Genomic DNA, 144,179 nt, shown 5'->3' with positions numbered 1-144,179 from the left:
ATCTTCAGGTCTGGGCTGTTACTAAGCCATTCCAAAACACTCAGATGTCTACCTTTAAACCATTACCTGTAGCTTTCGCTATATGTTTACAGTCACAGTCCTTCTGGAAGGTAAACCTCTGTCCAGGTCTCAAATCTCTAGCAGATGGAAACAGCTTTTCCTCAGGAATCACCTTGTATTTACTGCCAGCCATCTTTCCTTCAATCCTGATCAGTTTTCCAGTCCCTGATGATGAAATGCATCCTCACAACATGATCCTCCACCACCATGCTTCTCTGTGGGGATGGTGTTCTTGGAATGATGGGAAGTGTTGGGTTTGTGTCATACATAGCGTTTCCTATGATTAATGTTTGACTGAGGTTCCTTGGGTCCACCTGAGGAAATTTTTCTTGAGGCCCAACTTATATCTACAGTATATAGGCTAATAAGTTCTGAATTATACGTTCTAAATCAAAGATGTAGACCCTAGTGGCAAGTGATTATCTCCAAAGGCAGCTCCAAATGTTTTTTTTCTCCTGGACTTTTGGGGCCCAGGAGAAAAGAGGTTGGGCCCCCGAGAGGAACCTCTGGTTCACTGGTGGGCCAGTCTGACCCTTCCTATGATGGTCTTCTCTGACCAGGGAACCTTCTTTCATGTGTTTGGGGAGTCTGCTAAATGCTGTTTGGTGTACTACAAAAATGTTTTGTTATGTTTTTCTTTTAAGGGAATGTGACCTATTGTTTAAATCACATTTTTATGTTAAACTTTTTTTTTTTTTTTTTAGAATTTTTGGTGTTTTTTTTTTTTCTTTTTCCTATGTTACTATATTTTAAAAAATCTATATAATCCTGCAATTTTCACACTGGCCACTAGGTCTAATAATAGGTCATGGTTTCCTGTTCTGTACAGGTAACTTTTTACCACAGGCAGAATTACAACGACAAGTAACACCACTATATAGATAAGATAGGAGACACTATTCACAGTAGTTGATATTACCGTTCTCGCTGACCCTGCTCAGGTCACAAAGCCTAGACAACTCTACCATAGAAGTTGGTGGGGTCAGCTCCAGACCATTGTGTCTATGGCCCATGTAGCTGCCCTGAATAGACAGGAAGTCTTAACATATTAGGTCTAATTGCCAGTGTGAAAACTGCAGGATTATATATAATTTCCTTTTTAATATAGATAGCGACATGGAAAAATCACAAAAAATAAAAAATAAAAAATTGTTCAACATGAACATGTGATCTAACCCCTTGCTGACATATGGAGTACTAGTACGTCACAGCGGGAAGTGACATCCCACAAGTATGATGATCTGGCAGGCACCGGAGCTGTGCGCTCCCGATCAATGTAGGGGCCAGGTTGTATCCGCCGACATCGGCATTTACAGCGATGCCGGCGGATACAGCCGGGCCCCTACATTGATCTGGAGCGGCTCCGGTGCCTGCCAGATCATCATAAAGTACTAGATTAACCCTTTATATGCTGCAATCAATGCTGACTGCAGCATATAAGAGTATCGCAGAGGGAGGGAGCTGCCATGGCCTCTCGCAAAGGCCCAGTGGTCTGCCATGTACGGAACCCCCAGGCTGAGTCTGACAGGCACACTGTCAGCGTATAACACTACATTGCATGTATTGTACTACATTGAAACAGGGATCAGATCCTGACATGTCCCTGTACTGGGACAAACAAAAAAATTGTTTTATAATTAAAAATAAATAAGTTAACAGTAAAAAATAATTACAATAAAAAAATGCTTTCCAAAAAGGAAGGGGTACTGTAGGGGTACATAAGTGGGTCTTCAAATGCAACATGGCAACTTAAAATTATCCCGGTGAAATCTGCCCTCTAAAATCTGTATGTTGCTCCTTTCTCTTCTGCGCCCTGCTGTGTGCCCATACAGCAGTTTACAACCACATATGGGGTGTTTTTTTTAACTGCAAAATCAGGGTAAGGGCTCATTCACACGATTCACATTCATTAAAATGGGGCTGCAAAAGATATGGACAGCACACCGTGTGCTGTCCGCATCCGTTGCTCCGTCCCATGGCCCCGCAAAAAATATAGAACATGTCCTATTCTTGTCTGTTTTGCAAACAAGAATAGGCATTTCTATAATGGGCAGTCTGTTCCATTCCGCAAAATGTGGAACACACGTGAGTGGGATCCGCAATTTGCGGATCGCAAAGCACGGCGATGTCGTATGAATAAGCCCTAATAAATATTAAGTTTTGTTGGCTGTTAACCCTTGCTGCCTTATAGGAAAAAATGGATTAAAATTGAAAATCAACAAAAAAAAAGTGACATTTTGAAATTTCTCTGAATGGCTTGGATAAGTAAAAGCATTCCATAGTTATTACCACATAAAGTAACACATGTCAGATTTGCAAAAAAATGACCTGGGGTAGAAGGGGTTAAATAGTTGTAATTTCTGATTACACGTTCCCTTTTTCTGATCACTCTTCCATTAAGCCCATCTGTGTGGAGTGCACGACTTAAGTGGTCCTATAGAGAGAGATTTCCATCCATTTTCGCTGTGGATATTTGGAGATCCTTCAGTGTTATTGTTGGTGTCGTAGTTGTATTGCCTCTTCTGTGGGTTTTTATGCGAGGTTGTCAAGCTTGTAGTTGTGCCATGAACACTTGTACAGGGAAGGCTGTTAATCACTGGTAAGAATGGGGCGTTCCAGTAATTGACAGCCTTCCCTGTATAAGTGTGCACACACAGATAGCTGTCAAACACTGAAAGGACCGCCTCCTTGAATATTGAGCTCAGAAAGAGCAGAGATATTAATGCATAACTTAAGGGGTTCTGCACTTTGTTTTAACTGATGATCTATCCTCTGGATAGATCATCAGCTTCTGATCGGCGGGGGTCCGACACCCGGGACCCCCGCCGATCAGCTGTTTGAGAAGGCAGCGGCGCTCCAGTAGCGCCACGGCCTTCTCACTGTTTACTGCCGACCCACTGACGGCACGACTTGTATCAACTAGCGTGGGCGGGGCTAAGCTCCATTCAAGTGAACCGAGCTTAGCCCCGCACACGCTAGTTGATACTAGTCGTGACGTCAGTTGGCCGGCGGTAAACCGTAAGAAGGCCCTGGCGCTACTGGAGCGCCGCTGCCTTGTCAAACAGCTGATCGGCGGGGGTCCCGGGTGTCGGACCCTCGCCGATCAGATGCTGATAATCTATCCAGAGGATAGATCATCAGTTAAAACAAAGTGCAGAACACCTTTAACCGCCTCCGGACCGCCTAACGCAGGATCGCGTTCCGGTGGCGGCAGCTTTGCGCAGAGTCACGCATATACGCGTCATCTCGCGAGACGCGAGATTTCCTGTGAACGCGCGCACACAGGATCGAAAGGTAAGCGAGTGGATCTCCAGCCTGCCAGCGGCGATCATTCGCTGGCAGGCTGGAGATGCGATTTTTTTAACCCCTAACAGGTATATTAGACGCTGTTTTGATAACAGTCTCTAATTTACCTGCTACCTGGTCCTCTGGTGGTCCCTTTTGTTTGGATCGACCACCAGAGGACACAGGCAGCTCAGTAATAAGTAGCACCAAACACCACTACACCCCCCCCCCTGTCACTTATTAACCCCTGATCACCCCATATAGACTCCCTGATCACCCCCCTGTCATTGATCACCCCCTTGTAAGGCTCCATTCAGACGTCCGTATGTTTTTTACGGATCCACGGATACATGGATCGGATCCGCAAAACACATACGGACATCTGAATGGAGCCTTATAGGGGGGTGATCAATGACAGGGGGGTGATCATCCTATATAGACTCCCTGATCACCCCCCTGTCATTGATCACCCCCCTGTAAGGCTCCATTCAGACGTCCGTATGTTTTTTACGGATCCACAGATACATGGATCGGATCCGCAAAACACATAGACGTCTGAATGGAGCCTTACAGGGGGGTGATCACCCCATATAGACTCCCTGATCACCCCCCTGTCATTGATCACCCCCCTGTAAGGCTCCATTTAGACGTCCGTATGTGTTTTGCGGATCCGATCCATGTATCCGTGGATCTGTAAAAAACATACGGACGTCTGAATGGAGCCTTACAGGGGGTGATCAATGACAGGGGGGTGATCACCCCATATAGACTCCCTGATCACCCCCCTGTCATTGATCACCCCCCTGTAAGGCTCCATTCAGGCGTCCGTATGTTTTTTACGGATCCACGGATACATGGATCGGATCCGCAAAACACATACGGACGTCTGAATGGAGCCTTACAGGGGGGTGATCAATGACAGGGGGGTGATCACCCCATATAGACTCCCTGATCACCCCCCTGTCATTGATCACCCCCCTGTAAGGCTCCATTCAGACATTTTTTTGGCCCAAGTTAGCGGAAATTATTATTATTTTTTTTCTTACAAAGTCTCATATTCCACTAACTTGTGTAAAAAAATAAAATCTCACATGAACTTACAATACCCCTCACGGAATCCAAATGCGTAAAATTTTTTAGACATTTATATTCCAGACTTCTTCTCACGCTTTAGGGCCCCTAAAATGCCAGGGCAGTATAAATACCCCACATGTGACCCCATTTCGGAGAAAAGACACCCCAAGGTATTCCGTGAGGGGCATATTGAGTCCATGAAATATTGAAATTTTTGTCCCAAGTTAGCGGAAAGGGAGACTTTGTGAGAAAAAAAAAAAAAAAATCAATTTCCGCTAATTTCTGCCCAAAAAAAAAAATTCGATGAACTCGCCATGCCCCTCATTGAATACCTTGGGGTGTCTTCTTTCCAGAATGGGGTCACATGTGGGGTATTTATACTGCCCTGGCATTTTAGGGGACCTAAAGCGTGAGAAGAAGTCTGGGATCCAAATGTCTAAAAATGCCCTCATAAAAGAAATGTGGGCCCCTTTGCGCATTTAGGCTGCAAAAAAGTGTCACACATCTGGTATCGCAGTACTCGGGAGAAGTTGGGCAATGTGTTTTGGGGTGTCATTTTACATATACCCATGCTGGGTGAGATTAATATCTTGGTCAAATGCCAACTTTGTATAAAAAATGGGAAAAGTTGTCTTTTGCCGAGATATTTCTCTCACCCAGCATGAGTATATGTAAAAAGACACCCCAAAACACATTGCCCAACTTCTCCTGAGTACGGCGATACCACATGTGTGACACTTTTTTGCAGCCTAGGTGGACAAAGGGGCCCACATTCCAAAGAGCACCTTTAGGATTTCACAGGTCATTTTTTACACATTTTGATTTCAAACTACTTACCACACATTAGGGCCCCTAGAATGCCAGGGCAGTATAACTACCCCACAAGTGACCCCATTTTGGAAAGAAGACAACCCAAGGTATTCCGTGAGGGGCATGGCAAGTTCCTAGAATTTTTTATTTTTTGTCACAAGTTAGTGGAAAATGATTTATTATTTTTTTTTTTTCTTACAAAGTCTCATATTCCACTAACTTGTGACAAAAAAAAAAAACTTCCATGAACTCATTATGCCCATCACGAAATACCTTGGGGTGTCTTCTTTCCAAAATGGGGTCACTTGTGGGGTAGTTATACTGCCCTGGCATTTTAGGGGCACGAATGCGTGAGAAGTGGTTTGAAATCAAAATCTGTAAAAAATGGCCAGTGAAATCCGAAAGGTGCTCTTTGGAATGTGGGCCCCTTTGCCCACCTAGGCTGCAAAAAAGTGTCACACATCTGGTATCACCGTACTCAGGAGAAGTTGGGCAATGTGTTTTGGGGTGTCATTTTACATATACCCATGCTGGGTGAGAGAAATATCTTGGCAAAAGACAACTTTTCCCATTTTTATATACAAAGTTGACATTTGACCGAGATATTTCTCTCACCCAGCATGGGTATATGTAAAATGACACCCCAAAACACATTGCCCAACTTCTCCTGAGTACGGCAATACCAGATGTGTGACACTTTTTTGCAGCCTAGGTGGGCAAAGGGGCCCACATTCCAAAGAGCACCTTTCGGATTTCACCGGCCATTTTTTACAGATTTTGATTTCAAACTACTTCTCACGCATTCGGGCCCCTAAAATGCCAGGGCAGTATAACTACCCCACAAGTGACCCCATTTTGGAAAGAAGACACCCCCAGGTATTTCGTGATGGGCATAGTGAGTTCATGGAAGTTTTTATTTTTTGTCACAAGTTAGTGGAATATGAGAAAATCATAATTTTCCGCTAACTTGTGACAAAAAATAAAAAGTTCTATGAACTCACTATGCCCATCAGCGAATACCTTAGGGTGTCTACTTTCCGAAATGGGGTCATTTGTGGGGTGTTTGTACTGTCTGGCCATTGTAGAACCTCAGGAAACATGACAGGTGCTCAGAAAGTCAGAGCTGTTTCAAAAAGCGGAAATTAAAATTTTTGTACCATAGTTTGTAAACGCTATAACTTTTACCCAAACCATTTTTTTTTTTACCCAAACATTTTTTTTTTTATCAAAGACATGTAGAACAATAACTTTAGAGAACAATTTATATATGGATGTCGTTTTTTTTGCAAAATTTTACAACTGAAAGTGAAAAATTTCATTTTTTTGCAAAAAAATCGTTAAATTTCGATTAATAACAAAAAAAGTAAAAATGTCAGCAGCAATGAAATACCACCAAATGAAAGCTCTATTGGTGAGAAGAAAAGGAGGTAAAATTCATTTGGGTGGTAAGTTGTATGACCGAGCAATAAACGGTGAAAGTAGTGTAGTGCAGAAGTGTAAAAAGTGACCTGGTCATTACAGGGAGTGCAGAATTATTAGGCAAGTTGTATTTTTGAGGATTAATTTTATTATTGAACAACAACCATGTTCTCAATGAACCCAAAAAACTCATTAATATCAAAGCTTAATATATTTGGAAGTAGTTTTTAGTTTGTTTTTAGTTTTAGCTATTTTAGGGGGATATCTGTGTGTGCAGGTGACTATTGCTGTGCATAATTATTAGGCAACTTAACAAAAAACAAATATATACCCATTTCAATTATTTATTTTTACCAGTGAAACCAATATAACATCTCAACATTCACAAATATACATTTCTGACATTCAAAAACAAATACAAATCAGTGACCAATATAGCCACCTTTCTTTGCAAGGACACTCAAAAGCCTGCCATCCATGGATTCTGTCAGTGTTTTGATCTGTTCACCATCAACATTGCGTGCAGCAGCAACCACAGCCTCCCAGACACTGTTCAGAGAGGTGTACTGTTTTCCCTCCTTGTAAATCTCACATTTGATGATGGACCACAGGTTCTCAATGGGGTTCAGATCAGGTGAACAAGGAGGCCATGTCATTAGATTTTCTTCTTTTATACCCTTTCTTGCCAGCCACGCTGTGGAGTACTTGGACGCGTGTGATGGAGCATTGTCCTGCATGAAAATCATGTTTTTCTTGAAGGATGCAGACTTCTTCCTGTACCACTGCTTGAAGAAGGTGTCTTCCAGAAACTGGCAGTAGGACTGGGAGTTGAGCTTGACTCCATCCTCAACCCGAAAAGGCCCCACAAGCTCATCTTTGATGATATCAGCCCAAACCAGTACTCCATCTCCACCTTGCTGGCGTCTGAGTCGGACTGGAGCTCTCTGCCCTTTACCAATCCAGCCACGGGCCCATCCATCTGGCCCATCAAGACTCACTCTCATTTCATCAGTCCATAAAACCTTAGAAAAATCAGTCTTGAGATATTTCTTGGCCCAGTCTTGACATTTCAGCTTGTGTGTCTTGTTCAGTGGTGGTCGTCTTTCAGCCTTTCTTACCTTGGCCATGTCTCTGAGTATTGCACACCTTGTGCTTTTGGGCCCTCCAGTGATGTTGCAGCTCTGAAATATGGCCAAACTGGTGGCAAGTGGCATCTTGGCAGCTGCACGCTTGACTTTTCTCAGTTCATGGGCAGTTATTTTGCGCCTTGGTTTTTCCACACGCTTCTTGCGACCCTGTTGACTATTTTGAATAAAACGCTTGATTGTTCGATGATCACGCTTCAGAAGCTTTGCAATTTTAAGAGTGCTGCATCCCTCTGCAAGATATCTCACTATTTTTGACTTTTCTGAGCCTGTCAAGTCTTTCTTTTGACCCATTTTGCCAAAGGAAAGGAAGTTGCCTAATAATTATGCACACCTAATATAGGGTGTTGATGTCATTAGACCACACCCCTTCTCATTACAGAGATGCACATCACCTAATATGCTTAATTGGTAGTAGGCTTTCGAGCCTATACAGCTTGGAGTAAGACAACATGCATAAAGAGGATGATGCGGTCAAAATACTAATTTGCCTAATAATTCTGCACGCAGTGTAAGGGTGTTTAAGCTAAGGGGGCTGAGGTGGTTAAATATTACACTGAATCTTTTCCCACAAAACTATACATCAATCTGCTCAGCTCTCTCTCTGCTCTATCACATGCTGCCTGCAGACAGGTTCTCTTCAAATATATCTAGAGGACTTTATTCCCTTTCTGCAACTCATAAAGTACCTGCATCTCCTAGTATGTATTTTAATTAGCTTTTGTTAACCCTTGCTCCCTTCCTACATAGAAAATAATCCCTCACTTATAGCCCCAGACACAACTATGGTATGTAATGCCCCCACAATTTTCTTCCCCACTGTCTAGAGAGAGATATAGCGATATATTTTGATGGATTTAGAAGTGGGGATGAATGAAAGCAATGTGTCTGGGCCATTTCACCTACTGCACTGTGGGATCACTATGCTGACACTGAATGGAGAATGGAACAGGGAAGCTACTGAGCATGTTCGGCCACCACTGAATGCAGCAAAGGTGACCAGAAGGATAAACAGCAGGGGGAAATGTAATGTACATAAAAAAGTGAACAATATTTTTATTGTGTGTATTGCAATATTACTCTGTTTGCGATGCCCTATTCATTGCATAACAATACTTTTTTGTGGGGTGAACCCTCTAAAGTGTGGAGTTGTGCCTGGTAGACAATAAAAGGGATGTGATGCTCACTGAAGTGTCGTGGTCTCTTCAAACAAGCTAAAAACTAGTACAGTACAGACGTACAGTCAGGTCCATATATATTTGGACACATACACAATTTTTTTATTACTTGTTTACTAAAACATATTCAAGTTATAGTTATATAATGGACATGGACATAAAGTCCAGACTTTTAGCTTTCCTTTGAGGGTATCCACATTAAAATTGGATGAAGGGTTTAGGAGTGTCAGCTCATTTACATGTGGCATTCCAAACCCCCCCAAAAAATCATAGGACTATAATTATACAATTTATAGTAATCTTTATTTAATCCAAATATACAACTTCAATATAAAATATAGAAGAGAAAGGCACGATGGCAATAGATACTGAAAATTTGCATGAGGGACATGAATCAGGTGAAGCACTCAATGTCACAATAAACCGGATACAAATCAAAATCAGATGTATTGAATCACTGAGTATATACAGATTACAAAAGGAGCCTGAATAATAGTACTCTACCAAAAATGATATATCAAGCTAGGTGTGTACAGCTGAATACATGTATAATAGCTATTCCCCCAAGGTAACCTTTACATGTGGCACCCTGTTTTTAAAGGGACCAAAAGTAATTAGACAATTCACTCAAAGGCTGTTTCATGGGCAGGTGAGGGCAATTCCTTCATTATTTCATTCTCAATTAAGCACATAAAAGGCCTGGAGTTGATTTGAGGTGTGGTGCTTGCATTTTGAAGATTTTGCTGAGAAGTAAACATGCGGTCAAAGGAGCTCTCCATGCAGGTGAAACAAGCCATCCTTCATCTGCGAGAACAGAAAAAACCCATCCGAGAAATTGCTACACTATTAGGAGTGGCAAAATCTACAGTTTGGTACATCCTGAGGAAGAAAGAAAGCACTGGTGACCTCAACAATGCAAAAAGACCTGGATGCCCACAGAAGACAACAGTGGTGGATGATCTCAGAATACTTACCATGGTGAAGAGAAACCCCTTCACAACAGCCAACCAAGTGAACAACACTCTCCAGGCTATAGGCGTATCAATATCCAAATCTACCATAAAGAGAAGACTGCATGAAAGTAAATACAGAGGGTTCACTGCACGGTGCAAGCCACTCAGCCTCAAGAATAAGAAGGCTAGATTGGACTTTGCAAAAAAAAAAAACATCTTAAAAAACCAGCACACTTCTGGAAGAACATTTTGGACAGATGAAACCAAGATCAACCTCTACCAGAATGATGGAAAGAAAAAAGTATGGCGAAGGCACGGTACAGCTCATGTTCCAAAGCATACCACATCATCTGTAGAACACGGCGGAGGCAGTGTGATGGCTTGGGCATGCATGGCTGCTAGTGGCACTGGGGCCCTAGTGTTTATTGATGATGTGACACAGGACAGAAGCAGTTGGATGAATTCTGGGGTTTTCAGAGACATACTGTGTGCTCAAATCCAGCCAAACTGATTGGTCGGTGCGTTTCATAATACAGATGGACAATGACCCAAAACATAAAGCCAAAGCAACCCAGGAGTTTATTAAAGCAAAGAAGTGGAATGTTCTTGAATGGCCAAGTCAGTCACCGGATTTGAACTCAATAGGGCATTTCACTTGTTAAAGACTAAACTTTAGACAGAAAGGCCACAAACAAACAGCAACTGAAAACCGCTGCAGTAAAGTCCTGGCCGAGCATTAAACCGGAGGAAACACAGCGTCTGGTGATGTCCATGAGTTCAAGACTTCAGGCAGTCATTGCCAACAAAGAGGTTTCAACCAAGTATTAAAAATTAACATTTTATTTACAGTTAATTTGTCCAGTTACTTTTGAGCCTCTGAAATGAAGGGGTTGAGTTTAAAAAATGCTTTAGTTCCTTACATTTTTATGCAATCATTTTGTTCAACCCACTGAATTACAGCTGAAAGTCTGAACGTCAACTGCATCTGAACTGTTTTGTTCAAAATCCATTGTGGTAATGTACAGAACATTAGAAAAATGCTGTCGCTGTCCAAATATATATGGACCTAATGGTATGTGTCTCCATTGTTTAAAAGCAAACCCTAAAGCCTCATTCACATCTCCAAGTCTGTGCTCAAATCCGTGAGCAGCTAGTCAGTGATGCGACCGTGTGTCCGTTTTTTGCTGTCTGTGTTTCACTGACACCGGATAGCTGAAAAATTATTTTCAAAGCATCGCTTTCTAATGATCCGTGAAACAGGGATGGCATCTGTTGGTTTTTTTTTTACGGACCCGTATGCACACAACCATATGTATTTTGCGGTCCGCAAAAAAATGGATCCGCAAAAAATATGGAAGACGTCCGCGTGCATTCCGTATTTTGAGAAATGGAACAGCTGGCCCGTAATAGAACAGTATTATCCTTATCCGTTATGCGGACAATAATAGGACATGTTCTATTTTTTTGCGGAACGGAAATACGGACATACGGAAACGGGATGCACACGGAGTAACTTCCGTATTTTTTTGCGGACCCATAGAAATGAATGGTTCCACATATGGTCCGCAAAAAATAACAAAATGGACACGGAAAGAAAATACGTTTGTGTGCATGAGCCCTATAATGGATGTTATGGATCCGTGAACATGGACAAAATAGAGCATGCATCCGTGCTAAAAACAGGGACCCACGGACAGTGCTAAAACACTGATGTCTGAATACACACATTAAAATGAATGGGGACGTGAAACACTGACGTGTGAATGAGGCTTAAGGCCTCTGCACACGAACGTAGGTGTCCCGTTGCCGTATTGCGGACCTGCAATACACAGGCACAGTTCCGTGTGCATTCTGCATCACGGATGCGGACCTATTCATTTCAATGGGTCCGGAAATCCGGAGTTGCGGAACGGAACCCTACGGAAGCACTACGCTTCCGTGGGGTTTCGTCCCGTACTTCCGTTCCGCCAAAAAATAGAACATGTCCTATCTTTTTTTGGAACGGCAGGAGCGCGGACCCATTAAAGTGAATGGGGTCTGTGATCCGCTGCGGCTGCCCCACTGACGGTGTTCGTGCATTGCGGCCCGCAGCACGGCCACGGGGCGCACACGTTTGTGTGCAGGAGGCTCAATCCTGCAGTTCTGTGGCACACAGCCTTCCATCTGACCCCTCTACTACCCCCTGGAGGAGGGAGTGGAGTAACAAGTGACTCTAATTGTGCAGATACATAGGTCTGCATAGGAGCTGTATACATAGAACAGCATTATATTTTTCATCCCAAACTAATTTTTATATCCAATGACATTTTTTTTTATTGCTGAGAAAAATGAGGTTTTAGTATATGCTCAGCTCTCTCTGCACCTGCCGTGCCCTCTCCACTTTGATTGACAGGGCCAGGCAGTGAGAACATCATCATACCTGTTCAAAGTGGAGAGAACGTGGAAGTTGTAGCAAGAGCAGAGCCTCTAGGTGTAACGACAACGCCCCCGTTGCTCCTAGAGGCTCATTTGCATATAGTAAAACATCATTTTTCTCAGCAATGCGGACACATATGAACATGGGACCAACACTGATGCCTTCAGCTGCAAAGTGCACATGTAACAGGTCAGCTAGTGTCATAGGTACAAATCTGCTGACAGATGTCCTTTAAAATATCCGCATGTCGTGAACTTTTTGTTACAAAAATACTACAGCTTTGGCCATATAAACACTGAGCATATTATCCATCGCCGCTCAGCGAGCTTGACTAGAGATGAGCGAATTTCATATTTTGAAATTGCTCACGCTTCGTTTGGTGGTAAAAGCAGAATTGCGTTATGGATTCCGTTACCACGGACCATAACACAATTCTATGAAGGAGTGTAAAACGGAATCCCTTTAGATGCAGGGGAGTCCTCTCCTGCATAACGGAAACGGGACGGATCCGTTATGCAGGCCATAGACTTCTATTATAAGGGAATGCCACTAAAGGCATTCCGTTATGCATTCCGTCATAGAGTTGCGTTATGGTCCGTGGTAACGGAATCCATAACGCAATTCTGCTTTTACCACCAAACGAAGCGTGAACGAATTTCATAACCTGAAATTCGCTCATCTCTACTTCTGATATCGCGCTTCTACACGGAGTCTGGACTGCACAGGACATGAGATGGTAGTTCATCATATGTGACACTAGATGGCAGTATTTAGATACAAACCAAGTATTTGCATAGCACATGAGGCCATTAATCACTTTGGCAGTGTCATTTTCTGTATAAGTTTCTGTATAATTCAAAGGCACCAGATAAACAAGCTTCCCACGGTACTTTTTTTTTTTTTTTTTTATGTGTTAACTAATGCAGTCGGTACAATGGTGTGCAGCAAGTGTGAGTGCGGGAAGATAAAGGGCAATGGTTGAAGGTTACACAGGTGCACTCGATCACACGGATGTTGGAACAACTTAAAAAGCACAAATAGAGATATACTTCCAAGCAGTGATCAAGGACAAATACAAGCAAATAAGAGACAAAACATCATTTGTTACTTGGCAAGACTGAACGTAGTGGATCACTTAGGTCTAATGGGGATGATGGATTTGCCATCAGTTCAGATACTTTTAATGGGCACCGTGCCCAAATGTGTTTGTCAGTGCCAGCATGAAGAGGTACGCCTCAAAAAACTAATTGATATATTGGAAGAACTGCACAGAACCCATGTATCTCACCAAATATCATATCAGAAACATGCCGTGTGTAGGACCATGGATCGTTATGTCCCCTATTAGGGTTAAAAGAACTGTATTGGAATAAAAGGAATTGTTCTTTAGCTTCCTCTTCCAAGAACAGAGGGAGCGTCAATTAAGGCAGACACACACGGTAATTTATTTTTTTATAGCAATACGAATTTACATTGTCTTAAAATGTCAACCTCTTTCCATATGCCCTATTAGCCCATATGATATGGCGGGGGGTTCCTCGGGACCCCTCTCTATGGACCAGAGGAGAGATCCACTAAATACATGGGTGTTCCCTCTGATGGGCTGAATGCAAACACATATTACATGGTCGCCCATTCGGTGGAACGTAACTCATCCAGGGCCGGCTCCAGGTTCATGTGGGCCCTTGGGCAATAAAGTCTCAGTGGGCCCCCTTACACAGTGATAACTCTGAGTACAGATAATAAAGTAGATGTCCCCTGCAGTCCTATGTAACAGCACAGATAACACAGTCATGGCTATCTGAGTTCAGAAAATGTAGTAGTGTTACCTGCAGTCCTATGTAAAACCACAGATGACACTAGTGCTAATAATGTGTTTGTGTTACCTGCAGTCCTATGTAAAACCACAGATAACACTAGTGCTAATGATGTGGTAGTGTTACCTGCAGTCCTATGTAAAACCACAGATGACACTAGTGCTAATAATGTTTGTGTTACCTGCAGTCCTATGTAAAACCACAGATGACACTAGTGCTAATAATGTGGTAGTGTTACCTGCAGTCCTATGTAAAACCACAGATGACACTAGTGCTAATAATGTGGTAGTGTTACCTGCAGTCCTATGTAAAACCCACAGATAACACTAGTGTAGATCATGTGGTAGGGTTACCTAGGTCCTTAGTGTGCCTCCCTGTGTCTCTCCCAGGGATTCCATGCTGGCGGCGCTGCCTCCTCTTCCATCATCTTCTTCTTGTCCTGCACAGAACGTCCTAATGCAGCTGCGTCAAGGCATAGGAACACTGTGAGCATAGTGATGGTGACACACACGGGGACAGACACACACACAGGGAGAGACACACACGGGGACAGACACACACACAGGGACAGACACATACACAGGGACAGACACATACACACAAGGACCCACACACTGGGACGGTCAAATACACACAGGGACAGACACACACAGGGGCGGTCAAATACACACACACACACACACATGGACAGACACACACACAGGGGCGGTCAAATACACACAGGGACAGACATACACACACATGGACAGACACACACACAGGGGCGGTCAAATACACACAGGGACAGACATACACACACATGGACAGACACACAGGGACAGACACACACACATGGACAGACACACACAGGGACAGACACACATACACATGGACAGAAACACACACAGGGGCGGTCAAATACAGACATACACACACATGGACAGACACACACACACAGGGACAGACACACACACTGGGACGGTCAAATACACACAGGGACAGACATACACACACAGGGACAGACACACACACACAGGGACAGAAACACATGGACAGACACACACACACACACACACATGGACAGACACACACACAGGGACAGACAGACACACATGGACAGACACACACACACATGGACAGACACACACACAGCTAGGTCTCACCACATTCCAGCCAGGCTCCTGTCTGTACAGGAGCACAGCTCTCTGCTCCCCAGGCTCCTCCCCCACTGGTCACATGGGTGGATGACATCAGGAAGGTCCTTTATCTACTCTGTTTTGAGTCCTGGGGCCGCCCACCCCAGCAGTGCATATGGCGAAAATTGTCTGTATTGCTGGAGTGAGCTGCCCTAGAATTCAGAACAGGCAGTTTAATGAAGACCAGGACACAGCTGCAAGAGTGAGCGGGCACAGTGGGCCCCGGCACTTGCCCTGGTGTGGCAGGTGCTGACGCCGGCCCTGAACTCATCTAACACTATAGTTAGGTCTCATGCACACAGCCGTACCCATTTTTGCAGTCCGCAAATTGCAGATTCGCAAGACACGGATACCGCCATATGTCTTTTGCATTTTTTTCAGAACGGAATGTCCAGCCCACAATAGAACAGTCCTATCCTTGCTTGTAATACGACAAGAATAGGACATGTTCTGGTTTCTTGCGGATGCTGCAGAGCGGACATACGGATGCAGCCCCATTAAAGTGAATGGGTCTGCTTCCGACCCGCACAAAATGCGGATCGGATGCAGACAAAAATTGTGTGCATGAACCCTTATTGTAGGAAGCCAAAAACAGCTGAGCGCAGAGGGTTAGGAAAGCCAGACCCAAACCTGGCAGTCACTTGTTCGGCACTTGGCAGCACTGACTGAAGGAGAACCAGTGAGTAACAGGGCTGTCCTCCAGAGGCACCTCCTGCAACAGCACCTCTTAAGGAGGACCTGTCACCTCTGTAGACATGACATGTCAGTTTTAGTAATTACTTGCATTCCTCATGTAATACAAATTATGGAGCATCTATTCTATCACCATATGTTGTGCCATTCCTTTATTATTCCTGATAGAAGTCATAAATTAATTTCTAGCAGTTTGTAGTGAAGGTCCAGAAGGGTATCCCTGCACAGTTTGACCCTATCCAATCAGTGCTGCCTGTGTCAACTGGTAACACCAGGCTGGACCTTTATTGTCATTCATAACTTCTAGCAGGAATAATAAAGGAATGGCACAACAGAGTCATAAGAATTGATGCTGCAAATTTGTATTACATGGTTAATGCAAATAGTTACTAAAACCGAACTCGGGTTCAGTCCCAAGGTACCACTTGGAACCGAATCCGAGTTAAGTAAAAGGTTTTTAACAGTAGAAATTAATTCCTGAAGTTATTACCCGAAGTCTTGTGAGACTTCGCGAAGCAATAACTTCGGCTCATAGGAGCCAATACATTCTAATTCTGTACGGAGCACTCGCTCCGTACAGTATTCTAACAAAGTTTTATGTGAATCGACTCATCCCGTGTCATTGGCATTACTGTGACCCAAAATGCCTATATTATTTAAATATAGATTTACTTATCCCATATACGGTTGCAAGAAAAAGTATGTGAACCCTTTGGAATGATATGGATTTCTGCACAAATTGGTCATAAAATGTGATCTGATCTTCATCTAAGTCACAACAATAGACAATCACAGTCTGCTTAAACTAATAACACACAAAGAATTAAATGTTACCATGTTTTTATTGAACACACCATGTAAACATTCACAGTGCAGGTGGAAAAAGTATGTGAACCCTTGGATTTAATAATTGGTTGAACCTCCTTTGGCAGCAATAACTTCAACCAAACATTTCCTGTAGTTGCAGATCAGACGTGCACAACGGTCAGAGTAATTTTTGACCATTCCTCTTTACAGAACTGTTTCAGTTCAGCAATATTCTTTGGATGTCTGGTGTGAATCGCTTTCTTGAGGTCATGCCACAGCATCTCAATCAGGTTGAGGTCAGGACTCTGACTGGGCCACTCCAGAAGGCGTATTTTCTTCTGTTTAAGCCATTCTGTTGTTGATTTACTTCTATGCTTTGGGTCATTGTCCTGTTGCAACACCCATCGTCTGTTGAGCTTCAGCTGGTGGACAGATGGCCTTAAGTTCTCCTGCAAAATGTCTTGATAAACTTGGGAATTTATTTTTCTTTTGATGATAGCAATCCGTCCAGGCCCTGACGCAGCAAAGCAGCCCCAAACCATGATGCCCCCACCACCATACTTCACAGTTGAGATGAGGTTTTGATGTTGGTGTGCTGTGCCTCTTTTTCTCCATACATAGTGTTGTGTTTCTTCCAAACAACTCAACTTTGGTTTCATCTGTCCACAGAATATTTTGCCAGTACTGCTGTGGAACATCCAGGTGCTCTTGTGCAAACTGTAAAGGTGCAGCAATGATTTTTTTGGACAGCAGTGGCTTCCTCTGTGGTATCCTCCCATGAAATCCATTCTTGTTTAGTGTTTTACGTATCGTAGATTCCCTAACAGGGATGTTAGCATATGCCAGAGACTTTTGTAAGTCTTTACCTGACACTCTAGGATTCTTCTTAACCTCATTGAGCAGTCTTCGCTGTGCTCTTGCAGTCATCTTTACAGGACGGCCTCTCCTAGGGAGAGTAGCAGCAGTGCTGAACTTTCACCATTTATAGACAATTTGTCTTACCGTGGACTGATGAACAGCAAGGCTTTTGGAACTACTTTTATAACCCTTTCCATCTTTATGCAAGTCAACAATTCTTAATCGTAGGTCTTCTGAGAGCTCTTTTGTGCAAGGCACTATTCACATCAGGCAATACTACTTGTGAAAAGCAAACCCAGAACTGGTGTGTGTTTTTTATAGGGCAGGGCAGCTGTAACCAACACCTCCAATCTCATCTCATTGATTGGACTCCAGTTGGCTGACACCTCACTCCAATTAGCTCTTGGAGATGTCATTAGTCTAGGGGTTCACATACTTTTCCCACCTGCACTGTGAATGTTTACATGGTGTGTTCAATAAAAACATGGTAACATTTCATTCTTTGTGTGTTATTAGTTTAAGCAGACTGTGATTGTCTATTGTTGTGACTTAGATGAAGATCAGATCATATTTTATGACCAATTAGTCCAGAAATCCATATCATTCCAAAGGGTTCACATACTTTTTCTTGCAACTGTATAACGGTGTACTAGAAAAAAGATCAAAATGGCTGATTCACCATTTTTTTGTCACTTTATCTGTAAAAAATAAATAGAGTTAAAAGTTATATACCCCAAAATTATATCAATAAAAACTACAGATTACCCTAAAAAATGAGGGGTCAGAATATGGCAATGAGAAGTAGAACTTAAGTATTAAAACACAAGGAAAATTATAAAGATATGGTTTCACTGAAATCATACCATTTTTTTATCTCCATCCATCTATCCATCCATTCCAGCACTCCAGTAAGGTAAAAAAAACTGTGGACTTCTTTATTCACCCATCCTGCTGCCAGGATGCAGCAGGATAGATGAATAAAGTGCCCTGTTTTATCTTTTACTGGAGTGCTGCTTCTATTTTTTCCTTTGCTATGATGTGGATCCTGAGTCTGGGGTTCTTTGGGGGATTTTGTTTTGATTATTCACAGAGTGCTGCTTGTTTTTCAAGTTTTTTAAAAAATCTATCTGTCTGTCTCATATGTCTATCTCATCTAAGGGTACTTTCACATTAGCGGCAGGGGAGTCCGGCAGGCTGTTCCGGCGGGTGAACAGCCTGTCGGATCCGTCTTTCCGCTAGTTCACGTATGCCCCGGACTGCCGCAACGTCCCCATTGACTATAATGGGCAGGGGTGGAGTTCCGGCAGCAGCGCACGGCGGGAGGCAGCCGGACTAAAAGTACGACATGCAGTACTTTTAGTCCGGCTGCCTCTCGCCGTGCTGCCGCCGGAACTCCACCCCCGCCCATTATAGTCAATGGGGACGGAGCGGCAGTCCGGGGCACATGTGAACTAGCGGCAGGACGGATCCGGCAGGCTGTTCACCGGACGGAACAGCCCGCCAGACTCTCTATCTTTCTGTTTATCTAAGTCTAATAAGTATCTATATCTATCTATCTATCTATCTACAGTGCCTTGAAAAAGTATTCATACCCCTTGAACTTTTCCAAATTTTTTTAACGTTACACCCACAAACTTAAATGTATTTTATTGGGATTTTATGTGATAGACCAACCAGGGGCGTACATAGAAATCATTGGGCCCCATAGCAAGAGTCTGAATAGAGCCCCCAACCCCGCCCACTACCACCTTTTGCCCATTCCACTAACTGCCCTGGCTCCTCCCCGCCACGCCCTCTTTTTCCATTGGATAGGGGATAACTTCAAACAACCAGACTACCCCTTTAAAGCGGTATATACGGGTGCAGGGTCTATGTATACGGTATATGGGGTACAGCAGGGAATACGGGGTGCAGGATCCATGTATACAGGTATATGGGGTACAGCAGTGTATACGGGGTGCCCCATAAAACTGTATAACTGACGCTGCACCCTGTTTATATTGAATACACTGACCCTGCTCCCCGTATACACAGTGCTGTACTCCATATAACTGTATACACTGACATTGCACCCTGTATACACTGTGTATACAGGGTGCAGGGTCAGTGTATACAGATGTTGTACAGCACAGCCTACATGGCCGGAGTACTGTCCGCTCATAGGCTCCGTCCCCCTCCTGCCCCACATTTCACTCCCAGCAGCCCCTGCCTCAGCCTTTACCTGCTCTTCTGTGCAGTTGCCATCGATCCTCCCAGTCTCTCTCCGATTGCCGCCGCTCTGGCCCGCCCCAGGCTGTTCTACGGCTGCTGGGGAACTAGTCACTAGCTGCGGTCTGGGGGGGGGGGGGGGGCTGCACTCACTGCCACTGGTGCTGGCTGATGACATAAGCGCAGAGAGGATGCTACGCCTGGTGCACGCGGCGCCTCTCTGTGTACTTGAGGGAGATAACACATGTGCCGCTGCCTGACGCATATTAACTATGATTCTCTAAATAACTTTCTGTGCAGAGTAGATGGAGGGGGCAGGGCCTTCCATGTGCTCCGGGACCCCCTGTGTCGCGGGCCCCATAGCAACGGCGTGGTCTGCCTATATTGGCGGTACGCCACTGAGACCAACACAAAGTAGCAAGGATGTGTGATGTGATAAGAAAATGAAACATGGTTTTGCAAAATTTGTAATAAATAAAAATCTGGAAAGTGTGGCATGCATTTGTATTCAGTCTCCCTGAGTTAATACTTTGTAGGACCACCTTTCGCTGCAATTACACCTGCAAGTCTTTTGGGGGATGTCTCTACCAGCTTTGAACATTTAAAGCCTGAAATGTTTCCCCATCTTTCTTTGCAAAATAGCTCAAGCTCATTCAGATTGGATGGATAACGTCTGTGAACAGCAATTTTCAGGGTCATGTGCAGTATTAGTTCTCTACCACACATAGCGTTTTGCATTTAAGTAAAAAAAAATTAACTTTGGTCTCATCTAATGTGTCTCATGCATGGCTTGTGCCAAAATGCAAACGGAACTTCTTATGGCTTGCTTTCAAAAATGCCACTTTTCCATAAAGGCCAGATTTGTGGAGTTCACAACTAATAGTTGTTCTGTGGACAGATTCTCCCACCTGAGATGTGGATCTCTGCAGCTCCTCAAGAGTGACCAAGGGCCTCTTGGCTGATTTTCTAATTTAGTGCTCTTTTTCCTGGACTGTAAGTTTAGCTGGATGGCCGTGTCTTGGTAGGTTTGCAGTTGTGCCATACTCCTGCCATTTTTGGATGATGGATTGAACTGTGTTCCATGAGATGTTCAGAGCTTGAGATATTTATTTTTTATAACCTAACCCTGCTTTACACTTCTCCAAAACTTTATCCCTGACCTGTCTGCTGTGTTCCTTGGTTTTCATGATTTTGTTTGATCACTAATAGTCACTAACAAACCTCTGAGGCCTTCACAGAATGGCTGTAGTTATACTGATTACATTACACACAGGTGGACTCTATTTACTTATTTAGTTAATTGGTCACACTGGATTTTATTTAGGGTTATCAGAGTACAGGGGCTGAATACAAATGCACGCCGTCCTTTTCAGATTTTTAAGTTAAGTTTGTGGGTGCAACGTGAAAACATGTGGATCTATCTATCTATCTATCGATCTATCTATCTGTCCTAACCCGATACTATGCCATAGCCCCTACAGCTACAAACCCATTAATTTGGCGAAGCAGCCAAAAGTGGTAATAATAGAGTTAACTAAACAAAACTGATGATTTCCTAAATAGGCTCCCTAGGACACAAGTAACATCAGAAAATCCAGGCAAGTTTATGTCTAAACAGGGAATGAAATGTGGTGATAAGTTCTCTTTAACAGATGCCAAAACGGAGCACAAAGCTTGTAGCTGACAAATTTCTCAGCAGCCATTCATTATGCCGGCGTCTTCAATGTGCCAGCATGTTACACTGAGTTCAAGCAGATAAAAGCACCCTCATCATCCGGGTGGACGTCGCTGTTTGGCAGATATCTGAAAGCACACCATTACTACATTTACTTCTTGAAGGTTTTGTCAGCAATGGTTTTACTCTGTTTGAGTTGCTTTATTTTATTGTGCTAAAGAACTGAGGTTAAAGCTTTCCTGATGGACAGATGAGTTACTCTGTGCTGGCTCAGAGACATAATCGTCTCGAGAAAGACTTAGGCCCCTTGCAGACGAGCTTTCCTCCCGCAGCAAGTTCGCAACGCAGCTCCCGGCCTGACCTCCCAGCGCTGCCTGGGGGTCACATAGCATTATATTGATTTATGGTGCTATGTAACCCTTACAGTTCTGGAATGTATTGGATAACACTGGCATAATGCTGCCAGTGTTATCCAATACATTCCAGAACTGTAAGGGTTACATAGCATCATAAATCAATATAATGCTATGTGAATTCCGTCAGTGCTGGGAGGTCAGGCCGGGAGCTGCGTTGCGGACTCGCTGCGGGCCTTAGGCCCCTTGCAGACGAGCGATACGGATTAGGTCCGGATGCGTTCACTTAAAAATGCACGATTTTGCAAGCAAGTTCAGTCAGTTTTGTCTGCGATTGCGTTCGCTTTTCACGCGCGTGATAAAAAAATGAATATTTACAAACAACATCTCTTAGCAACCATCCGTGAAAAACGCATCGCATCTGCACTTGCTCGCGGATGCTTGCGATTTTCACGCAGCCCTATTCACTTCTACGGGGCCAGCATTGCGTGAAAAAAGCTGAATATAGAACATGCTGCGGTTTTCACGCAACGCACAAGTGATGCGTGAAAAACAACGCTCATGTACACAGACCCATTGAAATGAATGGGTCCAGGTTCAGTGCATTCGCATCACGCATTGCACCCGCGCGGAATGGAAAAGGGGGCGTGGAGTGGTGGGGCCATCTGCCTAAACATATTTATCATTTACGCCAGAAACTGACATAAATAATGACTGAAATCAGTCTGCCGCACGGCCTGCTGGAGGACTCATTTAATTTATGACGAGGTCTGCTTTTCGACATGAATGAAATGCCTCCTCTGGTGGCCCTAGCCCTTTAGTACTGGTGTAGCACACACTGGTCTTGATAAATCAGGGCCATAACCTGTGAAGCCTTGAGGAAAGAAGGGCAAGAAAGGACATAATTGAAACCTTTAAATATGTTAAAGGGTTAAGTAATTTTCAGGAGGGAAGAGTTTTTAATAGGAAACTGACTATGAGAACAAGAGGGCACAATCTGAAATTAGTTGGGGGGGGAAATCAGAAAATAATGTACCATCCTCCCTGCGATGATAATGAGATGACCGCTGAGATGTAGGGATTCCATAGGAACTAATGTGCGGCAGGCTCTTGTTACTCAGGAGGACAGAGGTTGCTGCACACTGCATCCGGCTCCCCAATCCTCGCCAGGGCGAGCCAGAGCACACTTGAAAGCGCGCGCTTCTGGGTTTTTGCTAGTACAGATGCGGGGGTCACATTTGACCACAGCATCGAAGGGCTTAAAAGTCCACAATCGGCATTACAGCCGGTCCCAGACATTAGGCCCAGGTGTCTGCTGTTTGAAACAGCCGGCACCTGGCAGCTATGGCGCCCGTCACGCTTGCGAGTGGGTGCCATCTTTAAAGGGATTCTGTAATGAGATTTGAGCCCTATAAGCTAAACATATGGCCAGGTCCGTACTAATAACATGAATCCTAAACTGCCCTTATTAAACCTGCTTGTGGCTCTATTAGCCCAAAAAACTGGTTTTTATAAGCTGTCACTCACCTACCTAAGGTGCCCAAGGGGTTTTTACGTTAACCCAGGGTGCCCGCCCGCACCCCTCGCCGCCTGATGCGTATGCTCTCTTCGCTCAACGAAGCCGCTGCCAGGAGTCCGCTGCGCATCAGGCTGAGCCTAGTGCGCAGGCGCCGGATCTAGCAGAGGGACGGGAGGATTGCGGAGGCGGGGCTGAGGTTAACGTAAAACCCCTTGGGCACCTTAGGTAGGTGAGTGACAGCTTATAAAAACCAGTTTTTTGGGCTAATAGAGCCACAAGCAGGTTTAATAAGGGCAGTTTAGGATTCATGTTATTAGTACGGACCTGGCCATATGTTTAGCTTATAGGGCTCAAATCTCATGACAGAATCCCTTTAAAGTTTGAGCTAGCGCTATACATAGACAGCGCTGGTTGGGAAGGGGTTAACTGGTGTAATTTGTAGAAAATTTACTTGCATTGTGTAAAAGTACTAGCTGAATTATTTGGTGGAGGAAACATTAACATTTTTAAATTTGCCATATTGAATTGATCTCAGGTTTTATATCCAATGGTAAAGGATCTGTGTGATATATCAGGCTTGGCTAGAATTTACTCAGAAACACTGGAGGTGTCAGTTTAGGAGTTAAGCAAGGTACTAAAGTACTGTATAGGACGTGTCCACCATTCTTCGTTAACACGCTGAAGAACCACAGGTGATACTTCTGCACAGCACTGTAGGACTCGCCATTTCAGGTGAGCGATATACACTGCCCGTCCAAAAAAAAAGTCGCCACCAAAATAAAAAGGTCACACACTCTAATATTTCGTGGGACTGCCTTTAGCTTTCATTACGGCATGCATTTGCTGTGGCATTGTTTCGATAAGCTTCTGCAATGTCACAAGATTTATTTCCATCCAGTGTTGCATTAATTTTTAACCAAGATCTTGCATTGATGATGGTAGAGTCTGACTGCTGCGCAAAGCCTTCTCCAGCACATCCCAAAGATTCTCAATGGGGTTAAGGTCTGGACTCTGTGGTGGCCAATCCATGTGTGAAAATGATGTCCCATGCTCCCTGAACCACTCTTTCACAATTTGAGCCTGATGAATCATGGCATTGTCATCTTGGAATATGCCCGTGCCATCATGCAGTATGTTCAGGTAGTCAGCTGACCTCATTCTTGGAGCACATACTGTTGCTGAACCTAGACCTGACCAACTACAGCAACCCCAGATCATAGCACTGCCCCCACAGGCTTGTACAGTAGGCACTAGGCATGATGGGCGCATCACTTCATCTGCATCTCTTCTTACCCTGATGCGCCCATCACTCTGGAACAGGGTAAATCTGGACTCATCAGAGCACATGACCTTCTTCCATTGCTCCAGAGTCCAATCTTTATGCTCCCTAGCAAATTGAAGCCTTTTTTTGGGGTTTGCCTCACTGATTAGTGGTTTTCTTACGGCTACACAGCTGTTCAGTCCAAATCCCTTGAGTTCCTTTGCATTGTGTCTGTGGAAATGCTCTTACTTTTACTATTAAACATAGTTCTGAGTTCGACTGTTGTTTTTCTTAGATTTGATTTCACCAAACGTTTAAGTGATCGCCGATCACGATCATTCAGGATTTTTTTCCCGCCACATTTCTTCCTCGAATACGATGGGTCCCCACTATCCTTGCAGTTTTTAATAATGTGTTGGACAGTTCTTAACCCAATTTTAGTAGTTTCTGCAATATCCTTAGATGTTTTCTCTGCTTGATGCATGCCAATGATTTGACCCTTCTCAAACAGACTAACATCTTTTCCACGACCACGAGCTGTGTCTTTCGACATGGTTGTTTAAAAAAAGAGAAGCAACTCATTGCACCAGTTGTGGTTAAATAACTTATTGCCAGCTGAAAGATAATCGCCCATGCAGTAATTATCCAATAGGAGGCTCATAACTATTTGCTTAGTTAAATCCAGGTGGCGACTTTTGTTTTGGACAGGCAGTGTATATTGCCTGGGCAGATGGCTGGATGTGCAATTCCCTGGGCACTGGATTGGGTGTAGAGGTGTGATGGAATGGCCCCCAAGGTCGCCAGACTTAATGTCTTTGGACATTTATCTCTGGGGTCATTTAAAGTCCCTTGTGAAAAAAATAGAATATGGCAAATTTCAAAATAGTGGCCAAAAAGTTTCTTCCACAAAATAAAGTAGCCTCCCTCCCCATTTAATACTTTCACACATTGGAAATTAATTTTCTACAAATTACACCAGTTAAAAGGGGGTGTCCCGACTTTTGCCTTACCCTGTATATGCTAGCTGTTAAGATACATACAAAATATATTTCAGTCACAGGTATTTTACGTCCCCTTTTGTTGTACCATGTCTCTAAAAAGGAAAAAGCAGAGGGACAAAATAAAATTAGGAAACAATAGATTTTTAATTGGCAATCCTTTAATTTAGGGATTGTCCGAGTTAAATTAAAATTTGGGCAGCCCCGGTAAATTATGTAACAAAAAAGAAAAATTGATACTCATCCATTTTCTCCTCTGCTTCTTCCAGTGCTGAGCTCTCTTCCTTTTGGCTGCTGACGTCATCCTGGCTGCAGAAGTGACGTTCTGTGCACATACTGTAGGTCACAACTTGCAGTCAATTACTGGCCTCAGCAGTATACGAGATGTCACTGCTGAGGCCAGTCATTGGCTGCAGCAGTGACCTGTGTGCACGAAATGTCACCCCTGCGACCAGGAAACAAACTGCAGTGGGGAGGACCAGAGCTCATCTCTGGAAGCGATCTGAAAGAAAATGGGAAAGTATGGCTGCTTTGTTATTTTAGACCATTTACAGGGGCTACTCAAGGTTACATGTAGGATACAAAGCAGTGGTTGACTTTGAAGCATGCAGTTCCCTTTGTATATCACCACAGAGCACAATTCTGTAGGCTTATGGGGCTTGATAACAGTATGGCAATATTTGAATAGCTCGTACTTCAGAACTGAAGTCAGAAGCCCAATCTAACCCCACCCAGAAAGACCTAACACCATCCATCCCTACAAATGCTCCACCATCACAGACCAAGTCGAAATTGCACCATGGAAATTTGACATCTAAGTAAAGTGGTTGTCCTGGACTTTAAACTGATGGTCAATTCTTACTATAGGCCAGTGTTCTCCCAACCGAGGTTTCCAGGTACCGCGGGGGTCCCTGAGCCCTGATGAGTAGTTCACCAGACCTCAGATACGAGACCTGTCACTTTTTAAGTAGGGAAATCAAGCTGATTTCACCCTGCTCGAAGATGCTTTGCAAAGCTGGAAAAAATTTTGAGCCACACTATAAAGAATTATGGAAAGCTTTACCCAATCCTGCACCAAGCTTCATTGAGACAGGGATGGCATTAAGAGTTCCTTGGGAGAGAAGATATTTTTCAGGTGTTCCCTTGTGGTAATAGGGTTGGAAATCACTGGCACAGACCATTAATGTATGAGCCTTGTGGGTTCCCAGGGTCCAGGTATAGCGCCCTATAAACAGTTGTGGTTATGTCTAGCACTGCAGCTCACTTCACTCCACAAGGACGCAGTGTCACATCCATATGTACCACATTGCCTTAGTTATTACCAATTGTTTAACTCCTCTATTTACTTGAACTACACCTTCGTTCAGCACACAAATAGCTGGCTCCAAAGGGATATTCCAATTATCAATACATGCTATAATTTCACTGTTTATTAACAGACAAACCCATAACACATGCAGAGAATTTCCAACTGCCTCTCCACATTTCGGGCATTATAGATCTCTATTCTTGTATGTGTTTGACGGCCTATATGGAGAATATTATTCTTGATTATTATTTATAGTTGAGTGATACGAAACATTAAAAGAAGTGTTTGCTATAATCAAGAAGATGTGGCCCCACTGAGACTGATCTCTCCCTCCCAAGTCTTCTGCCCATTTGCCCATAGCCACCATTTTATTATCCCCAATTCTTTTATTCACAATTAACTCTATAACTGTTTGGACATTCTTTTTCTCCCAGTCCTTTCTTGACTTTCACTGAACCCCTCACATTAGGCTAATTTCAGATCTGCGTCAGAAGTTCCCTTTAGGGCCTCAATCACATAAATTGTCAAATATAGCAGAGAGAAAAGTCTTGCATGTAGGACTTTTTTCTCCTCTAAAAAATGTTCTCCCAAACAGAAACTGAACGGATCCTATTATAGTCAATGGGATCTGTTAGGTTCCGTTTATGTCAGTTATGCTACGATTCAGCACTTCCGTTATTTTTGTTCTTCTGCTCCTATAACGGAGCAGAAGAACGTAAATAACAAGCGCTGATGTGAAAGCAGCCTCACTTGTATTTTTAATTTGTATGTATCAAAACTCTCCTTTTTGACTAACTCCAAATACCATGACCATCTCAGAAAAGGGTCTGGGCTGACCCTCCGTATATACTTAGACACAACTTAGAGATATCCCTGTGTTTCCCAAATTTATATTACTTAGAAAGATAATCATCCCCCAACCTAACATCTGCCCAAAAAGGTATATTCCCATAAAATTCTGAAAAATTTAATATTTTAGCCAAAGAATTCCACACAGGTGTGTTCATATATAATAAGGGTGACCTTTACTTATATTTCCTTATTCCAGATTCTAATATCTCATAAATAATGTAGCCATGCAATACTGGAAATTTTATTCACAGGTATTGGCCAAAAATACCGTTATTCTCTTATTCTATAATATTCTTAATCTGGGCAACCAAAATATATTATTTCATACCTGGAATGGCTAATGCCCCCCTGTGCATTTTATCTGTTAACCGAATTGGGGAGTTAACCACAGCAGAATCTTGGGCAGTAGGACCACCTTAATTCACGCAACCCTCAATACAAAGTCCAAAGTTAATGTTACCACATCAGTACCCTAGATGTAACACTTTGCAAAAGAAGTGAGACATTCAATCCGATAAGACTATGTAAATCAACTGAAATATTGTTTTCTAAACACTTAAATGATTCCTTTGCTACCATCTTCAGTTCTCTCCCCAGAAGCCCGCCACTTTCAGCTTCCGGTACTATAACCGATTTTTCCCACTTAATCCAGTTGCAGAAAAGTTTCCAAACTCTTCACAAGTTTCGAACACAATATTTCTAGAAGTATGTGAGCCCAGGAATGTCATCATCATATATTGTTGTTTTATCTGCTATAATGAAATCCCACCGTTCCTGGATTCACTCATATAGTTTGCCAAGAATTCTATAGTTAAACCAAATGATATTGATGACAAAGGGCATCATGGTCTAGTCCTCCTTTCATCCCCCCTAATAAACAACCTTGTTTGGTCCATTATATAGTAACCTACCCCAACTTAAACTTGTTGGTCTAAACCCCATACATTTTAACACGTCCCAAAAGAATTCCCACTTGATCGAATCGAAGGCATTGGCTGCATCCAAAAAAGAGAGTAACTTTTTCCAAAATTATCTGGAGTGCGAACAAATGTTTATTACATTACATTAATGAGAAACGACACAAAGTCCTGCTATTTTACAAAAACATGCTTGCATGGGTGGAGCTACTCAGACATGAATCCATGTTCCTGACAGTCAAGAGTATTCTATCTATACAGTGATGCTCGTAGAACAAACAGTCTTCACAAGTAACTGATGTCAGCCCTATGTGAGGGTTTGCCCATGGCACATATGTTGGAATCTATACAACTATAAGACAGACTTGAACTGAATTCAGATCTGTGGCTAATGAATGATAATATAACAACTGTACACTGTAACATGATTGATCTAGAAAAGGTAATCCGGCTTCATAATATTCTTATTAATATGGTTCATTTATAATCCACAGTGCGGTATAGAGTTCCTTCCAATATAATGCCGTGACCGACTTGTCTAATGTTTATAAATGCCCCTCAGGACTTTTTCTAGTAAGAGCCTATTACTTGCTCATGTTGGGGCAGTGGCAGTAGCAGAGAGGCTTATGTTGGTGTAGGTGTACCTGGATAATGAAGCCCCAGTGGTTCTTCCATCTTCTTCTCCTACTCCAGGAACCATCCCTTGGTTTTGCACATCTCTTGCTGGGCAACAGTTGAAGGTAGCTAGGAATCCAAGCCGAAATCGCTTGTTCATAAAGCAATAAATAATTGGATTGACACAAGCCGAGGTGTAGGAGAGCAGGTGGATAAAAGAGATGGGTGCCCCAGACAGGAGTCTTCCTGCAGTGTTGGCATCAAAGGCTCTCCAGGCATTGACACTAAAAATAGGAGTCCAGCAGATGAAGAACAGGATGACAATGACGATCAACATGCGGATAACTCTTTTCTTCGCCATTAAGTTGGCAGCTGAGCTGTTGCTGCGAACTCTTTCGATCTTAGTGCTGCTGTGGACTGAAGACAGCTGACGCATTTCTACTTTTTTCTTCTTTTTTGTCTTCTGGAGATAACAGCCATCTCCATTTTCAAACTGATTACTGCTTATACTGCTTGTCCTTTCTGCACAGAGGAGCCCAAAAAGGAGGGAAAAACAACACAATAATGAATATTATAAATACATGCAACAACAAAATAATGTGAACTAGCCAGAAGCACAGACATCCGGACATCTGCTTGTTGAGTTACCTAACAACGTCTGCAACACAAACTGAATGGCAGTAATGAGATATAAGGAACGACATGACCTACACAAAACTCTAATAGCGTTCAGTTGTTCTTGAAATTTTAAGTCTAAGCATCATGGAATTTTTAGTGAAGGATATTATTTTGTTGGCTTGGTTTTGTGCAGTGTCGGATCACTTAATGGTCTGAATTACTACAATTTCGACCTATTACTCACTGATTTCATTGTTTATGAAAAAATAACAACTACTCCCATCACAGCGAGATCAGAATCGGGAGCAAGGTGGCATTAGAGAGGTATTCTGATTTGCATTAATATCCTTTAAAATAATAATGTATGAAGGTAGCTGTAATTTTTTTAAATGTATTTCTTTGACCTGGCGTTCTGGGCTGTGGTCACATGACCATGTCCATGTAGCTTTTTCTTATTTCCTGTGATGTTATGTCCATGGGCGGGGCAGTGATAGGGGAGTGTCTATGTAACTAGCTGGGCTGCAGGGGCTATGAACTAGCTAGGTGTATTAAAGGGCAGTGATAGTGGAGTGCATATATAACTAGCTGTGCAAGCGGAGCTATATACTAGCTGGGCGTTGTTATGGGCATTGCTGGGGCTGTGGCAGAGAAAGGAAAAGTGCATCAAGGGTTTGGTTGGATACAGGCGCAGGAAGTGCTACATATAGGATGGAAACAAACCAGAGGGATTGCTTTACATGGTGAAAATGGACCAGGATAGTCCACACTGAAGAAGGTAGCTTAACCCCTTCTAGCAAAAGCCAGTTTGGACCAAATGCCGAAGCCCCATTTTTCAAATCTGACATGTGTTACTTTATCTGGTAATAACTCTGGAAAGCTTTCACTGATCCAAGCGATTCTAAGATTGTTTTCAAATGACACATTGTACTTCATTTTAGTGGTGAATTTGAGTTGATATGTTTTACTTTTATGTATACAAAAATCCCAAATTTACTGAAAATGTTGCAAAGTTTGCAGTTTTTAAAATTTTAATTTCTCAGATTTTGAGACAAATGGTGACTCCTCGCAAAATAGTTATTAACATCCCCCATATTTCTACTTTGTTGGCATAGTTTTGTAAATTTTTTTTTTTTTTTAGGATGTTAGAAGGCTGAGAATTTTAGAAATAATTTTTGACATTTTCAAGAAAATTTTCAATAGAAACACTGTATTTGCAGCTACCACTTCTGCAGGAAGGCTATTCCATGCATCCACTACTCTCTCAGTAAAGTAATACTTCCTGATATTATTTTTAAACCTTTGCCCCTCTAATTTAAAACGATGTCCTCTTGTAGAAGTTTTTCTTTTAAATATTCTCTGCTCTTTTACCTTGTTGATTCCCTTTATGTATTTAAAAGTTTCTATCATATCCCCCATATCAATACCGTGTTTTTAAGGACCAATTCAGTTCTGAAGTGACTTTTAGGGGCTTACATAACAGAAGCCACCCAAAGTCACCTGTGCTCCACAGGAATTAAAGCAAAATGGAGGTGAATCCATTTGAATCCATTTTTCCTGTAACACAGCAAGGGTTACCAGCAAAACAGACTTCAATATTTATTACCCTGGTTATGCAGTTTACAGAAACATTCCATATGTGGTCGTAAATCTCTTCATGGGCACACGGCAGGGCTCAGAACAAAAGGTGCGCAATATTGGTTTTGGAGAGCAGATTTTGCTGGAATGGTTTTCGGGTGCCATGTCGCATTTGATGAAACCCTGAGATACCCCTAGAAAGCATACCCCAAAAAATTGACCCCATTTTAGAAACTACACCCCTCAAGGAATTGATCGAGGGGTGCAGTGAGTGCTTTGACCCAACAAGAATTTCATAGAATTTAGAAACACTTACTTGGCTGTGAAAATGAAAAATTACATTTTACTTCCAATAAAATGTTGCTTTAGCCCCAAGATTTTCATTTTACCAAGGCATAACAGGAGATACACCCCACAGTTTTTTATGTATTTTTTTTCTGATTACAGCAACACCCTATATGTACTTGTATGTGTAATTTATTTTATTTTTTTAATTTTTTAATAAATTATAAATGAGTGGATATGGGAAAGGGTAATTTATTTAATTTTTATTTATGTTTTTATTTTTACACTTAGTTTTTTTTTTATCAAGTCCCACTTGGATCTTGAAGATCCAGTGGGGCTGATTGCTACAGGTACATCATAGTGGCTTAAGGGGTTAAACATACAGCACAGCATTACTATGAAGACCGTGTTACCTTTCTTCTGATTTGCATCAAATTGGATTCCTCTGTACAGTTCCATGGATATTAAGGCGTATGCAACAGTCATAACGATTCCAGGAACAAGGAAGAGAATTAACAGAAGAAAAATATACCTAAAATCATAAAGACAAGAAACAGTCACACTGCATCTGAATAGCTTAGAATTTAAATATAACAGTAGATAACATTGGACCGTGACATTATACATACAATGAATTTGAATATCTTCCGATCCTTCAAATTTTTTACATTTTGCTCTGTGGTGGCTTTGTGCTAAAATAAAAAATCTAGTTTTTTTCCCATCAATCTACACTCAATATCCCATAATGGAAAAGTAAAAACAGAGTTTTAGAAATTTTTTCAAATGTATTAAAAAGGAAAAATTTAAATTTTGCATGGACATAAGTATTCAAGCCCTTTGCTATGACACTTGAAATGTAGCTCTGGGGCCCTCCCATTTCTCTTGATCATGTTTGAGATGTTTCTACACCTTGATCAGAGTCCACCTGTGGTAAATTCAGTTGACTGGACATGCTTTGGAAAGACACCCCTGTCTATATAAGGTCTCACAGTTGGCAATACATAAGAACTGCCTGTAGATTTCAAAGACAGGGTTGTGTGGAGACACAGGTCTGGAGAAGGGTACAAAAAATGTTCTGCTGCACTGAAAGTTTTCATGAGCACAGTGGTCTCCATTCTTAAATTTAATTCTTAAATAGAAGGAGTTTGGAACAACCAGGACTCTTCCTAGAGCTGGCTGCCCCACCAAACTAAGTAATCGGGGAGAAGGGCCTTGGTAAGAGAGGTGAACAAGAACCCAATGATTACTCTGGCTGAATTCCAATTGTGCAGATGGGAAAAACTTCCAGAAGGTCAACCACCACTGCAGGACTCCATCAATCTGGGCTTCATGCCAGAATGGCCATAAATAAGCCTCTCTTCAGTAAAAGACACACAAAACATAGAAACATAGAAACATAGAATGTGTCGGCAGATAAGAACCATTTGGCCCATCTAGTCTGCCCAATATACTGAATACTATGGATAGCCCCCGGCCCTATCTTATATGAAGGATGGCCTTATGCCTATCCCATGCATGCCTGGAGTTTGCAAAAATGAAACCAAAATTGAACTTTCTGTCCTCAATTCTTAGTGTCATTAGTGTTGGGCTCGAATATCCGAATAGCGAATATTAATTGCAAATATCGGCAGTTAGAGAATTCGCAAATATTTAGAATATAGTGATATATATTTGTAATTTTGATTATTCTAGATTTTTTTTTTTTCATCAGTAACCTCCCTTCTTGCTTGTGGGCCAATGAGAAGGCTGAAAAGTCTTTATCTGAGGTTAGCAACATCCCTAGCAACCAATAGGAAAGTTGCCTACCCCTTACTATATAAGAACCTCCCCAGAAGCTATTTTCTGCAGTATTTTGCAGATCAGAGAGAGACAGCAGTGTTATTGCTGTGCTCTGTGCTTTGCTGTGTCATTACATTAGATAGTTAGTTAGCTTATATATAATACAGATAGTGGGAGATAGTCAGTGTAGGTTATATCCTGACATAGTGTAGCTGATAGGTTCTGCTGTCCATACATATATGCTACAGACATAGTGGTGTGATGTCACAACAATACTTAGTGCACCAATCAGTAATATGTAGTCAGACCTGCTAAAATGTGAAGTTGCACGTATTGCGCCAAAATATTTGCATCATTGGTGCCGATTTCGTAATCGCAAATATTTTGGAGCATATAAAGCTGTAATGTTCTGCCATGCCAACTATAAACTTCTAGCAGCTTTAAAAATGTAGCTATAGTGACCCCTGTAATTCAAGCGCATTACACGAATATTACATTGCCTATTTTTCGCGATCAAGAAAATAATCTTGAATTCGCGAATTCGCGAATTCTCGAATATATGACGAATATTCTATGAAATATTCGCGAGATATTGCGAATTCGAATATTGCCCCTGCCGCTCATCACTAAGTGTCATATCTGGAGGAAAGCAGACACTGCCATCACCACCCAATACCATCCCTACAATGAAGCACAATGGTGGCAGCATCATGCTGTGGAGGTGTTTTTCAGCAGTTGGGGCAGGGAGACTTGTCAGAGTTCAGGGACAATTGAATGGAGCAAAGTACAGAAATATTCTTAATGAGATCCTGATCCAGAGTACTCTGGACCTCAGACTGGGCTGAAGACTCACCTTCCAACAGGACAATAAACCTAAGCACACAGTCAAGACAACACAAGTGGCTTAGGCACAACTCTGTGAATGTTCTTGAGTGGCCCAGCCAGAGCCTTGACTTGAACCCAATCAAACATCTCTGGAGAGTCCTGAAAATGGCTGTCCACCAATGGTCCCTATCCAACCTGACAGAGCTTGAGAGGATCTGCAGAAAATAATGGCAGACCATCCCCATATCAAGGTGTGAAAACCTTGTGGCATCATACCCAAGAAGACTCTGGGCTGTAGAGCGTCTGAATACTTATGTCAGTGCAAGATTTTAGTTTTTCTTTTTCTATGAATTAGTACAGATTTCTAACATTCTAACATTTTCACAAAATGTAAAAAAAAAAAGTAAGCGTCTTAAGATTTTTCAAATGCATTGTATACTGTATTGTGGTACTCCGGCTGCTCTTCTGAGGACAAGAAGACCCTTAAGCGCATCATCAGAATGGCTGGCAGAATCACTGGTACTCAGCTACCATCACTGGAGGACATCTTCACTGCTCGCTGCAGCAACAGGGCAAAAATTATCTGCGGGGATCCAACTCACCCCGCCCACAGCCTTTTCATTCCCCTACCCTCTGGTAGCCCTACATGCCCGCACCACTAGGCTGAAGAACAGCTTTTACCCCAAAGCAATCAGTCTCCTAAATGCTCAGAGACTATTGCCCCTTCCTAGGATAGAAACTACCACAGACTGAAAGTGACTGCTGCATTCATGACCCCATGATGATCTCTTGTCTGCAGTGGTGTCTGATCAGTGTGTATATATACTAAAAAGCAATTCCTACTTTGCTCTTGGTATATATATGCTGTGAACTGTGAATAGTGATGCTTTCTAGTGCAATGTTGTTGTTTTTTTCTAGTGTAATACTTTAGTTTAAATGTCAGTTCTTGTTCCTCTGTCCATGGCATCTAGGATTGCTCCAAACAACATTTCATTGTATTGTACATTGTATTACATTGTATTGTACAGTGACAATAAAGGCATCTTATCTTATCTTATACGTGATCACACAAAATTGTGGAAATGTAACACATTCAATACCAATAATAACCTTTTACTTTATATTACTGGATACACATGGAGCTAAATCTACGGTGACAGGGTTTATTGGATTATTACACAATCAACAAACACAGAGCACCACGGCCTCTCCAAACAGCTGATTAGAGGTGGTGCAGGGACTCGGACACTCACTGATCTAATATTGATATCCTATCCTGGGGATATCAATCCATCAATATCAAAATCCCAGATAATCCCTTTAAAGATGATTGGTCAGATCTCCTGATACTTCTCTTTTAGTAAATACTTGTATTCTCCAGAGCAGGGATGCTCAACCTGCGGCCCTCCAGCTGCTGCAAAACTACAACTCTCAGCATGCCCTAATAGCTGGAGGGCTGCAGGTTGGACTTCCCTGCTCCAGAGTATAATAATTCTGGAGCATCTTGTCTTAGGCTACTTTTACACTAGCGTTTTAGTTTTCCGGTATTGAGATTCGTCATAGCGGCTCAATACCGGAAAAAAACGCTTCAAAAAACGGAACTGAACAGAGCGGAATCCTCCAAAATGCATTCCGTTCCGTTTAGTTGCGTTCCCATACCGGAGAGCAAACCGCAACATGTTGTGGTCATGACCAATAATGCAAGTCAATGGGGACGGATCAGTTTTCTCTGCCACAAAAACGGATCCGTCCCCCATTGACTTTCTATGGAGTTCATGACGGATCTGTCTTGGCAATGTTAAGGATAATACAACTGGATCTGTTCATAACGGATTCAGACGGTTGTATTATCAGTAACGGAAGCGTTTTTTGCCGAACCCTGCCGGATCCAGTAAAACGCTAGTGTGAAAGTAGCCTTACATCTCTGCGTTTTGCCGTTCATCTTGTTGTTCCTCCTGAACCTTTAGGACCAAATTGACACCAGTCTGTTACCCTTCCCACTTGTGTCCTTACATGGTCTGATTGTATTTTCTGTGTATGGTTCTGGGGACGGTCATCTTGCCTAAATCTGCGGCTGAGAGCTGTGGACAACAGTTCTAGAGATTCACATTAGAACAGTCACCTGGACACAGGAAACAGGACTCAGTTGACACGCGTGTGGCCATGCCTTGTGATGTGTGTAGAGGTCACTGTGCATGGACGAGCAATTCTAGCAAATCTGATTCATAAAATAACGTTTGATATTAGGCTAAACATGGAATATTTGTAGGCAGTTCCTATTCCCGATATCACGTATCTGCTCTTACCATGATTGTTGGGTGAGGTCACTGGGCCACTCGAGACGACACATGTGTCCGGTTGTATTCTCGTACTTTGAAAATGGAACCAGTGTGCTGTAAATTGGGTACGGTGACATGATTGTAAATGAAAGGAACCATGTAACCGCAATGACTTTCAGAGCATGGGACTTTGTCTGCCACACTCGGGACTGTAGGGGCTTACAAATTGCACTGTACCTCTCCAGAGATATTGCAACCAGATTAAACGTCGACACGCTTACAGAGATACCTGTCCAAAGAAAGAAGAAGAACACCGTGTTATCTCCTGCACTAAATAACCGGTAAAGAAGGAGGTGCAGCAGGCATATTACATCGGCATCACATAATCCTATTAGCAATGAGAAGATCAGATGTTATTTGGACGCAGTGAATCATAAGGGTGACGCTCACAACAGTTGGGGCAGACCTGTGTGTTACATTGAAACATTCAACCAAAATATCTTTCTAATTTTTTTGTGGGTTATCCCATAATTACTGTACAAAAATGAAAATCAGCCATCATATAGTACATGATAATCTATTTCTAACAAAGCCATCATCCTTGTACCTCATATGGATCCACAGATCTCCCCATTCATAGCTCCACTGCACTGCTAGATTTATTTCAGGCAGGTAGCCTAGGGACGTGTTTGTGCAGCTCTCTCCCTGTCACAGGTCAGGGGGTGTGTCCTTTCCGATGCAACTCTCTCCCTGTCACAGCTCAGGGAACATGTCCTTTCCGATGCAGCTCTCTCTTTATCACAGGTCAGGGGGTGTGTCCTTTCCGATGCAGCCCTCTCTCTATCACAGTTCAGGGAGCATGCCTTTTCTGCTGCAGCTCTCTCTATCACAGTTCAGGGAGCATGCCCTTTCTGCTGCAGCTCTCTCTATCACAGTTCAGGGAGCATGCCCTTTCTGCTGCAGCTCTCTCTATCACAGTTCAGGGAGCATGCCTTTTCTGCTGCATCTCTCTCTATCACAGCTCAGGGAGCATGCCCTTTCTGCTGCAGCTCTCTCTATCACAGTTCAGGGAGCATGCACTTTCTGCTGCAGCTCTCTCTATCACAGTTCAGGGAGCATGCCCTTTCTGCTGCATCTCTCTCTATCACAGCTCAGGGAGCATGCCCTTTCTGCTGCAGCTCTCTCTATCACAGTTCAGGGAGCATGCCCTTTCTGCTGCAGCTCTCTCTATCATAGCTCAGGGAGCATGCCCTTTCTGCTGCGACGCTCTCCCTGTAGCTGTCTCAGTTTCTGACAGTAGATATGACTGGTCGCAGTTGGAGATGTAAGGCTATTCAGGCATCATCATTGATAGCAAACCTCTGTGTGGATAGTCTGTGCATCTCTGATAGCAATGGAAATCTACGACATCCCTTACATGAATGAGCAGAGAATTTCACATGGGGTATAAATTCTCATTATATGTATTATATTTTTTCTGTAAAAGACAAAACTACATGATCCTGCTAACGTATTATTAATCATTATGAAGCATCTGTTATTTCGCGCATGTAAAAACCCACAGCATTCGCACTAACATCTGCATGCAGATCACACTGGTCATGAAACGAAAAACACATCGGGTGGAACTGTCATTAAGTGCTATGTAAGGCTACTTTCACACTCGTGTTTTGGGCAGATTTGTCATGGATCTGCAAAAACGGATCCGTTACAATAATACAACCGCATGCATCAGTTTGTATTATCTGTAACATAGCAAAGACGGATCCGTCATGAACTCCATTGAAAGTCAATGGAGGACGGATCCGTTTTCTATTGTGCCAGATTGTGTCAGAGAAAACGGATCTGTCCCCATTGACTTACATTGTGTGTCAGGACGGATCCGTTTGGCTCAGTTTCGTCAAGCGGACAACAAAATGCTGCAGGCAGGGCTGTGGTGTTCGCCTCCAAAGCGGAATGGAGACTGATCGGAGGCAAACTGATACATTCTGAGCGGATCATTTTCCATTCAGAATGCATTAGGGCAAAACTGATCCGTTTTGGACCGCTTGTGACAGCCCTGAAACGGATCTCACAAACGGAAAGCCAAAACACCATTCTGAAAGTAGCCTAAGAAAGCTTCAGCCAAAAGATGCAGAGCAGTAAGTGATGTCAGAAAAGGGGGCATCATCTTGACAATACCATACAGCCGTTTAGATTTTTTTCTGTGGTGTTATGGATCTTTAGGCCCCTTTCACACGAGCGAGTATTCCGCGCGGGTACAATGTGTAATGCGAACGCATTGCGCCCGCACGGAATCCAGACACATTCATTTCAATGGGTCTGTGTACATGAGCTTTGTTTTTCACACATTACTTGTGCGTTGAGTGAAAATCGCAGCATGTTCTATATTCTGCGTTATTCACACAACGCTGGCCCCATAGAAGTGAATGGGGATGCGTGAAAATCGCAAGCATCCGCAAGCAAGTGCGGATGTGATGCGTTTTTCACGGATAGTTGCTAAGAGATGTTTGTATACCTTCAGTTTTTTATCACCAGCGTGCAAAAAGCGTTAAATCGCATTGCACCCTCAATCGCATACAAAACTGAATGAACTTGGTTGCAAAATCTCACATTTTTCACTGAACACATCCGCAACGCATCCGGACCTAATCTGCTCACGCTCGTCTGCAAGAGGCCTTAGGGTGCAGAGCACTACGGAAACTTCCATTTGGGGGACCAAAGTGAAAGAATGAATGGACCTGGTGTGCTATATGACCCTAAATAGCTCCATTGTATTTATTATGAACATCTGCTCGGAGTTTCACTTTAACCCCTTCCTGAGGCAGCAATTTTTGCATTTTCATTTCAAGCTACCTGCCTTCCTGGAGCCATAACATTTTTATTTTTCCATTCACATAGCCGTATGAGCGCGCTTGTTTTTTGTGCGACAAGTTGTAGTTTCGAATGTCACCATTTAAAATGGCTTACAATGTAGAGGGAAGCTGTAAAAAATTCTAAATGGGGTGGAATTGGAATTTTTTTTAAATTCCGGTGATGAAAAAAATGTCGAAATGCCCTTTTTTATTTTCCGTTACGCCATTCACCGAATAGTATGTTTTATTATATTTTAACAGTACGGGAGTTTTCATACGTGTTATTTTTGTAATTGTTCATTTCTATTTTTATTTTGTGGAAAGGGGGGTGATTTGAATGTTTATATTTTTATATTTTTCAAAAAAAAAATCTTTTTTTTTTTTTTTTTTTTTTTTTTTTACTTTTGTTAGGTTCCCAATTGGACCCCAACTTGCAATCATCAGATTGCAATTCGTATAGAATAATGGAGCAAGCACCATCTTTAAAGACCTAACATCCGCCGTACATGTATGTGGATGTCGTAAAGGGGTTATCCAGTAAAGGATAACGATGACCTATGCTTAGGCAGCATGTTATAGAGCAGGAGGAGAAGAGCAGATTGACAGATTGATACATAGTTTTGCGAGAAAAGATTCAGTCAGTAACTTGTAAATCTATACATTGACATCCCTGCTCTTTCTATGCTAAGGAGTCCAGTGGGCGGTCCCACTCAGTGACTGACAGCCTTTCCGGCTCCTGTGTGCATCTAGAGATAGATGGCAATCACTGCAATGAGCAGAGATGTAGATAAATTAATTACAAGTTTTACTGACGCTTTTCCCACAAAGCTATCAATCTGCTCAGCGTCTCCTGCTCTATAACATGCTGCTTGCAGATTATACTGCATTTTCATGGTGGTTCTCTTTAAAGGGTACCTGTCACCACCTAAATAGACCACAAACTGCCAGCAGTACCTTAAAGCTGTTGACAGGTTTCTAATGATGTTCTTGTGTAAGATGTCCGAGGTGCATGATCTCTGTAAAACAACTTGTATTCCCCCGCAGGTCGTATGCAAATAAGGTTCTTGAAGTCAAGGGGGCAGCGGCTTTCGCACTGGAAGTCAGGTTCACCCCACCCCTTCGCATTTGATTGATGGACTTTTTAATTTTTTCAGGTGTGATTCCATCCTGACATTTTGCGCATGCGCCGTCTGGTCTTGTTTCCGGCAGCTGTGCATTGATCCCTGCCGTAGTGTACTTTGTTCATCGAGTCAATGCGCATGCGCTCCTGATCCTGTGACTGACCCTGATGCAGGGTAGTGTTCTCTGAAGTGCTTACCCACGTGAGTCTGTGCCTGTGCATTGATCCCTGCCGTAGTGTACTTTGTTCATCGAGTCAATGCGCATGCGCTCCTGATCCTGTGACTGACCCTGATGCAGGGTAGTGTTCTCTGAAGCGCTTACCCACGTGAGTCTGTGCCTGTGCATTGATCCCTGCCGTAGTGTACTTTGTTCATCGAGTCAATGCGCATGCGCTCCTGATCCTGTGACTGACCCTGATGCAGGGTAGTGTTCTCTGAAGCGCTTACCCACGTGGGTCTGTGCCTGCGCATTGACTCGCTGAAGCCAAGTACACTACAGCGGGGATCAATGCGCAGGTGCTCTAAACGAGATCATATGGCGCATGCGCAAAATCTCAGGATGGAATCACGCCTGAAAGAATTCAAAAGTCCATTAATCAAATCCGAAGGGGCGGGAAGGGGGCGCCGCGTGCTTGACTTCAAGAACCTCATTTGCATATGACTGTGGGGGAATAAAAGTTTTTTTACAGCAATCATGCGTCTCGGACATTAGAAACCTGATGTCAACAGTTTTAAAGGTACTGGTTGGCGGTTTATGGTCCATTTTGGTGCTGACAGGTTCCCTTTAAGTATCTATCCACCCATTTTGAAGACAATCAATGCAAATTAACAAGGTAGTATCCCTGACACAATACACTTACATAGTTGTGAGAAATATATGATAAGTATATGAGGTTAAAGTATTGACAAGGGATAATTCAATGGATGGTCCAGTAAAAGAAACTTTCCCTTTTAATGAAACGCCTCCTCCCTTCACTAGGCATGTAACCCTCTCATATCCCAGATGAACCATAGATAGCAACATGCTGGGATGCTGGGTTCTTATCCATTGTGTTAAATGCATCAGACAAATGCTTCCAAATCCTGGTTTTAAAGGGGTTGTCTCACTTCAGACATTGGTGGCATATTGCTAGGATATGCCACCAAAGTCAGATAGGTGAGGGTCGGAGAAGACTCCTAGAAGAAGCTAAGGTGAGTTGGGGTTGGACTCCCCTCCCTTCTTGGTCATTATTATTACTATATACATTGAAGCAGGACCTTACTTGTGAGTTGTCATGTAGATGTATTTCATTGGGATACTATAGCTCAGTATATTGATGTGTAATACGGGATACTTTCCTCACGTTATATAGTGGGAATGTTACTTGTATTGCTGTGATGTGTTATACACCATTTGGACCATATATTGTAATGAGTGGGAGGACTGTCTTTGTCTTTTTCAGTGTACTGTTTATGGCACATTTGAATGCTTTTCTTTTATTGAAAATCAATAAAGATTTCCGATATTCATATAAGGCTTGGTTCACACCACATTTTGCCCTACTTTTAAAGTATATGTTCGAGGGTGGGGGGGGGGAAGCAAAAAAGCAAAGGCATAGTACACCACACTTTTCCATCCTACAGAATCCAGTAAGAAAACGTATGCGTTAACATATACAATTTTACAGTGGAGCTCTATGGTGACAGATGCCACTGTATGCCATCCCTCTGAGGCATCCGATTAATGTATAAGTTCGTTGTATACATTAAACGTAAGCCTTAGGTGTACCGTATGGTAATTCTTGTAGGAGTTTGATGTTTTGAAGAATATGACAAAGGCCACTTTCACACAGTCAGTATTTTTCATCAGTATTTGTAAGCCAAAACCAGGACAGATTTTTCACTATACTTTTTCTCTGTAGGTCCCACTCCTGGTTTTGGCTTAAAAAATACCGGTACAAATGCTGACTGTGTGAAAGAGCCAAATAGTTGACGGTGTTAACTTCCTTCTGGAACCAGAGGCAAATGCCTTGCTGAGTGATGTCTGTAAACTTTTTGGACTGTCTGTGATTTTTGGTTCAGTTGTCCAGAAAAAATATTTAAGAAGAGGTTGGCAGCTCTGAATGCGCCACTGATATGGTGCCAGATAACACAGGACACAATGAGAGTTTTTTTTTTTTAAGTCAGTACCTTCTGTCATAATATTAGGCAGGTCATTTTAGTGTTATGGCTGATTGGTATATAAGTGGTACCCTCATGTAAACAAGACACTTCAGTCACAGGAATGAAAAAAAGTCCTGAGAGTGGACTTAAATGTTGTATTGGATGAATAAACCGCTTATTTGATTGGCTCTATGTGGCATGCTGTGCTTTCTTTGCTCTTTCTCTCTCTCCAATAAAACAATATTAATTTATCCATAGTCCCAGAATATATTGTACCTTCAAAAATTTTATTGAGTTTTATCAAACCAGGCAAAAGTAGAGCTCAACCAATATCAACATCAAACCAAGTGTAAGATTAGGCAATCTCGAGTAAGCATAAAGTTACAAGGTATATAACTGGTGCAAGCCCCTGAGGAGCTGGTTCAGAGTATGGAAGTGGTTGAAGCCGTCATAAAGTGTTGTGTCATGGTGTCCTACCTCAGGCCGTTGCTCCCTGGTGTTCAGAACAATGAAAAAAGGGTGAATTGAAGGAACCAGGCAGAGATTATAGAACAAAGAACTCCTTTCTTTACTGAGTGCAAAAAACAAATAGCAGCAGTTCGTACAAGGTGCAATTCCTCCTCCCAGATACGGTATAGTGGCTGACAATGTGGCAGAAGATGACAATGTCTCTCTTCTGATTCCCTTTCCTGGGCTGTACTCTGGCGCTTATAGCTATGAAGTGCGGTAATGGTGTCTTAACATGTTTCTTACCATCTTGCAGCGAAGTCTTGATAGCTTGATTTCTTGATCTCTCTGCCGACACAAATACGCTGTAGTTTACAAATTTTATGTAGCCTAGGACCTTGCAGTCTCTCTGGGGCAATGTTGTCCTCCTAGGTGAGCCGCCTCTGTGGTCCACATGACTTGGAGGAGCGGGAGATGGATCGCAAGCTCCCTCACTCTCTATGACTCTCAACTGACTCTAACTAGCTCTACCCCTCCCTTGGCAGGAAGACGGACCAATACACTCCTACCAAGAGGGGAGTAATGGTATGGTAAGTTCCATTCCTGTCACCATACACTGCCAACCATACCTCATCTACTGGTGGACCAAGTGTATAGCATGACATTACCATACATTGCATTACAAACCATTTACAATAGTAGTACCCCTAGGTCTAGGGTACTACAAATGATAATGCTTATCTACATGTAATTGTACAATAGGTAGTACAGACTAGAATCAACATTATTAGTGTAATGAAGAAGGCGTTATAGACATAGCGAGAAAGAAACTAAATGAAAAATGAAAGGGGGGCTGGGAAGGCTAGAGGGAGATATGTGTTACTGCATTATTCAGTTACCCCAGCAAGAAACTGACAATGGACAGCTACGGATGAGCATAGGCTATCCACGGGCCCCAGACCTTGAAAAATGTCTGTGTATCGAAGAGGATACCAGTGAGTTGCTCATTAGTCATAAAATTATCTAGTCGAGTCAGGAACCCTGAGTTTGGGTTAGATCGGTTCTTCCAGGCATGAGCGATCATTTGTATTGCCACTAAAAAGATAAGAGCGAGCAGGTTGTACGAGGCTCGAAAAAGCATTGAGGATTTATGATGTAGTGTGCAAAATAGAAATGTCTTCCACACTCCTCAGATTAAAATCGTGATTCTTTATTTTATGCCATTAAAATTACGACAGCACAAGACTAAGAATACGCTTGCCCCTTTCAAACATATAGGGATACGAATAAGAGCGCAATGTTAGAAACACATATATGTATTCCCAGTCATATGCTATCATAATTTTAATGGAAATCAAATAAAGAACCATGATTTTAATCTGAGAAATGTGGAAGAGATTTCTATTTTCACACCTTGTGGATTGTAAGCCAGCAGTCATCTCCAGCACTGGGAAATAGAAAACACCATCTTGTGTGCAGAGGATTGTGTTGAGCTGTACAGTATTCATTGCTATCTACTGATTTATGATGTAGCCCCCATGTATAAAATATGGTAGGAGCCAAGCCATACACATGGAACCAAAAGTGCACAACAATGATGCCCAACCTGCGGCCCTCCAGCTGTTGCAAAACTACTACTACAGCTATCAGGGCATGCTGGGAGTTGTAGTTTTGCAACAGCTGGAGAGCGGCAGGTTGGGTATCCCTGGTGAAGAACATGTAGATACGTCTACCACACAGAGTAGATACAATCTTGTGCAAAAGTTTGTCAAATTTCACATTCTGCTGTTTTTTAAGTTGAAATAAATAGGTTGTCCCATCTGGACATTTTAAGGTATATTCGCATCATATGCCATAAATGTCACAAGATGAGGGTTCCACTTCTGGCATTTGATGGGGTCATTTCTTGATATAGGAGAAGGTCCCAAAGCTGGGACCTGCATCTACTAGACATTTATGGCATATCCTGTGAATATGCCATAATTGTCCAGATGGGACAACCCCTTTAAATATGACAGATTCCCGCTAATTTTAATGTAGCATTAAATCTTATTTTCTGAATATGTTGTAGTTTAAACAAATGAAACATAAATTTTTGGCACAAGCAGAAAACTAGGCTTTTTTTTTTATCTCAGAACTGAATCAAGTTTTTAGCCAAATATAGAAAATTCCTGAACTTAATAAATTTTATGAAGACTGCTTGTGAAGTTGTGCTTACTGCTGCAGATGATGGAGCAACTTAAAGAGGACCTTTCACCACTCCTGACATGTCTGTTTTAATAACTTCATGCATTCCCCATGCAATAACAATTCTGAAGCATCTATTCTTATGGCTCTGTGTTGTGCCATTCCTTTATTATTTCTACTAGACGTTATGAATGAATTGCTAGCAGTCTGCAGTAAGGGTACAGAGGGGAGGTAACCAGTTAGGGGTGTGTACCTGCTCAGTCTGAAAATGGCAGCACTGATTGGATAGAGTGGGTCTGTGCAGGTACACACCCCTAACTGGTTACCACCCGCTGTACCCTTAATGCAGACTGCTAGTAATTCATTCATGACTTCTAGTAGAAGTAATAAAGAATTAGCACAAAATTGAGACATAAGAATAGTTGCTCCAGAATTGTTATTACATGGGGAATGCATGAAGCTATTAAAACAGGCATGTCAGGAGTGGTGAAAGGTCCTCTTTAACTTTTGCTGACTCACACAGAAAGCAGAAGACTAAAAATTCTAATAAACTGTTCAGCTATATGCTGCGAAACCGCCGCCCACATCACTGCCAAGGACCTGCAGGGATAAGTGGCTGCCACCAGAATAGTGGTGCACTGGTCCCCTATCTGCAAGAATCATTAGAAGATACACCTACATTCTTCTCAAAAACTCAATATCTCAATAATACCAGAGACATATTTGAATCAACTGTTTGATCTCTTTGGCTATGACCATGAAAATTAGCATATATCAGCCATTCAACTAGAGACACCAATGTGTAGACAACATCAGTACCCATCAGTAAGGAGCTAGATGATATGCATTAAAGAGACTCTGTCAGCATGATCAATCCTATGAAATCAGACATACTGCCTGGTAGGGCTCATCATACTGATTAAAATCATACCTTTCTTTTGTCTGTATGCTAAACAGCTGCAGAGATCTGTGTTTTATTCATATGCAAATGAATAGGTTGGAGCACCAGGAGTTGAGGCTGAATCATTGGAGCACTACTTATGTAACACTTCATGTGCTTTTCACACTTCCGCTTCCCTTGATTAACAGGACTAGACATCAGCATGCTGAGGGGAAAAGCTGTGTCCTAGCATGTACATATCATATACACCACTTACTGTAGCCTTATCACATTGAGAAGAGTGGATTTATATGCTTACAAAGCTAATATACATATTACTGCTTTATTCATAGACACAATATATAGTGATAAAGAAGCCAGTAATGTTTGTTAGCTTTCTAAGTATAGAAAAATTGTCAATATAATAAAGCTGTAGCCTGGAGGCAAGTGGTCTGCCTTGTATGTAGACATACCAAGTTTGAATCTTGGTAGAGACTTTCTGATTTTTTTCTTCAGATATTCTTTCTTCTCCCTCATTTAACACATAAAAAAAGACTATAGCTGTATTATTTTGAGAATACATATAAAGCTAATACATATTGCTAGTTTCTTTATAAGCAGATATTGCCTGTGAATAAATCAGTAATACGTGTTAGGTTCCTAAGCATAAAAATATTCTCAATATAGTAAGGCTATAGCCTTTTATTGTGGGTTAAATGAGAGAGAGAGAGAAAAAATAACAGAGAAAAAACATACATTTTTTCCAGGACTTAAACCTAGGATCTCTATGTGCAAGGCTGACCACTTATCACCAAGCTATAGCATTACCACAAAGAGAAGGATGGATTTTTATACTTAGAAAGGTAAGACATATTACTGGTTTCATTATAATCATATATTGTGCAAAGTGGGTGATACAAAAGCAGTGCTCCAGATATCTGCATAGCCAAAACAAAGGCATTGTTTAATCAGTATGATGAGCCCTACCAGGCAGTATGCCTGGTTTAATAGGGTTGATCATGCTGACAGAGACGCTTTAAACACAGCTCAGAGGGGAGGTACTGTTTTTTATTGAAGAGGTGTAGGGAGACTTACTTTTCAGGCAATACTCCATGGGAAAAGAGTATGAAAATTAACTATTTTCAGCCAGAGACAACCATGTGTAGATGGCACTGTTCTAGAAGATCTTGCCCTTCACTTTAGACACAAAGACACATCATCCAGGCCACCAATGCTTTGTACTGATGAGAAACAAGAACCCTGAAACAATACTTTCTATAGATGTGTGTAAATGTCCCAAAGAGAGTGAAGAAGACAATGGTTCATAATGTACTTCAACATCAATGTTGAGCGACTTACTGTAAATATTGGACTTAAAGGGGACTCTGTTATCCCAGTCTTGGACTATTATCTGCAGTAATACATGCATAGTGATACAGATAAGGCGTCTAGAGCTCTCTTTTTTATTTTCCTACTGACCCCCATTCCACTGCAGTCAAAGTTTAAAGTTGTGCTAAAATACTTTGTTGGGACTGCTCTGCATGCGCACAGGAGTTCTTTCCATTGTGTTAGCATGGCACAGCAGTCCAGACTGTACTTTTCAGTGCAGCTTTGAGTGCTGACAGCAGAGAAACAGGGGACAATAGGAAAATAAAAAAAATGGTGATCTGAACCCCTTATAGGCTGTAGTACTCATGTACTACTGAAGGTAATAGTCTAGAATTGGGGTAACAGAGATCTCCTTTAACCATTTTTCCTTTTTTTTTTACTCCCTGCCTTCCCATAGCCATAACTTAAATTTTTTTTGTACACATAGGGTGGAACAAATATGCAATTCTGCAGTAGTTTTATGGGTTTCGTTCTCATGACGTTCCCTATGCCTATTCCATTTTTATATTTACATCTATAGGTCTGTGTGAGGGCTCATGTTTTGTGGGGTGATCTGTAGTTTTGTGTTAAACTCTTTGCTCACTTTTTATTCAATTTTTTTGTTGGAGGTGAAGAGACCAAAAAAATGGAGAATCGGCCATTTTGATTTTTTCCCCTTACTTCATTCACTGGACGAAGAAATACATATCTTTTGGTTTTACATTGCAGTCTATGGGAGATTCAATATGTTCCTATCTACCTCTGCCACAGGCAGGGCTCCATAGGAACATTGTTGCTGCAGGCCTTGGTTCCTTCAGAGGTCCTGCCGCAGCAGCTGAATGGCTCACTCAATCTCAGAGCAGCGGAGCCATTCCGGCCTCGGCTGTGCAGCATTCCTGAAAAAAGACTGCTCAGATGCTGTGGTCGCAATAGACATGAACATTGCCTCTGGGTGTCTTCAGCGTAAAACAGCAGGTACCCGGCAGCTATGGCGCTTGCTCAGCTTCTGAGCAGGCACCATGTTTAAAGGATGGATATATGGTGGAAATCCGGCAGGGGTTAAAGGCTATGAAGACATTTGCATTCATATTTATTTATTTATTTCCATTTTCTTCCTAAATGAAAAGTTAAGCAAGTTTAAAAATCCCTGTTCACTTCACAAGTCATAAACCACACATTATAAGTTTTGTTTAATAAAGGAAGCGTATGGACAATGTATAAACTGAGAAACACTGCAGCTGCCCCATGTAGGCACACAAAGGTATACTCCATCAGAGTCTGAAAATGTAATGTGAATGGAGGATAAGACATCTTTATTAAACATTTCCGCCTGTTACACAGTGGATGTGGAACCACTGTGTCAACCGAACAGATCTAATTTGAGGGTACTCGTAAGGCCACTTTCCCACAGTCAGTGTTTGATCAGTTATTTCCATCAGTGATTGTTAGCCCAAACCAGGAGTGGATCCAACACAGAGATAAAGTATAGTGGAAATGTTTGCACCGGTTCTGATTTTGACCTGCACCTGGTTTTAGCCCACAATTACTGATGGAAATCACTGATCAAACAGTGGCTGTCCCTTGGTTTTCACCTTTTAACCCATCTGGACTTCACTGCAGGGATTCCATCAGGCCGCTACCTCCTGGAGTAGTCTCTAGTTGACAGCTAACCCACAAGGGATCAAGAGATACTGGTGCAGAGCACAGAGAGATCAGGCAAAACCATAACCAGGGATAGGCCGAGGTCAGGACACGCAGAGTATGTGCAATCTGCTGAACAGTCCAAAGTCAGGGCATGCAGTGAAGGGTCAGCACAGAGATCAAGGAGAGGTCAGATCAAGCATTAAATGGTAAATTCAGAAAACAGATAGAAGTTGGTACATGGGGAGACAAATAAAACTATGATAACTTTGCAGGGAACTAGCAAGCTAGACAACCTATTGCATACTTCCATAAGGCAAGCCAGAGGAAGCACATGTGGCCTTGCCGGTGGGTCCCGTGCTCACCTGGGAGAGCAACATGGCAGAAAACACGGGCTGCTGCTGTAACCCCTTCTATTTTGTTATCGTTAAGTCTGTGTAATGCCTTCACCTAGCTGACTGGCCTGCTAAGCCCAAAACAAATCCAACACTACTTCTGGCTCTGTCAGGTCTCCCCCTCTCTTCTCTGAGAGGAGTTTCTATATGACAGATCAAAGTGTGGATAGGAGGGTAAGCATCCAATCTATCATCAGGGAGAGCAGCTCACACAGGTTTTGAATAGGGAGGAAATCACACAAAAGATATTTAGCAGAAGGGGGGATACGTATGGTGTATACATGTGTAGAGAAACAGCATAGCCCCTACAGCAACTTAGCAGAGGGGAGGGGGAGTCGCACACTCTTCAGCATCAGTGCATGTCAGCACAAGTTGAAGGAGATCCCTCATGGGCAATAGAAGCAGACATAACTCCAGGAATGAAGTTTTGCTGAAATACAAGAGCTAGTTTTGTCAGCAATATCCAGGATACACAAACCTTACATCCAGCATGTATTACTGGTAGGAACATCCCCACAAGTCTGAAACAAGGAGCAAGTTGCAACCTAAATATCAGGGATGTCTGAAAACAAATGAAGGAATAAAAATTGCTGGCCAAAATTTACTGCAAAACTTTAACATAAAGTAACCACTAATATGTAAAAATCTAATTTTCTATGTAAAAATTGTCTATATCCTTTAATTAAATGGATATTATTGAAAATGTATAGGTAGTACTCAAACTTGCTGTGCAGAAAAACAGTCAGCGTCTATTTCTGAAATATATGCATTCTGTAAAGAAGAAAAGCAGAAACACTCTAAAGAATACCAAGGCTTAGCTTCCTACAAGAAATGCTTGGAGGCTGTGATTTTTGTTCCAAGGCGGTTTTTCCAGTGTATCCACTGACAGAATGCCCAAACATCAGCATATGTCAAATTTCATATTTTTCCCCCACTATGATTAATTGGGTTGGCAACTTTATATATAATTTGTGCAAAGACTGGGCAAGGAAGATACCTGTAACTTACTAATAACCAATCAGATTTCACTTTTTATTTTCTACAGTAGCTCAGAAAAATGAAGGGTATCATCTCCCCCATGATGTTTAGAATGTCTTTGCTGTTCTCTAACACAGAGAAGTGACTACTTGTCATCCAGGTCTTCTCCAAGGACAGTTCCGCTGCTCCCTTCCTGAAATGGGTTCTGATGGTGACCCCAGAACATCCACATCCTCTATTGTAAATCACTACAGTTGTGCTAGTTTCCTGATGTACAAGTACAGTAGTCCAGAGCTGGGTGCTTGCAAAATGTTTTATTCTTTTATGTCTGTTATGTTATTTAATGCTATTTATGGTGACTTAAAGGCATGTATTTCCAGTATGGTTCTTGTATGGAAGTGACGGAATTAACAAACTGACACATTCCCTACAGGAAACTCGGGCAAGGATCCTTTGCTCCTAGCTCAGTCTAGATAGTTATAGTTAGGCCTCATTCACACGGCCGTTGTTCTGGTCCACATCCGATTCACTTCAATGGGGCAAAAGATGCGGACAGCACTCTGTAGCCCCGCAAAAAAAATATAACATTTCCTATTCTTGTCCGTTTTACGGACAAGAATAGGCATTTCTACAATGGGCCGCCTGTTCCGTTCTGCAAATTGCAGAAGGCACACAGGCGGCTTCCGTGTTTTGCGGATCCGCAAAAAACGGAACGGTTGTGTGCATGAGGCCTCACAGAGAATCACCTTCTGTGAAGAATATCTACTGAGAGAAAGACTTCACCATTTCTACAGTACTCCAGTTAGAGAGCAAGAGGAAGTTTCAGAACCTGTAATGGCTATGCAAAGGAAGTCAGTAAACTGCACTGCTATCAAAGGCCATGGATATTGCTGCTGTGAGTAGGAAATTGCTAAGACACCAACCACACAAAGACCCGACCTGGCCAGTTGTATCTTAAACCCTGTATACCTCAGTTGCAGATTACAGACTTTTCCCAAAGCATTACTGCCAGACTCAGATCCTGCACAGGCAGAGAGTCGGAATACGTTGAACCTTAACCTGGTCTATACACATGCAAAACCATCTGGGGAGATTTGCACTGTATATTGTTGGAACAGTGTTCCGAGACTGTTGAAAGTACTGCGACCCTCAATTTGCACTTCTTTAAAAAGAGACATTTACTTTTCTACATCTGGCCTGGTTACTGACTCCAATACCATTTGCTGCCCACAGGAAAAAAAAATCTCCTGCCTTGCACCCACACTAAAAACCACAACATCAAGGGCACTCCAACTACCAAATATTCGCAAATCGCGTGTTCGCGGCGGACCCCATTCACTTTAACTTTTTCCCGACATGTGACGTACTATTATGTCATGGAAGTCAGTGACTTCCCGCATTTTGACATCATAGTACCTCATGGTGATCGGGCGGGCACCTGAGCGGTGCGCGCCCGATTACTGCAGGGGTCCAGCAGTCCCTTGTAGCCGGGCCCCTGCTGTATCTGCCGGCATCACTGTTTACAGCGATACCAGCAGATTAACCCCTTCTATGCCGCGATCAGCGCTGACCGCGACATAGTAGTAGTTTGTAGCGGGTGAAGGAGCGCATCGAGTCCCCGCGCTGCTTTGGCGGGGACTCGATGCGTGACAAGGCAGCCCGATGCCGTGCAAAGGCTGCCCAATGCCTTGCACGGCATCGGGACCTGCCTTCTACGGGTGCCCAGGAGATCCAGCCTCAGGCTGGGTCTCCTAGGCAACCTGTTAGTGTATGACTCAGTGTCATACACTAACAGGCAATGCATTACAATACAGATGTATTGTAAAGCATTGCAGAGGAGATCAGACCCCCAAAAGTTGAAGTCCCAGAGTGGGACAGAAATAAAGTGTAAAAAAATTAAAAACTGTAAAGAAAATGTTTTAAATAAAAAAAAGAAAGTTTAAAGTAAAAAAAAAAACAAAAACGCCCCTTTCCCCAGATTTCATAATAAAAAAGAGAAAAAAAGGAAAAATATCACATGACCTAACCCCTCAGATGAACACCGTAAAAAATAAAAACAGTGCCAAAAAAGCCATTTTTGTCACCTTACATCACAAAAATTTAAAATTGCAACACCGAGCGATCAAAAAGGCGTATGCCCCCCAAAATAGTACCAATCAAACCGTCCCCTCATTCCACGAAAAAATTAGACCCTACCTAAGACAATCGGTCAAAAAATAAAAAAGCTATAGCTCTCAGACTATGGAGACACTAAAACATCATTTTTTGGTTTCAAAAATGCTATTATTGTGTAAAACTTAAATAAATAAGAAAAAGTATACATATCAGGTATTGCCACGTCTGTAATGATCTGCTCTATAAAAATGTCACATGACCTAACCCCTCAGATGAATGCTGTAACAATAAATAAATAAATAAATAAATAAATAAATAAAAACTGTGCCAATTTTTTGGTCACCTTGCCCCAGAAAGTGTAATAATGAATGATCAAAAAATCATATGTACCCAAAAATGGTACCAATAAAACTGGCAACTTATCCCCTAGTTTCCAAAATGGGGTCACTTTTTGGGAGTTTCTACTGTAAGGGTGCATCAATGGTACATGGCATCTAAAAACCAGTCCAGCAAAATCTGCCTTCCAAAAACCATATGACGTTCCTTTTCTGCTGCGTCCTGCCATGTGCCCTTACATCAGTTTACAACCACCAGTGGGGTGTTTCTTCAAACCGGAGAATCAGGGTAATAAATATTGAGTTTTGTTTGGCTGTTAACCCTTGATGTGTTAAAGAAAAAAATTGATTAAAATGGAAAATCTGCTAAAAAAGGGAAATTTAGAAATTTCATCTCCATTTTCCTTTAATTCTTGTGGAACACCTAAAGGGTTAACCAAGTTTGTAAAATCAGTTTTGAGTAACTTGAGGGGTGTAGTTTCTACAATGGGGTCATTTATGGGGGCTTTCTACTATGTAAGCCCCACAAAGTGACTTCAGACCTGAAATGGTCCTTAAAAAGTGGGTTTTGGAAATTTTCTTAAAAATTTCAAGATTTGCTTCTAAACTTCTCAGCCTTCTAACGTCCTAAAAAAATAAAATTACATTTACAAAATGATGCCAACATAAAGTACGGGGAATGTTAAGTAATAAATATTTTATGAGGTATCATTTTCTGTTTAAAAAGCTGAGAAATAGAAATTTTGAAAATTCCGAATTTTTCCAAATTCTTGGTAAATTTGGAATTTTTTTCATAAATAAAGGTAAAATATATTGACTCAAAATGATGGCTATCATGAAGTACAATGTGTCACGAGAAAACAATCTCAGAATGGCTTGGATAAGTAAAAGTGTTCCAAAGTTATTACCACATAAAGTGATAGATGTCAGATTTGCAAAAAATGGTCTGGGCAGAAGGGCAAAAACTGGCCTAGGGTAGAAGGGGTTAATGGCAGGCGAACCTGAAAAACCTTCAGGTCATATTTGCAGCCATAAAACATTTACTAGAAGTACACAAATATTCCCACAACATAAACAGTGATATACCAGAGGGTTGCATTGGCAAAAAGTCTCACAAAAAGTATGTATTTTAATAAGGGGCCATTTTTATGCGTCTTAAAGGGAAACTCTCAAAAATGTGCTGTGATGGAGCCTAAAGAAATTTTATTTCCTATCGGTTTGATGTATACAAATGTGCAGAACTCCATGTTTTTGTATCCTGCAGAGTCCATTAAAAAAATGCATACGTTAACATAATTTTTTTTTCTACCATGGAACTGTATGGTGAGCGGACGCCACTGTACGGCATCAGTCTGAGGCACCTGCAGGGCCGGCCTTAGGTGTCCAGGCGCCCTGTGCGAGCTAACCTTGTGGCGCCCCCCCCAAAAAAAAAAAACACTGCTTGTTGCTGGCATCATGGCATAGGCTGGCTGACTATCCAACCAAGTAGTTACCAGCCCACACACCCCAAAGGCCGGTGTAATGTCATACTTCCCTACTTCGTGAGATTTCCCTACCCTCGTCACTTCCGGTCACACCGGACATGATGTGAGGAGGTGTGCAGCGCCGCGCAGGCGCACAACGTCAGGTTAGGGAAGTTTCACAGCAGAGTGCGCATGCGCCAGGAGTCTCGCCGGCGGTTAGAGAAGGGAAAAATTACATACGGGCCAGTGCTTTTTCCCTACCCTAACCGCCGGCGAGGCTCCCAGCGCATGCGCACTCTGCTGTGAAATTTCCCTAACCCATCGTTGTGCGCAGTGCGCCCCCCCAATATAATAAACATTGGTGACACAGTGCGCCCCCCCCAACACCCCAGTATAATAAACATTGGTGGCGCAGTGCGCCCCCCCAACACCCCAGTATAATAAACATTGGTGGCGCAGTGCGCCCCCCCAACACCCCAGTATAATAAACATTGGTGACACAGTGCGCCCCCCCAACACCCCAGTATAATAAACATTGGTGGCGCAGTGCGCCCCCCCAACACCCCAGTATAATAAACATTGGTGGCGCAGTGCGCCCCCCCAACACCCCAGTATAATAAACATTGGCGTAGTGCGCCCCGCCAACACCCCAGTATAATAAACATTGGTGGCGCAGTGCGCCCCCCCCAACACCCCAGTATAATAAACATTGGCGCAGTGTGCCCCCCCAACACCCCAGTATAATAAACATTGGTGGCGCAGTGCGCCCCCCCAACACCCCAGTATAATAAACATTGGCGCAGTGCGCCCCCCCTTAATATAATAAACATTGGTGGCGCAGTGCGCCCCCCCTCAATATAATAAACATTGGTGGCGCAGTGCGCCCCCCCTCAATATAATAAACATTGGTGGCGCAGTGCGCCCCCCCTCAATATAATAAACATTGGTGGCGCAGTGGGCAGTGCCAATGAGGGTTAAAAAATAAAAAAATAATTAACTCACCTCCTCCAATTGATCGTCTTCTGTTCTTTCTTCATGACCTGTCAAAGGACCTGTGGTGACATCACTGTGCTCATCACATGATACATCACATGATCCATCACCATGGTAATGGGTCATGTGATGAGCTCAGTGACGTCACCACAGGTCCTGAAGAAAGACCGGCAGCTACGCGATCAACTGGAGGAGGTGAGTTAATTTTTTAAAATTATTTTTTAACCCTCATTGGCACTTCCCACTGAGCCACCAATGTTTCTTATACTGGGGGGGGGCGCACTGAGCCACCAATTATGTTTGTTTCTTATACTGGGGTGATTGGGGGGGGGCGCACTGTGCCACCAACGTTTCTTATATTAGAGGGGGCGCACTGAGCCACCAATTATGTTTCTTATACTGGGGTGTTGGGGGGAGGGGGGGCACTGTGCCACCAATGTTTCTTATACAAATACAGGAGGCGGGTGCCGGAATCAAATAGCCGACACCCGACCTCTGTGACAGGGAGCTGCGATCAGCGGCAGTTAACCCCTCAGGTACCGCACCTGAAGGGTTAACTCAACTGCAGCTGATCGCAGCTCCCTGTCACAGAGGTCGGGTGCCGGCTATTTGATTCCGGCCCCCGCCTCCTGTATTTGTATTCAGGTCAGTTTTCTTCATTGGTGGCGCAGTGGCCACAGCCCCTCCTCCTCCTCCTGTCTCTCTTCTTATTGGCAGCGGCGGGGGCAGCAGGCAGGTCAGACAGGGGAGGGGGAGATGGAGGGGGCGCCCCGAGGGAGAACACAAGTACAGCCTCGCCTGCCGCAGATTACATTACTATGTTACTACTGTTACTATGGCGCCCTGTGCGGCCGCACAGCCCGCACACCCCAAAGGCCGGCCCTGGGCACCTGTTAACGCATACATTTTTGGTATGCATTAAATGGATGGCAAAAATCGGATGTGAGCACAGCCCTAGTGTCAGAATAAGCACCAGTACACAGCGGAGCAGCGTGGCGGAGAGGGGAGCCACCATGTACTGACAGAGCGCTACCTGGTCCTGGTGGTCAGGGATAAGGATTGTGTTTCCCAAGGGAAGAAAAACAAACGAACCAGCACCTCCATAATAAGTAAATTTGAGAACGCAGGTGCACGCTACCTTGGCTGAAACACAATGTGATTAGTAGAACTACAAGTAACAGCACACTGCTAGTCAATTGCACAAAGATATAAGCAAATACTAAATGAAAAATAAGCTGCTTGGTGGCCATACTTAGTGCAAGGGCAGTTAGAAGCTCTTCGCGCATATAATTGATAAAAAATGTCAGGCCCATCTACCGGACAAGGTGGCTTCTCATCAGATGGGGCCTACTCTAACATGCCTCTACTGGGCTTTCTCACTCTCTACTATCTGTTCCCTCCAAGACCCAGATGCTGCCACCACCCTATATAACACCACAATAAGTACAGCTCTGGACACTGTTGCCCCCCTCACACACAACAAAACCTAAAAAATCAACAGACAACCCTGGCACACCAACCTGACCAAAAGACTCAGACAAGCTTCCAGGGCTGAGCGGCAATGGAAGAAATCCCATTCTAAAGATCAATTCACCGCATACAAGAAATCCCTCCTCATATTCAAATCCTCACTTGCTGATGCAAAACAGGCCTACTTCTCATCTCATATCTTCCCTGGCCCACAGCCCTAAACAACTTTTTAACACTTTTAACGTCCCCCAGCTCCCCAATCCTCTCATCTCAGCTGAGGACTTTGCCACATACTACAAACAAAAGATAGTCAACATCAGAGAAAGCTTCAGTACACAGTCCCCACAGACCTCTACACAACTGCTCGGTCCTCTTCTCCCAAAACCCACTTCTCCACCATTACAGAAGATAAACTCTCCACTCTACTCTCCAGATCACATCTCACCAACTGTGCACTTGACCCAATCCCATCCCACCTCATCCCTAACCTCACCACAGTGTTTGTCCCAGCCCTAACTCATCTCTTCAACCTATCACTAACCTCTGGTGTCTTCCCCTCTGCTTTTAAACATGCTACCATTACACCCATCCTCAAAAAACCTTCACTTGACCCATCTTCTTTGTCCAGTTATCGCCCCATATTACTTCTTCGTATGCTTTAAAGCTACTTGTCCATTCGGAACTGTCCTCTCACCTCTCCTCCTGCTCCCTCTTTGACCGGCTACAATCTGGCTTCCGACCCCACCACTTGACTGAGACTGCCCTTACCAAAGTCACCAATGACCTACTAACAGCCAAAACCAAAAAACATTACTCTGTCCTCCTTCTCCTTTACCTGTCCTCTGCCTTCGACACTGTCGACCACTTCCTTCTGTTGCAAACTCTCTCATCACTTGGCATCACTGACCTGGCCCTCTCCTGGATCACATCATACTTCACAGACCGGACGTTTAGCGTCTCCCACTCTCGCACCACCTCCTCGTCTCATTCCCTCTTTTGGTGTCACGCAAGGGACCCCTGCTCTTCTCTATCTACACTTTTGGCATGGGACATCTCATAGAGTCCCATGGATTCAGTATCACTCTTATGCTGATGACACACAAATCTACATCTCTGGTCCAGACATCACCACCTTACTATCCAGAATCACACAATGTCTATCTTCTATATCATCCTTCTTCTCCTCTCGCTTTCTAAAACTTAACATGGATAAAGCAGAATTCATCATCTTTCTCCCATCTTGATCAACCCCCCCCCAACAGACCTATCTATCACGATCAATTGCTGCACACTCTCTCCGGTCAACCAAGTCCGCTGCCTTGGAGTGACCTTGGATTCTGCCCTCTCCTTCCGACCGCACATCCAAGCCCTTTCCACCACCTGCCGCCTCCAACTCAAAAATATCTCCCGCATCCGCACTTTCCTTAACTTTGAATCTTCAAAAATGCTTGTACATGCCCTCATCATCTCCCGCCTAGACTACTGCAACATTCTCCTCTGTGGCCTTCCATCTAGCACTCTCGCACCCCTCCAATCTATCCTCAACTCTGCTGCCCGACTAATCCACCTCTCACCCTGTTACTCCTCTGCCTCTCCCCTCTGCCAATCCCTTCACTGGCTCCCCATTGCCCAGCGAATTCACTTCAAAATACTAAAAAATACATATAAGGCCGTCCACAACCTGTCCCCTCCCTACATGTTTGAGCTACTTTCCCGATACATCCCCACACGCACTCTCCGATCCTCACAAGACCTCCTCCTCTCCTCTTATCACCTCATCCCATCCCACAATTGCCTCCAAGATTTCTCCCGTGCATCCCCCACACTCTGGAACTCGCTACCCCAACATATCAGACTCTCACCTACAGTGGAATCCTTCAAAAGAAACCCGAAAACCCACCTCTTCAGACAAGCCTACAACCAGTGACCCTGCTGCCTCTATACCGCCATGACCAGCTTCACCCTCACCTACTGTGTCCTTCTCCCATACCATGTAGATTGTAAGCCCTCACGGGCAGGGACCTCTCTCCTTCTGTACCAGTTTGTAACTCGTCTTGTTTATGCTTAGTGCAATTGTCTGTATTATGTATGTATGTAGTGTCCCACTAGATAGGTGTGGGCACTACACAAGGGTCAATTGGTGTGCGCGTTACTCCTACTCACAAGGGACAGAAATGTTATATTTAATTGTGCATTTTATGTATTTTCTAATGTGTTTTTATATGCAATATTCCCTGTGTAATGTGTAAGCAGGCCTAGTTAGGGTGTAGTTAGACATCCCAGACACTAGAGGGAGATAGGGAGCCCCTAGTATAAATATCCAGGCCCAGACAGGGAGAGTTAGTTCAGAGTTCAGAGTCAGGAGTCTGCAGAGACAGAAGTTAGAAGGCTCCAGCCAGGGACAAGCTGAGGGCCTCCTCCTGACATGCAGCTAGACAGCCCAGGCTTCTAGTTGTTACCAGGAGGCTAGTAGAGGGATCCTAGCCTACCTACTGATCAAGAGAGCCTTAGTTAGCTCTGAAGACACCCCAGTTGCAGGACAGCACCTCCTGGGAGAAACCTGCAGTTACCCTCAAGCCGAGTAAGGACAATACCAGGTCAGATAAGTACCCTGATGGGCAGAGGTTCTATAAAGTAAAGCAAGCGCCAATACTGGAGGAAGGATTTATATACCAAGGATTAAAGCCAGCATTTAGGCATCCGGGCCTTGGGATCCAGCCAGCTAGAATAGCTGAAGGGGATAGAGCAGCATTGCACTGCAAAGTATTGACCGTTGTGCCCTCCAAGTATCTTGCATGATTTAATACCTGCCACTATCTAAAGTCTACCTGCTTGTGAAGTATTGTTCAAGGGACTGCGTTGTCATCACTATCACCTGTAACTGTATGTACAAAGTTGGACTGTGTTCACCAAGTAAAGCAACGTTTGGTTTATCCACTGAGTACTCAGTTATTCCTCCTATAAATCGGTGTGCCACCGTTACAGGCACTGGCGTCACGAATCCAACAGGGACCTTGCCCCAGGCACTCAAAATACCTGTAACATCCAGGGCACCTCATCCACCATCAGGCCTGGTCCCTACATACCGAGTGTGCCCCAGAGGAACTGTGTCTACCTCTCCTTCACTGCCGCATGCCTGCCCAGGGTTCTCCCATACAGTGAGCAACCCTCGATTGCCCATAAGGCTACTTTCACACTAGCGTTCGGAGCGGATCCGTCTGATGTTTCATCAGACGGATCCGCTCCGATAATGCAGGCGTTCGCATCCGTTCAGAACGGATGCGTCTGCATTAAAACTTAGAAACTTTTCTAAGTGTGAAAGTTGTCTGAGCGGATCCGTTCAGACTTTACATTGAAAGTCAATGGGGAACGGATCCGCTTGAAGATTGAGCCATATTGTGTCATCTTCAAGCGGATCCGTCCCCATTGACTTACATTGTAAGTGTGGACGGATCCGCTCGCCTCCGCACGGCCAGGCGGACACCCGAACGCTGCAAGCAGCGTTCAGGTGTCCGCTCACTGAGCGGAGCGGAGGCTGAACGCTGGCAGGCGGATGCATTCTCAGTGGATCCGCCTCCACTGAGAATGCATTGGGGCCAGACGGATGCGTTCGGGGCCGCTCGTGAGCCCCTTCAAACGGTGCGCACGAGCGGACACCCGAACGCTAGTGTGAAAGTAGCCTAACCGTGACCTCACTTCGCTATACCCTGCAGGTCTGGCGTGCTGCATGTATACCCCTTTTCATATGTACAGCGCTATGGAATGAATGGCGCTTTAATAATAAATAATAATATTAACCCCTTAAGGACATAGGACGTACCGGTACGCCCTATTTCCCGAGTCCTTAAGGACCAAGGACGTACCGGTACGTCCTAACTTTTAAATCGGGATTCCGGCGCCCGAGGGGTTAAACGGAACGGGATTTCGGCTGAAATCCTTCAGCCGGCATCCTGTGACAACGCCAGGGGGGGTGATGTGACCCCCCCGTGTCGGTGATCGCAGCAAACCGCAGGTCAATTCAGACCTGCGGTTTGCTGCGCTTTTTGCAGTTTCTTTAGAGTGGCTAAAATCTATATTTTTCACCCCCCCTGCACCCCTGCATGATTTGATGCCGGCGGGTGGTGCGGGGGGGGGTGTCGCATGCGGTGGGGGCTTTGCGGGAGGCGGGCGGTGCGGCAGGCGGGATCGCGATCCCCCGCCCGCCTCCCCATGAATGATCGTTGGCTTCTAGTGGTTATACCAGGGTGCCAGCACATTGCTGGCACCCTGGTATAAACGGCTGACATCTGTGCAGATGTCAGCCGTTTAACCCTTTCCATACCGCGGTCCGTACGGACCGCTGTATGGAAAAAGTTAACTGTCATCGGTCAGGGAGCTCCCTCCCTCTCCATCGGGGGGCTGCTGTGCCTTTGCAGCCCCCCGATGGAGAGGGAGAGAGCCCCCAGAGAGCCCCCCTCAGCTCCGTGCTTACCCTTCCCCGTCTGCAAAGTTCTGAGCAGACGGGGAGGGTTCCCATGGCAACAGGACGCCTGCTCAGGCGTCCTGCTGTCCATGGTGCTGAACAGATCTATGCTGAAAGCATAGATCTGTTCAGTGTAAGTAAAATACAGTACAGAACAATATATATTGTACTGTACTGTATTATACAGACATCAGACCCACTGGATCTTCAAGAACCAAGCGGGTCTGAGTCAAAAAAATGTAAAAAAAAAGTGAAAAAAGTTAAGATAAAAAAAAAAACATTTATCACTGAATAAAAATTAAAAAAATAAAATAAACTACACATATTAGGTATCGCCGCGTCCGTAACGACCTGATCTATAAAATGGTCATGTTACTTTCCCTGCACGGTGAACGCCATAAAAATAAAAAAATAAAAACTATGAGAAAATTGAAATTTTGCCCACCTTACTTCCCAGAAAAGGTAATAAAAGTGATCAAAAAAGTCGCATGTACGCCAAAATAGTACCAATAAAACCGTCATCTCATCCCGCAAAAAATGAGACCCTACTCAAGATAATCGCCCAAAAGCTGAAAAAACTATGGCTCTTAGACTATGGAAACACTAAAACATGATTTTTTTTGTTTCAAAAATGAAATCATTGTGTAAAACTTACATAAATAAAAAAAAAGTATACATATTAGGTATCGCCGCGTCCGTATCGACCGGCTCTATAAAAATATCACATGACCTAACCCCTCAGATGACCACCGTAAAAAAATAAAAATAAAAACTGTGTAAAAAAAGCTATTTTTTGCCATCTTACGTCACAAAAAGTGTAATAGCAAGCGATCAAAAAGTCATATGCACCTCAAAATAGTGCCAATCAAACCGTCATCTCATCCCGCAAAAAATGAGACCCTACTCAAGATAATCGCCCAAAAACTGAAAAAACTATGGCTCTTAGACTATGGAGACACTAAAACATTTTTTTGGTTTTAAAAATGAAGTTATTGTATAAAACTTACATAAATAAAAAAAAATGTATACATATTAGGTATCGCCGCGTCCGTGACAACCTGCTCTATAAAATTACCCCATGATCTAACCTGTCAGATGAATGTTGTAAATAACAAAAAAAAAAAACGTGCCAAAAAAGCTATTTCTTGTTACCTTGCTGCACAAAAAGTGTAATATAGAGCAACCAAAAATCATATGTACCCTAAACTAGTACCAACAAAACTGCCACCCTATCCCGTAGTTTCTAAAATGGAGTCACTTTTTTGGAGTTTCCACTCTAGGGGTGCATCAGGGGGGCTTTAAATGGGACATGGTGTCAAAAAAAACAGTCCAGCAAAATCTGCCTTCCAAAAACCGTATGGCATTCCTTTCCTTCTGCGCCCTGCCGTGTGCCTGTACAGCTGTTTACGACCACATATGGGGTGTTTCTGTAAACTACAGAATCAGGGCCATAAATAATGAGTTTTGTTTGGCTGTTAACCCTTGCTTTGTAACTGGAAAAAAAATATTAAAATGAAAAATCTGCCAAAAATTTGAAATTTTGAAATTGTGTCTCTATTTTCCATTAAATCTTGTGCAACACCTAAAGGGTTAACAACGTTTGTAAAATCAGTTTTGAATACCTTGAAGGGTGTAGTTTCTTAGATGGGGTCACTTTTATGGAGTTTCTACTCTAGGGGTGCATCAGGGGGGCTTCAAATGGGACATGGTGTCAAAAAAACAGTCCAGCAAAATCAGCCTTCCAAAAACCAAACGGCGCACATTTCACTCTACACCCCGCTGTGTGCCCGTACAGTAGTTTACGGCCACATATGGGGTGTTTCTGTAAACAGCAGAGTCAGGGCAATAAAGATACAGTCTTGTTTGGCTGTTAACCCTTGCTTTGTTAGTGGAAAAAAATGGGTTAAAATTGAAAATTAGGCAAAAAAATGAAATTCTCAAATTTCATCCCCATTTGCCAATAACTCTTGTGCAACACCTAAAGGGTTAACGACGTATGTAAAATCAGTTTTGAATACCTTGAGGGGTGTAGTTTCTTAGATGGGGTCACTTTTAGGGAGTTTCTCCTCTAGGGGTGCATCAGGGGGCTTCAAATGGGACATGGTGTCAAAAAACCAGTCCATAAAAATCAGCCTTCCAAAAACCATACGGCGCACCTTTCCCTCTACGCCCCGCTGTGTGGCCGTACAGTAGTTTACGGCCACATATTGGGTGTTTCTGTAAACGGCAGAGTCAGGGCAATAAAGATACAATCTTGTTTGGCTGTTAACCCTTGCTTTGTTAGTGGAAAAAATGGGTTAAAATGAAAAATTAGACAAAAAAATAAAATTCTCAAATTTCCTCCCCATTTGCCAATAACTCTTGTGCAACACCTAAAGGGTTAATAATGTATGCAAAATCAGTTTTGAATACCTTGAGGGGTGTAGTTTCTTAGATGGGGTCATTTTTGGGTGGTTTCTATTATGTAAGCCTCGCAAATCGACTTCAGACCTGAACTGGTCCCTAAAAATTTAGTTTTTGTAAATTTCTGAAAAATTTCAAGATTTGCTTCTAAACTTCTAAGCCTTATAACATCCCCAAAAAATAAAATATCATTCCCAAAACAATTCACACATGAAGTAGACATATGGGGAATGTAAAGTCATCACAATTTTTTGGGGTATTACTATGTATTACAGAAGTAGAGAAACTGAAACTTTGAAATTTGCAAATTTTTCCAAATTTTTTTGGTAAATTAGGTATTTTTTTTGTGCAAAAAAAAAAATTTTTTTGACTTCATTTTACCAGTGTCATGAAGTACAACATGTGACGAAAAAACAATCTCAGAATGGCCTGGATAAGTCAAAGCGTTTTAAAGTTATTAGCACTTAAAGTGACACTGGTCAGATTTCCAAAAAATGGCCTGGTCCTTAAGGTGAAAATGAGCCCGGTCCTTAAGGGGTTAATAATAATAATAATAATAATAGTGTGCAAGCACGACCACCACTGCTGGATTGCAGGGTGGTCGTAACCATAGAAACGAGCAGTGTATAATATGATAATAATAATATATAGCCATCAAAGAAAGCAATACAATCACATTACATTAGTTAGTGCCTTGTATAAACTTCCTCTACATGATAAATGCCACTTGCTGAAGTGACAAAACCCCTTTAAAGTATGGTTTGTTTCTTTACAGCATTCTCTATTATAAAAAACTGCACCCAAAAGAAGAGATTTCACATGAACAGACAGTCGAATTTTTCTCTCTGCACAATATAAGCCATCAATGTCCTGAAGTGGCCCTGTGTCAAAGCCCTGACAATCCATTATGATTCTGTGAAGAGTCTTAAAATTTCAAATCTCAAGCAATCTTATACAGTTCAAAGAATATTACAAGAAAATTAGGAAAAAATTGCAGTGTCAAGATGTACAAAGTTCACGCAGAACAACCCAAGTAGACTTGACATGCATCTGCAGTTAAAGCTTTTTCTATGACATATTTTTTGTAAGTAAAAAAAAGGGTTTTCTTTATTTGTTTGACTTCTGGCTTGTTGTGCACGGTCCCTCAGGTGACTGATGTCAGGAAATCAAGGAGATTGGCTGAGCGTGGAGGAATCTAACAGCCTCCTTGATTTCTCTTGATTCTGTGTTGATAGGGTTAATGACCACTTCCCTTTTCTCAGCTGTTGCTCATTGGTCATCACTTCTACCCTTTATAGTCTAACCCCACCCTTCTGACTATGCGGTAGATAGCTTCATTTGGGTTTGGCTGAGCTGGTGTGAGTTTGTCTCTGGTGTTCCTGCTCGTCCGTCTCTACAGAAGTTAAGAGTCGCGTTTGTGTTTGTTATATTCCCTGTTGTTTGTATCTGGGCCTGAGACAGGGACTTCCTTTCATCCATCTGGGGAGAAATGGGTTGTCTCTGGTCCTAACCTTTTCCAGGGCCTTCATCATAGTTGCTGGGGGCCTGCTGTTTTAAACATCAGGCACCCGGGACTAATGTATGACATCAACGATAACATCAATTGCATACATTTAACCCCTCAGATGCCATGGTCAAATGTGACCATGGCCTCTAAGAAGTTAAAGACTGGAAGCACGCGCTCCTGGCCATGTACCAGCTCCCCCTAGCAAGGATCGGGGGAGCCGGATGTAGTGTGCAGCAGCTTCTGTACTCAGGAGTGGTACAGGGCTGCCGCACATTAGTCTCTATGGAGTTCCTGCCTATGGCAGGGCTCCATATGAACTTACTGTAATGCCTCATGCACACAGCCGTTGCCCAGCCGTTCCGTGCATTGTAGACCGCAATTTTTGGTCCCCAATGCACGGGCACCATCTGTGTGGCTGCGGCAGACAGATCCAAACCCATTCAACTTGAATGGGTCCTTGATCCTTCCGCACCGCAAAAAATAGAACATATTCTATTTTTTTGCGGTGCAGAGGCACGGAGAGAAACCCCACGGAAGCACTCCGTGCCTCTATTCCGCACCGCGCCTTCTGGATTGCGGACCCATTCAAGTGAGTGGGACAGCCCCTTTAACTTTTTTAAAGTTCTGTGTTAACATAAATACAGACTGTTATACAAAGAAGGAGGTGATTCCAGTACAACATGTTTAGACTGATGATCTTGTTGTTGTGATCCATCTCAAAGAAATCCATACTAGAAATAAAATACTATCAACACTGCAAATATACAGACACCTCAGGAAATAATACATTGATTTCTATAGAGATAAACTAAATGGCTCTTCCAAATCCCAAATGAGCATGCCTCCACAAATTGGAGAAGTAACATAAATCAAGAGTTGTCAGCGGATTAGAAGGAGATTAATTAGATGGAACATCCACCTTCTCCACCACATACCATTATCCTAATAGGAATGTGTCATCAGAAAAGGACCTACTGAATAAATCTTTTTTTTTTATGTGTAACATATTTTAAAGAATTTTTGATGATGTTTTCTATTTTCCATATATTTAAACCAAAAAGATAAAAATCTTGCAGTTTTCTCACTGGCCACTATGTCTAAATCCTAAAAACAGGCAGATCAGCAATTGCTTGCTAGCTAGCAGAGGAGATCAATACTACATGCAGTGATCTCCTCCAGAGCATGAGGAGGAGCGATCGCTATGTCATCGCTCGTCCCCATACTGTCTAATGGTTTGCTGGCGGCAGATCGCTATTAGAGAACACGATCTGCCAAGCATGAGCATGCTTAAAATCAGAATTGCGGGATGATAGAGCATTTGCTCGTTCATCGGGCAATCTGCGGCAGTATTACACTGCTAGATGATTGCTAATGAGCTCGTTAGAGAAATATCGGCCAGTGTAATACTGCCTTAGTAATAGGCGTCACTTCTTGGTTCATACAGATAACTTTACTGCAGTTAACTGCTTATCTGTCATTCTAATTCTGCCTGTAATGATACCACCTATGTGTATAGATAAGACAGGATCCACCATTCCCAATAGGTGATTGTCTTAGCTTAGCTATTCTTCCCTTGTACAATGAGCTCTGCACAGGTCACAGAGCAGGCCTAGAAGACTCTCCTATAGAAGTCAATGAGATCCCCTCCTGACCATTGTGCCTATGGCCCATGGGGCTGCCGTAAATCAATTTTCTTAATGCTTTCTTAATGCTTTTAAAAACAACTAAGACAAGATGTCCGCCCCATAATCATTTACAGCAAACTGAATAAGAAAATCTGCAATCAGAAAATAAAAACTGATTAGAAAAAAGGAGATGTGTTACCATCTGATTTTAACTGGCAGATAACATTTTTGGTGACACATTTCCTTTAACACAAGAAACAGACCGTATATTATTTTCTAGTAGCAGGGTGAGTGCCACGGGACTGGAGGATGGCTGACGTGGTACCAATATTTAAGGAAGGCAGAAAGGTGGAACAGTGATGCTGGTTGTGTCTGCTCATGTGATACACCTTGATACTGTACATATCGTATAACTAATTTATTAACTCTTTCTTACCATTGTATTTTGCATTTTAACCTTTGTGCCGTTCACTGTGCAGAATGTTAAATTCATTATGTGGGCCAGCTATCTCTGCTCAAAAAAAGGTATTTATAAAAACGTATTTGTTCTTGTGTCGCCACATTTTGGAAGCCACAGCCTTTGTATTTTTCCATCAGCGGAGCTGTGTGAGGGCTTGTTTGTTGTGGGATGAATGATGTTTTCATTAGCAACACTATGGGGTACATGTTACTTTTTGATTACTTTTTTGTTATATTTTCGGTGGTGGGCGCATCAGGAAAAACACCAACTATGGATGGCATGTTTTTTTGTTTTTTACAGTATTCACCTTGTGCGTTAAATAATGTGTTTAAATAGTTTAGGTCCTTGTGGATGTGGCAATACTAATTATATACACTCTTAATATTTTTTTTTTACATAACTTTGCACGAACATGCCGTGTTTTGCGGTCACAGATGCTGCCCGTGTGCCTTCTGCAATTTGCAGAACGGAACGGACGGCCCATTATAGAAATGCCTATTCTTGTCCGCAAAACGGACAAGAATAGGACATGATCTATCATTTTTGAGGGCCATAGAATGGAGCAACGGATGCGGACAGCACACAGATTGCTGTCCGCATCTTTTGCGGCTCGGATGCGGACCAATTCACTTCAATGGGGCCGCAAAAGATGCGGACAGCAAACCGTGTGCTGGCCGCATCCGTTGCTCTGTTCTATGGCCCCGCAAAAATTATAGATCATGTCCTATTCTTGTCCGTTTTGCGGCTCGGATGAGGAACCAAACCACATTCATGTGAATGCGGCCTAAAGGGCATAATGAGCAGACTTGTACCTATGACACTGGCTGACCTGTTACATGTGCGCTTGGCAGCTGAAGGCATCAGTGTTGGTCCCATGTTCATATGTGCCTTTATTGCTGGGAAAAAGGACATTTTAATATATGCAAATGAGCCTCTCGGAGCAATAGGGGCGTTACCATTACACCAAGAGGCTCTGGTCTCTCTGCAACTGCTGCACCCTCTGCACTTTGATTGATAGGACAGTCAGTGTAAACGTGATTGCATCTGCCCCTGTAAATCAAAGTGGAGAGGGCTCGGCAGTTGCAGAGAGAGCTGAGCCTCTAGGAGTAATGACTACGCCCCCGTTGCTCCTAGAGGCTCCTTTGCACATATTTAAACTACATTTTTCTCAGCAATGCGGGCGGATGAACATGGAACCAACACAGATGTCTTCAGCTGCCAAGTGCACATGTAACAGGTCAGCCGGTGTCATAGGGACAAATCTGCTGACAGATGATCTTTAATGTGGAAAAGATTTTATTGTGTTTTTTTAAAATATATTTTAAACCTTTTATTAATTTATTTTTTACATTGTAAGTCCCAGTATGGAACTTGAGCACTGATAAATACACTGCAATGTGGTTTGCAGTGTACAATGCCTTCCAGCAAAATTCTGGCAGGCATCCTGTTAGGATAGGAGCGCAAAGATGGCATACCTACCTGCCATAGCAACACATTGGCACCATGTGATCATGTTGCTGGGCAGCTGATGGGGATGTTAGACATGGTGTTAAAACACTGTTAGTGTAACTATTGATAACTTATATCCTGGCTTCAGCAGTGTGCTCCTGTGCCAAGGTGATCACAATGATGTACACATACAGTAGGTGAATCTGTGTACACCCTGAACATTACATTTGCAGTGACCCAGTGGTCCACTGCTTAAAAGGATTAATGGTCTTATGTAAAATGGTTCACTGCTAGAATATTTTTGATTATGCACTTTCACTGCAAAAAAAATTGAAATACACTTCTACTATGCACTTGTATAGGGGAGGATGGAGTTAACTGCAGCTCCTTCGATACAGTGGTCGGTTGTAAGTTAGTCCAATAATCATTAATGAGTAGTTTTCTTGTAGTCTGCAAGTTGCTGCTGGTATGTAAGCCGTGTAGAAACTGCTGGAAAAAGGACCGTCCGGATCCAGGGAGTCACCAACCCTGTGAGATAAAAAGCTGCCAGAAAAGTGCGGAGAACCAAGAAAAGAGAGAGAAGAAGGAAAGAAGAAAAGAGCCTTTACAGAAGGTAGAGGGCCATTAAAAGGAGCAGTGTGTGGACAAGAATCCACGGTAACACATGTGTTAGGCTGTGGACTTCACTGCACGTACACAGGATCATTGGCCTCAGGTGCCCTTCCACATTATCAGGACAGATGTGCAGTCTGATAAAGGACTGCACCCTGCAGTTGGGCATTGCAGAGATATAGGTTTAACTGCCTAAATAAAGTACATTAAAAACACTGTGTTTTTAACGTACTTTATTTAGGCAGTTAAACTTACTTTCCAGTAGTACGTCTACAATAATATTAATTAAGTGAATCATTGCAGAGATATAGAAAGAAACTGCACGCCTTCTTAGTATTGCTTAGCCAAGAAAGTGACTGAGAGGGGATTATCATACCATCGCCCCTCTATGATACAGTTTGGAAAAGACTGTCTTGTAATATAGGTGAGAACTGTGCCTACTGCGTGTATCGGCACAATTTGCCACCATTCCTCCCAGTAAAGACTGTTATTGGCTGCCACCAAGCTGGCCTGGTCCTTTTCCTCCCTCCTCCACCGGACACTGTCCTCCTGCCTTGCAACCCGCCACAGCCATCCTCAGCGCCACCGACACCACTCCCATCCTCTCCGCCTCATGCCTCCCCCTGTGGCCCCATAAACTGCACATTCATGGGTGTCATTTTGCGTCAAGGGTGGTTTCAGACATAGCAGGGTATTCCGCAGCAGATTTTTAATTGATTGTCCCATCCACATATATTGTACTGTAAATTATAGCAGTTTTAGGCTTTAGAATCTGCACTGAAAATGTGCAACAATTCCAGGACATCTGAACAGAGGGGGCAGATGGCTCAGTAGGCACGGGGGAAGGGGCTTGCGAAAATAATGCAAACATTTAAATACGGCCAAATGCCATCTAAAATCAACATGAATGCAGTTTAGTATTTTAATAGAAAGTGTGAATGGATTCCACAGTAAGTTGTACTATTTACTTAGCCTTTTTTTTCTGCTTTGGACCGTATGCGAACCTGACCGCCAGTGAAAATACTGTATTTGAATTGCTAAAAATTGCTATCAATATATGCATTGTCTGCTAAAACACTCAATATAAATGCATCAGCAGAACATACAAGACAAGTACTTGTGCAAAGCCATTTACAGGCTATTTTGTAAATGGGATGTATATTGTGTATATGTATATTGTCGCACGTGCTGCTGTGGCAGAGGGCTTCTTTATTGTAGGGGGCATACCGGTAATTGCTATATGTGTATATAATAAATATCTCCAGACCTCAGGGACCTGCATTGTGGTAAAGGACCGCTCCAGTCACCTCGCCGTGTATTTACTCATATAATGATTCATGGAGAATGATTAACTTTTAATACTTTGTAAAGATTTGCTTTGATGTGAATGTAATGGAGATGAGCGAGAAAACGGGAAATTGAGTCATGTCTTCAGGCGGCTGATGGAGGTTGAGCAGTGCTTTCCATTAACGGGCTCCAAGCATTAATAATAATACTATATGTCTACTTATCATCCACAAACAGAATATCAAGGGGATGTGCGCTCATTTAGCAGAGCCAGGCACTCCAAGCTGTAACCAGGAATTATTCAGAGTGCAAAGATAAGACTTACTCATTAATGTAAAGCACAACCCCCTGACATTATGGGAATATTAATAATGGGGCTATTTTGGATTTATGGTATATCTATCTATTTGCTTTTGTGTCTGGATTCCACAACGGTTCAATTTCTACATAATCATTACCAGGGGTAAAAACTTACAGTGGCCCCGGTCCAAATTGAAAAAAGGCGGAGCAACACAAGTAGGACACAAGAGACAACAGCAGTAGGCGGGGCCAGTAATACCGCAGTGCAGCGCAAAATACCGCCCCAGCAGAACCAAATATCACAGAGCAGCACTGCCTCCACTGCTGCAGTATTTAACTGTGTAAGGCCCCTTTCACACGGGCGAGTTTTCCACGCGGGTGCAATGCGTGAGGTGAACGCATTGCACCCGCACTGAATCCGGACCCGTTCATTTCTATGGGGCTGTGCACATGAGCGGTGATTTTCACGCATCACTTGTGCATTGCGTGAAATTTACAGCAAACTCTATTTTGTGCGTTTTTCACGCAACGCAGGCCCCATATGCAGCCAGCCAGTCGCAGGGGCAACACGTGAGGTGCACGGTGGACCGATGAGGGGCCAAATTTTAACACAAAGTTCATCAGTTTACTCACAGTTAGCAGAAAGCTGGCAGCACAGTGTTGAGGTGGACAGCACAAAATCCTCCGGGGCACGCTCTGTGGTAGGGAAGCATCAGCCAAGATGGTGGTTGAGGTGCCCTTGATGTTAGGGGTGCTTAGGGTGCTTGTTGCGGCTGAGTCCCTTGATGGTTTTTGTCGTGATGCCAGTACCGTTAATGGTGGTACAACCAATAGTGGTAATAATGAGGTAGACAGTGGTAAGATGCAACTCACAACTTTTACTGTGGATGAATTTGGTTGGTAGCAGTACAAAATACAGTCTCTTTATGGTTTTAGAGTTGGTCTGCAAATCCACAGTTTCTAGGCTTTTTAGGTTTGATTTGAGCTGTGGGTAAGGTGCACCTTGTTCCTGTTGATGTGCTCAGTCCTATTCCTTGTCCTTTCCCTACAAGCTGAACATTGGGGACAGGTAAACTCAGTGGCGTGCCCGGGGGGGTGGCGGCGATGCGCCCCGGGTGCCGGCTCTCACGGGGGTGCCAGCAGGCCCAGAAGCAATGAGCGCTTCCATCAATACAGATGGAAGCACTCATTGCTGAAGCGCTGACACCCGTGACCCAGTCCCACATACTGCGGCGGGGAAGGGAGCGGAGCGCATAGTTCCCTGCCCGCCGCCGATCACTGCCATAGGCTTCAGGCCTAGTAGGCCTGAAGCCTATGCGGTAGTAAAATCCCGGCGCAGGCGCGCGTGATGACGTCATCGCGCGCGCCTGTGCCGGGACTCAGCCGCACAGTGCCGGGACTCTGCAAGCAAGTGCAGGCAACGTGGGGGACACTTGCAACGTGGGGGACACTACTCTGTGGGGGGCAACGTGGGGGACACTACTGTGTGGGGGGCAGTGTGGGGGACACTACTGTGTGGGGGGCAGTGTGGGGGACACTACTGTGTGGGGGGCAGCGTGGGGGACACTACTGTGTGGGGGGCAGCGTGGGGGACACTACTGTGTGGGGGATACTACTGTATGGGGCAGTGTGGGGGACACTACTGTGTGGGGTCCGTGTGGGGGAAATTACTGTGTGGGGGGCAGCGTGGGGGAAATTACTGTGGGGGGGCAGCGTGGGGGACACTACTGTGTGGGGGGCAGCATGGGGGACACTACTGTGTGGGGGGCAGTGTGGCGGAAATTACTGTGTGGGGGACACTACTGTGTGGGGGGCAGCATGGGGGCCTTTCTATTGGAGAGGCACTGTAGAGGCCAGTCTATTATTTCTGGGGACACTATACAGGGATTATTACCTGGAGCACAATATAGGGTGTTATTTTTACTGGGGGAACTCTAGGAGACATTACAGCTGCTGTAGACACTATAGGAACATTTGGGGTCATTTATCAAACTGGTGTAAAGTAGAACTGGCTTAACCACCTCAGCCCCCAGTGCTTAAACACCCTGAAAGACCAGGCCACTTTTTACACTTCTGACCTACACTACTTTCACCGTTTATTGCTCGGTCATGCAACTTACCACCCAAATGAATTTTACCTCCTTTTCTTCTCACTAATAGAGCTTTCATTTGGTGGTATTTCATTGCTGCTGACATTTTTACTTTTTTTGTTATTAATCGAAATTTAACGATTTTTTTGCAAAAAAATGACATTTTTCACTTTCAGTTGTAAAATTTTGCAAAAAAAAACGACATCCATATATAAATTTTGCTCTAAATTTATTGTTCTACATGTCTTTGATTAAAAAAAAATGTTTGGGTAAAAAAAAAATGGTTTGGGTAAAAGTTATAGCGTTTACAAACTATGGTACAAAAATGTGAATTTCCGCTTTTTGAAGCAGCTCTGACTTTCTGAGCACCTGTCATGTTTCCTGAGGTTCTACAATGGCCAGACAGTACAAACACCCCACAAATGACCCCATTTCGGAAAATACACACCCTAAGGTATTCGCTGATGGGCATAGTGAGTTCATAGAACTTTTTATTTTTTGTCACAAGTTAGCGGAAAATGATGATTTTTTTCTTTTTTTTTTTTTTTCTTACAAAGTCTCATATTCCACTAACTTGTGACAAAAAATAAAAACTTCCATGAACTCACTATGCCCATCACGAAATACCTTGGGGTCTCTTCTTTCCAAAATGGGGTCACTTGTGGGGTAGTTATACTGCCCTGGCATTCTAGGGGCCCAAATGTGTGGTAAGGAGTTTGAAATCAAATTCTGTAAAAAATGACGAGTGAAATCCGAAAGGTGCTCTTTGGAATGTGGGCCCCTTTGCCCACCTAGGCTGCAAAAAAGTGTCACACATCTGGTATCTCCGTATTCAGTAGAAGTTGGGGAATGTGTTTTGGGGTGTCTTTTTACATATACCCATGCTGGGTGAGATAAATATCTTGGTCAAATGCCAACTTTGTATAAAAAAATGGGAAAAGTTGTCTTTTGCCAAGATATTTCTCTCACCCAGCATGGGTATATGTAAAAAGACACCCCAAAACACATTCCCCACCTTCTCCTGAGTACGGAGATACCAGATGTGTGACACTTTTTTGCAGCCTAGATGGGCAAAGGGGCCCACATTCCAAAGAGCACCTTTCGAATTTCACTCGTCATTTTTTACAGAATTTGATTTCAAACTCCTTACCACACATTTGGGCCCCTAGAATGCCAGGGCAGTATAACTACCCCACAAGTGACCCCATTTTGGAAAGAAGAGACCCCAGGGTATTCGCTGATGGGCATAGTGAGTTCATGGAAGTTTTTATTTTTTGTCACAAGTTAGTGGAATATGAGACTTTGTATGAAAAAAAAAAAAAAAAAAAAAAATCATCATTTTCCACTAACTTGTGACAAAAAATAAAAAATTCTAGGAACTCGCCATGCCCCTCACGGAATACCTTGGGGTGTCTTCTTTCCAAAATGGGGTCACTTGTGGGGTAGTTATACTGCCCTGGCATTTTCCAGGGGCCCTAATGTGTGGTAAGTAGGTAAATGACCAGTGAAATCCGAAAGGTGCTCTTTGGAATGTGGGCCCCTTTGCCCACCTAGGCTGCAAAAAAGTGTCACACATCTGGTATCGCCGTATTCAGGAGACGTTGGGGAATGTGTTTTGGGGTGTCTTTTTACATATACCCATGCTGGGTGAGATAAATATCTTGGTCAAATGCCAACTTTGTATAAAAAAATGGGAAAAGTTGTCTTTTGCCAAGATATTTCTCTCACCCAGCATGGGTATATGTAAAATGACACCCCAAAACACATTCTCCACCTTCTCCCGATTACGGAGATACCAGATGTGTGACACTTTTTTGCAGCCTAGGTGGGCAAAGGGGCCCATATTCCAAAGAGCACCTTTCGGATTTCACTCGTCATTTTTTACAGAATTTGATTTCAAACTCCTTACCACACATTTGGGCCCCTAGAATGCCAGGGCAGTATAACTACCCCACAAGTGACCCCATTTTGGAAAGAAGAGACCCCAGGGTATTCGCTGATGGGCATAGTGAGTTCATGGAAGTTTTTATTTTTTGTCACAAGTTAGTGGAATATGAGACTTTGTATGAAAAAAAAAAAAAAAAAAAAAAAAATCATCATTTTCCACTAACTTGTGACAAAAAATAAAAAATTCTAGGAACTCGCCATGCCCCTCACGGAATACCTTGGGGTGTCTTCTTTCCAAAATGGGGTCACTTGTGGGGTAGTTATACTGCCCTGGCATTTTCCAGGGGCCCTAATGTGTGGTAAGTAGGTAAATGACCAGTGAAATCCGAAAGGTGCTCTTTGGAATGTGGGCCCCTTTGCCCACCTAGGCTGCAAAAAAGTGTCACACATCTGGTATCGCCGTATTCAGGAGACGTTGGGGAATGTGTTTTGGGGTGTCTTTTTACATATACCCATGCTGGGTGAGAGAAATATCTTGGCAAAAGACAACTTTTTCCATTTTTTTATACAAAGTTGGCATTTGACCAAGATATTTATCTCACCCAGCATGGGTATATGTAAAATGACACCCCAAAACACATTCCCCAACTTCTCCTGAGTACGGCGATACCAGATGTGTGACACTTTTTTGCAGCCTAGATGCGCAAAGGGGCCCACATTCCTTTTAGGAGGGCATTTTTAGACATTTGGATACCAGACTTCTTCTCACGCTTTGGGGCCCCTAGAATGCCAGGGCAGTATAAATACCCCACATGTGACCCCATTTTGGAAAGAAGACACCCCAAGGTATTCAATGAGGGGCATGGCGAGTTCATAGAAATTTTTTTTTTTTGGCACAAGTTAGCGGAAATTGATATTTTTTATTTTTTTCTCACAAAGTCTCCCGTTCCGCTAACTTGGGACAAAAATTTCAATCTTTCATGGACTCAATATGCCCCTCACGGAATACCTGGGGGTGTCTTCTTTCCGAAATGGGGTCACATGTGGGGTATTTATACTGCCCTGGCATTCTAGGGGCCCTAAAGCGTGAGAAGAAGTCTGGAATATAAATGTCTAAAAAATTTTACGCATTTGGATTCCGTGAGGGGTATGGTGAGTTCATGTGAGATTTTATTTTTTGTCACAAGTTAGTGGAATATGTGACTTTGTAAGAAAAAAAAAAAAATTCCGCTAACTTGGGCCAAAAAAAAGACTGAATGCAGCCTTACAGAGGGGTGATCAATGACAGGGGGGGTGATCAATGACAGGGGGGGGATCAATGACAGGGGGGTGATCAATGACAGGGGGGGTGATCAATGACAGGGGGGGTGATCAATGACAGGGGGGTGATCAGGGAGTCTATATGGGGTGATCACCCAACTGTCATTGATCACCCCCCTGTAAGGCTGCATTCAGACGTCCGTATGATTTTTACGGATCCGATCAGTCTATCAGTGGATCCGTAAAAATCATGCGGACATCTGAATGGAGCTTTACAGGGGGGTGATCAATGACAGAGGGGTAATCAATGACAGGGGGGTGATCAGGGAGTCTATATGGGGTGATCACCACAGTCATTGATCACTCCCCTGTAAGGCTGCATTCAGACGTCCGTATGATTTTTACGGATCCGATCAGTCTATCAGTGGATCCGTAAAAATCATGCGGACATCTGAATGGAGCTTTACAGGGGGGTGATCAATGACAGAGGGGTAATCAATGACAGGGGGGTGATCAGGGAGTCTATATGGGGTGATCACCACAGTCATTGATCACTCCCCTGTAAGGCTGCATTCAGACGTCCGTATGATTTTTACGGATCCGATCAGTCTATCAGTGGATCCGTAAAAATCATGCGGACATCTGAATGGAGCTTTACAGGGGGGTGATCAATGACAGAGGGGTAATCAATGACAGGGGGGTGATCAGGGAGTCTATATGGGGTGATCACCACAGTCATTGATCACTCCCCTGTAAGGCTGCATTCAGACGTCCGTATGATTTTTACGGATCCGATCAGTCTATCAGTGGATCCGTAAAAATCATGCGGACATCTGAATGGAGCTTTACAGGGGGGTGATCAATGACAGAGGGGTAATCAATGACAGGGGGGTGATCAGGGAGTCTATATGGGGTGATCACCACAGTCATTGATCACTCCCCTGTAAGGCTGCATTCAGACGTCCGTATGATTTTTACGGATCCGATCAGTCTATCAGTGGATCCGTAAAAATCATGCGGACATCTGAATGGAGCTTTACAGGGGGGTGATCAATGACAGGGGGGTAATCAATGACAGGGGGGTGATCAGGGAGTCTATATGGGGTGATCACCACAGTCATTGATCACTCCCCTGTAAGGCTCCATTCAGACGTCCGTATGATTTTTACGGATCCGATCAGTCTATCAGTGGATCCGTAAAAATCATGCGGACATCTGAATGGAGCTTTACAGGGGGGTGATCAATGACAGGGGGGTGATCAGGGAGTCTATATGGGGTGATCACCTCCGTCATTTATCACTCCCCTGTAAGGCTGCATTCAGACGTCCGTATGATTTTTACGGATCCGATCAGTCTATCAGTGGATCCGTAAAAATCATGCGGACATCTGAATGGAGCTTTACAGGGGGGTGATCAATGACAGGGGGGTAATCAATGACAGGGGGGTGATCAGGGAGTCTATATGGGGTGATCAGGGGTGATCAAGGGCTAATAAGGGGTTAATAAGTGACGGGGGGGGGGGGGGGTGTAGTGTAGTGGTGCTTGGTGCAACATATTACTGAGCTGCCTGTGTCCTCTGGTGGTCGATCCAAACAAAGGGGACCACCAGAGGACCAGGTAGCAGGTATATTAGACGCTGTTATCGAAACAGCGTCTAATATACCTGTTAGGGGTTAAAAAAATCACATCTCCAGCCTGCCAGCGAACGATCGCCGCTGGCAGGCTGGAGATCCACTCGCTTACCTTCCGATCCTGTGAACGCGCGCGCCTGTGTGCGCGCGTTCACAGGAAATCTCGCGTCTTGCAAGAGGACGCACCGGCGCGTCCACCCAGAACAACAGGACCGCCGCAAAGACGCAATCCTGCGTACGGCGGTCCTGAGGTGGTTAATTGCCCATAGCAGCCAATCAGATTCCACCTTTCATTTTTGACAGCTCTTTTGGAAATCCAGTTCTACTTTACACCAGTTTGATAAAGGACTCCAATTATGTCTATAAGGGTCACTATTTTTTCAGCAGTATAGTACCTGGGACATTGGGGGGCACAACGGGCACAGTATTGGGGGTGGCAGCAGGATGACACTGTGGGGACACCAGCATGAGGAGGTTGATGGAAAAATTTTGAAATCTAACATGTCTGTGTTACAAACTCTGTAGAGACGAGATGCGGCTGAAAGAATTTCTCATGGCGGTCTAACGGAGGAGAAGAGGAAAGAGAAAGTCTACATGACAGGAGATATCCCTGGATGTAAGAGGTATGTGGTCAATTATTGGGGGGGGGGGGGGGCCAGAGAAATGACCCGCCCCGGGTGCCAAACACCCTGGGCACGCCACTGGGTAAACTCATCTGTTTCCCAGAGTTATGGTGTGGCTGCCAGAAGCTATAAGTCCTCCACCATGCGCAAAGGTGTCTGGGGCCCTTGATAATGGCTGTTTCTATTCCAGGGAGGCAAACTCTCTCCTACTGGTCAGGGATGCAAGTGTATAGTCCGGCCACAGAAGGAAAACGCTCTTCTGCGCCTCACATCTTAGTACTACCTCATAGCGAAGTTGGTTCCACTGACTAATCTGTGTCATGGAGTCTTCACTCTACATTCTCTCCCACTAATCTAATCTGATCTACTCAGATCTGCTCTAAACTCTAATCCATTCTCAACTCTCGTCCCAACTCTCACTAACTAGGCCTGACCTAGGTATATATAGAACCTAAGTTTTATCCCAAACTAGTGGTGGGATGTATAAATTACACCTAATCTGCCTGGTAACAGGGATTTTGCAGATAAATTAGTACAAAGTACCACAATACAGCATAATGTAATTGTCAAGATAAAAAGTGCTTTTAAGCAGTGCCAATCAAATATAACAAACAAAGAAATCCCTCAAAGGAGTTGCTACGCAACTATTTACCAATTTTTTATATTTTTTAACGGTCACTAGGACCAAGCGTATTTATGCAACTCCTCCGACTAGTAATATAAAAACTCAATTTTATTATAATCCTTTTAAAACCAACATATTACTTGGGAACATGTTAAAACCTTCAGGAGTAACAATTCCAGGGTCAGTGGCCAGTATTCATGTGCCCATCTTGTATCCAATATACTTGAACTTTCCTAATGATTTTAATCAGCTAGTGGTAAAGATTCTCTTGTACCAGAGACCTATAACAAACACCCTGACTTTCTCCTGCCTAAAATACAAGGGACACAGGGTGTTGTATTTTAGGCAGGAGAAAGTCAATTGAGTTTTTAAGCAGTGCCCACACACAAGTAGTGGGATGCTGCACATAGAAGTGAATGGGGCTGCGTGAAAATCGCAAGCATCCGCAAGCAAGTGCGGATGCGGGTTCAATTTTCACGCACGGTTGCTAGGAGACGATCGGGATGGAGACCCGATCATTATTATTTTCCCTTATAACATGGTTATAAGGGAAAATAATAGCATTCTGAATACAGAATGCATAGTACAATAGGGCTGGAGGGGTTAAAAAAATAAAAATAAAAATTTAACTCACCTTAATCCACTTAATCATGCAGCCGGCATCTCTTCTGTCTTCATCTTTGAGGAATAGGACCTTTGATGACGTCATTACACACATCACATGGTCCATCACATGATCCTTCACCATGGTAAAAGATCATGTGATGGACCACGTGATGAGCGCAGTGACGTCATCAAAGGTCCTATTCCTCAAAGAAGACAGAAGAGATGCCGGATGCGTGAACAAGTGGATTAAGGTGAGTTAAATTATTATAATTATTTTTTTAACCCCTCCAGCCCTATTGTACTATGCATTCTGTATTAAGAATAACCATGTTATAAGGGGAAATAATACAATCTACACAACCTTGAACCCAAACCTGAACTTCTGTGAAGAAGTACGACATTCAGTTTTTTATCAAAACGCATTGCACCCGTGCGATAAAAACTGAACAACGGAATGCAATCGCAGTCAAAACTGACTGCAATTGGGTACCTACTCGCGTGGGTTTGCTGCAACGCATCCGGACCTTATCCAGACACGCTCGTGTGAAAGAGGCCTAACTGTCTTAAAGACTGTGATACAGTTGAATTCAGGAGGGGGGACCTGCGGCCGCCAGCAAGGAACATAAGTACCTGATGGTCCTAGCGTTAATTAATGCTGAGAGAATCTGATCATTGTGTTCCCAGCGAGTGGCCATGAGGAGGACTCGGGCAGCCCCATGGGCATAAGTCCACCAGGAAATTTCCCTGTAGGGTTTCCCTGATCATTACTAAATTCATTGCTCCTGGTTTGTTTTGTGTTTCAGCCAGTGTGTAGCCCCTTGTGCTGATCAGTTGAGGCATAGACTCCAGAAGACATCTGAAGGTGCCCTGTGGTATCTGGCATCAAAACATTAGCAGCAGATCCTCTAAGTCCTGTAAGTTGTGAGGTGAGGCCTCAACGGATGGAACTTGTTTTTCCAGCACATGCTTCAGAGCAGACATGATTGGATCTGGGGAATTTTTAAGGTCAAGTCATCACCTCGTCATGTTCCTCAAACCATTCCTGAACGATTTTGCAGTGTGGCAGGGTGCAATATTCTGCTGGAAGAGGTCTCTGTTAGGAAATACTGATGTTTAGTTAGGTAGCACGTGTCCAAGTAACATACACTTGAATGCCAAGACAATGTAGCAAGCAGAATATTGCCCATAGCATCACTCTGACTCCATCGGCTTGCCTTCTTTCATAGTGGATTGTGGTGCTAAATCTTACCCCGGTAAGTGATGCACATGCTCCCACTGTCCACATGATGTACAAGAAAACATGGTTCATTAAACCAGGACACTTTCCTCCATTGCTCCGTGGTGCTCACGTGCCTATTGTTCGTAGTGGTCAGCATGGACTCTAGGCCTTCTGACACCTTTCTAATAAAGCCATATCATATCTATCCACAAAAAAAAGAGTCCCAGACCAACCAAATAGCCGTAATATAACACAATATGCAATGAAATGGCACACTACAATGTCTGAATCTGTGTATCATGTGCAAATCTAAATGACAGAAACATATACAGTTGCAAGAAAAAGTATGTGAACCCTTTGGAATTATATGGATTTCTGCACAAATTGGTCATAAAATGTGATCTGATCTTCATCTAAGTCACAACAATAGACAATCACAGTCTGCTTAAAGTAATAACACACAAATAATTAAATGTTACAATGTTTTTATTGAACACACCATGTAAACATTGACAGTGAAGGTGGAAAAAGTATGTGAACCCATGGATTTAATAACTGGTTGAACCTCCTTTGGCAGCAATAACTTCAACCAAACGTTTCTTGTAGTTGCAGATAAGACGTGCACAACGGTCAGGAGTAATTCTTGACCATTCCTCTTTACAGAACTGTTTCAGTTCAGCAATATTCTTGGGATGTCTGGTGTGAATCGCTTTCTTGAGGTCATACCACAGCATCTCAATCAGGTTGAGGTCAGGACTCGTACTGGGCCACTCCAGAAGGCGTATTTTCTTCTAGTTAAGCCATTCTGTTGTTCATTTACTTCTATGCTTTTGGTCGTTGTTCTGTTGCAACACCCATCTTCTGTTGAGCTTCAGCTGGTGGACAGATGGCCTTAAGTTCTCCTGGAAAATGTCTTGATAAACTTGGGAATTCATTTTTCCTTCGATGATAGCAATTTGTCCAGGCCCTGACACAGCAAAGCAGCCCCAAACCATGATGCCCCCCACCGAACATACTTCACAGTTGGGATGAGGTTTTGATGTTGGTGTGCTGTGCCTCTTTTTCTCCACACATAGTGTTGTGTGTTTCTTCCAAACTCAACTTTGGTTTCATCTGTCCACAGAATATTTTGCCAGTGCTGCTGTGGAACTTCCAGTTGCTCTTGTGCAAACTGTAAGCGTACAGCAATGTTTTTTTTGGACAGCAGTGGCTTCCTCTGTGGTATACTCCCATGAAATCCATTCTTGTTTAGTGTTTTACGGATCATAGATTCGCTAACAGGGATGTTAGCATATGCCAGAGACTTTTGTAAGTCTTTAGCTGACACTCTAGGATTCTTCTTCACCTCATTGAGCAGTCTGCACTGTGCTCTTGCAGTCAACTTTACAGGACGGCCACTCCTAGGGAGGGTAGCAGCAGTGCTGAACTTTCTCCATTTATGGACAATTTGTCTTACCATGGACTGATGAACAGCAAGGCCTTTTGAGATACTTTTATAACCCTTTCCAGATTTATGCAAGTCAACAATTCTTAATCGTAGGTCTTCTGAGAGCTCTTTTGTGCAAGGCATCATTCACATCAGGCAATGCTTCTTGTGAAAAGCAAACCCAGAACTGGTGTGTGTTTTTTATAGGGCAGGGCAGCTGTAACCAACACCTCCAATCTCATCTCATTGATTGGACTCCAGTTGGCTGACACCTCACTCCAATTAGCTCTTGGAGATGTGATTAGTCTAGGCGTTCATATACTTTTTCCACCTGCACTGTGAAGGATTACATGGTGTGTTCAATAAAAACATGGTAACATTTAATTATTTGTGTGTTATTAGTTTAGGCAGACTGTGATTGTCTATTGTTGTGACTTAGATGAAGATCAGATCACATTTTATGACCAATTTGTGCAGAAATCCATATTATTCCAAAGGGTTCACATACTTTTTCTTGCAACTGTATGTGTCATCCAATGCACATAATAAGGCAGTTATATAACAATATCATTAAGTGTATGTTCCAAGCTCCAGAGGCTTGCAGTATGCCCTGTCCCATGTTTATCCTCGACAACCTAAGGATAACTTTTTCTGCAAGTTGTGCAAGGATCGTACCAGGTGGACTAGTCTTTATTTTTCCCTAACCCTAACCGAGCTGTAAGAGGGCTTGTTTTTTTGGCAGTATAAGTTTCATTGGTATCATTTTGGGGTACATAATACTTTTCTTCACTACAATGGGACTTGTAAAGCTGTTTCTATGCCAGATCACGACACTGGGAATTTTATGCTATGTTATTTTTAAATATAATACTTTTAGATCACTTTATATTTTTCTGCAATAATTGACATTGTTCTTTATTTTTCTCGACATTCACTGATAATTAAATAATTTGGGTCGTTATGGACTCATCAATACAAATCATGTGAACTTTTAAAAATTCGAATATTTGTGATCAACACTAATTGGTACCAGGACGACCATTGTATGTAGAAACCATTGTAAGTTGCGTAATCGGTTCCAAAGCCCCAAACTGCCATCCAAGATAAGAGAAAATGCAGATTGAAGAAAAATAAGCAGATAACTAAGACTGATAAAATAAGTCCTTACATATAACAGTCAGGAATAGCTGATAACTACCAACTGATAGAGCTACTTTACCGGAGAAGTGGTCTTGACTGGTTGGATCTCAGTCTGAGGCATTGTATGCGGAGTCTGGTTTCAACTTACGATGGGTCGGAAAAGACCATTGTATGTAATATTGTATCCTGAGGCCGTAGTATCTTGAGGGATCACTGTACTAAGCTGTAGAATGGATGGCATTACCTTGGAGGGGGCATGACCATGTGGGCAGAAACATCCTGATAGAAAATAATACAAACTGCGATGCAAATCCACGCCTGCTCTTCCTGACAGCCCACCAAACGTTGAATACATTTTGCGTAATTTACTCCAATGTAGTTTGGCATGAAACCCCAGTCTTACTAACTCTGCCTCATCTTGTCTTTTATGTAATTGCCTACATAAATACAAATGTGGATGCTGCGATCTGGATGACTTTTCCTAGTACAGATAATGGCATCTAGAGATATTTTCCATCTGTTGCTCAGTCTAACGCCTCAGCTTTGCACATCATTAGTCCACACAAATAAATGTTATTTCCAGCACTTCCCGTAATATAAAACCCCCTTCTTAAATCATAGAAAATAACATGTTATGGTCAACATGATTTCAAGTGGTTGGCGATATACCACCAAAAGTCGGCCTTAAATTTTAAGCAAACTGCAATAAGACGTTAAAAGACCAGATCCCCAGAAGACAAAAAAAAGTGGAATGTTTCAGAAAACATATCACGGATGCGGACCCGTTCACTTGAATGGGTCGGCAATCACAGAGATGCAGAACGGAAGCACGGATCGGAACACCACGGAGGCACTATGGAGTGCTTCCGTGGTGTTTCTGTCCGTGCCTCCACACCGCAAAAAAAACAACTTGTTCTATTTGTTTGTGGTGCGGACGGGTCACAGACCCATTCAAGTTGAATGGGTCTCGATCCGTCCCGGCTGCCCGTGCATTGGGGACCGCAAATTGCAGTCCCCAATGCACTGAACGGATGCACAATGTTTGTGTGCAAGAGGCCTAAAGGACAGTGGAGCATAAGAATAATAAAGTGTTCTCAGATGTAACAATCACAAGCTGTCACCAGTCACGTAGCTACAGGGGCCACAGTGGAAGTCTCAGGGGGCCCAAAGGCCTCCAGTCGACACATCAGTGGCAGCCCATTCCTTCTTATCTTCCTTTACCCTTAATGGACTCTGTAGGAGGAATTTGTCAAAGAGCGGTGTTTTACGCCAGTCTGTGACATCCCCTGAACAGAGGAGAGTCCTTCAGTACGCCTAAGGGTAAATGCTCACGATCAGGATTGCGTGCGGATTTACTGCACGGATTTGTGTGTCCGTAAAAATCCGCACCATAGGTCATTCACATTGTATTCTATGACAGTTAGAAATTTTCATGCACACGATGCAGATTTTTTCAGCGCGGATTCAGATCTACGGTGCTGAATTAAAAAATCTGCAGCATGTCAATTTATTTGTGCTCGGATCGGCTCATGCTGAGAGGGTACCCTACCTAAGCCTATACTCCACCCCCCCAACCTAGAAGCAGCAGAGTTATGCCGGAACTGCTTATCAAAGGGTAGCCTAAAGGGGGCTACCCCAATGATGAGACCTGAAAGAAGGGAGGGCTCCTGGGTGGGTTGAAATCGTTCGAACCGACAAGTGGGGGGAGGAGGGCCAGGTTTAAATAGTGAACGCCCCGCCTCCCCTCACACAAATGCGGCACTCTTAATTGCCTACCACTTGTGCTCGGATCGGCTCATGCTGAGAGGGTACCCTACCTAAGCCTATACTCCACCCCCCCAACCTAGAAGCAGCAGAGTTATGCCGGAACTGCTTATCGAAGGGTAGCCTAAAGGGGCCAAAAGAATCATGCATAGGAGTTTGAAAACTTGATAACAGAAACTACAGACCAAAACTCGAAAGCCAATGATATTTCATATAAGGATCCGGGATATTATGCATGGAACACGCGGAACTGCGACGACCCAACCGTTTGATGACATGTACTGGCACCTTATGCATGGACGCCGCCGCTGCCGCGCCCATGCGGAAAGAATGTCCTGTGATCCAGCGAGGACCGACCCCTGAACCTGTCAACTAACCTGAATGTACGTAAGAAAGGCCGCGGTGGTTAGCCGGGCATTGCCTAGTTCGAGTACGGGAGAACATGCCGCTTGGACTAAATACTACGCAGCCAAGCCTCCAAGGCCTGCATCGGACACCATCTGCTGTCCGTGGGAAAGTATCTGACCGCCACTGATTGCCCCGGCCGTGACGTCTTGGACGAGGCCAAGGTGAGGACATAGATGGACCCGCGCCGGATGAGCTGACCTTTCCGCGAGCACCCAGCCAGTGTATTGGTGCCCATGAGCTCGCCTGACCTGAGGAATCCATGGAAAGCCAGGTACAAGGCTGTTTCTACCAGAGCGCTAACCTGCGGCCCGAACGGTTTGCCCCTGCAGTTTGCCTGTCACGGCCTGAACAAGCTACCGGTAAATGGCTGACGCCCATGTAGTTTCACAACAGACATCTTGCGCAAACCCTTCGACGCCGCTTTGATCGGGTGGGCGGAGAAGAGTGACGGTAGGTCCGGATGTAGCCTGTACTGAATACCTGTCATGTATAGTTAACAATGCTATAGGACAGGTTTAATTGAGAGTGGCAAAAACCCCGACAAAGCCCAATAGGTGAGTGATAGGCCCCCGGTGGCCGGGTAGGTGTTCTCATATGTCTGAAACAGGCACCAAGCTGTCTTGTAAGCCCTCAGAGTATTACTGGCCAAGGAATTGGCCATCAGTCTCTTAGCTACGGTGAGATGGGAGACTAGTCCCAGCGCAGCTGGGCCTGCTGAGGAATTTTTTTTTTTTAATTTTATTTTTTTACCTCCATGCGTGAGAGACTCTAATGGCGGAGTCCTGTGTGTAAACCTAAAGCGGAGAAGCCATGCGCGAGAGACTAATGGCGGAGCCATGCGTGAGAGACTAATGGCGGAGTCATATATGTAAAACTAAAACGGAGAAGCTCTGCGTGAGGGACTCTAATGGCGGAGTCATATGTGTAAAACTAAAACGGAGAAGCCATGCGTGAGAGACTCAGATGGCGGAGTCATATTTGCAACCCAAAACGGGGAAGCCATGCGCGAGACTCCAATGGCGGAGACATATGTGTGAACCTAAACGGAGAAGCCATGCGTGAGAGACCAATGGTGGAGCCACATGTGCAACCCAAAACGGAGAAGCCATGCGTGAGAGACTCCAATGGCGGAGTCACATGTGCAAACCCAAAACGGAGCAGCCATGCGTGAGAGACTCTAATGGCGGAGTCATATGTGCCAACCTAAAACGGAGAAGCCAGGCGTGAGAGACTGATGGCAGAGTCGTACGTGCAAAACTCACACCAAGAAGTCATGCGTGAGAGACTCTAATGGCGGAGTCATATGTGTAACCTAAAACGGGGAAGCCATGCGTGAGACTCTAATGGCGGAGACATATGTGTGAACCTAACGGAGAAGCCATGCGTGAGAGACTAATGGCGGAGTCATATGTGTAACCTAAAACGGAGCAGCCATGCGTGAGAGATTCTAATGGCGGAGTCATATGTGCCAACCTAAAACGGAGAAGCCATGCGTGAGAGACTCTAATGGCGGAGTCATATGTGTAAACCTAAAACGGAGCAGCCATGCGTAAGAGATTCTAATGGCGGAGTCATATGTGTAACTAAAACGGAGAAGCCATGCGTGAGAGACTCTAATGGCGGAGTCATATGTGTAAACCTAAAACGGAGCAGCCATGCGTGAGAGATTCTAATGGCGGAGTCATATGTGCCAACCTAAAACGGAGAAGCCAGGCGTGAGAGACTAATGGCGGAGTCGTATGTGTAAAACTCACACGGAGCAGCCATGCATGAGAGACTCAGATGGTGGAGTCATATGTGCAAACCCAAAACGGGGGAAGCCATGCGTGAGAGACTCTAATGGCGAAGTCATATGTGCCAACCTAAAACGGAGAAGCCAGGCGTGAGAGACTAATGGCGGAGTCGTATGTGTAAAACTCACACGGAGCAGCCATGCGTGAGAGATTCTAATGGCGGAGTCATATGTGTAACTAAAACGGAGAAGCCATGCGTGAGAGACTCTAATGGCGGAGTCATATGTGTAAACCTAAAACGAAGAAGCCAGGCGTGAGAGACTCTAATGGCGGATCCGTATGTGTAAAACTAACACGGAGAAGCCATGCGTGAGAGACTCAAAAATTTTTTTTTATTTTTTTTTCACTATCAACCACTTAAGCAGCTCCCGTATGGGCACAGCTCTGAATACGAGCATGAAGAGCATGGTATAACGCAGATCACCTGCACGGACTAACTAACATCCTGTGCCTAACTAACCCCCTTGGCACCTTATGTACGGCCGGCAGCAGGAAGCCAGCCACCGCCTATGATCTGCTCCCTCTGACCGAGCCTAGTACTCCTTCCCCTGATCCCTGCCTACCTAACGGCATGGCGGCCCATGCCAGACTTTATTGAAGATGAGGAGCCTTACCCCCCAGCCGCGTGGGGAGCTCACGCTGCTCCCTGGCAGAATGCACCAGTGCGGGGGAGCCCCCCTCCTCAGCTAGGGCCGACCCACCGCCGGCTGGAAACTCGTACCGCGTGGGGAGCAGCGCCGCTCCCTGGCAATGTGCACCGGATCAGAGGGAGCCCTTCCTTTACCGTGGGCCCCGGCCCCCCGCTGGTTTGAACCGTGTGCCGCGTTAGGAGCCGCACAGCTCCCTGGCATTGTGCGCCGGTGCGGGAGTGCCCCCCTCACCTAGGGGCTGGTTATTGTGACTGGAACCCGCTGGGAGACTGAAGCCTAACTGGACCTACCTGTGACTGTGAAGGCTGACCTCCCAGGCCGTGGATGACCCACGTGCGTAGTCGTGACGCAACTACCCGTAGATGCCCACCCAGTGCCTGTAGTTAACGGGAGTGCGACCGAGTCTGTGGATGTGACCGACTAGCCCCTGTAGTCGTGAGGGGACCCTACATCGAGAGTAGCGGTAACGGACCATCGCCTGTAGACGTGGTAGTATTACCTCGTGAGTCTGTTGACATGAGACTAATGCCTGCAGTCGTGGCCGGTCTTAATAATGAGTCTGTAGTCGTAACGGATTTGTGCCTGCAGTCGTGGCAGGGCTTTAGAGCGGGTCTGTAGTTGTGACAGACTGATGCCTGCAGTCGTGGCAGGACTTTATAACGAGTCTGTAGTCGTGACAGACTGATGCCTGCAGTCGTGGCAGGGCTTTATAACGGGTCTGTAGTCGTGACAGACTGATGCCTGCAGTCGTGGCAGGACTTTATAACGAGTCTGTAGTCGTGACAGACTGATGCCTGCAGTCGTGGCAGGGCTTTAGAGCGGGTCTGTAGTCGTGACAGACTGATGCCTGCAGTCGTGGCAGGGCTTTATAAGGAGTCTGTAGTCGTGACAGACCTGGCAAAGCAACATTCCTATCTATACCATTTTTATTTATTTATTTAATTTATTTATTTATTTATTTATTTTTTCCCCCCACCAAAGGCCACGACTGTAGGCGCCACCCTGTAAGAGATGCGCCAGAGGCCTGGACATAATAGTCCACCATCCCCCGTCCCCCAAGCCTATGCAGGAGAAAAGAGGGGGTTGGACCCCGCATGCACCACCCCTGACTCACCTGGCGGCCATGACAGCCACGAACCCCACAGTATCGTAAGTTAGCCCACCACCCGTGGACCTGAATAACCAAGGACAGACGTGTGAGTGAGCGCACGCCGGCTGGGCGACCCTTCACTCATGCCACCGCTCCCTAGCTAACCACCGGATTATTGTGACTGCGCCCGAACCAACCCCCTGACTGACCGTATGGGCTTACGGGCGGCCCGGCTGCGTGCGCAAAGTGATGTGGCCAGCCCCCCTCCTTGAAGCCCTCTTTATATTTGATCCTTGAACATATTCCAATTTTTTTTTTTTTTTTTTTTTTTTTTTTACTCCTGCCTTAGTACCTTGCCACTGTGCCTGAGCAGAGGAGCCCTGCACCTGGACTGCAGTACCAGTATGGGCCTGTAGGTGTCGCCCTCTATCAAGCCAGGACCTGCTGGAGCGCAGCAAGCCAGTGATTCCCTTCTAGGTTAGAATTAACCATTGAAATCATAACTTGTTATACAGTGCACATGTCTGAGTATCTGCTTATCTTGTCTTGCCTGAGTTTGGCGCAGTAAAGAAGACGAGTTTATTCTGCAGCGGATTCCTAGACATGACTGAAAGTCACATAAGCATGTCCACCTTCACTGCCTCGCTAATTGTAATTACCAGGAGAACGTGCATCAGGATCGGCTGTGAGGGATTTGCGCTCCGCCATGTGGAACATTGCATCCCGTGCCCACCGCTATCGACTATTTGCACAGGGAAAGCCGCGGCGTATTAATCGCCTATAGGTTTCAGCTTCCGCCCCCAGATCCTGCAGCTGGACCTCCGCTTACTGATTGCAGCTAATGAATAGATCCCTGTGTGAGCGGACAGCGTTTTCCTCTACGGCGGAACAAATCTTTATGTTCTGATACGGGAGTGAGTGATATATAACGCTGCGTCGTGGAGCCGACGGCCGGCGTGACCGATGCTCAGGGTATGCGAGCGGACGTCGTGACCTGTCGCTGCTGAGCCACAGGTGAGGGGTGCCCGCCTGGGGGACGCTGCATGTGGGAGCGGGGGTGCTTGGCGCAGGGCCTGGAGCGGATCGGGGTGCCTGTATCGGGGTGCCGGAAGCGATCGGGAGTGCGGGCAGTCTCCATCGCAGCTGGGGACCGGCGGCACGCTCGGCAGCCCCACATGTTATACATAGCGAGACGGGTGTACAAGCCACCCTGCCTACCTAATCACCGTAGCGACGAGCCCGACGCAGCCGATCCCCCGATCCTCCAGTGACGCACGCCCTTCTCTGGCACCAACCCACAAGCCGATTCGAAATCGTTCGAACCGACAAGTGGGGGGAGGAGGGCCAGGTTTAAATAGTGAACGCCCCGCCTCCCCTCACACAAATGCGGCACTCTTAATTGCCTACCACTTAATTTTTTTTTACCGCATTTTCTCCATTCACTTCAATAGGGGGAGTAAAATCCGCATGCGGAAAATCCTCACCAAATCATCATCAAATCCGCACCAATTGATGCGGATTGACCACACAGATTTCCCTGCGAACGCCTGCGGATTTCAGTGCGGATTGTCTGCACATAAATCCTGACCATGTGCATTTACTCTTAGACTACATTCATAGGACCATAAAGCGAGGGCTACACAATGAAATTTTTTTGCACCAATGTCGCGCTACAATTTTTCTAAGGTGTCGCACTGCGACATGCCACACGACAATCACAAAAAAAACAATTTTCGTTAGATTTTGTGTCGCATGGCGCATGGCGCTAGCGTCATTTCTCCCATAGGCCTTAATGCAAGTCGCGTGCGACTGCAACTTCACTGCGACATACATGCAACACAACTTTGTTTGGGTGTCTGGTTTTTGACCCAGACAAAGTTTATAAAAAGCCCTCATGTGCTCATCTTTCTGCAGATGCCATTTTTCTAATTCAACTGTGTCAGGTAATTATTGTGCTCCTTATTTAAATTAGTAAATACCATGAATCTTACTTATAAAATGGTGTATATTACATGAATTCCACATTAGTTTCTATTTCTGTAAGTGATATTTTAATGTAAAGCCACTTATATTTACTGCCTGCTCTGCTAGGCCCAGAGGCCCTGCCTCTGAAGTCTACATGGTTGCTTGTCCCCTCCTGGGCTTGCATTGCCGTCGTCCAAGCTGAAGCTAGAGCTTGAGGTACTCCAAAGCCAGGACAAGAAGTTCCTAGGATTATAAGTAAGAGACAGACTACAGCTAACATAAGTTCCAGCAGAAGAGGAAGAGTTTTCTATTTATCCAGCCAAGCATAGCAGAGCTGGGAGAGCTACCGCATAGCAGGGCTGAGATCGTTGCAGAGAAGTATTTGCCTGCCAAAGTTAAGCCAATACCTGCTGATGACCAAGATATCATTTGGAAGCTGTTTGGATTATCGTTTATGCAAAGCAAAAGCAACTGTTCAACGTTACCACAAGTCTGGACTTTTATTCCACTTGTTTATCATCCAAGTTCAAATACCCCCTTTTGCACTTGCTTCGGACCACTTCACTTCTGGGATCCACGGATATCCAGGTAGGAACACAGTGACACGTGTACATAACATCCAGAGAGACTGTAGGCCACCCTGCACCACTCTGGCCATCCTACCTCTGGGTACCAACATTACCATCTACAAAGGGAAGCCTTGTGCTTCCGCTGCTTAACCACAGCTGGTGTCACGTTTACTTGCTCTATAAGAGGGACATATTTCGTAGAAACCTCCTAAGGGGCAAGGGATACCCCAGGTGTGGCCTAAGTGGGCCCGTTGCACTTTCATCTATATACCTTTTTCAAATTGAAAAACAGACTGTGAATTCCATATTCTGCAGCATATATAGTTCCTATTGTGTTTCTTTCCATGTATTTTATCTTTCTCTTATTACCACTTTACATGCACATATATCTGGTATTCTACTTACTTATTAAATGGTGCCATTGGTTTACTCTAGCCATGTTTTATGGCTCAGTCACTACTTTATTTAATGTGGTTTGTGAAGAAAGTAATTTGCGTCTCTTATTTTTTCTATTGAAGCCGGCCATACTCACCGTCTAACATCCTGCTAGTTGTCCCTTACTTGGCCCACTAATTTGACCTGCTATTTTTAGGCAGATATTGTTAAGTTGCGTCTTTAAAGGGAACCTGTCATCAACTTTATGCTGCCCATACTAACGGCAGCATAAGGGTCCATTCACGCGTCCGTAGTGTATTGTGGATCCGCAATACACCCGGCCGGCACCCCGACAGAACTGCCTGTTCTTGTCTGCAATTGCGGACAAGAATAGAACATGTTCTATTTTTTTCGGGAGCTGCGGACCGGAAGATCGGGGGCCGCGCTCCGGAAATGCATCTCTTCCAGTCCCATAGAGAATGAATGGGTCCGGATTTGTTCCGCAACGTATCGGAACGGATCCGGACCCATTCTACGGACGCGTGAATGGACCCTTAGGTAGAGACAGGTGAGTTGATTTCAGCGGTCTGTCATTTATAAGTTAAAAGTAAGTGGTTGCCAAGAACCAACATCACAATCATTGCAGACTGGGCCTGGAAAAGAGTCCCGGCCACCTGAGAAGAGTCATGGCTATTCATGAATTCCTGCTCTCCTGCCCACCTGCTGATGATTGACCGTCTTCTACCTAGTTTTCTCCCTTTCTCTCTAGGAGAGAACTGCCAATCATCAGCAGGTGGGCGGGAGATCAGGAGGTTAGGAATAACCAGGACTCTTCTCAGGTAGATTGGACTCTTTTCCAGGCCTGGGCTGCAATGATTATGATGCTGGTTCTCAGCAACCTCTTACTTTTAGCTCCTGAGTGACACACCGCTGACATCAGCATTTCTGTCACTATTTTATGCTGCCCTCAGTGAGGTCAGCATAAAGTTGATGACAGGTTCCCTTTAACTTTTCACGGTGGTGTAAATTGTTGCAAAGCTTATTGCTCCTGGATGGGATTTTTGGGTGATATATAAGGTTGGCTCAGACTGACTTTAAATTTATACATATAATTTATGAACATTGTCCTGGTGCTGCAAGTCTATATAGTAGAGCAGTGTATGCAGTGGTGCTGGATGTGTGTGTGTGTGTGTGTGTGTGTGTGTAGTAGAGCAGTGTATGCAGTGGTGCTGGATGTGTGTGTGTGTGTGTGTGTGTGTAGTAGAGCAGTGTATGCAGTGGTGCTGGATGTGTGTGTGTGTGTGTGTGTGTGTGTGTGTGTGTAGTAGAGCAGTGTATGCAGTGGTGCTGTGTGTGTGTGTGTGTGTGTGTGTGTGTAGTAGAGCAGTGTATGCAGTGGTGCTGTGTGTGTGTGTGTGTGTGTGTGTGTGTGTGTGTGTAGTAGAGCAGTGTATGCAGTGGTGCTGTATGTGTGTGTAGTAGAGCAGTGTATGCAGTGGTGCTGGGTGTGTGTGTGTGTGTGTGTGTGTGTGTGTGTGTGTAGTAGAGCAGTGTATGCAGTGGTGCTGGATGTGTGTGTGTGTGTGTGTGTAGTAGAGCAGTGTATGCAGTGGTGCTGGATGTGTGTGTGTGTGTGTGTGTGTGTGTGTGGTAGAGCACTGTATGCAGTGGTGCTGGATGTGTGTGTGTAGTAGAGCAGTGTATGCAGTGGTGCTGTATGTGTGTGTGTGTGTGTGGTAGAGCACTGTATGCAGTGGTGCTGGATGTGTGTGTGTGTGTGTAGTAGAGCAGTGTATGCAGTGGTGCTGGATGTGTGTGTGTGTGTGTGTGTGTAGTAGAGCAGTGTATGCAGTGGTGCTGGATGTGTGTGTGTGTGTGTGTGTGTGTGTAGTAGAGCAGTGTATGCAGTGGTGCTGTGTGTGTGTGTGTGTGTGTGTGTGTGTGTGTGTGTGTAGTAGAGCAGTGTATGCAGTGGTGCTGTATGTGTGTGTAGTAGAGCAGTGTATGCAGTGGTGCTGGGGGTGTGTGTGTGTGTGTGTGTGTGTAGTAGAGCAGTGTATGCAGTGGTGCTGTATGTGTGTGTGTGTGTGTGTGTGTGTGTGTGTGGTAGAGCACTGTATGCAGTGGTGCTGGATGTGTGTGTGTAGTAGAGCAGTGTATGCAGTGGTGCTGTATGTGTGTGTGTGTGTGTGTGTAGTAGAGCAGTGTATGCAGTGGTGCTGTATGTGTGTGAGTAGTAGAGCAGTGTATGCAGTGGTGCTGTGTGTGTGTGTGTGTGTGTGTGTGTGTAGTAGAGCAGTGTATGCAGTGGTGCTGGATGTGTGTGTGTAGTAGAGCAGTGTGTGTGTGTGTGTGTAGTAGAGCAGTGTATGCAGTGGTGCTGGATGTGTGTGTGTGTAGTAGAGCAGTGTGTGTGTGTAGTAGAGCAGTGTATGCAGTGGTGCTGGATGTGTGTGTGTAGTAGAACAGTGTATGCAGTGGTGCTGTATGTGTGTGTGTGTGTGTGTGTGTGTGTGTAGTAGAGCAGTGTATGCAGTGGTGCTGGATGTGTGTGTGTGTGTGTGTGTGTAGTAGAGCAGTGTGTGTGTGTGTGTAGTAGAGCAGTGTATGCAGTGGTGCTGGATGTGTGTGTGTGTAGTAGAGCAGTGTATGCAGTGGTGCTGTATGTGTGTGTGTGTGTGTGTGTGTGTGTGTAGTAGAGCAGTGTATGCAGTGGTGCTGGATGTGTGTGTGTGTAGTAGAGCAGTGTATGCAGTGGTGCTGTATGTGTGTGTGTGTGTGTGTGTGTAGTAGAGCAGTGTATGCAGTGGTGCTGTATATATATGTGTGTGTAGTAGAGCAGTGTGTGTGTGTAGTAGAGCAGTGTATGCAGTGGTGCTGTATGTGTGTGTGTGTAGTAGAGCAGTGTATGCAGTGGTGCTGTATATATATATATGTGTGTGTAGTAGAGCAGTGTGTGTGTGTAGTAGAGCAGTGTATGCAGTGGTGCTGGATGTGTGTGTGTGTAGTAGAGCAGTGTATGCAGTGGTGCTGGATGTGTGTGTGTGTAGTGTTGTTAAATTTTTTTAATTTGAATTGTTACAGCGTCTTATGTTCTTTCCTTCTAAAATGTGGCTTGTCATTAAGTTCCAGAATGGCTGCATCCCGCTTAGATGTGGACGAGGAAATTCTAAATGGTGCCGTCCAGCAAAGGTCATGCATATGGGACAGCAGGGATGTTGCTTATGCAGATCGTGGCCAAAAAAACAAAGCTTGGGACGCAGTTGTTACTGGAATGGCCCTCACTGTCATCCAGCCAACAAATTATTAAAAGTAAGATTTAAATTAACATTTTATATTGTAATTACCGTGTTTGCAGAGATTTCGTGTGTTTACTCCCAGGGTGTACTTTAAAATTAAAGAGGCCCTGGCCCCCCTAAACTATACATGACACCATGTAGTAGGCTTGTCCAAAATGACATAAGTTTAAGTTAGGCTCAACTTGACGCGTTTGAAATTCAAAGTGCATTTTCAGAGTAGGTGAAATTTTAATTTATTTGCAAAAAACTCTGCAAAAACCTCCTAAGCACTAAAATAAGGTACTGGATGCTGCACCAAATGCATATCCAAGGCCACATGTGCCATTTGGCAAGTTTCTGCAAAGCCTTCTTCTGGGGGCGCCACCAAAAGAAGGTTTTGCTGAAACTTACGTTGGGGTGTGTGGTTCGCCAGAGGGTACTGATGGAAATGTAGTTACTGTGTTACCTGTGATCTCCTATTTGTGTATTGTAGGAAAGCGCAAGGGTCTGTCGTTGACGGAAGGTATGTATCACCGAGGTTCCTGGCTTCGGTGAAGTAAGAGCGGTATTTTCAAGTGTCAGCTAGTGCTGGTTGACATGTTGCTATTTTAGTATGGCTGTAAGCTGATCCGGGCCGGCTCTTAATGGGAGTAGCCAAAATGCTGGTTGGGTGGCTTCTCCCCACGCTCCAGGCCGGGTCTTTACTGGCCTATATCAAACCCAGCCAGCAGGCTCAGCTGGGTGTGGTTTACTCCTCTCTGACAGTGGAGCGCTGTCAGTCCCTGTGTGTTTTGGGATCTGAAAACTTGTGCCGTGCAAAAGGACTCGGAGCCGCATGCTGAGAAACAGGCCCCTAAAGCCTGCTGTGGACCACAGGTGGAGAAACTGCAAACCAGGTGAAGGTTTTTGTTCTGTGGACTTTTCATGGTGTGAACTTACACCTAGACTGCAAAATGTCACTTTTTGTTTTTCATAATGGCCTCATGCACACGACCGTTGTTGTGTTTCGTTCCGCAAAAGGGGGTTCCGTTGTTCCGTGATCCGTTTCCGTTTTTGTTTCCGTGTGTCTTCCTTTGTTTTTGGAGGACCACCAGACATAAAGGAAAGTAAAAAAAAATCTAAGACAGGTTTGCCATGCAAATGATAGGAAAAAAACGGACGCGGATGACAATCTTGTGTGCCTCCGTGTTTTTTAGCGGTCCCATTGACTTGAATGGGTCCGCGAACCATTTTCCGCGAAAATAATAGGACAGGTTATATTTTTTTTGACGGACTGGAACCACGGATCACGGACGCGGATGGCAAACGGTGCATTAGCCGAGTTTTCAACGGACCCATTGAAAATCAATGGGTCCGCAGAAAATCACAAAAAACAGCACAACGGACGCGGAATAAAACGGTCGTGTGCATGAGGCCTATGTGTGAATAAAACACTGAACTGTTTAAAGGGAATCTGTCACTAGCATATTAGCAAAATCTTTTTTAATGAATCCATGTGTAATAAAGTACCTTATTTCCATATGTCTTGTTCTTTTTATTCTGTGTCTTGTCATTTCTTCAAAAAAACGCTTTTTATGATATTCAAATGAAGCTGTAAGGAGCCCAGAGGGGCGTTATTCTTTGTCCACGGTGCCCAGGAACGCCCCTCTGAAGTGCCGTGCCCGCCTAAATTTGAAAACTAATAACTCCTCCAAGTTCAGCTAAATCGCCTCCTAGAGGCGAGGCTAAGTGCTCCCCCCCCCCCCAGCGCCGCGCTCTGCGGCAAACACCCCCGATCCTCCTCTCGCTGCAGCCGAAATCCCACGCAGGCGCAGTGCCGGCGATTGCCTGCGCGATGATAAGACGACTGAGGGCAACAGCTTCAGCAGCGTCACTGGGCATGCGCCGATCCCAGCTGGCTGAGGAAACAGCGAACACGTCTCTGGGATCGGCGCATGCCCAGTGACGCTGTTGAAGGTAGGATTTTGTGTTAGGTTCCCGTCTTATAGAGATCGCCTTGACGTGTGGCAGACAGGCTCAAATATATTGTACAAAATGTATTTGCCAAGCATCTCTAATTTATAAGCATAGCATTAGCAAATATAATGCACTGTTGTACTTTATTTGGTTTGCAGAGAGCTGTTGCATTGTATGTTTTGTTCTATGTTGTGTTTTCAGCCATAGCAACGTGCACCTGCGCATTGGGATGTGCTGACTGACCCCCTTTTTTCTTTACTTAAAGAGGACCTCTCCCCTCTCCCGACATGTCTGGTTTAATAACTACATGCATTCCCCATGTGATAATTCTGGAACATCTATTCTTATGTCTCTATGTTGTGCCGTTCCTTTACTATTTCTACTAGAAGTTATGAATGAACTGCTAGCAGTCTGCAGTAAGGGTACAGAGGGGAGGTAACCAGTGGAGGTGAGTCCCTGCAGACACTCACTCCGTCCAGTCAGTGCTGCCATTGACAGACTCTGCTGGGGCACACCACCAACTGATTGCCACCCCTCTGTATTCTTCTTACAGATTGCTGCCAAGTCATTCCTAACTTCTAGTAGAAATAATAAAGGAATGGCACAACATAGAGCCAGAAGAATAGAATAGATCCAGAATTGTTATCACACGGGGAATGCGTGTAGCTATTAAAAAAGGCATCTCAGAAGTGGTGACCGGTCCTCTTTAACATAAGGTAAAGGCTATGTTGAAAGAGCCATTTGTCCAGAAATAATGTAGAACACGTTCAATACCTCAAGTTACTAAGTATGCAAAACAGAAAACGCCAAAGAAAACCATAAAAAGGGACAGCGTTTATTTTCATGAAAAGAGAGCTTACCGCACATAAAGTGCTTAGTTGACTCGCTGATTACATAATGTATAACTGTCAAAATAATTTAGTTTATTTCATGTTAAAAGGAAATTGGTCAAAAGTGACCGCTGCTATCCCTTCTGAATAAATGTGTTTGCACATCAAAAAAGTGTATGAGCATTATTGTTGCAAAAAAGACATTGGTACAGTAGACCACAAGACCAAATAAATTTCACATCTTAAATAGAATCTGGCGACATAAAATAGGCAGCAAATTCATCACGAAGAACGTTGTGTAGAATGGTAAGGGTGATGTTGGAATCCTGGGAAGGGAATAGTTAAAGTGTCTGAATCCTGGCTTTCATCAAATTGTGCAAAACACAAGCACATTTCACAATAATTTCAGCTGTAACGGCAGAAACATTCATGGCAGTGTGAAAAATCCGCCATTTAGCGGCTGATATCCCAAATGCACATTCAACAACCCTACGTGCACGACATAACCTATAATTAAATACACGCTTTACCAGAGAGATATTCCTTTGTGGGTAGGGGCGCATTATATGTTCGGATAATGCAAACGCCTCATCCCCAACAAAAATAAAAGGCATTGGTGGCCCCAAAGTCCCTGGTAGAGCAGCATTTGGCGGAATGTTAAGGGAACATTCATGGAGGCGACGTCAGAAGATTAGAGTCGCTACTACTGCCATATCCGCCAACTTCAATCACTGTAAAACAGTAGTTGCTGTCCACCGGGGCCAGAAGAACAATTGAAAAATATTTTTTTAAATTATAGAATCGAGAACCACTTAAAGGCGGTTTTTGAAGTCTAATATGTTTCCCATCTAAAGCCCCAATACAATTCGGAAGCCCCAAGACAGCTTTTTCCAACCACATTGCTTCAGTGGGCTCAGGCATAACAACGTCTTTCAAGTTCGGCCATATAGCCTCACACGTTTCCTTTACAATAACACGAATTGTGGATTTGCCACAGAAATACTTAAAATGTAACGAAGAGAAACTCATTCCAGTAGCTAAATACCTGTTGGTTGAAAAAAACACTATCAGATTTCTGAATTGGAATGCATAAATAAACTAAAATAATAAAAAAAAAACTTACCTCAAAGTTATACTGATTCTTTCCTGAGGAGAAATGGGCAGCCTCATATTAGTCTCTTACCATGTCAAATGCACACGGAGAAAGACCCAGCAAATAATCAAAGACTGTAATGTGCATACGATAATAATTTTGACATTTCTGTGGATAACGGCGTAAATCACTAAATAGCAACTCAAAATGCCCTTTAGCTAAACGCTGAGAGTTTAGAGCACGGGTGTCAAACACAAGGCCCGCCAGACCTCGTCATGTGGCTCGCGCAGCCGCCGCCGATATGCGGCAGGCGAGCGAGCTGGTGGCGGCGGCTGGGCACAGGCAGATAAGCGCTTCCATTGTGGAGGCGCTCATCTCCAGTCATCTGTATCGCCGTCCTCAGGACAGCGATACAGATGCCTGCCTGTGCTGCGGTAGGGGAGGGAGAGGCGTGTCCCTTTCCCTTCCTCTGATAGGCTGCAGGCACTAGGCCGGCAGCCTATCAGAGGCCGGCGCAGGCGACGCGATGACGTCATCGCGCTGCCTGAGCCATACAGCGTGGGACACAGGCCAGAAGAGGCCTGCATCGCATCACTGACATGGAGGTAAATATGTGTTTTTATTTTTTTATTATGTACAATACTTTTACTGGCGGGGGCTGTTATTACTGGCAAAGGGGGGGCTGTTTGTTATTACTGGCAAAGGGGGGGCTGTTATTACTGGCAAAGGGGGGGCTGTTATTACTGGCAAAGGGGGGGCTGTTTGTTATTACTGGCAAAGGGGGGGCTGTTATTACTGGCAAAGGGGGGGCTGTGTTATTACTGGCAAAGGGGGGGCTGTTATTACTGGCGGGGGCTGTTATTACTGGCAAAGGGGGGGCTGTTATTACTGGCAAAGGGGGGGCTGTTATTACTGGCAAAGGGGGGGCTGTTATTACTGGCGGGGGCTGTTATTACTGGCGGGGGCTGTTATTACAGGCAAAGGGGGGGCTGTTTGTTATTACTGGCAAAGGGGGGGCTGTTATTACTGGCGGGGGCTGTTATTACTGGCAAAGGGGGGGCTGTTTGTTATTACTGGCAAAGGGGGGGCTGTTATTACTGGCAAAGGGGGCTGTTATTACTGGCGGGGGCTGTTATTACTGGCACAGAGGGGCTGTTATTACTGACACAGAGGGGCTCTTATTACTGGGGGCTGTTATTACTGGCACAGTGGGGCTGTTATTACTGGGGGCTGTTATTACTGGCACAGAGGGGCTGTTATTACTGGGGGCTGTTATTACTGGCAAAGGGGGGGCTGTTATTACTGGCAAAGGGGGGGCTGTTATTACTGGCAAAGGGGGGGCTGTTATTACTGGCAAAGGGGGCTGTTATTACTGGCACAGAGGGGCTGTTATTACTGACACAGAGGGGGCTCTTGTTGCTGGGGGCTGTTATTACTGGCACAGAGGGGCTGTTATTACTGGGGGCTGTTATTACTGGCACAGAGGGGCTGTTATTACTGGGGGCTGTTATTACTGACACAGAGGGGCTGTTATTACTGACACAGAGGGGCTGTTATTACTGGGGGCTGTTATTACTGACACAGAGGGGCTCTTATTACTGGGGGCTGTTATTACTGACACAGAGGGGCTCTTATTACTGGGGACTGTTATTACTGGGGGCTGTTATTACTAAGGGCTGTTATTACTGGGGGCTGCTATTATCTCCAAATACTTATTATGAAATCTTTCTCATTAGGATAAAACACAACATCAGCTCCACCGAGCCCCCGGCCAAAGTGTGGAAGTGGCGTCCGAGATCCCCAAGGGGCAAGCCAAGTAACTGTAAGTTTTCCGGCCCTTTGAGGGTGACCAAACTGCTGATGCGGCCCCCGATGAATTTGAGTTTGACACCCCTGGTTTAGAGGATGTACCCAAGTGTGCACCTTCAAAGCCTGCCTCCTTCTTCTTTACTCATAATCCACAAGATGGGAACCCAATATAGAGTACAAAAGAATTTCTGCATCCATTTCACCAAATAACACCACTTGCAAGGTAGTCAGTCATCATTCTTGTGCCCATAAGTCCATTTTTTTAACTGAGCAAAGTGGTTTGTCGCGCGACATACATGCGACTGCGCGTCGCATGCAAGTCGCAAAACAAATGTCGTCGTGTAGCCCTAGCCTAATTGTGGACAAGAATAGGGCAGGCTCTATATTTTTTGCAGGGCCGCGGAACGGAACTACGGATGCGGACATCACACGGTGCCCCATTGAAAAGAGTGGGTCCACACCCATTCTGCAAAATTGCATACGGTCGTGTGAATGTAGCCTAAACCTAAATCTGCACCAGTTCATACCTGGCGGAAATTTCAAGCATCATTTATGCCAGGAAACTGGCGTAAAGCACGATAAATGTGCTGTGGCCAATTGCCCCTCCCACACTTCACGTCATGCCCCATTTTTGGAAAGTGTGGAGGGCGGTGTAGAAGTGCCACTCCCACCTATTAAGCGCAATGGCGTTTAAAACGTTGAAAACCTGGGGTCTGCAACTTATTTATGCCAGAAAACTGGTGGAAATGATACATTTCCTCTAAAATCCTTATTCTCCATCTCCACAGGCTGCTAGGAAATGCTGGGAGTTATAGTTTTGCAATAGCTGGAGCTCTGGAGATTACAACTCTACATCACAAATATTATGTGAACAGGATCTTATTTTTATATGTTTGGGACATCAACTTTCTGCTTTTCTAGATAATTATGGGGGGGGGGGGGATTTATCAAAGCTGGTATAAATGAAAACTGGCTTAGTCTCCCATAGCAACCAATCAGATTCCACCTTTTTATTTTTCAGAGCTCCTTTGGAAGATGAAAGGTGGAATCTGATTGGTTGCTATGGGCAACAAAGACAACTAAGCCTGCTAATAAATCTCCCCCTTTCATTAGGGTCCATTCCCACTTTCGATTACCAGAAATGTACAGAAAAGTGTATCTCCCAAATGTGATATAGAATCAGGTGATAGTTGTTTGGTTGCGGTACTAGTTCAGTAACGTAAAGCGATAGTAACGTAGATAGATTTTGGGTATGATGGTATTATTTGAGCAATGTATGACAGTAGTATTCGGGTTATTACTAGTATTTCAGAAAATGATGGTGATGTTATTTGAACAAAGTATAATGGTATTATTTATCAGTGTAGGACAGAATTATCTAGGCATATTGTAATGATTTTATTTAAACACTATATAGCGCGGTAGTGTGAGCAGTATAAGCCGGAATTATCTGGACATAGTATACATTGGTCCCTCAGGTTACAACGATGGAGATTTATCAAACTGGTGTAAAGTAGAACTGGCTTAGTTGTCCATAGCAACTAATCAGATTCCACCTTTCATTTTCCAAAGGAGTTGGGAAAAATAAAAAGGTGGAATCTGATTGGTTGTTATGGACAACTAAGCCAGTTCTACTTTACACCAGTTTGATAAATCTCTGCCAATATTTTCAACATACAGTACAATGGTCTTTTCTGGGCCATCGTAACTTGAAACCAGACTCAACATACAATGTCTTAGGCACCACTGTGGTTCATGGTTCACCATGGCCATTTCACTGGTAGAACACATTGACAGTCTAGTAGCTCTTCTCTACAGCACAGTGCGGTACAAACATCTCCTGCACTGCCCCCTGTCTGTGCAAGGATGCACTTCTCCTCTGGACACTGGCTGAGGGCGACTTCATTTTATCTTGGATCCAATCTTGTGTTTATTAACACCGAAAAAGATAGCAACTTTTCGACACCAAGGTTTTTTTCAAGCTCAAGTTATTTTTTTGGTGCCTTCAGTGCGACTTACTAGGTTTGTCACCTCCTCAAAAGGACGCATGAGCCTACAGGCATTGCGCATGAGCGTCCAGTAACGTGGCAAAAAAATTCCCAGCTCCGCAGAGGCTGGTGTCCGGTCCAGAAAGTGATTTACAGTTTCCAGCAGCTATTTCGGACTTACCTTATTTGTAATAGTCATCTGGTAAACTTCCTAAACTTGATTCTTATTTTAGGACAACATTGGGGCTTTAGTTGTGAATATTTGACCAAGATAAATGAGGGATTTTAGTTCCTTCGAGCGCACACACTTAGCCTTACCAATAGCATGGCCCTAAACCTCTGAAGATGCCAGGGTCCTGGCGAAACATATTAGGGGGCAGTGATTAACATGTTTTTATTAGCAGGTAGCTGCTGGTACAGATAGTGAATACCTACTGAGATAGATATCGGGAGCAGTAGTGCACACTATCACGATTCTCACTCATGAGATTCAAACAGTACAGCATCTAGATATACACTCACCTAAAGAATTATTAGGAACACCATACTAATACGGTGTTGGACCCTCTTTTGCCTTCAGAACTGCCTTAATTCTATGTGGCATTGATTCAACAAGGTGCTGATAGCATTCTTTAGAAATGTTGGCCCATATTGATAGGATAGCATCTTGCAGTTGATGGAGATTTGAGGGATGCACATCCAGGGCACGAAGCTCCCGTTCCACCACATCCCAAAGATGCTCTATTGGGTTGAGATCTGGTGACTGTGGGGGCCATTTTAGTACAGTGAACTCATTGTCATGTTCAAGAAACCAATTTGAAATGATTCGAGCTTTGTGACATGGTGCATTTTCCTGCTGGAAGTAGCCATCAGAGGATGGATACATGTTTTCATTCTGTTTACGCCAAATTCGGACTCTACCATTTGAATGTCTCAACAGAAATCGAGACTCATCAGACCAGGCAACATTTTTCCAGTCTTCAACAGTCCAATTTTGGTGAGCTTGTGCAAATTGTAGCCTCTTTTTCCTATTTGTAGTGGAGATGAGTGGTACCCGGTGGGGTCTTCTGCTGTTGTAGCCCATCCGCCTCAAGGTTGTGCGTGTTGTGGCTTCACAAATGCTTTGCTGCATACCTCGGTTGTAATGAGTGGTTATTTCAGTCAACATTGCTCTTCTATCAGCTTGAATCAGTCGGCCCATTCTCCTCTGACCTCTAGCATCCACAAGGCATTTTTGCCCACAGGACTGCCGCATACTGGATGTTTTTCCCTTTTCACACCATTCTTTGTAAACCCTAGAAATGGTTGTGCGTGAAAATCCCAGTAACTGAGCAGATTGTGAAATACTCAGACCGGCCCGTCTGGCACCAACAACCATGCCACGCTCAAAATTGCTTAAATCACCTTTCTTTCCCATTCTGACATTCAGTTTGGAGTTCAGGAGATTGTCTTGACCAGGACCACCCCCCTAAATGCATTGAAGCAACTGCCGTGTGATAGGTTGAATAGATAAATGCATTAATGAGAAATAGAACAGGTGTTCCTAAAAATTCTTTAGGTGAGTGTACAGTATATGTATTAAGGCATTTGCCTGGATTTGTGGGAGGGGCTGAGGTCCGCCTCCAGCCTATTTAGGGCACCCCCCTTACCTGGCTCCTGCACCGTCTGAGGTCTGAGCTTTGTGAGAGGAAGTCGCTTGTTGGAGTTCTGAGGAATTTACCTGCGAGCCGCTGATTTTCTGAGAGCTTTTTTCGTCGCCGTCTGGTTCTGGTTGTGGAGCATTGCTGTTCTTTTCCCAGCTTCTCTCGGTTCACTGTGGGTCGCGTTTGCCCGTCAAACTGTGAGTTATTTCGTACGGGTCAGCAGGGCCTCACGGTTGCCCCAGCACCGGTTCATCTCATTTCATCAAGGCACACCAATGTCACGGTTTCATGCAAGTCACCATCATTCATTTCTGTCACACCTGTTCATGCATTCTCATTTACAATCCGCACCACCAGTTGGTCATACACACTGGCAGCATGCGGCATGGTTCCTGGTTCAAACACCCCCCCTTTTCTGTTTTCCACACGCTGCACCCATGTCACCAGCAGCTCCTTTTTCAGGCCCTCTGGCGTCTCCACTGGGCCGTCATGCCGGCCAGCAACCTGCTGATCCCAGCACATTCCCCGGTTTGGTTCACCCCAAACAAACATTCATCATGCACAGCACAGTGGGCTGCTGCCGTGCACCCCCCCATTCATTTTCACTTTTCACCGGGCTGCCGTTCGTCCCTTCCCTGTCGCCTCCTGCCTGTTGCCGCTCCTCCTGCCGCGCGGCCGATGGCGCCCGACCGCGTCCTGGGGCCTGGTCTGCGCATGCGCGGCCGGGGGTTCTGCGCATGCGCGGCATTTTCGCTGGCGCATGCGCAGTGTCCCGACGCCTCCGGACGTTTGTGTTCAACACACTGATTCTTCCCAGCCTCCACATGTCACTCCTCAGTCACAAACCCCCCCCGGTCATTCATGTGCGCAGTCGTGGGGGCCAGCAGCAGTGCAATCGCACAATCTCCCCCCCCCCCCCCCTTTCCATTCATTACCGGCACTGGGCTCACCGCGGCCGTAACATCCCCTCACCACCTGCTGCCTGGTTGCCGCTCTCCCTGCCGCGTCCTGGGGCCTGATCTGCGCGTGCGCGGCGGGGGTTCTGCGCATGCGCGACGGCTCGTCGGCGCATGCGCGGTGTCCCGGCGGCCGTGCGCGCGGCATCTGTGTCCGGGGGGCCGCCGTCGGGCGGCAGGGGAGGCCGCAACATGCCCCTCTAGTTACACATTCCCCAGGAGCCCCAATAAAGACAGTGAAACACATCACACCCATGAAATAAACAGGGAATCATGAGCAGGCCCCTCTTGGCCAAATCGTGCATGATCTCACCATGCTGATCGCCGGAGGGGCATAGTCTTCCCATCCGCATTCAGCTACAAGTGACGGTCTGTCTCTAAAGGGGTCGTCACCTTTTCACAACCATGTCCAAAGGAAAAAAAAAAAAAAAAAAAAAAAAATAATATATAATAATATATTTTTGCTTCATATTCAATAAACATGTGGGAATTGCGGGGGCACTGTCCAGAAATGTTCCAAAAAAAAAAAAAAAAAGAAAATATTTTGCAGGCGCACACTTTCCGCCTGCCCATGGCCACGGCACGCACTGGTCTCGTTCACATCAGGCGCAAGCTATCATTTCATGTGTAACCGCCATGATCCTCCCGGTCATACATATGTACCACATGCATTTACGCTTTTCATCACGCTATGTCATGTTTACCCTCCCCCTTATTTTTTAGGCGGTCAACCTATACTGTTTTACACTACCGTGTATCCGGAGAATTTTTCTTGGTACCAGGTACGTTCACCTGCTCATTTACCAAAATCTTCCTTACATTTCGGATGGTCCCGTTAGGGTCAGCGTGCTGGCTTTAGGGGCACGATCATCCCACTAGGTAACCCCCCCCCTTTTCTTGGCTTCGCCGACAGTTAGTGGTCCCGCGAGGCCGACACCCCGCCTCAAACGTACGGAGGCACCTGCCCAACGCGCCACCTCGTTAGTAAGCCGCCTCGCATGTTGCATAGAGAGGGCCTCACCTGTCACTCCCTTCCCCTAGTCCTGTCTTACAGTCACCGAGAGGCCAACGCTCCTGCCGCTACCACGAGTGGCCTCATTACCCCCTCGCGCCAAATCATAGGTAGAGCCTCTCAAAGCCGCTTGGCAATTAGCAGGGCCTCATCTGTCACCATGCAAGTGTAATTTTTTCGCCATTTGGCCTAGCTAGCCAGCACGATCCTGCATGGCCTCAAATTAATCAACTTTTTTTTATTGTAGTATGTCGCTGGATGGGTTGGAAAACTTCTCCCTACCTGGCACCCCTGCTAGATCTGTCACTGCCACTTCGGGAGACGATCTAGCCAGTCCAGCGTCCATCCGGTCCTGGACAATTCCTCGCATCACGGCGGAGTTGAGGAAACGGCATGTTCCCTTCCCCGCCACGGCTAGGAAAGCGGAGCTGTTCCGGCTGTTACGCGCTTCAACCGATACTAGCGATGCGGGGCAAGGACCCAGCCAGTCCGGCACCGGGGACATCCATGCCATGCTGGCCTCTCTGATGACATCCATGTCAACAATCAACGCCAGGCTGGAGAGGCTGGAAACGGTCACCACGACCCTCTCCTTGGCGGGTCCGCCACCGGCGGCATCACCGGCACCGGTCGGTTTGCCGGTGGTCACACCATCCACTAGCGTGGAGGACCGGGAAGTCAACCCGGCGCATATGATTCCTGAGCACTTGAAACGGGATATCCTGGAAGGTAAGGATATAAACCTGGCCTCCCTTCTGATTGCCTCCCAGGACGTGGTCGAAAACACGACGTACGCCTATGACGAGGTGTCAGTTGTGGTCAAGTCCAGGGATGCCCGGCTCAATAGGAAATTGACCATTCCCGAATTCGTGTTGGCCTTCGGAATCTACAGAGAGGTCATCTGTGCGGTCTACCCCAACAGAAGGGAGGAATTCGACCTCTACTTACACAAACTGGTGGATTTGGGCAACAAATACGGAGGGTCAGCGTTTTATGACTATCACAGGTCTTTTTCGGCAAAGGTGGCAGGGGCGTTCTCCCAGTACGGAGTCCGCTCCAACTGGGCGAGGATCGACACGGTCATTTTTTGTCGCCACTTCGCAGGCCTTAGGACCCCAGCCTGTGCGCACTGCTCCTCCACGGCCCACACCACCAATTTCTGCCCGAACACGTCGGTCAGACAGGGCCCCTCCCAGGCAGCTGGTCCCTCCGGGGTCCCGGAGAGACTGGCCCGGGACAAACTGGGTCGGCCGATCAAATTTCTAGGCAAATCGATGATTTGCAATAATTTCAATGAGGGGTCCTGTAATTATAACGGATGTAAATTGTTACACATATGCACCAAATGTTTCCGGGCACATGCCAAGTCCATGTGTCCAAATAAAATGTTTACAAAACCGTATCTAACAACTATCAACATGCCAGTTTTTACCGCGCTCATGTCGCAACACCCCTCCAGGCATCTATCAGATTTCCTCGTTTCAGGATTGACAGAAGGATTTCACACGGGCATCCTGTATATGCCAACAGGCACCCTGGAATGTCCCAATCTTTTATCCGCTCTACACAACCCCACCGCCATTGACGCCCTCATAGCCCAAGAGGTAACAGAGGGTTTTGTGCTAGGTCCTTTCAAGACTCCCCCATTCGCCACATGGCGCACCAACCCCATTGGCATCGTCACTGGGAAATCTTCCCAGAAACAGAGGCTCATCATCGACCTATCGGCACCTCACGGGACGGGCAACCCCAGTCTCAACTCCCTCATTCCCTCGGAGGAATTCTCTCTGCAGTATACCACCATAGATCACGCCATCACGGCCATCAGTCAAGCAGGGGTGGGGGCATGGCTCAGCAAAACCGACATCGCCAACGCCTTCAAATTACTTCCGATTCACCCTACACTGTGGCACCTGCATGGCATCAAGTGGTCTGGGGATTATTATTTTTTCTCCCGATTGACCTTCGGGTCCAAAAGCAGCCCGGCCATCTTCGACGTGTTTGCGGAAGCATTATGCTGGTTGCTATTGAATATAGCAAGGTGCCCGCTGGTTTTACATTACCTTGATGACTTCCTATTGGTGGAAGAAAACACTTCCCCTCCTTCCAGCCTCAGAGCCACCATCAAGCTGTTCAAGGAACTGGGGGTCCCCCTCTCCACCAAGAAGACAGAGGGGCCGGACACGATCATCACCTTCCTGGGTATCCAGTTGGATTCAGCTTCAATGCAAGCCAGTTTGCCGTCCGGGAAGATCCAGGACATCCTCACCCACATAGACGGCTATCTTCAACTCGGCACCTGCAACCGCAGAGAACTACAGTCCCTGCTGGGCTCCCTGAACTTTGCCATGCGCATCATACCCCAGGGTCGCTCGTTTATTTCACGGCTTCTGCACCTCTTCCCCTTGTTCCTACACGACTCGCACAGATTGTCCCTGGATGCCCACGCTGCGGCGGATCTGGGAATGTGGAGGAGATTTCTGTCCACCTGGAATGGTAGGAGCTTGTTTCTCCCTCACCTGTCGGACTCTTCCCCCTCTATCTGGTCAGATGCGGCATCTACCACAGGCTTTGCGGCCATATTTGGGGACGATTGGCTGTGGGGCAGCTGGCCTCCTGAGGTCCAGGGTCTGGAAGGATTCTCCACTACCTCAGCGCTTTTTGAGATCTATCCCATCGTAGCGGCTGCCGTGGCGTGGGGTCATTTATGGGCAAATCTGGCGGTCCGCTGCTACTCGGACAACCAAGCAACCTGCCAGATTATAAATAAAGGTCGTTCTAAATCCCTCACAATCATGAGGTTCATGCGAAGACTTACTTGGCTGGCCGCCTGCAACAATTTTTTCCTGCATTGTTTCCATGTCCAAGGGGTGTGCAATTTGGCTGCTGACAATTTATCTCGCTTCAAATTTCAGGCTTTTCATCAGGATCTCCCATCAGCATCACCCACGGCCTCCAGCACCCCGTCATTTCAGCAACTCATTCTGGACTAGAGGCCATCATGCGGCATAGCCAGTCTTTGTCCCACTTTTCACTATCAGTCAATACACATAGAGCATACAACAGAGCATTCACGCTATTCAACAGATTCCTGGTAGAACACAACATCACGCACCCTTTCATCATGACGTCTGTTTTGGGATTTGCTTCTTTTTGCCACCTCAAACTAAAAATGTCATACAACACCATCAAACTGTATCTTACTGGCATTCAACATCATATGCTAATCTTGCACCCTAACTACACCAGCTTCATGGCCTCCCACCAAATCAAAACAATACTCAGAGGCATTCAGAAAGACGGAACCCGCACGTCCAGCCCAAAGGCTGCCCATCAACAGTCATGTTTTCAAGACATTATCCGACCTGCTGGACGCCACGCCTTTTGATACAAATACCAACGCGGTCATCAAAACGGCTATTTACTTAGCCTTCTACGGGTTCCTGAGGCCCGGGGAATTCACTACCACCTCCACATCCCAAACCTCATCTTGTCTCCTTGTCTCCCACTTATCTAAACACCTGGATCACTACGTCCTGACCTTACCTCACTCCAAGAGTAGTCAGCGTTCACCTGTCAACATCTCATATTACCCCACGCACAACAAATGGTGTCCGGTGAGGGTGCTGGACACATACAGTCAGCTTCACAGGTTCCTACCCTCTCAACCGCTACTTCAACTTCATGGATCGGTGCTCACCACGACCACCTTCATGATCCATGTCAGATCATTTCTCACCCAACTGGGCCTTAACGCGGCCAACTACTCAGGGCACTCCTTTCGCATCGGAGCTGCATCCACGGCCTCCAGTGCCAACATCCCTGCCCATGTTATCAAGAAATTGGGACGCTGGAAGTCGTCCGCTTACGCACGTTACATTCCCAATCCAGCGCAAGAGTTAAGGGTGGCTTTCCAAAGCATGTCGGGTTGAGCTGTTTACATGTTTTATTGGTTACAAATAAACTGGTTTATTTCCATTTTTGCCCTCTTCTTTCTTAGGCCTACCTCGTCCTCGGTTTCGGCACACCACAACCGACTGCATTTCTTTCCCTGCTTTCCAGGGCTCTTCTCTGAACTACCTTAAGCACTTAAAACAAGAATTAAGGCATTTGCCTGGATTTGTGGGAGGGGCTGAGGTCCGCCTCCAGCCTATTTAGGGCACCCCCCTTACCTGGCTCCTGCACCGTCTGAGGTCTGAGCTTTGTCCCTCCCACCACTCCACTCATTTACAACTCATTTCTTTTATGTCTTTTCCTTGGGTGGGCCCTCTTCTTTCTTAGGCCTACCTCGTCCTCGGTTTCGGCACACCACAACCGACTGCATTTCTTTCCCTGCTTTCCAGGGCTCTTCTCTGTACTACCGTAAGCACCTAACACAAATATATATATATATATATATATATATATATATATATATAGTGACTGCCTTGCTGGGTTTTAATAGAGCACCAAGATCTTATGAATTTATGAACATTGGGGCTTTGGAGCCAATTACTAGTTTTCCATAAAGTTATGGTCTCAAGTTACAGTGGTTTCAATTACAATGGTTATCCCAAAATCTATTAATATTCTATCTTGAGGGACCATTGTAATGGTAATATTTATCAGTGTAGGACAGTATTATCTAGGTATAACTATATAGGAGTGTAATGTGAGCAGTATAAGCCGTTTATATGACTAAACAATTGATTACAAGGTGTCTGCAACACTCCAGACAATGCTGGGAAATATCCGACAATGTAAAAAATCTGCAGTATTACATAGTACAGAGAATTAAGCAACCTTCGGCGCCCAGCTGCTGCAAAACGACAACTCTCAGCATGCACACTTGCTCTGCGGTTCTTGTAACTCCTGCAGAAGTGAAAGGAGGATTCCTGGAGTTTTAGAACAGCTGGAATGGCAGAGGTTGCTGAACCCTTATCTAGTAGATCCAGCGCCACCGCTTCAGTTTTTCCCACTAGGCTTTGTTTACTGCCTGCAGCGATGACATCACATCAATGACACATGACCACTGTAGCCAATCACTGGCCTCAACGGCTCACCGCCCCTGTTGCACCATGGCTTAGGAGTCTTTAGTTAAGGGCCCTTTACACGGACCGACAATTGAACAGATCTTTTCTAACCAGCGTTACTAGTAATGCTCACTAGCGTTGATCTGGTGGTGTAAATGCTCCGCCGATTATCCGATGAACGTGCGTTTATCGGGTAATTGTATCTTTTGTGTGGCACAAACGATCATCATTTCTCAAAGGCAGATCGTGCTGTGTAAACATAATCTTCTGACTAGAAACAACGAGACAGTATGGGGAAGAGCGATGGCGTTAGCGATCTCTCCTCCCCATACTCTGGAGAAGCACCGGTCTCCTCCACCAGCGATGAGCAGATTGTCGGGAAGGAGCGCGTTGTCCTGTGTAAGGAAGCACTACTCCTCCGGCTGTTACTGTTCTAAACTGGTTTAGAAAACACAAGGCAATAATTGGTTGCTGTGGGTTAAGCTACATATATTCCTTGCACCATGTAAATATTTTAAAGCAAATACTTTGCCCATAGTAATACAATAAAACTACATAGCAAGGTATAAGGGGAGCATAATTATAGCAGGTATCTTAGTTATACTTATAAGTGAAGTGCAATCTACTCCCTACCACCTCCAAAACCACCAGATATACTGTATATAGATATATTGCTAATAAATCCAAAATCCATGCTGGGTCCCAGCCACTGTCTGGTTGTTCTCAGCAGATGGGATGTGAAATTCTGGTTGTGCATATCAATATTAGTACTGAATGCAGTGACACTAGAAGATCTCCACTAGAACTAGGAGACCAGGAGATGTCTCCTATTGTCAGGACTGAATATTGCTGATTGATGGCCCAGACATATTAAGGATTCTAGTTAGCAAGCAGCACACGTCACCACAGGTGGGTCCAGGATTACAGTTCAGCCTGGTTCACGTGAATCACAATAGCAAAGTCTAAGCTATTCCATACATTAAAAAATATTTATGACCTAGTCCACCAAAATGTATACTGTTAGGGCCCATTGTGCTATATGTTTAGACCACAGACAACAATGGGATAAAAAATAAAATAAAAAACATAATATGAGTGGGGTTTAAACTAAACACAATAGACTAAGACTGTCCAAACCCAAACATTTTGATTGGTAGTCTGTTAACTCAAGTGCAGATTTAAAGAGGACCTGCCACCTCCCCTGACATGTCTGTTTTAGTAACTACTTGCATCAGTGCAGTTTCTAGGTAAAATTTCTCTCGGGGCGAGTGTCAAAACCCCCCCTCCCCCATCAGTACTTGCAACCGTCTCACCATATATATATATATATATATATATTTTTTTTTTTATGCTTAACACAAGATTTATTGAGAGCAAAAGAAAATCGTAAATTGTAATGGGGATCTCGGACGCCACTTCAACACTTTGGCAGGGAGCTCGGCGGAGCTGATGTTGTGTTTTATCCTAATGAGAAAGATTTCATAATAAGGATTTGGAGAAGAAGCAGAGGGATAGCAGAGCAGGGAGAGGCTGGTGCTGCTACTAGGGGGTCATACCATGTAGTAATAAAGCCCACCATAATGCCCCCCCCCCCAGTAGAAATAATTCTCCTTATAATGTGAAAAACATACCCCTATGTAATGCCCCCAGTTGAGCTAATGTTCCCATAATGTGCCAATAGTCCCCCTTATGTGCCAGTAGCCCCCCTTATATGCCAGTAGACCCCTTATGTGCCAGTAGCCCCCCTTATGTGCCAGTAGTCCCCTTATGTACCAGTAGTCCCCCTATCATGTGACAGTAGCCTCCATTATGTGCCAGCAACCCCCCTTATGTGCCAGTAGCCCCCCCTTATGTGCCAGCAGCCCCCCTTATGTGCCAGTAGCCCCCCTATCATGTGCCAGTAGCCCCCCCTATCATGTGCCAGTAGCCCCCCCTATCATGTGCCAGTAGCCCCCCCTATCATGTGCCAGTAGCCCCCCTATCATGTGCCAGTAGCCCCCCCTATCATGTGCCAGTAGCCCCCCTTATGTGCCAGTAGTCCCCCTTATGTGCCAGCAGCCCCCCTTATGTGCCAGTATTGTAATTTGTACATATATATATAAAAAAAAAACCTTATACTTACCTCCTCCAGGATGCGATGCAGTCCTCTTCCGGCCTGTGTCCCTCGCTGGCTCATGCGGCGTGATGACGTCATTGCACCGCCTGCATCGGCCTCTGATAGGCTGCCGGCCTAGTTCTGGCAGCCTATCAGAGGAACAGGGAGGGGACACACCTCTCCCTCCCCTGCCGCAGCACAGACATTTGTATCGCCGCCCTGAGGATGCCGATACAGATGACTATAGAGATAAGTGAGCGCTTCCATAATGGAAGCGCAGCGCTCATCTCCTGCTGTGCCCTGCTGGCGCCCCCCTTCTGACAGCGCCCCGGGCGGCCACCCGGCCCGCCTGGTCCAAGAAACGGCCCTGACTTGCATTACCCATGTGATAAAAATTCTAGATCATCTATTCTTATGACGCTATGCTGTGCTGTTCATCAATTATCCCTGCAGTAATGGGTGTTATCAGTTGGGGGGCAGGGTGTCCATGCTCAGTCTGACACTATCTGCAGTAGGTCAGAACAGGGTTACTTCAAAAGGGAAATTGTAATGTTTTATTGTTCAGTAAAATGTTTTGATTTAATATATTTGTATACCTAATAGCACTATATGGACAAATAAGGGTTAAGTCCTTGGCTCATCCCATTAGGTTGCCAAAAGATGGACCTTGGTAAGCCCCCTGGTTAGCTTTTGGAGTGTGGAGTCTGTGCTTAGCTGAAGAAGAGAGAGGACCTGCATTTAAGCTCCTCAGAGCTAGGCCTGAGGACAGAGAACCGTTGTCTCCGATGTACAGCCAAGGAAGCATCAGCTACACAAAAGTGATTCAGCGAGTCAGTCAGCCAGGTATTGTGCATGATTATGGCAGAGAGACGTTATTGCTGTGAGAGGGAACATTGCCAGTGCATCCTTCCACACTTTGAGATGGTCTGAATAACCATAACTTAAAGCGTACCTTAGTTTTCAAAAAAGGTTTTCATAATATCTGTGAATTTTTGTACAGTGTGAAGGAACAATTATGTCTGGGCTTCCCTAATGTCTTTTTCAGTCATAGTATTCCCTGTTTCAGCTGCACAGGTAGATTCATTTCTCTCACAAGCGGGTGTCTCCCTTCTTCCACTACTGTCTGCAGTGACCTCACTTCCCTTTCTTCCCACTATGTTTGTTTTCTTCCAGGGAGCTCAAAAAGCTGATAAGGAGGAATAAATCACGCTTACAGAAAGGCAGAAGGCTCCTGTGATGTTCAGAAGCAGTTGTTTTATCAGGCTCAGGATCTCAGCTAGCTGCCCCCATTTTCTCTCAGCCATCTTCTGAGTCTCTGTTACCAGGGACTGATCTTGCCTACAACAGTCAGTAGACTGCAACTTACGTGCAAGTGAGACCTCTAGTGGCTATGAATTTACAGCTTTTCTTCAGGTGGATGAGGGCTTATTTTTTAAATGAAGTGATTTAGAAATTTTCGAGTTACACCGTTCTCTATTAAATGAAGTGAAATTGTGTGAAAGTAGAGTGACTCTTTAAATCTGCACTCCTTTAGTCTGGGAATTTGCAGAAACTTTTACCAAGAACATCACTGCATGCCTAAAGGGGCCAGAGAGAAGGAGTACTATAAACCCCATCATTGCTGTTGTCCATATGTTGCTATTGGGGAAGGCTATGCACTGTAATCTACTTTGAAACTGTGCCTTGTCATTTTCAGATGTACTACTACTCCTACTCTGCACTTTTTAAAGAGACATTTATTTACACCAACTGGTCTCGTTACTGACTACATCATACGTTGACGGCTGCACCTACCTTCCTGCCTTGCAGCCAGAACAACATTCAACACCAAGGGCACTGCAACTACCACCAGGCAGTAGCCCTGACATCAGGGTTTGCTCCAAGAGAAGAAAGGGTTACTAAAAAGACCCAGGGAGAGCCAGAGGGGAGATTGCCACTGTGATTTACAAGCATGACAACCTTCTTCTGGCCACAACTACCACTCCCATCCTCCGCTCCACTCTCCCGGGCTGTTTGCAACATATCCAATTAGTACTGCTAGTGTCACTTTCTAGTAGCAATAATAAAGGAACAGCACAGCACTGAGTCACATGAATAGATGCTCCAGATTTGTTATTACAGGGGGAATGCAAGCAGTCTCACTGTCTCTGCTTTAAATACGGAAACTTTTAATTTACCAAAGTGTTGCTTAGGCCTCTTGCACATGACCGTATGCCCTCCGATATATACGGTCTGTGAGCGGGCCATATGTCCCAGAGCGGCATTGATCGTACGCACAGCATCAGCAGCAGGTAGCCTCAGGATAGGTCATCAATATCAGATTGGCGGGGGTCAGACACCCAGCACCCCCGCCAATCAGCAGTTTGAAGAGAAGGCACGTGCCGTCCCTTCGCTGCCTTCTCTTCATTGGTTACATGCTTGCCGTCGCATCTGCAGCGGTGTGCAGGTGTAATTACACCCAAGCCGTCCCATTCATTTCAATGGGACGGCTCGTTTCAATACACTTCTATAGGAGCGATCCGTCCTATTGAAATGAATGGGACGGCTTGGGTGTAATTACTAGTGTTGGTCAAGCACCAAAGTGCTCGGGTGCTCGAGTAGAACACCTTGGGATGCTCGGGTGCACAATGGAAGTCAATGGGAGAACCCAAGCATTAATTGTAAAAGGACAGAAATTGATGGAAACACCACCGAAATGGTTCTGGAACAGAATGGGGGGATGTCTGGATGCATCTTGGACTCCCAGGTCACTGCTGGGAACGATGTTGTCCGAGTAGTACGCCACTTTTACAGACTGACAATAATACGCACAAAACCGAAGATAAAATCGATTTTAGACGGAGGAAAAATTGCTAGGAAACATTCTTTCCTGTATATTTACTTGTATATAAAGTGCAAATGCTGCCAAAAATTACAAGGAAGATGCACTCCGATAAAACCTGTATATCACATAAAGGAGGGCCTCATTCACATTGTGGTACAATTGTTCAGGTAGTGGGACTCCTACACTCATAAAGCCTATGCACTAAGTGAAAGGGCTTCCAAAAATTACAAGGAACCGGCACTTCAGTACACCCTTTATTACACATAAAGGAGGGCATCATAGACACCCATGAAAAATTATGATTGCTGGCCTGCTGGTGACCCTCAAAAACATTAGGAGCAAGGGCCTGCTGGTGACCCTCTAAAACATTAGGGGCTAGGGCCTGCTGCTGATCTGACCATCTAAAACATTAGGGGTGAGGGTCTGCTGCTGATCTGACCATCTAAAACATTAGGGGTGAGGGCCTGCTGCCGAGCTGACCATCTAAAACATTTTGTGGGCGAGGACCTGCTGTGGAGCTGACCATCTAAAACATTATGGTCGAGGGCCTGCTGCTGAGCTGACCACCTAAGAAATTTTGTGGGTGAGGGCCTGCTGCCTAGCTGACCATCTAAAAAAATTTGTGGGCGAGGGCCTGCTGCCGAGCTGACCAGCTAAAAAATGTTGTGGACGAGGGCCTGCTGCCAAGCGGACCATCTAAAAATTTAGGGGTGAGGGTCTGCTGCTGAGCTGACCCTTTAAAATATCATGGTTGAGGGCCTGCTGGTGACCCTCAAAAACATTATGGGTGAGGGCCCGCGGCTGAGCTGACCCTCTAAAACATTAGGAGCGAGGGCAGCCTAATAAGCATGCTGATATGATGGAGGAGGAGGAGGACGAGAAAAGGGAGATTGAACCATATACCCTTTTTAGTGGTGGAAGGGGTGCATGGGAATACAGTGTATTCAATACACCATAAAAGCCACATTTAGAGTGCCTTTATGTTCAGCCGCTTTCCTCTGGTGGAGTAGAGAAGTCAGGGGCAATCCAGGCCTTGTTCATTTTTGTGCCATCCCAGGGTACGACTCGCTCCCGCCCTACACAACGTTCACCCAGTGTGATGTCAGGGAAATGTAGCGTCCCTGGCCAAAAGGACTTGTCTATGTGTCAGTCGTTAAGTGGACCTGCCCAATAACTGCGTTAGTCAGGGCACGGGTGATGTTATGGGACACATGCTGGTGTAAGGCTGGGACTGCACACCGTGAAAAATATTGGCGGCTGGGGACAGAGTACCGCGGGACAGCCGCCGCCATCAGGCGGCGGAAAGCCTCAGTGTCCACAAGCTTAAATGGCAACATTTCCAGGGCCAGTAATTTGGAAAGGTGCGCATTTAGTGCTATGGTCTGTGGGTGGCTGGATGGCTAGGTATTTGCATTTTCTTTCAAAGGCCTGGGGTATAGACATCTTTACACTGCGCTGGGACAAAGAAGAGGATGTGCTAGCTTATGGTGGTTACGAAGGTCCAGGTGCATGGCCGGAGGCATCCAGGCCTGCGTCTTGGACAGGGGATTGGCCAGCACGTAACACAGGGGAAGAGGAGGCAGTGGTGTGACCCACAGACACTGATTGCGGACCCAGGCGTTCGGCCCAACTATTAGGGTGCTTTGATGCCATGTGGCGGATCATGCTGGTGGTGGTGAGGTTGCTAGTGTTCACGCCCCTGCTCATTTTGGTTCGGCACAGGTTGCAAATGACAATTCTTTTATCGTCCGCACTTTCCTCAAAAAAGCGACAGACTGCGGAACACCTACCCCTTGGCAAGGGAGATTGCTGCGATGGGGTGCTCCGGGGAACAGTAGCGGGCCTGTTTGGTGTGGCCAGCCTTCTCCCTTTTTGCCACCCCACTGCCTCTTCCAGCCTGTTGCGGTGCTGAGGATCCCTCCCCCTCTGTACTACTGTCCTCGCTCGGCTTGCCACCTTTCCAGGTTGGGTCAGTGACTTCATCATCCAGCACCTCCTCTTCCACTTCCTCACTCTGGTCATCCTCCTGACTTGTTGACCTAACAACAACCTCAGTTATTGACAACTGTGTCTCATCCTCATCATGAACCTATTGAGACACTAATTGCGGTTGACTTATTGGTAACTGTGTCTCATCATCATCATCCACCTTGTGAAACACTAATTGCCGTTCCCCACCGTCATCTTCTTCTGACTTCGGATGCTCTAGAGTTTGGGAATCAGGGCACAACATCTGTTCATGTCCCTCTTCAAGCGGGCTTGGCGAGAGGCCCAAATTAAGGAATGGCGATTAAAACAGTCGTTGGAATATCCGAGTGTGGGATCACTTGATCGTTCTGTTGACCAGACTCTTGGCTACTGAGACTGGACTTTGTGGAAGACAGGGTGGTGCTTAACCGACTGGAAGCATTATCTGCTGCAATCCAACCGACCACCTGGTCGCATTGGTCTGACTTGGAGAGTGGTGTCCTGCGCCGCCCTGCAAACTAGGGACATGAAGCTAGGTATCGTGGATTAGTGTTTCTTGTGCTCTGGCAGCAGGCACAGTTTCACCGCGCCCAGGGCCACGGCCACTTACCCGTCCCTTACTGCTCGCCTTGCACATATTAAATGGTATATATGCTTGCAAGTATGTCACACGTACAGTAGCGCAGGTTTTGTAAGTGTATGCACAAATAAAGTACACAGAATGTCACAGATATTTTTAGGATGCACACATGTTAAACAGGAGGTATAGCGCAAGTAACGGATCTGGAATGCGAAAAAAATAAATATCGGATCCGTCCGGAGAGACGGATCCGGTATTTCAATGCATTTGTCAGAAACAAATGCTATCCGTTTGCATACGGATTTCTGGATCCGGCAGGCAGTTCCGGAACTTCTAACGCAAGTGTAAAAGTACCCTAAGTCTATGGTGTCGGACCGGTAATAAAAAAAAAAGGATCCGACACCCATTGACTTACAATGATTTTAATGCAGGATCCGGTTTGTTCTGTTTCTATATAATACAACAGATGTATTAAATGAAATGGAAGTGTTTTATTCAGGTTTTGAGATCCCGTGCCAGATCTCTAAACCTGAACTGAAAACGCGGATGTGAAGGCAGCCTTACTCATGTCCCCGTGTCCTTACCAACACAAGTCCAGGACAGGGTATGGAGGCCATTTTGGTAGTAAAGGGAATTTGACAGATGCAGTTTAGATGATGCATAGGTTAGTTTGTCCCACAATTACTAGTACTAATCTTATGCTTGAAGATGTGAAAGTATCTACTATTACTGAGGTCCGTGGTATATGACATTGCACTTAATTGACAGAGGCAGTCTCCAGGCTTTTAAGTGCTATTGTTCTTACGGCTTGGTCTCTGGTTTGGCTAATATGAGCTCATTTACATACCCTTCCCATGAAGCATTGCCTGAAAATGAGTCTCCATACCCCAGAGGAGTCTCCACAATAACAGCCAGTAATACCCTACTTAGCTCATTCTTAGATTGAATGGGCTTTATAAGGAGGCCATTTAATCAATGGGTGCCCGGGTCTTCTGGCTAGGCAAGATGATGAATTTTTATAATTCTGTCTGAATGTCCGAGCTGTAATTGCACATTCATTAATTTATTTTTGTGTGTTTTCACTGTGTTTGTTTGTCACAAGAACTTAAAAGGTGTGGTGCCCTTATGGGCTACCCTCTGAGGTCTATGGGCGGTGGCCATTAGGTTTCTTCCCCCCCCTGCAAACCCTTTGGCTTTCCCTCTGGGGGGAGGGAGCCAGACCTTGACCTGGGTTGGCAGCACAGGTGGAAAGCCGAACAACAACGGGCTTCTACCTCGGCTCCGTCAGAGGTTGGCCATTTGTTCTTCTGGCTTGGAGGGTTGGGTATTGGTTTATGGAAAGCCCTTCTCTTAGGGCTCATTCACACGACCGTGGTTTGGTTCTGCATCCGAGCCACATTTTTTGCAGCTCGGGTGCTGACCGCATCCTTTGCTCCATTTCGCGGCGCCGCAAAAATTATGAGTCATGTCCTATTCTTGTCCGTTTTGCGGACAAGAATAGGCATTTCTATTAAGGGCCGTCTGATGGGATTTGATGGGTCCGGCACAGTGGGTGCCCTGTTTGCAGCAGCTCTCCCTTCTGGCTCATAGTGGGGGATCTATAGCTGCGGAACTGCCTCTATAATGTCCCAAAGCCCTAATGGGTTACAAAAAAGCCTTGGTGAGACACCCCCTTTAGGCTAGGGATAGATATTTGGAATTTAGACTTATTATCTGGGGGGGGGGGAATTATATATACATATATATATATATATATATATATATATATATAGTCCATTTTAATTCCAGAAACAGCACCACTCTTGTCTATGAACTGTGTTTGGTATTACAGCATGGCTCCATGGACAAGAGTTGCACTGTTTCTGGAAAAAGCAGAAGTTTTTGTTATAATTTCAGACAACCCTTTTTAATAATCAATTTAAAAAACGCATTGCAGCCTCTAACATACCCAACTGCTTTCAGCTTATTTAAAAGGGCTAGCTCCAGTATTTAAACTTATCACCTTTTCACAATATAGGTAATAACTGTCTGATTGGTGGTGGTCTAACTGTCTGGACCCCCACCAATCATCACGAGAACAGGGGGTCCTGTGTCCCCTGTATGAATGGTGTGGTAGCTCTGTACTCAGGATAATGAATACCGCAGGAGTTGTGCATGCTTGACTTGCCACTCCTTTCATATGGGGGTAGAATATGGAAATGCCTCAAATGTCCGATAGGTGCAGGACCCACCTCTAGGACCTTCTTCCATCTCAAGATTGGGGCCCCAAAGTATTCAATTACAGCAGGGCCATGTTCTTGAGATAGGAGCAAGTCCCAGAGGTCCCTATCGGACATTTATGGCATATCCTATCGATATGCCATAAACATCCAGATGGGAACACCGCTTTGTTATTTTTTTGTATAATGAAAAGTTTTCTAATGTACCAATATACTTTCTGCGTCACTTTGAATAGTTTTCAAGATCTCTGCTTGCTGTTATTCAACAGGTTCCCGGCTTAAACCAGTTATCAGGGCTGTGAGATTCTCACATGACCAGGAATGAATTCTATTCCCTAGAAGAAAACTATCAAGGTTACTACAGAATGGCAGCAAGGAGAGATCTTGCAATCTGTAAGGCATTGATACAAAATGTATCTTGGAAAATGGTATGACTTTTTACTACACAATGAATTAGGCTATTTTCACACTAGCGTTAATATTTTCCTGTATTGAGATCCGTCATAGGGTCTCAATACCGGAAAAAAACGCTTCCATTTTGTCCCCATTCATTGTCAATAGGGACAAAATGTAACTGAACAGAACGGAATGCTCCAAAATGTATTCCGTTCCATTCTCATTCCTGGTCATGTGAGAATCTCACAGCCCACATACCAGAGAGCAAACCTAAGACGGAATCCGTCATGACCCACAATGTAAGTCAATGGGGACGGATACGTTTTCTCTGATACAATAGAAAACGGATCCGTCATCCATTGACTTTGAATGGATTTCATGACTGATCCGTCTTGGCCATGTTACAGATAATACAACCGGATCCGTTCATAATGGATGCAGACGGTTGTATTATCAGTAATGGAAACGTTTTTGCTGAACCCTGCCGGATCCAACAAAAATGACTGAAAGCGGCATACCCCCTTATGAGTTAATGCACACTACCGTGCATCTTCTAAGCTGATCCGTCTAGATTTCTATGGTGCTCTATTATCCTTTATACGCCTCTGGTTCATACATTTGGAGCTGGAGAGCCTTCATACACAGATATTCCCCCCATGAAGCAGGGTTTTCATACCAGTAAATATTGTACGCTTTAATAACAAAGTAGTCATTATGTCATTTAGCTCCATTAAGACATACAATTACTATATGGTTAACACGCTTCATTGGTTGAAGGGGTTAATGCAATAGGAACATTAACCATTCAGTACTAGCATACCCGTCACAGAAATGTCCCATTGCCCTTGATGCGTGTAATTTTATTTTTTTCTTGTCTAATTTGCTTTTTATTTTAATCGCTTGTCTCTGTAATGGTTTTATGAAAGCGCCTACTATCCGATATGAAGCTAATGATAACTAGGAGGAAGTCTAAAAGCTAATGCGGTTAGAAGGACTACATTGCCATGTCTATACATGTAGCATTGGACTCATACTGGCAAAATCATATGACAGATTATGGACGACGCACAGTAAACTATGACAAGTAGATGCCGGATATCACAGCAGCTTTAGATGATTTCCCTCCTGTAAAATAGTCTGGAACATGATTCCATACTTCATAACCGGTTTATTTGTAGATTGCAAGCTCTTGCGGACAAGGTCCTCTCCCCCTCTGTTAACAGTTGGATTTTTATCATATTTGTATTTTTTATATTATGTGTAACGGTACTTTCACATTAGCGTTTTTCTTTTCCGGCATAGAGTTCCATCACAGGGGCTCCATACCAGAAAAGAACTGATCAGGCATATCCCCATGCATTCTGAATGGAGAGTAATCCGTTCAGGATGCATCAGGATGTCTTCAGTTCAGTCTTTTTGACTGATCAAGCAAAAGATAAAACTGCAGCATGCTACGGTTTTATCTCCGGCGAAAAAAAACTGAAGACTTGCCGGAATGCCGGATCCAGCATTTTTCCCCATAGAAATGTATTAGTGCCTGATCCGGCAATCAAGATACCGGAATGCCGGATCCGTCCATCCGGTCTGCGCATGTGCAGACCGGTAAAAATGTGAAAAAAAGATACAAGACGGATCTGTCTGTCCGCATGATAAGCGTCTCATAAATGCTTTCAGTCACATGCAGATCGGCGGATCCGGCGGGCAGTTCCGACGACGGAACTGCCCGCCGGATCACACTGCCGCAAGTGTGAAAGTAGCCTAAGCTCTCTTGAGTGAATTAATGGTACTATAAAAAAATTATTATACTCCATTTTTACAGTACCCCGGGGATACTGCTAGGAGCACAATGTAGGGGCATTAGATAGGGGACAGCTAGCAGGACAGGCGCCTGGGAGAGCACTTACAAGCCACTCTGCCTTGACCAGCTTCATAAGCATATGTTCACATGATGCAGTCTCACCCCTTTTTGTACATAGGTATGGTTCAGCAAACGATTCACTTACCCATGAAATAGAAAGCAGCGCTGCAGACTGTGCTACCAAATATAAAGTCCTCCAGCAAATTAGGAATGAGAGTGAAGGGTATGCAGAAAATACAGAGCATGAGGTCACTGACTGCCAATGACAATAAGAAGAGGTTGGTGACAGTCCTCATCCTCTTATTCCTTATCAGGACCGCTATAACCAAGCTGTTGCCCAGGACACCCAGGAGAAAGATCAAGGAATACAGGAAAATCCTCACTGCCTGGTGCAAATCTACAAAAGAAAAAAACGAATTAGTTGTCGTGATACATTGTTGCTAATTCATGCACAACAATGAAATGAAACATAAAACAACAGTGAGGTCCAGAATCAGATGTAGCAGCAAAGTTGTATTTGTCATTGGGCTGTCGGCAGTTTCTGATATGCCTGTTGACACATTCAGCTCTGCTACATCTGCGAGTCTACTTGTGCCTCATGGCAAGTTTGCTAGTTAAGTTAATGCAGTAGGTTTACTGGAAAGATAAAACTAGATTTGATGTCTGCCTTTATTAATAAAAGTTTTTGGGCGTTCTTGTTCATCGATGTCTGTACCTCTTAGTATATACTGACTTGTTGCAGGTTTTGTATTTGCTTATTGATATAATGATAAAACAATAAACAAATTTGGGGAAAAAAAGTTTATAATTTTTTTGGGTGATTTGACATTATTACAGCATGTCAGAGATGACATTGTCATTACAGCGCACATCATACACATGACATTTGAAAGTCTACAATGCAGCTCTCTCTGGCTCCAAACTAGTTGCCTGCCGTGCTTTGACTTGTAGTTCCACAAAGCTGTGGCTAACTGAAGCACTTTCTGGGAAAATATCTACAAATTCTACCCATACAGTTATGACACGTACCTTTGCCAGGGATGGTCGCATTGTGTGAATAGTTCCCCAGGCAGCTGATGATGGCTCCATTATCTGTGATCTCACATAATATCCCATTTTCATCGGTATAATTGTCCTCATGAAGATTATACAGTGTTTCCATGTCTGTTAGTGTAATATGGGGTTGGTAAGAGACTACTTGCTTCCCATGCCTCCTTGTGATGAGAGGCTTGCTGAGGTCTGCTGGCAGAATTCCTGGGAGAGAGATTTGTGTGCAGCCCTCTATCCAGGCTCCACTCCACACACTGTATGCACTGCACATACACTGAAGGGTAACCGTCTGCAGTGTGCCACCCTCTCTGGTTATTGGTCGGGACCTTCTTATTCCCAGTTAGAAAAAAAAGCTGCTTAGCTAAAGGTAGAGGACAGCACACCTGACATTTTCTGTTCTCTTCTCCTCCTAGACTTCTTGTGTAATAATTCACTAGTGGGGAACGTTGCAAAATAATGGGAAAAACTACATCCTGGTGACTAGATAATAAAATGTGAAAGCTGAGTTTTCACAAAGGGGCTCAGAAATTTAACTTGTGGGGCCCCTGAACTGCCTGATGCTGCAGACCTCCTTGAATGCCTGGCAGATTCCCACTGCCAGACAAGTTCAGTATATAAATACAGCACCAAAAACAAGCTCATTACATAGAAAAAGCACCAGAACGAGTGACTGGACGCTGGAATCTCAGCTCCTCTGAGAAATCCTATATCCTTATCAATCAGCCACCATCCAAAGACGCCATGAGCCTCACCCTACAGCAAATGACCCCCACATAACAGCGGTGACCTGATGAGCTGCTTTTGGCGCTTCTAAAGAAAGACACGGGCCCAGTTGCGCACTGCGGCCTAACTCCCACCTGAAATCTCGGCCTCTAGTCAAGGAGGACCCGCGCACCAGCATCTGGAGCCACGCACTCCGGGAGGAAACATCACCCCAAGCTAGGGGCTGCCCCGGTCCTGCCGGACCCGCAGAGAGAGAGACCAAGGGAGAGCGGCGCTGACGCTTGCTACCGGAGGTGTCGGCGGTAGGAAAGATCACAGGCAAGACCTGCAGTGCGGCGACATAATCTCTGCAAGTACAAACAAACGTTAGTGCCACATTTCCACCATCGCTCAGAAGTCGAAGGGCTAGAGATCACCATACATACAATATAGGAGGGAGGAGGCAATAAGTGGCCCATAATAACGACAGAAAAGATCCCCCCCCCCCCCAACTGTGTTGTGTTCTCTGATCCCCTGACTCGTTAGGGGAAACAAAGAGGAATCCTCATCCCTAGTCACAGAAGCCAGATAACTACAAGCCCAATCACCATATAAGCCTCTACCACATAACAGGCTACCAAAGTCCTACATACCCCTCCCCATACAGCAGGAACCCAAAAGAACTTAAAACAGCAAGACAACTGAACACGAGATTGGCTTCAATTTTTTCGGACCCTGAACAAGATCTACATATCACCATATAGCTGGTTATTATTCCTTTTCTTTCCGGTAAAAAGACCTGCTCGAATATGCCCTCTTCTCTCCAACCCCTAAGGGCTACATACAATGTAAAACTCCCATAACTCCATTGGGGATATTTCAGGCATGCTATCAATCTAAAGAAGATCAGTATGGTAAAGATTGGCCGCAAAACATCTAGCATTGAACAGGAGTCAACTATAACACCTTTTCAACCTAACATGGATAAATTCCTGACTAAACAGGGCACTGGGGCATCATCCAAAGCACTGTCGCATAAAGAAGCCACAGCCTCAGAATCAGACCAAGCAAGCGATAACGAGGGTGAATATTCCGAAAATAGCAAACCAATCTCTAGAGCATTCCTCACCCGCCTACTAACCTCATCCCTTGCCCCCATCGGTAAAGATATGTCTGAGATCAAACAAGACCTTCAGCACCTGGGCCACAGGATTGACACGCTCGAACAAACGCAGACGTCACTCATAGATCACGCATCGGCAGTTGCCTCAAACCTACAAATACAAGAGGAGCACATAAATAAACTAGAAGACCTAGAAAACCGAAATAGGCGAAACAACTTGAGGATTAGGGGGGTCCTAGAATCCACGGAAACCACAGAAATTACGCCTACCTTAATTAATATGTTCTCAGGCCTACTTGAAGACTCTGACAATCAGTCACTGATAATTGAAAGAGCTTACAGAACCTTGAGACCAAAACCTCAACCTGCCGAACCCCCCAGAGATATTGTCTGCAAACTCTCAGACTTTCATATAAAAGAAAAAATCCTACAAAACGCTAGATCTTCAAAATCTCTTGCATATGATAAAAACCAAATAACCATCTTCCAGGATCTAGCACCAACCACGCTAGCAAAGCGTCGCTAAATCAAGCCATTTACAGATGCCCTTCGCCAGAAACAACATGCGTACCGCTGTTTATTCCCGTTCGGCATCTCTATCTCAGCCAACGGAAGACCCTACACAGCTCGCACGTCAGACGAAGTGGCTTCAGTGGCAGCAGAACTGAACATACCACTGGACCAGCCTCCAGTTCTAGAGACGGAGCACTCAAACATAAACATTTCACCTCTCCCAGCACTGCTACCATGGGAAACGGTTGAAAAGTCCAAGCAGCAGAGAACAGAGAAGTCCCAAAAAGTATCGACTCCACTTCAACTACTTACACTATGAGTATTGCATTTAACCTACTATCACAAGTTCTTTATTTTCTCTTATTATGTTAATGTTTCTCAGTTCTATTAGATATGCCAGTATTTATCCCTCAAATGGTTCACTGATAATACACACAAAGAAAAATGTTTATAAGTGAGCTCTTACACATAGTTCTCAAACCAATACTACCAATTGTTACAAGGGTAATGAAAACCCCACCCTCACACTTATATCCCCAGCTCCTACTTCCCACCCCTCAAAACTTTATTTATCCGAGATCATGTCCTAAGTTTAGGCAATCACTTACTGCACACTCAAATGGCTACTGATATACAAACCATGTCTTTTGTCTCTTATAATGTGAGAGGGCTCAACTCACCAGTGAAAAGGTCCCAAGTTTTGCTGCTACAGGAAACACACTTAATCCAAACCAAAACACCCTTTTTCCTTAAATCCTTTTATAACCAGTGGTATCACTCTTTCTCAACATCCAGGAAATCTAGAGGAGTCGCCATTGCGCTACATAAAAACGTACCTTCCCAACATCGAGACACCCTAATAGATGTTCAGGGAAGATATATTTTTATCAAGGGTAAAATAGCCAACGTATTGGTCACAATTGGAAACCTATATGCTCCAAACAAGAACCAAGACACATGGATCACGCGCACCATTAGGAACTGCAAATCCTTCATAGAGGGAACCTTCCTATTAGGAGGCGACCTCAACACTGCCTTACACCCACCAGTGGATACGTCCACGGGGAAATCAATACTAACCAAAAAAGCCTTATCCAGAATACACAAATGCTTACACTCTGCACAACTAGTAGACACTTGGAGACATATTCATCCAACTGACAGAGACTACACTCACTACTCTCCTGTACAACAATCATATGGTCGAATAGACTATCTATTCCTTCCCCTCCCGGCGCTCCTGTCCATAAGAGAAGTTTCTATACTTCCCAGCGTACACTCAGATCATCCAATCAATTCTCCTACTGCGTACAGCACTTGGTAAAATCACCAAACCCACACTAAATTGGAGACTAAATGAATCCATCCTCTCTAACAATCAACATTAAACGTACATTGAAAATGCCCTAAAGAATTATTTCGAACAGAACACTGACAACACATTACCCTTCACTACAATATGGAAAGCCCACAAAGCTGTCACACGGGAAGAATATATTTCAATAGCCTTGCATCTCAACAAAACCAGAAAAGAAACAACACAGAAACTTTACAAAGAGATTCAGCAACTAGAGCTAACACACAAAACCTCTAACTCTAGTGACACCATGCAAACCCTAACGTCCAAAAGGCAACAATTGAAAGACATCATAAACATACAATCTACTAAATTCTACATGTCATGGAAAAATAGATTGTACATACATGGAGATAAGGTATCCAAATTGATGATGCCCCTCATCAAGAAACAAAAAGCCCGAACATTTATAATTTCGGTAAAGCACCATTCAGGCACACGCGTCACAGACGCTAAAAGTATATCCGAAGCATTCTGCCAATATTACAAATCACTATACCAACTAAGGGCACACGATACCACAGACCAAACATTAAAGAGACAGGAGGATAAGGAATTTCTTATCTTCTCTCCACCTCCCGGAACTATCAGAAGAGCAACAAACCATTCACACCACGCGAGGTCCAGACCACTCTGTCGAAGAGCCAAACAGGCAAGAGCCCAGGCCCGGATGGCCTCCCTATTCTATATTATAAATCCATGCACGATATTCTCCAACCACATCTCCTACACTTCTGCAACGCTGTGCTGCAGGGATCGGCTCTACCGAAGCAGGCGCTTGAAGCGCATATCTCACTAATACACAAAGAGGGGAAAGACCCTGAATTATGAAGCAATGTCGGGTATATAAAGCAAATTCTTTATATAAATATTTTTAAAAAAATACGGATTAAAAGAAAAATTATGCAAACGATATTGACCCGTGAGATGGACATAAACATCTCAAAAAGAGTTCAATCAAGAACCTAATTATTTTGTGCAATCAGTAAAACAGGGTACAAGCGTCTATGCAAAAATATAAATGGTTTATTTACAATAGTTTAAAATACAACCAAAATTTTATCAACGTAAAGTTCAATAATATACAATGATATGCAGTACCCAGAATTCACCACTATATGGTGCCAACAAAACACTACTCAACCAACACAAGAATATTATGCAATACGGCTTTAAAATTGTGAGAGATATACAATCAATGGATTATGCGAAAAACTTAATCAAGAAAATGACAGATACGATCCCCTGCTCTGCCCAAAATGATGACCAATCTCAGATATGGGGTAGTATTGCCACAAAACTTAAAAATTATTGGCTTGATATCAAACTAGGGAATATAAAGATTCCTGTCACGGATGAAGTTAGCAGATAGCTGGAATATATAAATAAACGAGCGACTGGCTTGATCCCAAACTAAGGAGCTTATAGGTGAGCCCTATAAAACCCTAAGAGCTCTCCCTGACTGCTATGCACATGCAAGGGTCTGTATGGTAGACGATTGCATGCCCGCGTACCTAATACTGTGTGACACCTGAAAACCCTATAGTAGTGAGGGGACATGACCACCGGCTCCCTGCACTTAATATGGACGGAGTCAGGGTCACCTAGAATCAAGCCAGCAAGGAAACACAATAAAGTAAATGACTTATCTGAACAAACAGCAGAAGCAGCCTCCAGCAGTGAACACCTCATCCAGGAAGTAGTATAAACCGCAAAGTGAGGCAGTATGGGAGGGATTATAAAGGAAGACAATTAGTCGAAATAAGTGACACCTGGCAGAAGGAAAGGAGATGAGAAAGTGAAACCAAAACAAAGAACATCATACAAGAGGTAGAGAAGAACGTCTGCCAGATCTTCTCACAGAACTGGCGGTGACAATTCCCAACAGAGAGTTTCTCTTGTTATCAATATCAGATCTTGTATTCAGTGATATGCATTTTCACTGAATGCTGTCGACATTGATGTAGCAACTAACGTTACACGTCCGCAAATGAGCGGGTATCTGGCTAAGTATCAAGCCAATTAATTTAAATCAATACTACATAAAACAAAAATATACATTACCCAAGGGTCAAGTGATGTGCAGAGTCTTGGGGCAGTCAGCTCTCAAGAGTTTTTCCAATAATCCCAATGTTTCTCCAGAGATCTCCCTTTCTTTCTTTCTTTGTTTTTTTTTCTTTTTCTTTTTGGTATCTGGTTTCTTAACCCAAAACTTATCAGATGAACACACCCTCCTGGTCTGGAACTTTCCAATCATTGTTGGATGGGCGTGTGCATTGATAAGGAGCGTGATGTCATAATAATACCCAGAATGCACTGCTACTGGTGTAGTATTAACTGCTCATATCTAGGTGACACTGTTGTATAAGCTATAAGCATCATACTATTAAGGGTTAACTCATACATGCCTGATATTTTCAATACTACACACCTCTGACATCTGGAGGCCTTGTCTTAGAGCCGAGGGACAAACTTTGATACATGAATGTATACTTTAAGGAACATCTAGACAATTCTCACACTGTGGAATTCATGTTCAGATAAGAAATACAATGGAGCCTCTAAATCTGCAGATGCCATTTATCTTCTAACTGTCTAAATGTATAATATATTGTTACAATAACACTAGCTTTTTGAACGGCACAGTAATCTTCCTATGGACTCACTTCGGCCTACATGAAAATCCATACAAAACAGTGAATATAAATCAACATTGCTCTTAATTAAAGGCAATGAATACCCATTATCACTAAAATAAGTAGATATAACTGTTTATACTTATGAAAAGGCACAACAGCAATTATAGGCCTATATCCCTCTTGAACAATGATGTTAAGATTTTCGCTAGTCTAGTGGCACAGCATTTAAGCCCATTGTTGGCTTCGTCAAGGGTAGGGAGGGTAAAGATAACTCCATCAGATTTCTAAATCTTTTACAGCACGCATAAAGCTCCATCTCCCCTTTAGTCTTTCTTGGCACGGACACTGAAAAGGGCTCCGACAGGGTGGACTGGACTTTCATGACGGAAACCTTGAATTGTTTTCATATCCCAACCCCCATTATCAAGGCTATCTCACAACTATACTCTAGCCCGTATGCGCAAATTCGTGTCAATGGTCTTTTGCCTGACCCTTTTGACATCCTTAATGGTACTCGGCAGGGTTGTCCGCTTTCTCCTTCACTATTCATTGTAGTGATGGAGACACTGATCCAAAGTATATGACAAAACTCTGCCATAGTGGGGTATAAAACCAACAAAGTGGTACATAAAGTGGCGGCCTTTGCTGACGACCTCCTTCTGATCCTAACTAACCCAGAGATAGAATTACCAGCCGTATTAGACACATTTAGTAGATTTGGCCACCTATCCAACTTCAAAATAAACTTAGATAAATTTGAAGCTCTAGGCATAAACTTATCCCAGGAAACAATAAACACACTGGAAAGTTAATTCCCCTTTAAATGGCCAAAAAGCCATATAACGTATCTAGATATTAAACTGAGGGTGCATTGGCCCGATCTATACAAACTCAATTACCTACCACTCTTACAAAGCTTTCTCCAGGAAATAGAATCATGGCCGGCCCCCTTTCTATCCTGGATGGGAAGGAAGAAGTTACTAAAAGGCCTTATTCTACCCAAGTTCATTTATATATTTCAGATGCTCCCAATTAAAACACCAAAGACATACTTCCAGAAAGTTAGATCACTCAAACTATATTTAGAAAAACAAGAGACCTAGACTAAATTTCCACACACTTACACTCCCTAAAACACTAGGAGAACTGGGAGTTCCAGACCCATTCCTATACTACTCAGCTTTAATCCTCTCTAGAATAGTGCATTGGGCTAGACCCAAAACAGATAAATTACATGTAACCCTAGAAGAATCCTCCGCTCCATTACCCCTCAAAACCCTGATAACCGCACCTTTAAAACTTTTAGACTCGATAATCTTCAGGAATGACATGACCCAAGAGACGATGCAATTATGGAAAAAACACGCAGCAAATCTCTCACCGTCCCACTCCCCATTAACCGAAATAAGAGACCTCCCAGACTTAAAGACTAAACAAAAAGACCTACAGTCTCCGGACCAATTACACACCTTAAACATCCCACTAGATAAAATAATGGAGAACGGAACTATTAAACCTCTGACTGATATAAATAAAATATTAAACGACAAGCCACTAAATGTCCTAGCCAAAAACAAACTCAAACTGGCCCTGCAGTCTTATATATATCAAATGGAGTCCTAGACAGACATCTGACATAATTTGAAACCTTAATAGCACAACAACCACCTGTCAAAGTACTGTCAAGAATCTACAACCTTATCCTCACTAGATCCACCCCTTTAAAATGAGCATACATAGGACTCTGGGAAAGAGACTTAGGTCTAGAACTGACACCAACAGATATTTCTGCCATATACAAACGCTCTCACTGTCCTTCTTCTTGTATGCATATCCAAGAAAATTCCTATAAAATACTATCACACTGGTATATAACCCCAGTCAAAACTAACATATGGTACCCCCTCCATTCCAGACACCTGTTTGCGCTGTGGTATGAAAAGGGGGACGTACCTTCACATTTGGTGGTGGTGCTCTAAATTGGTACCATTCTGGAATTCTGTAGAGGCCACTAAGTCCATCTGCTCTCTGAACACGACACCTTCACCAGCCCTAATTTTCTTGGGATGGGATGAGGAACGGCAGAAAGGGCAGAACAGGTCCCTCCCCTCTTTTTTAATCGCAGCTGCTAAACTACTCATTCCCCCTCTATGGAGAACAACAACCAGCCCTACACTACCTCAATGGTTACTCAAGGTAGACCAAATATACAACTTAGAGTAAATTGTGGCGTTAACTAATCAAAGTCACAATAGATTTGCGTCACTTTTGTCACCATGGACTACTTACAGCAAATCTACCTCTTTCTTGAATCACACCTTAGAAGAAAGCCCTTGAGCAGTTTGACATACATAGAGACAAAGGAGACACACTAATCAAATCATACCTACACTACTATCTACCACAGATTTGTTCACGATAGACAGAGATCTCGGATATGAACAACCCCCCCCCCCCATTACCTTCCTCCTCCCTATTAACTCACCCCCTCCCCCAAACATACTACATAGACACAATTCAGTTTTGTACAAGTTCTTCTTTATTGGTTCTACTTTCCAGCGAGGAATACAGAATAGCTCAATTACATAGAAAAAATGTAATCACACTCAAGTTCTAAGTACAAGGACCTGGAGGACTTCAGATTAATATGGACTCAAACGATCTGAGCCACTGCCATTGAAGACTCGGCATCAAACGAATAAACACCGAGGCTTATGGTCTCCAAATCCCCTGGGACCCACTAGATTATCTCTCAAACTGTGAATTGCATACATCTTATACAGTATGTTCTCCCATTGTACTCTGATCTGTATAACCTTAACACCACAAGGTGTTCTGTTATATTCAATATCTATGTACCTGTTTATTGTTTAAACTTTAATAAAAAGAAAATTGAAAATAAAATAAAAAGCACCAGAACAAAGCTCATGACATAACTACAGCACTGGAACAATTCTAATAACATAAGACATCACCATAAACATGCTTGCAACATACATCCAGCACCAACATCAAGCTCATAGCATAAATACAGACTCATAACCAAGCTCATTACATACAGTCAGGTCCATAAATATTGGGACACCGACACAATTCTAAGATTTTTGGCTCTATACACCACCACAATGGATTTGAAATGAAACTAACTAGATGTACTTTAACTGCAGACTGCCAGCTTTAATTTGAGGGTATTTACATCCAAATCAGGTGAACGGTGTAGGAATTACAACAGTTTGCATATGTGCCTCCCACTTGTTAAGGGACCAAAAGTAATGGGACAATTGGCTTCTCAGCTGTTCCATGGCCAGGTGTGTGTTATTCCCTCATTATCCCAATTACAATGAGCAGATAAAAGGTCCAGAGTTCATTTCAAGTGTGCTATTTGCATTTGGAATCTGTTGCTGTCAACTCTCAAGATGAGATCCAAAGAGCTGTCACTATCAGTGAAGCAAGCCATCATTAGGCTGAAAAAAAACAAAACAAACCCATCAGAGAGATAGCAAAAACATTAGGCGTGGCCAAAACAACTGTTTGGAACATTCTTAAAAAGAAGGAATGCACCGGTAAGCTCAGCAACACCAAAAGACCCGGAAGACCACGGAAAACAACTGTGGTGGATGACCGAAGAATTCTTTCCCTGGTGAAGAAAACACCCTTCACAACAGTTGGCCAGATCAAGAACACTCTCCAGGAGGTAGGTGTATGTGTGTCAAAGTCAACAATCAAGAGGAGACTTCACCAGAGTGAATACAGAGGGTTCACCACAAGATGTAAACCATTGGTGAGCATCAAAAACAGGAAGGCCAGATTAGAGTTTGCCAAACGACATCTAAAAAAGCCTTCACAGTTCTGGAACAACATCCTATGGACAGATGAGACCATGATAAACTAGTACCAGAGTGATGGGAAGAGAAGATTATGGAGAAGGAAAGGAACTGCTCATGATCCTAAGCATACCACCTCATCAGTGAAACATGGTGGTGGTAGTGTCATGGCGTGGGCATGTATGGCTGCCAATGGAACTGGTTCTCTAGTATTTATTGATGTGACTTCTGACAAAAGCAGCAGGATGAATTCTGAAGTGTTTCGGGACATATTATCTGCTCATTCAGCCAAATGCTTCAGAACTCCTTTGACGGCGCTTCACAGTGCAGATGGACAATGACCCAAAGCATACTGCAAAAGCAACCAAAGAGTTTTTAAAGGGAAAGAAGTGGAATGTTATGCAATGGCCAAGTCAATCACCTGACCTGAATCCGATTGAGCATGCATTTCACTTGCTGAAGACAAAACTGAAGGGAAAATGCCCCAAGAACAAGCAGGAACTGAACACAGTTGCAGTAGAGGCCTGGCAGAGCATCACCAGGGATGAAACCCAGCGTCTGGTGATGTCTATGCGTTCCAGACTTCAGGCTGTAATTGACTGCAAAGGATTTGCAACCAAGTATTAAAAAGTGAATGTTTGATTTATGATTATTATTGTGTCCCATTACTTTTAGTTCCTTAACAAGTGGGAGGCACATATGCAAAATGTTGTAATTCCTACACCGTTCACCTGATTTGGATGTAAATACCCTCAAATTAAAGCTGACAGTCTGCAGTTAAAGCACGTCTTGTTTGTTTGTTTCATTTCAAATCCATTGTGGTGGTGTATAGAGCCAAAAATGTTAGAATTATGTCGATGTGCCAATATTTATGGACCTGACTGTAAATACAGCACCAGAACCAAGCTCATAACATATATATTGTGTCAGACCAACACTCATAACATAAATATAGTACTAGAACCAAGATTCTAACATAAATGCAGTACCAAAACCAAAATTCTAATAAATATGTCCCCAAAGCCAAGCTCATAACATTAATACAGCATCAGAACCAAGTTCATAACATAAAGACAGTCCCAGTACCAAGCTCATAATATAAATACACTTCCAGAACTAAGCTCAATACATATATACCACCAATCCAAGCTCATATTGTGCTATGTGATCAAACTGCACATTTCAGAGTGGACTTTTATTGTGGGCAGTCTAAGGCACACCTGTGCACTATTCATGTTGTCTAATCAGCACCTTGATATGCCACACCTGTGAGGTGGGATGGATTATCTCGGCAAAGGAGAAGTGCTCACTAACACAGATTTAGACAGATTTGTGAACAATATTTGAGAGTAATGGGTCTTTTGGGTATGTAGAAAATGTTTCAGATTTTTGAGTTCAGCTCATGCAAAATGGGAGCAAAACCGAAAGTGTTGCGTTTATATTTTTGTTCAGTATAGTTTATAAGGCTGATAAAAAGAGATCCATCCATCCAGTTCAGCCTGTTATCCTGCTGGTTGATCCAGAAGAAAGGTAGAAGCCAATTTTTCTCATTTTAGGTGAAAAAATTCCATCCCTTAGCATACAGTCAGGTCCATATATATTTGGACACTGACACAATTTTTTTTTTATTACCTGTTTACTAAAACATATTCAAGTTATAGTTGTATAATGGACATGGACATAAAGTCCAGACTTTTAGCTTTAATTTGAGGGTATCCACATTGAAATTGGATGAAGGGTTTAGGAGTTTTAGCTCCTTTACATGTGGCACCCTGTTTTTAAAGGAACCAAAATTAGACAATTGACTCAAAGGCTGTTTCATGGGCAGGTGGGGACAATTACTTCATTATTTCATTCTCAATTAAGCACATAAAAGGCCTGGAGTTGATTTGAGGTGTGGTGCTTGCATTTTGAAGATTTTGCTGAGAAGTAAACATGCGGTCAAAAGACCTCTCCATGCAGGTGAAACAAGCCATCCTTCATCTGCGAGAACAGAAAAAACCCATCCGAGAAATTGCAACACAAAGGAGTGGCAAAATCTACAGTTTGGTACATCCTGAGGAAGAAAGAAAGCACTGGTGACCTCAACAATGCAAAAAGACCTGGACGCCCACAGAAGACAACAGTGGTGGATGATCTCAGAATAATTACCATGGTAAAGAGAAACCCCTTCACAACAGCCAACCAAGTGAACAACACTCTCCAGGCTATAGGCGTATCAATATCCAAATCTACCATAAAGAGAAGACTGCATGAAAGTAAATACAGAGGGTTCACTGCACGGTGCAAGCCACTCAGCCTCAAGAATAAGAAGGCTAGATTGGACTTTGCTAAAGAAAAAAAAACATCTTAAAAAACCAGCACACTTCTGGAAGAACATTTTGGACAGATGAAACCAAGATCAACCTCTACCAGAATGATGGAAAGAAAAAAGTATGGCGAAGGCACGGTACAGCTCATGTTCCAAAGCATACCACATCATCTGTAAAACACGGCGGAGGCAGTGTGATGGCTTGGGCATGCATGGCTGCCAGTGGCACTGGGTCCCTAGTGTTTATTGATGATGTGACACAGGACAGAAGCAGCCGGATGAATTTTGGGGTTTTCAGAGACATACTGTGGGCTCAAATCCAGCCAAATGTAGCCAAACTGATTGGTCGGCGTTTCATAAAATAGATAGACAATGACCCAAAACATAAAGCCAAAGAAACCCAGTAGTTAATTAAAGCAAAGAAGTGGAATGTTCTTGAATGGCCAAGTCAGTCACCGGATTTGAACTCAATAGGGCATTTCACTTGTTAAGGACTAAACTTCAGACAGAAAGGCCCACAAACAAACAGCAACTGAAAACCGCTGCAGTAAAGTCCTGGCCGAGCATTGAACAGGAGGGAAACACAGCATCTGGTGATGTCCATGAGTTCAAGACTTCAGGCAGTCATTGCCAACAAAGGGTTTTCAACCAATTATTAAAAATTAACATTTTATTCACAATTATTTGATTTGTCTAATTACTTTTGAGCCTCTGAAATGAAGGGATTGAGTTTAAAAAATGCTTTAGTTCCTCACATTTTTATCCAATCATTTTGTTCAACCCACTGAATTAAAGCTTGAAGTCTGAACTTCAACTGCATCTGAATTGTTTTGTTCAAAATCCATTGTTGTAATGTACAGAACAAAAATTAGAAAAATGCTGCCTCTGTCCAAATATATATGGACCTAACTGTAGGTCACCAGTATCTGATTGGTGGGAGTCCGCCTCCCAGCATGCCAGCTGATCAGCTGTATGAAGAGGCTGCGGCTCTCCAGTGAGCACTGCCCCTCTTCCGAGACCAGGGATCAGCAACCTCTGGCACTGCACCTGTTCTCAAACTACAACTCCCAGAATCCTCTTTTCCCTTCCATGGGAGTTACAAGAACAGCCAAGAAAGTGTGTATACTGGGAGTTGTACTGTAGTTTCACAGCAGCTGGAGTGCCAAAGATTGGGGATCCCTGTTCTAGACCATTGACATCACATTTATTGGTCACATGGCCTATGTCAGTGGTGGCAAACCTATGGATGGGTGCCAGAGGCGGCACTCAAAGCCCTCTCTAAGGAGACCCGCGCTCTGGAAAAAGTCTATGGTGTACCAATATGCCTTATACTTTTCCGCCATTTATCAACGCAGGACGCACTATGAACAGCACAGGCAGCGCACTGAATGTAGGCAGGCTATTATAGCTAAGTGATAAAGGACATGGAAGACATACTATACTGGACTGTGGTATTCAGGTTAAATTGCAGTGTTGGCACTTGTGATAAATAAGTTGGTTTTTGGTTGCAGTTTGGACACTCAGCCTCTAAAAGGTTCACCATCACTGACCTATGTGCAGTTCAGTCCCATTGAAGTGAAAGGGGCTAAGCTGCAGTAACAAGTAAGCCACTAGTGATGAGCGGCAGGGGCAATATTCGAATTTGTGATATTTTGCGAATATTTGGGCAAATATTCGCCATATATTCGCGAATTCGAGAGTTCGTTATCTCCAGTCATTATTTTCTTGATTGCGGAAATCGGCAATTGAAAAATTTGCGATAAAAATTTTCAACACTACTCCTAAAGTCAAAGATATTGCAGCCTTCTCATTGGCCCACAAGCTAGAAGCAGGGAGGGATAATGTGTACTGATTAAAAAAAAATCCTGAATATTCGAAATTACGAATATATATCACTATATTCTAAATATTTGCGAATTCTCAAAGTGCCGATATTCGCGATAAAAATTTGCAATTCGAATATTCGGGATCAAAGCCACTATCAAATGTGCTGTGCTTAGTAAACTGCAAGGAAGCCGCAACACTCACTGAAGCTCCACTGTCTTTTCAAACAGCTGATCAGAGAGGGTGGCAGGTGTCAGACCCCAACCGATCAGATATTGATGACCTATCCTGAGGATAGTCATCAGTATTAAAAATTTGGAAAACGCCTTTAAGAGTGTGAATATGATTTCCTGTACATTCAAAGGGGTTCTCCAGGAATTAAGAAAATGAAAATACTTAAATAATACTTTATTATAAATATATTGCCAAATACCTTTCATTAGTTAGAATGGCTCATTTTGTCTGGGAAGCAATCATTAGGAGAAATAAAATGGCCACTGTCCTATAAGCATACACAGAACCTGTCCTAATCACACTGCAGGGCAAGTTACTTCACAACACTGAGCTAAAGAGCTGTCTCATCCTCCTCTCTACTCTACTTGTCAGGGGTTATGATCCTGAATACAGTTTAATATAATCTTCAGCTGAATCTCTGAAGGAAAGGAGCTCATTAGTAGACATGAAGTACAGAGAGGATGGACAGGACAGGCTGTGGTAATGGCAACTGTATTCAGGATCATAAACCCCTGACAGGAAGAGCAGAGAGGAGGATGAAGCAGCTCTTTAGCTCAATGTTGTAAAGTAACTTGTCCTGCTGTGTGATTAGGACAGGTTTCATGTGCATTAATAGGACAGTGGCCATTGTATTTCTCCCAATGATTGCTCCCCAGAGAAAATGAGCCATTCTAACTAATGAAAGGTATTTGGGAATACATTTATAATAAAGTATTATTTAGGTATTTTCATTTTCTTAATTCCTGGAAAACCCCTTTAACCTTCTGATGGGTAAGGTGACTGATTGAGAGACAGGAATGCACTATTTGTATATACAGGCTGGTAGTTGTTGCTCCATTGGTAGCCAGTAGTTCACAGGTGATCTTCTCGTCCTGCTGTTTTTCTAAATATTACAATTTCAGAGGCCCAGATCTGATATAATGGTACAGGTAGCCGGATGTGGAAGTGTCAATGCCACTTCCAGACCCTCCCATGACATGCCTATGTAAAATATTGGCAGTTTGGCAGATAATCATGGGTAAACCGGAAAGGAAAAACGCTGATGTGAAAGTGGGAAAAATGCACACGATCAGGATCACATGCGGATTTTCCGCGCGGATTTGCGTGTGCAAAATACGCACCGTAGGTCATGCACATTGTAATTTATGAGAATTTTAAATTCTCAATGCACACAATGCAGATTTTTTTCCGCGCGGATTTTTACCTGCTTTATTTTTCATTCACTTAGTAAAATCCGCACCAAAACTGCATGTAAATCCGCATGCAAATCCGCACCAATTGATGCGGATTGACCGCACGGATTTGCCTGAGAACACCTGCGGATTTCAGTGCGGATTCTCTGCATAGGAATCTTGAAAGTGTGCATGTACCCTAACATGGCTACACATCTCTCGTGACCTTGATAATCCCACACATATGGCATTACTGCAAGTATCGGCACATGCACAGATAATATGACTACAAAAACGAAACAGCAATTGCGCATGTGCCGTTAACATTTGTTTAGCAGCACATGCAAATTAATTGATCTGTAGGCATATCATCCGCAGTAACGGTGCATGTGTGAGACTATCACGTCCGCGCGTGTGTAGCCATCTTAATCTGCTGGCAGGGGGTGCGTCTAAAGCTGTGGGGAGGCTACGTAACAAGTGTCAATTCGTTCAGATGAAGAAATCAATTTGTACGAATCAATTTTCTCATCCCTACACAATTTATATATTTTTTAATTGTTTGGTGCATTTTGGACCCTAAAATGATTATATTCAGATCATTTTTGTGATAAAATTTAAAAGGGTATTCCAGCACAAGAAAAGAAAGCTGTCTCAGGTGCTGCACATAAAAAAATAACAGAACTTGTACCCACCTTACCGATCCCCGCCGCTGTAGTTCTGTCAGTGCAAGGTGCACCCCACGTCTTGCTGCTCAATTGTGAATGCTGCTCAGCCAATCACTGGCTACAGCCATGACCGCCTGTGCCAGGGGTTGGATCTTTTACACAATAAGTCTGTTCCTCACTGACCGTCAAAAAATATGGGTCGGGTGTAGTGTTGACTTTGATCCGAATTTCAGTAAAAATTAGATTTGCCATGGAGCAGAATTTTCTGCCGCTTTGTGGTAACTACTGTATTTTCACTTTGTAAGACGCACCTGATGATAAGACGCACCCCAGGTTTAGGAGGAGGAAAATAAGAAAAAAATATTTTTTTTATCAGATCCTCAGATCAGACCCCCATAAATATCAGGACATCATATCAGGCCCCCTTATCAGGATATCACATCAGAACTCCATCAGACCTCAGATCAGCCCACATTGCCAGACCCCCATCAGACCTCAGATCAGCCTTCAATATTTGACCTCCATCAGACCTCAGATCAGCCCACATTGTCAGACCCCTGTCAAACCTCAGATCAGCCCTCAATGTTAGACCCCATCAGACCTCAGATCAGATTAAAATAAAAACCTCCTGTTACCTACCCTGTGCCACGGCTCCTCTTCACCTCCAGCAGAAGTTGCGCACCCCTGTCTTCCCGGCCTGCGCTGTTCTGTCACCTGACTGCGTGCAGCGTCAGGCCATAGTGCGCACACTACGCCCTGATGCTGTACGCGGTCAGGACAGTGAAGCTCCGGCCCCAGCAAGGAAGACCAGGGAGGGTGAGTATTACAAGCGCTTGGAGTAGTTAAAAAAAATTCGCTCATCTCTAATGAGTATACTGATTTTAAACCATAAAAGGTACCCAGGACTTTAGGTGCCCATTTCTTTAGTAAAACAGTAAGATACATTAATAAAGTATATTACAAAAAAATATTTTTAAAACATTTGGCACATTTTCCAATTAAACTTTTAGTAACTTTAAATATATTTCCATAGATGCAGTCCAAGAAGCATTTACTTTTGCTGCAGGTTTGTTACAAAATGTGAACGTGACCTAAGAATTTAAACATAAAAAACACCACCAAGCTGCTGTCATAAAACCAGGGCAGCAATACACCGTACAAAGCATGACACTTTATAACGGGAATAATTCTCAGGATGAATACAGCCTAAAAGTTACTAAAGAAATATATCATTATTTGCACAATAAAGGTAGAAGAGGAGCTATAATTCAGTATTGCCATATTCTCAGATGATGATACTAAAAATGAAAATATTAAACTAAGAAAATGGTTACATGGGCTGTTTATAATGAAAGGATAGGTCTCATGGGGACTAACAAAATGGAAATATAATTGACTACAGACATACTAAAAATGTTTCTTGTTTGTCACATTGCATCTTACATTATGTTTCATTAGCAAATGTGTAAAGTGTTTAGGTTTTAGAGGAGGAAAATAAGAAAGAAATATTTTTCATCAGACCCCATTCCTCATCAGACTTCAGATCAGACCCCCATTGCTTATCAGACTTCAGATCAGACCCCATTCCTCATAAGACTTCAGATCAGACCCCATTCCTGTCACGAGTTGGAGGTCCCAGGAGAGACCACCGCGTCGTCAAGCAATAAACGGAAATCAGGTACAGACACATCAGAGTTTATTGCACAAACAAAAACATGAAAGGCAGCACAGAGAAAACATGAGCTCTATGTACCGTCAGCACAGTGGGAGAAAACCCCCACTGCGCCACTGTCTAGTAATACTCCAGAAGGGCGTAACTAAGCAACTCCTGGTTTTCACTAGAGCCCTAGATGGTAGGGTTAGACTTAGCCGCAGGAAGTTGCCAGGGTCCACTCTGGAGCGTGACCTAGACAGTGACAGCAGGAGCGAATGGACAACAGGTACCAGAAGGTACCGACGGCACATAGGCATACATAACATACAGGTAAATACAAAACAGGGCAAATAATAACACAAGCAGGAGTTCATGCAAGGGAGCAGGAGTGGCAATGAGCAGAGAAGGACTTGCTCCACCAGTAGTAAACTGCATGGCCTTGTCATGCCACGCTGCTGCAAAGGCTTGCTGTACACAGACATATGAATACAAAACAGGGCAAATAACACAAGCAGGAGTTCATGCAAGGGAGCAGGAGAGGCAATGAGCAGAGAAGGACTTGCTCCACCAGTAGTAAACTGCATGGCCTTGTCATGCCACTCTGCTACAAAGGCTTGCTGAACACAGACATAGGAATACAAAACAGGACAACTAATAATACCAGCAGGAGTTCACGCAAGGGAGCAGGAGTGGCAATGAGCAGAGAAGGACTTGCTCCACCAGTAGTAAACTGCATGGCCTTGTCATGCCACTCTGCTGCAAAGGCTTGCTGAACACAGACATCAGAATAAACACAAAGTAACTAAAACATAACAGGCAAAACAGATAACAGACAGACGACGTTAATGAACAATTAGGGAAACCCACAGAGCACAGACAGACACGGATCCCATGGGTCAGCAGCATGGGAGAGAGAGTACAAACCAGGAGCAGGGCAGGACAAGACAACACACACCAGGAGAGCTGACCCAGAACTGAGGAAACCTCAGCCTTATATACAGGTTCCATGGGTGCAGCAGAGAGACCACACCCATGGAGCAGACAGAGGATTAACTCCTAATAGGAATACAGGGAAGTTAACCCATACAGAACCACAAATAATACAGAGGAACGGAGCTGCAGCGAGAACATAGACAGAAGGTCACAGCCAGCGGTAATGACTGTGACAATTCCTCATCAGACTTCAGATCAGACCTCATTCCTCATCAGACTTCAGATC

The 144,179-nt window shown here is 44.2% G+C and overlaps 1 protein-coding gene across 1 annotated transcript; it reads right to left on the bottom strand.

Annotated features, from left to right (window-relative positions):
* Window positions 1-29,175: 29,175 nt before the first annotated feature.
* On the bottom strand, window positions 29,176-125,158 carry CCKAR (cholecystokinin A receptor). Its single transcript, XM_040420556.1, has 5 exons — window positions 124,922-125,158; window positions 124,038-124,289; window positions 36,786-37,047; window positions 32,289-32,407; window positions 29,176-29,919 (listed from the first exon to the last, which is right to left on the bottom strand). Exons 1-5 carry the CDS (start codon window positions 125,052-125,054, stop codon window positions 29,375-29,377), a joined length of 1,311 nt encoding a protein of 436 aa, XP_040276490.1. The 5' UTR covers window positions 125,055-125,158; the 3' UTR covers window positions 29,176-29,374.
* Window positions 125,159-144,179: the final 19,021 nt, after the last annotated feature.

This window comes from Bufo bufo, chromosome 2 (assembly GCF_905171765.1).
Source record: "Bufo bufo chromosome 2, aBufBuf1.1, whole genome shotgun sequence".
Lineage (NCBI taxonomy): Eukaryota > Metazoa > Chordata > Amphibia > Anura > Bufonidae > Bufo > Bufo bufo.
The sequence above is the reverse complement of the archived record's forward strand: the minus strand, read 5'-3'. Positions and strand labels throughout refer to the sequence as shown.

Excerpts from the sequence above, each read along its gene's own strand:
- CCKAR (XM_040420556.1), bottom strand. The coding sequence starts at position 125,054 with ATGGAAACACTGTATAATCTTCATGAGGACAATTATACCGATGAAAAT. Across the intron at positions 32,408-36,785 it reads GACCTCACCCAACAATCATG|GTATATTTTTCTTCTGTTAA; the intron begins GTAAGAGCAGAT and ends TTATGATTTTAG. Across the intron at positions 29,920-32,288 it reads TGATGCAAATCAGAAGAAAG|AAAGGACAAGCAGTATAAGC; the intron begins GTAACACGGTCT and ends TCCTCTGTGCAG.